The sequence below is a fragment of the Prunus avium genome, chromosome 1, assembly GCF_965620075.1.
Source record: "Prunus avium chromosome 1, drPruAviu1.hap1.1, whole genome shotgun sequence".
NCBI classification, from domain to species: domain Eukaryota; kingdom Viridiplantae; phylum Streptophyta; class Magnoliopsida; order Rosales; family Rosaceae; genus Prunus; species Prunus avium.
The window spans coordinates 3,876,722-3,983,128 of record NC_142284.1 but is presented as its reverse complement, the minus strand read 5'-3'; the positions used below and the strand labels follow the sequence as shown (position 1 = coordinate 3,983,128).

General features: G+C 36.9%; 12 protein-coding genes, 3 non-coding genes and 2 pseudogenes across 21 annotated transcripts; 4 read left to right on the top strand and 13 right to left on the bottom strand.

Moving 5' to 3' along the window:
- Positions 1-363: 363 nt before the first annotated feature.
- On the bottom strand, positions 364-4,324 carry LOC148297164 (putative disease resistance protein At1g50180). Its single transcript, XM_088246654.1, has 3 exons — positions 3,212-4,324; positions 881-2,680; positions 364-643 (listed from the first exon to the last, which is right to left on the bottom strand). The coding sequence occupies exons 1-2, from the start codon at positions 4,260-4,262 to the stop codon at positions 906-908; spliced, it is 2,826 nt and encodes a 941-aa protein (XP_088102780.1). The 5' UTR covers positions 4,263-4,324; the 3' UTR covers positions 364-643; positions 881-905.
- Positions 4,325-5,152: 828 nt separating this feature from the next.
- LOC110750872 (uncharacterized) lies at positions 5,153-8,083 on the top strand. Of its 3 annotated transcripts, none has more exons than XM_021951249.2 (4): positions 5,153-5,841; positions 6,036-6,189; positions 6,388-6,450; positions 7,739-8,083. In XM_021951249.2, exons 1-4 carry the CDS (start codon positions 5,410-5,412, stop codon positions 7,828-7,830), a joined length of 741 nt encoding a protein of 246 aa, XP_021806941.2. In that variant the 5' UTR covers positions 5,153-5,409; the 3' UTR covers positions 7,831-8,083. The 3 variants fall into 3 exon arrangements, with proteins under 3 accessions (XP_021806941.2, XP_021806939.2, XP_088111929.1); XM_021951247.2 differs by having other exon boundaries at positions 5,164-5,841; positions 6,027-6,189; XM_088255803.1 differs by lacking the exon at positions 6,388-6,450 and having other exon boundaries at positions 5,169-5,841; positions 6,027-6,189.
- On the bottom strand, positions 5,155-5,227 carry TRNAK-CUU (transfer RNA lysine (anticodon CUU)). Its single transcript has one exon. It is a non-coding gene; the product is annotated as a tRNA-Lys (tRNA).
- A 3,236-nt stretch (positions 8,084-11,319) lies between the features above and the next one.
- LOC110750890 (putative disease resistance protein At1g50180) lies at positions 11,320-15,191 on the bottom strand. The gene is made up of 2 exons (XM_021951272.2): positions 13,950-15,191; positions 11,320-13,425 (listed from the first exon to the last, which is right to left on the bottom strand). Exons 1-2 carry the CDS (start codon positions 14,998-15,000, stop codon positions 11,627-11,629), a joined length of 2,850 nt encoding a protein of 949 aa, XP_021806964.2. The 5' UTR covers positions 15,001-15,191; the 3' UTR covers positions 11,320-11,626.
- A 3,883-nt stretch (positions 15,192-19,074) lies between these two features.
- TRNAK-CUU (transfer RNA lysine (anticodon CUU)) lies at positions 19,075-19,147 on the bottom strand. Its single transcript has one exon. It is a non-coding gene; the product is annotated as a tRNA-Lys (tRNA).
- A 144-nt stretch (positions 19,148-19,291) lies between these two features.
- Positions 19,292-20,796, top strand: LOC110750873 (uncharacterized). The gene is made up of 3 exons (XM_021951250.2): positions 19,292-19,819; positions 20,014-20,196; positions 20,443-20,796. The coding sequence occupies exons 1-3, from the start codon at positions 19,388-19,390 to the stop codon at positions 20,581-20,583; spliced, it is 756 nt and encodes a 251-aa protein (XP_021806942.1). The 5' UTR covers positions 19,292-19,387; the 3' UTR covers positions 20,584-20,796.
- A 740-nt stretch (positions 20,797-21,536) lies between these two features.
- On the bottom strand, positions 21,537-25,383 carry LOC110750889 (putative disease resistance protein At1g50180). The gene is made up of 2 exons (XM_021951271.2): positions 24,204-25,383; positions 21,537-23,668 (listed from the first exon to the last, which is right to left on the bottom strand). Exons 1-2 carry the CDS (start codon positions 25,255-25,257, stop codon positions 21,912-21,914), a joined length of 2,811 nt encoding a protein of 936 aa, XP_021806963.2. The 5' UTR covers positions 25,258-25,383; the 3' UTR covers positions 21,537-21,911.
- An 854-nt stretch (positions 25,384-26,237) lies between these two features.
- Positions 26,238-26,310, bottom strand: TRNAK-CUU (transfer RNA lysine (anticodon CUU)). The gene has a single exon. It is a non-coding gene; the product is annotated as a tRNA-Lys (tRNA).
- A 3,601-nt stretch (positions 26,311-29,911) lies between these two features.
- LOC110750850 (Major facilitator superfamily protein) lies at positions 29,912-33,304 on the top strand. The gene is made up of 2 exons (XM_021951225.2): positions 29,912-30,799; positions 31,361-33,304. The coding sequence occupies exons 1-2, from the start codon at positions 30,295-30,297 to the stop codon at positions 32,506-32,508; spliced, it is 1,653 nt and encodes a 550-aa protein (XP_021806917.1). The 5' UTR covers positions 29,912-30,294; the 3' UTR covers positions 32,509-33,304.
- Positions 33,305-48,686: 15,382 nt separating this feature from the next.
- Positions 48,687-58,229, bottom strand: LOC110750935 (putative disease resistance protein At1g50180). Of its 2 annotated transcripts, none has more exons than XM_088246652.1 (3): positions 57,173-58,229; positions 52,728-54,531; positions 48,687-49,408 (listed from the first exon to the last, which is right to left on the bottom strand). In XM_088246652.1, the coding sequence occupies exons 1-3, from the start codon at positions 58,227-58,229 to the stop codon at positions 49,177-49,179; spliced, it is 3,093 nt and encodes a 1,030-aa protein (XP_088102778.1). In that variant the 3' UTR covers positions 48,687-49,176. The 2 variants fall into 2 exon arrangements, with proteins under 2 accessions (XP_088102778.1, XP_021807020.2); XM_021951328.2 differs by lacking the exon at positions 48,687-49,408 and adding an exon at positions 51,902-52,362.
- Positions 58,230-58,724: 495 nt separating this feature from the next.
- LOC110750917 (pentatricopeptide repeat-containing protein At3g12770-like) lies at positions 58,725-60,702 on the bottom strand. Its single transcript, XM_021951310.2, has one exon. It carries the CDS (start codon positions 60,626-60,628, stop codon positions 58,736-58,738), a length of 1,893 nt encoding a protein of 630 aa, XP_021807002.2. The 5' UTR covers positions 60,629-60,702; the 3' UTR covers positions 58,725-58,735.
- Positions 60,703-61,225: 523 nt separating this feature from the next.
- LOC110750868 (uncharacterized) lies at positions 61,226-66,855 on the bottom strand (annotated as a pseudogene). Its single transcript, XR_015835170.1, has 5 exons — positions 66,169-66,855; positions 64,321-64,428; positions 64,050-64,253; positions 62,156-63,978; positions 61,226-61,905 (listed from the first exon to the last, which is right to left on the bottom strand). The product of XR_015835170.1 is annotated as an uncharacterized LOC110750868 (transcript).
- A 2,043-nt stretch (positions 66,856-68,898) lies between these two features.
- On the bottom strand, positions 68,899-70,322 carry LOC110750912 (uncharacterized; annotated as a pseudogene). Its single transcript, XR_015835857.1, has 3 exons — positions 69,947-70,322; positions 69,718-69,847; positions 68,899-69,632 (listed from the first exon to the last, which is right to left on the bottom strand). The product of XR_015835857.1 is annotated as an uncharacterized LOC110750912 (transcript).
- A 2,869-nt stretch (positions 70,323-73,191) lies between these two features.
- Positions 73,192-77,888, bottom strand: LOC110750910 (transferring glycosyl group transferase). 2 transcript variants are annotated; one of them, XM_088247246.1, is made up of 6 exons: positions 77,751-77,888; positions 77,485-77,623; positions 76,765-76,896; positions 75,011-75,766; positions 74,454-74,617; positions 73,192-74,361 (listed from the first exon to the last, which is right to left on the bottom strand). In XM_088247246.1, the coding sequence occupies exons 4-6, from the start codon at positions 75,621-75,623 to the stop codon at positions 73,285-73,287; spliced, it is 1,854 nt and encodes a 617-aa protein (XP_088103372.1). In that variant the 5' UTR covers positions 75,624-75,766; positions 76,765-76,896; positions 77,485-77,623; positions 77,751-77,888; the 3' UTR covers positions 73,192-73,284. The 2 variants fall into 2 exon arrangements, with proteins under 2 accessions (XP_088103372.1, XP_088103371.1); XM_088247245.1 differs by having other exon boundaries at positions 77,485-77,882.
- Positions 77,889-78,718: 830 nt separating this feature from the next.
- MYB305 (myb domain protein 305) lies at positions 78,719-80,006 on the bottom strand. The gene is made up of 3 exons (XM_021951314.2): positions 79,811-80,006; positions 79,500-79,629; positions 78,719-79,402 (listed from the first exon to the last, which is right to left on the bottom strand). The coding sequence occupies exons 1-3, from the start codon at positions 79,968-79,970 to the stop codon at positions 78,880-78,882; spliced, it is 813 nt and encodes a 270-aa protein (XP_021807006.1). The 5' UTR covers positions 79,971-80,006; the 3' UTR covers positions 78,719-78,879.
- Positions 80,007-94,300: 14,294 nt separating this feature from the next.
- On the top strand, positions 94,301-96,582 carry LOC110765823 (Surfeit locus protein 6). The gene is made up of 2 exons (XM_021969066.2): positions 94,301-94,454; positions 95,328-96,582. Exon 2 carries the CDS (start codon positions 95,335-95,337, stop codon positions 96,379-96,381), a length of 1,047 nt encoding a protein of 348 aa, XP_021824758.1. The 5' UTR covers positions 94,301-94,454; positions 95,328-95,334; the 3' UTR covers positions 96,382-96,582.
- Positions 96,583-96,861: 279 nt separating this feature from the next.
- LOC110765815 (AWPM-19-like family protein) lies at positions 96,862-98,121 on the bottom strand. The gene is made up of 3 exons (XM_021969052.2): positions 97,860-98,121; positions 97,442-97,619; positions 96,862-97,343 (listed from the first exon to the last, which is right to left on the bottom strand). Exons 1-3 carry the CDS (start codon positions 97,987-97,989, stop codon positions 97,109-97,111), a joined length of 543 nt encoding a protein of 180 aa, XP_021824744.1. The 5' UTR covers positions 97,990-98,121; the 3' UTR covers positions 96,862-97,108.
- Between the last annotated feature and the right edge of the window lie 8,286 nt (positions 98,122-106,407).

Here is a 106,407-nt window from a genome sequence, read left to right as displayed (position 1 = left end):
TTTGAATTTTGAAATTCATCCGAAAATTGAACCCAAAAATCTTATCCGGAAATTTTATCCGATTATGAATAGTCGTGACACGTAGGAACCCAGAAATCTTATCCGAAAATATTATCCAAATTAATTATTGAGGTAAAAAAATTTGTGAAAAAAACAAAAAGATGAATAGTAATTGCCCTTAGCCATGGCAACGGGTGGAAACACAAAATTTACTATTTGCAAGGGCAACCACTATTCACGTGAATAGTGGCTGCCCTAGCCCCCCCCTTTGCCATGGCAAGGGGCAAATGGGTGGAGTTGCTCTTATGGGTGGAGATGCTCTAACAGTGAAATAAACAAAGGCATGATGCTCACAAGCTCAAATATTCATAATTGACAACAGACACGAAAAAGGAATACAAATACAAGGTTTCATCAAGGAAATTTTAATATAATACAATCATTTCAGTTGTGTAATATAAATGTACTTTTGGACAACCACTAGACCCAAAAACTTATAACGAACTTTGAATTACTTGACCACATCTTTGCTCCTCTTGATTTTCACAGAGCATTTCTTTCTTCTCCAGGTAAGTTCAGCTTCGCACGTGCTCACTCTGCTGCAGAGCTTCGACATACTCACTTCCTTCCTACCTGCAGCTCGCTACCATAACACACATCCAGCAGTTTACTTGACTTGCCCAAAAAAAAAAAAAAGCTGGCTAAAAATGGAGAAAGAAAACATAGCTAAACAAGGGAGCCCATATTCTCTTGGCTTTTCTAGTTTAATATTCTCTCGATGCTTCATTTTATAACTAATAAACACAAACCAAACCATTCATTTCGCTTTAAAATGCACCCATTTAGCTTTAAAATTTAAAATTTAAAATAAAGAAATTACCTTGCCATCACAGCATCAGTGGTGGTTATAAGTCGTCTGGTTCTCCAATTACAAGGGAAGGTACATGTCGAATTTTATAGAAATCCTCTCCATCTTCCTCAATCCGATGGTGGAGTTCTCTAGGCATCCTTCTAATGGTTAATTCCTGGAGATTAGTAAGATATCTCAGCCCATTTGGAAGTGTAGTCAATCCCCCGCAATATTCAATTTTCAATCGACAGAGACGAGGCATGGCTCCTTCCTCTACTCTCCACTTTGTTATTTCGTCCATGCCAATAACATCAAGAAATTTAAGAGAAGGAAAGCCTCCTTTTGAGAAAATCAGTATCTTTGTGCTCTTGTGGAAAGCGTCCATTAAAAGGTGCAGAGTTGTTAGGTTTGGCAGCTTTTCTAGTATTCCCATTTGGTCCTTATCGAGACCACATTCAATCAATTGTAACTTGGTGAGGTTTGGATAGTTGTGGAGCTCTTCCGGTAATTTTGCGATTGGCCCTTCCAACCTCAATTTGTATATACCCCGACAGCTTGATACTATTTGCATAGCTTGCTCTTCACCGCTATTGTTGTCCACAAACACAATTAGAGATCGGATACGGTTAAGCGTGCTGCTTGTAAATTTTAAGATTTCCTCCAGATTTTGCAAAGAGCTTGACACTCTTATTCTCAGTTTTCTAAGATTGGTTAATCTACTAACATCTTTCATATCACAATACCCAGTTGAAAGGCTATCTAAGGTCTGTAGATGGCCAAGAGTAGACAGCTCCAGCTTACCATTTGCTTCGTAAATCATGGGTAAATATAAATCTATTAATTGTTTCATCTTCATTATCACATTTGGGATGACCATGTTGGGATATAGAACACGAAAATCAAGAGTCTGCAAGCATACTAAATTACCTAGGGATGGCGGAAACGTTTCTATTTTGCTCCCCCTCACACTTAGAAACCTTAAGTGTACCATATTTCCAATTTCACTTGGCAAGTCTACTTCTACTTTATAAAGACCTTCAACCTTCAAAACTCTAAGCACCTTGAAATCCTTCAACGGAGATAGTGATCCTTTTTCACTTTTTGGAATCCATTCTCTTAGGCCAAAGAATAATAGAGACCTTACGTGACCATTTGTTTCATCTCTTGAAGAAACCAACCTATCTGTGTTCTCATCCAAGTAAATTCCAAATCTTCGAATTTTCCCCAATTGTGCTGCCTTGGCTGCCACAGAAGAAGTAAATGGATTAGCTGCCTCAGTTTCTTGCAAAGAATAGTTAATTTGGAGAAAGCATTCCTCATTCGCCTTTAACAAACACATGTCTCGTACAAGATCATGGATTCGGCAACCTTTAATTGTCCCAGTTGAACCACTTGTTCCCACTTGAACCAAACACCTTTCCACCAACTCACTTAAACAATCACGTGCTATATCCTCCATTGTGTCCCCCAAACCATGTCTTTTTCGTCTCAAAGAGATAAGACCTTCTGCCACCCATAACTTAGTCAATTCGCTCACCCGAAACTCAGAGTCTTCACGATAATGACCTAAATATAAAAAACATGGTTTTAAGTAATATGGTAGGTCATCATAACTCAATGCCAACACTTGTGATACACCTTCATATTCTTCTTCATGACCCATGCCTTTGCTTATGTATTCATGAACATTCTCATACACTCTCTTCCATTCTCTAACGGTGTTTCTTCTGGCTAGAACTCCGGCAAGCACAATGATAGCTAATGGCAAACCTTTACAATGTTGGAGCATCTTCATCCCTAATTCTCTCTTCTTTGTGAAAATTCCCAAATCTGAAAAATAAGAAAGAAATAAAATCAAATACGTACTTGTAGTATGAGCAATTGGCGTGCATATCCTTTGCTCGAATGGTTAAAAATTAAAATTGTGAAATCCCGAAATTTACTAATATCCTTTGTCTTATTATAAGTTTGGATTTTTTTAATACATACCAAATGAAAAAAATTCAAACATTAAATCTGGACCAACACAAAATATGTGTGGGATTTCGTTGGATTGAAGAGAAGGTGGAGAAAATTTTGAATTTTCTAGCATTGTCCTCATTATTGTTTGCAATTGCATAAGATAAATTTCCATCTTGCTACCTAACAAATGTGTGACCAAGTAAGGCAGTTAATAAAATTGCTACATGTTCTTTTCTATTTTATTATTTTTGCAAAGAATTGCTACATTGTTCGACAATATTAAAAAATTGTAAAATCCCAACAATGACTGGAAAAAAGAAAAAACACTACATAAGTTGTGTCATATGCAATGTAATGGTTTCTATGTGGCTTGCTATATAAGTAAGGGTGAGAAAATACCGATATCAGCCTTTTCAGATATTGCTTTCTTCTCAAGTAGTTTCCAACTATCATTCTCATTCAGTGGCTGGAGTTTGTGGAGAAAAGCATTTCTATTTGGGAGCGTGGCTACTGCTTGATTGCGTGTAGTAAGTAATATTGTGCTCTGTGTTTCCACAATTGGAAATGCAGCCTTCAAAAGATTCCATGTCTCGATTCTCCATATGTCATCAAGGATCACCAAACATTTCATTTCTTGTAAAACACGGAAAAGCTTCGTTGCTATTTCATCATCTCTCATGTCCTTAACTTCTTGTCTTTGTTCCTTGGTAGCGGAAATGAGTTCAATTAAAATTCCCTCCGAAACATTTCTTACTTGATACCGTTGAGATACACAGACCCAAGCAAAACTACGAAAATGCTGCTTTACTTTTTTGTGATGATAAACCTTTCTTGCAAGGGTGGTCTTCCCTAAACCGCCCATACCCCAAATAGATACAACTTGATGACGATTTTTATCTTTCACTAAATGCATAACCAATTCTTCAACGTTGGACTCTAACCCAACAACATCACGTTCAACAGCATGAGAATAACTTTGCCTTAACCTCTGATGCAATTGCAAGGAAGATTCACCGTCATTACTGTCTCTGTCCCTTATTATTTCCTTTATGTTATACTTCTGCAAATTCGACCTCAAATCAGAAATTTTGGTGGTGATATTCTCAATTTCTTTCCCAATCCTGTGAACATCAACCCCTTCCTTGAAGATGCAGGCAAATCTTCTCAAAACATTCTCCACAGCTCTTTTCTTCTTGGAAACCACTTTCAAGCCATAAGTTTGGATGACATCCTCCAAATCATAAGCAGCATCTCTAATCTTGGCAACCCAAATACGGACTGTTTCATCTCGTCCTTGTCTTGCATCTGCATCTTTGAGGAAGCCCTGCATCAATTGTAGCTCAGTTTGTGCGACCTCAACTTGATGGCTGACTCCAGACAAGAACTTGGCTTCCTGAATGGTGAAGTCTCTGACACTTTCGAGCACAAAGGAAACAACTGCCTCAGCCATTCTCTCTACCACTTACTCTCTCTTCGCCAAAACGAAAACAACAACTAAAACTCCAGATCTAATTTGCAGCCAACAAGAACTCATCAACTTTGTCGTTTTCTGACCACCTTGTTTTAAAATATAATGTAATGCAAGCTGTAGTAGGTGAACCAAAATTAGTTTTAGATTGATTTAGCAATTTCTATCTGTCTATGTCCAGTAAACTAATAAATAATCGTCCCAACATCTCTAAAAATTAAAAAAATAATAATAATAGTCAACATTGGCGTTCGCTGACCACCTTCCTCATCAATTATATATATTTGTGCAACCACTTGTATCGCACACACCAGATCACTAAAGGGTCTGCAAAGTACCGCCCCAATATAAAAAGGATCTATGCTGGATGTTCAAAACCCTTCATCTCTAAGATAAGGTAGTCAAGCATCTGATAGATCGAATTAGAACAAGGATATTGAAATCCACCAAGTCATTGGTGTAGAAAAGGATTGCACGTAAAGAGTTATTCATATATTATTTTCTTTTGTCTTAAGAACACATTACAATTCGGTGGTTTAGTTATTATGTGTTTTTGTTTGGGCAATAAATATGGAGAAGGAATCCAACATTCCAAGCAACATCTGTCAATCATATACGCTAATAAGGATAACAGGGCCTCTTTATGCTTGCTTGATGAAAGTGGGAGGTATGACTCTCCAGAATACGCCAACGTTGATTTCAAACCAGATTTCAAGGTGTCTTCCCTAATGGAAGTTCACTCGCTATTGGAAGCACATTTTGATCCTCAAACCTGTGCGGACAATCTTCACATTCAATGGAGAAGAAGCCTTATTAGTAGTCTGTACGCATTATCTAGAAAAGAACTAGGTAAAAATAAAAAATAAAAATCAAACGCCCACCGTGGGGCTCGAACCCACGACCACAAGGTTAAGAGCCTTGCGCTCTACCAACTGAGCTAGACGGGCTTGTTGCCATTGTTGTCGTTTTCCTCACTGAAGGTGGTGTCTTTTTTATGTGGCGCCAAATGTAACGGCTTGTTTCTTCCTCTTTATATAAACAAACTCCCTCCATTTTCCTGTGCAACTTGCAAATCAAATTCCAAATCCCTGAGCTTCCTAGAAACCAAGATTCAGAGAAACCAAACGCCATGAACCACCACCACCACCAAAACCATCCACCATCTTCCTTGCCCAGCAACCCTAACCCAGAACCAGACCCTTCTCTCCCTTGCAATGGCTACCACAAGATCTCTCTCCCTCTTCTTCGCCGCTGCATGTCCGATCCTTGCAACCCTCCTTCTGCCACCGCCTCCAACCCATCATTCTTTGATCCTTCTCTTTCCTCTGCTTCTCGCTGTGGCGGTTCTCTGCCCAATTTCACTCCTCCGTACTCTCCTGATCGCCACCACTGCCCCAAGACTCCATCCCATTCCCCGACTCATGCACTGCCTCCCCTGCCTCCTCCTCACACCTTCCGCCGCTCCGTCTCTGACATCAATCCCTCTCCTTCCAAGGCCTCCTCACGCTTCTCTACCTCCTCCCAAGACCTGGGCACCGACATTGACACTCCCAATTCCAAGGTCGGAAAATTTTCTTGAATTTCGTTCTCTAATGTTCTAATCTGTGAAAAGCTTGAGTCTTTCTTTCTTTTTGGGGTTTCTGCTGATATGGGTTTTGGGGAGTTTTATGTTGTAATCTGTGAGAAAGCTCGATTCTTCATTGTTTTATTTTTGAGTTGTCATTGAAAAGGGTTTGGGGAAAACAGTTGTTGCAGAGGCTGAGGAGGATGAAGGATCGCCTCAGAGAGATGAGCCATTGGTGCCAGCAACTGATGCGTGCAGAGGACTTGATGGAAGAAGATGAAGATGAGCAACAGCAGGCAGTGGAAGAAGACGCACAAGTACAGGCTGTTGATGCCACTGATCAAGGTATTGGGTTCTCTGTTTAGTTTTCAAGAATACTGGGTTTCCCACAAACAAGATCACAAAGAAAATGAAAAAACAGATAGAAATATGATTTCTTGGGTCTTAATAATCTAACATCAAGATAGAAAATTTGATTTCTCTTCCATTTTTCGTGGCTTTCTAACCGATCAATCAAACCAATCACTCACTCTGTATTCTCAGATGTCACTGTGACAAAGCCTATCAGTTCCTTCTCAGTGGAGGAGAGTGTTACTACAAGCTCAGGTAGATATCCATTTCCCAGTTATCCAATCATTCTTGGGTTTGGATTTTTCATACCCAATTCAGTCACACTGGTCTCATTCTTAGGTTGTTCCATTCTTGATCATAGTTTCCAGATGTCAATTTTCTTAAGACATTCTTTTTGGCTGAAGCACTGACGTACAAATTCTTTCTGATGTCAGTTTTACAAATGAATAAAGTTTCCTGATTCTCTTGCGAATGAATGTATGATCCTTCTTCTTTTGAGGCCATGAGTGAAATTTTGAGTTGAAAAATCATTCTTCTTTTAGATTATTTGATTTATATTCTCAGGAACCAAAAGAATTAAAGATAGGTATCTCAGAAACATCTGAATTGTTAGGCATCTCAGAAACATTTTCATGCTGATTTCAGTCATTTTGCATATCTCGCAACTGAATGGGAGTAGACTAATTATAATCTTACTCCACCTTCAGCAATTCTGAGCATGTGCATGCAGTGGTACCAGTGTGTACCTTACTTTATATATTTTGGTATGCTTTGTTCAGTGAAAGATTTTCTTTAAAAAAACAACAAAAAGTCAAAGGAAAACTTAGAAATCAATAATGGTCTCGTCTTGAGTAAAGGGTACTCAAAAGAATGAGACTTTTGCTTACATGAGGGGCACTTTCCCCTGGGGTTTGCTCTCGTCTTCTTGAATGAAGAAATGAAAAATAGGGTGAACATTACAAACATAGCGCTATGAATTAGTTATAGTTTTTGTTAAATTGCAAAAGGAGTTTTTGTTAATCCCTAATATGATCTTGTTCAAGTCTCCCCCTGAGGAGAATTCAAATTGTTTGTGCTCATACTCATGATGCCTACTTAAGATGTCTTTAGAAAAATATGAGAGACGTGTTTTTGGATTCCGTATGAAAGAATCTCCCAGTTTCTTGCATTTTCTTCAACAAATTGTCTATTTCTCATAAAAAGTGGGTTATTAATGTCTTTAGATTAAATCACAGGGAATTTCTCCCTTCAAATGTCTTTAGATTCCCATTTTCTTGCCATCCCCTCTCCCTCTTTCTTCACTTTTTGTTATTTTTGATACAGTACTCATCATGATTCATGCGTACGTTTTGGACAATTAAAACTTTTTGGACAACTAAAATATGGTTCCTCATATAGCCAACTTATACTTTCTGCTCTTGCTGAATCAACCCCATCCCTTCTTTCTTTCTTGACTGAATCAACCCATCTTGAGGCTTGTTAACGTTCTTTTTACTCAGTAGTGGACTTTGATATCTTATTTTCTGTGTTATGGTTGCTGCAGTTGACATTTTCTCCAGCTCTGAGCAGGGAATTTCGACCTTACAAACCGGATCCAGCTCCACTACTGCATATATGTTCAGCTTGGGAAGTTAAACCTAGTGAAATAATGATGGTTGGAGATTCCCTTAAAGATGATGTGAGTGCTTGTGTTTCTTTTACTTCTTTTCAAAGTATGTTTTCTGTGATGCTCTTGCTATATCTTTAAGAATGTGATCCAGGATAAATGGGCCTTGTTTTCTTCAATTGTAGTTTCTGTGACAGAGCTGAAGTTATTGCATCATGTTAAATGGTGCTGAACTTTGCAAAAACCAGTCAGTATGTTGTAATATAACTTTTGTTTTACAAATCACATATGTATATACGATCGGTGCTGAGCTCCTATCACATAACGAAAACGGAAACAGAAGAATAGTAGGAGTTCCAGAGCTATGAGGTGCTTGATGTAAAACTTGGTAGAACAAGTACCATCTAACAGCCTCCTTTCCTTCGTTGTCCAAGTGCACAAGGTACTGGTAGCTTAAGCCACGAAAATAAAGAAAGAAAAATAAAAAGCCTGATTGATATTCTCCTTTGTGTGGCACAAAATTTTCAGAAATATGCTAACTCTAAATTGGTGATGAGATGTTGTATTAATAATTGGCACAAATTAATGTGCTTCTTATCTAATTAAAAATACCCCGGAAGTGTATGAATTTATTTGAGTATAAATTTGTAAATACAGGATCGTTCCCACGAGGAATTGGAGGCTTATACAAAGGTCTAGTTTGAGTACGTAAAGAACACTTATTTACCACAACACAAAGGTAAAATACAAATCAAATACTAGAAATGAGTAAAGAAAAGTAAAAGAAATGAAACAAAACAAGAAACCAAAGGTAAAACACAATTATCATTTTGTATCACTCATGTATCACTTATGTATCGTCATTGTATCGCTTCTTTATCACCCGTGGTACTGTAGCACTTTTAGGTCAAAGAAGAATTTATGAACTTTATGTGTTTTCTAGTTTTGACTTCTATCCCCTTTTTTGACTTGTAACTTTCAAACCGTTAATTCAAATTTTACGTTCTTTACATGGTTGGATTCAACACAGAAAAATGAAGAACAAACTCAGACCAAATGTCAAAAGCAGTTACAGAATTGTACAGAATGCAATAAAAAGAACATTCAAAGTTTTAAACAACAAACACAAACAAAAAAGGGGAGGGGGTGTTTTTGATTCAAGTGACCTAATTCTAAAGCTTAAATGTAATCGAACTCTAATTTTAACAAGATTAATGCATGTGAATATCAAAGTGTAACTTAATATGGTGACAAACACTAGGGTTTTTGGAATCCACCTTAAATAATCCTACTCATGTTTATAGATACTCAAGTTATGAATTCTAGATACATTGATGAAGATTTTCACAATCAAGACTAGGTTTAGTGGCTCAAGACGCATTAATTCTCTCTAAGATAAGTAAAATGCGTGTTTAGTGCTACAATACTTCTGTTTCCTACACAATCAATGCAGGTGTGTTTAGTACTTCGATTTAATAATATAAAGAAACCCATTAAGTTTGAAGAGAATATGAGCATCACAAAACCCTATGATATTTACATTAGACATTCAAGAAACCAATTCACATGAATTATTTTTACTCCATCAATTAGTTGCTTAGGAAAACATGAAGATACATATAATCTCAACAATCTCAATAAGCATGCTATCAAGGGTGATCAATCAAAGAAAACATACATCAAGAACAAATTAATTTAGTGAAGAGGAATTCATCAACAACATCTAGAGATCCATAAACTCAAGCATCAAAACAATAGAGTATTCATGTTTAGGGCTTTAACCTAAGCCCTAGCTATGGGGTTTAGTTCTTCATACTTATTACAAACACAAATTCTAAATATAACTAGAAAGAGTTTACAGATTTTGTGAAGGTGAAAGCACAAAAGCCTTCAATGGTGGAATGCCTCCTTCATCTTCTCTTGGGTATTGCTGTTTTGCTTGGCTACTCCTTGCTTTTCAGAAAACTCCTCACAGTGTCTCGAACGATCAGTTGATTTCGTCCCCCTAGCTGCCCTCTCTCCCTTGCCAACTCACCAATCCATAGGATACTTCCTTTTTTCCTAAAGCTAGGTAGGCTAATGTCCCCATTTCATCATTTCTTTGAATTTTATACCTTAAGAGGGATCCAACTAGCTAGAATGAGATCCCAGCTTACCGAGGTAAAATATTGTTACCAAGTGGTGTGGTAATAAGTAGAAAAGGGAGGGTGACATCCAATGGAGGTAAAGGTAGTCCAAACCATAATTCCAAAGTTAGGATCATGCTGGATATGTTGACTAGGCTATACTTATTCAATCGAGCTCAAATTCAGATATGTTGTATTAACATCCATTAGAACAAGTTTAATGAAGAGCTTCACCTCATTCGAGCACTGGAGCATGGTGATCCTTGGTCAATAAGTTGACCTATGAAAATGAGCAAAACCAGAATTCATATTCAATAATGCACTTTTAGCTCACATTTATTCCAACCAAAGTAAAATTTATAAAAACAAGAAAAATGGAAGCAAAATGCTATAAAATGTCAAGCACTAACTCAAAACATTAAGTGAATGACATGATAAATCATGGATAAAAATGAACCTAACATGAGACTCAGGCGAACTCTAGCCTCCTACTTTCTTTTCCATAAAACCAAGAGTATCTTCTTTTGTTAGAGAACATGAGAAAATGACATGATACGTATAACCATCGACAAAAATTGTCACATCATTTTGTACAACCTTTTTTTTAATCTCTAATGTCCCTTGCTAATAACAATTTGACTTAGTGGCATGCAATCTTTACTTTGTTGGAAGTCCTTGGAACTCAAATTTCACAGACGGCAATTGTTTCTGAATAGAAAAAGAAAAAGATCTCTAAAATCTCTTGTGCAGTAATTACATGTCGAACGAATCTACCAATCATTTTTTTAAAATTTTCCCACCTGCAGCTGGCAAGGATTTTGTAAAATCATATCATATGGCACATGGGACCAATTTGGGAATGCTGACCGTGAAATAAACAAAGGCATGATGCCCACGGGATCAAATATTCATAATTGAAAATAGACATGAAAGAGGAATACAAATACAAGGTTTCATCAAGGACTCAAATATTCATAATTTGAGTTGTGTAATATAAATGTACTGTTCGACAACCATTAGACTCAGACTTATAACGAACTTTGAATTACTTGACCACATCTTTGTTCCTCTTGATTTTCACAGAGGATTTCTTTCTTCTTCATGTAAGTTCAGCTTCGCACGTGCTCACTCTGCTACAGAGCTTCGACATACTCGGTTCCTTCCTTCTTGCAGCTAGCTACCATAACACAAATTCAGCAGTTTACTTGACTTTATTAAAAAAAAGAATCCAATGGTGCTGTATCGTAACAAGCCTTGAACAAGGATATACTATTCCCATGAAACTACGAAAACTTGAATTCAGAATGCGATGGAATTATAAATGGTCAATAAACAAGGAAAACTAGATGTAAAGAAGTAATGGTGCAAAAAAAAAAGAAAAAAAGCAAAGATATTTGGAAATTGGGAAATGATAAGGCTTGGGAGTCAGGACTCACAAAGAAAACAAATCAAATATTATTATAGGATATTTAGAATTTGGAATGCGTTAGAATTATCAGTTGTCTCAAAATAATCAATCAAAATGGACAAAGAAAACATAGCTAAACAGGGACCCCATATTTTTCTCTGCTCTCGGTGTTTCATTTTATAACTAACAAACACAAACCAAACCACCCATTTTCGCTTTAAAATGGACCCATTTTTTAAAAAAAATTAAAAATTAAAAGAAAGAAATTAACTTGCCATCATTGCATCATAGCTAAAAATAGCCAGACAGTTGTCGTCCTCGATTGTAGTCGTCCTCGTATGGTTCTCCAATTACAAGGGAAGGTACATGTTGAATTTTATAGAAATCCTCTCCATCTTCCTCAATCCGATAGTGGAGTTCTCTACACATCTTTCTAATGGTTAATTCCCTGAGATTAGTAAGATATCTCAACCCATCTGGAAGTGTAGTCAATCCCAAGCAATATTCAATTTCTAATCGACAGAGACGAGGCATGGCTCCTTCCTCTACACTCCACTCTGTTATTTCGGGCAAATAATGAAAGGAAAGATATTCAAGAGAAGGAAAGCCTCCTTTGGAGAAAAAAACCAGTATCTTTGTATCCTCTTCCAAAGCGTTTGCTAGCTTCAAAATTGTTAGGTTTGGCAGCTTCTCTAGTATTTCCATTTGGTCCTCCTTGAGATCACACCTACACAATTGTAACTTGGTGAGGTTTGGATAGTTGTGGAGCTCTTTCGGTAATTCTGTCATTGGCCCATCCAACTTCAATTTGTATATACCCCGACAGCTTGATACTATTTGCATAGCTTGCTCTTCACTGCTATTAGAATAGTAGTTCACAAACACAATTAGAGACCGGATACAGTTAAGCGTGCTGCCTGCAGATTTTAAGATTTCCTCCAGATTTTGCAAAGAGCTTGACCCTCTTATTGTCAGTTTTCTAAGATTGGTTAATCTACCAACATCTTTCAAATCACAATACTCAATTGAAAGGTTATATAAGGTTTGTAGATGGCCAAGAGTAGACAGCTGCAAGTTACCATTTGCTCTGTATAATACGGGTAAATATAAATGTCTTAATTGTTTCATCTTCATTACCACATTTGGGATGACCATGTCGAAAGTCAGAACACGAAAATCAAGAGTTTGCAAGCATACTAAATTACCTAGGGATGGAGGAAACATTTTTATATAGCTATCCTTCAAGCTTAGAAACCTTAAGTGTACCATATTTCCAATTTCACTTGGCAACTCAACTCCTACTTGATAAAGACCTTCAACCTTCAAAACTCTAAGCACTTTGAAATCTTTCAAAGGAGATAGTAATCCTTCTATACTTTTTGGCATCCATTCTCTTTGGCCAAAGAACAATAGAGACCTTACGAGCCCATTTGTTTCATCTCTTGAAGAAACCAACCTATCTGCCTTCTCATCCACATAAATTGCAAGTCTTCGAATTTTCCCCAATTGTGATGCCTCGGCTGCCACAGAAGAAGTAGTTTCTGGCAAAGAATAGTTAATTTGCAGAAAGCATTCCTCTTTTGCCTTTAACAAACACATGTCTCGTACAAGATCATGGATTCGACAACCTTTAATTGTCCCATTTGAACCACTTGTTCCCACTTGAACCAAACACCTTTCCACCAACTCACTTAACCAATCACGTGCTATATCCTCCATTGTTTTCTCGGAACCATGTCTTTGTTGTCTCAAGGAGATAAGACCTTCTGCCACCCATAATTTAGTTAATTGGCTCACCAAAAATTCAGAGTCTTCAGGATAATGACCTAAATATAAAAAACATGGTTTTAAGTAATACGGTAGGTCATCATAACTTAATGCCAAAACCCATGATGCACCTTCATATTCTTCTTCATGACCTATCCCTTTCCTTATGTATTCATGAACATTCTCATGCACTATCTCCCACTCTCTATCAGTGTTTTTTCTTGCTAGAACTCCGGCAAGCACAATAATGGCTAATGGCAAACCTTTACAATGTCGAAGCATATTCGTTCCTAATTCTCTCTTTTTTGTGCACATTCCCAAATCTAAAAATAAGAGAGAGAAAAAAAAATCAAATACATTCTTGTAGTATGAGCATGCCAAGGAACAAAAACAAGAAATTAAGGACATGACAGATGATGAAATAGCAAAGGATGCCAATTAAGACATTTATATTGTGAAATCCCAAAATTTACTAATATCCTTTGTCTTATTTTAAGTTTGGATTTTATAACACATGCCAAATGGAGAACATTCAAAAATTAAATCTGGACCAACACAAAAAAGTTCGGGATATGTTTGGATTTAAGAGAAGTTTGGGAGAAAATTTTGAATTGTCTAGCATTGTCCTGATTATTATTTACAATTGCAAAAGATAAATTATCTGCTACCTAACAAATATGTGACCACTAAGGCAGTTTATAATTACTACTTGTTCTTCTTTTTTTTTGTTTTGCCAAAAATTGCTACATGTAATATTAAAAAATTGTAATGGTTTCTATGTGGCTTGCTTATAAGTAAGAAGCTGGAAAAAAAAAAAAAAAAAAAAAAAGTAAGGGTGAGAAAATACCGATATCAGCCCTTCCAGATATTACTATCTTCTCAAATAGTTCCCAGCTCTTTTTCTCAGTTAGTGCCTGGAGTTCGTGGAGAAAAGCATTTCTATTTGGGGGCAAAGCTACTGCTTGATTGCGTGTAGTAAGCAGTAGTGTGCTCTCTGTTTTCACATTTGGAAATGCATCCTTCAAAAGATTCCATGTCTCGATTCTCCATATGTCATCAAGTATCACCAAACATCTCATTTCTTGTAGAACAAGGAAAAGCTTCTTTGCTATTTCATCATCTGTCATGTCCTTAATTTCTTGTTTTTGTTCCTTGGTAGCAGAAATGAGTTTAATTAAAATTCCTTCCCAAACATTTCTTACTTGAAAACGTTGAGATACACAGACCCAAGCAAGACTATGAAAATGCTGGCTAACTTTTTTGTGATGATAAAGTTGTCTTGCAAGGGTGGTCTTCCCTAAACCGCCCATACCCCAAACAGATACAACTTGATGACGATTTTCATCTTTCAATAAATGCATAACCAATTCTTCAACGTTGGACTCTAACCCAACAACATCACGTTCAACAACATGAGAGTAACTTCTCCTTAGCCTCTCTTGCAATTGCAAGAAAGATTCACCACCACTGTTGTCCCTGTCCCTTATTTCCCTTATGTTGTAACTCTGCAAACTTGATCTCAACGTCGAAATTTTGGTAGTGATATTCTCAATTTCTGCCCCAATTCTGTGAACATCAACCCCTTCCTTGAAGACGCAGGCAAATCTTTTGAGAACATTCTTGAGGCCTCTTTTCTTCTTCTTGGAATCCACTTCCAAGCCATAAGTTTGGATGACATCCTCCAAATCATAAGCAGTATCTCTAATCTTGGCAACCCAAATACGGACTGTTTCATCTTGTCCTTGTCTTGCATCTGCGTCTTTGAGGAATCCCTGCATGAATTCTAGCTCAGTTTGTGCAGCTTCAACTTGACGGCTGACTCCAGACAAGAACTTGGCTTCCTGAATGGTGAAGTCTCTGACACTTTCAAGCACAAAGGAAACAACTGCCTCAGCCATTCTCTCTACTACTTACTCTCTCTTCTCCAAAACGAAAACAACAACTAAACCACCAGATCTAATTGGCAGATTGGTCTAATTTGCAGCCAATTGGTTCAATTTGAACCCAACAAGAACTCATCAACTTTGTCGTTTTCTGACCGCCTTGTTCTAAATTATGATGCAATGCTGTAGTAGGTGAATCACCTCGTTTTCAACGCAATTTCCATCTGTCTGTGTGTCTATATGTCCAGTAAAAAGACAAATCAACCACTTGTATCGCACACACCAGAGAACCTTTAGGAATAGTCAAATAAATTATTTTTCCATAATTTGTCCATAAATTATGTTTCATCTTGTCCTTGTGAAATTCCAAAATTTACTAATATCAGCCCTTCCAGATATCGCTATCTCAAATAGTTCCCAGCTGTTTTTCTCATTTAGTGGCTGGAGTTCGTGGAGAAAAGCATTTCTATTCGGGGGCAAAGCTACTGCTTGATTGCGTGTTGTAAGCAATATTGTGCTCTCTATTTTCACATTTGAAAATGCATCCTTCAAAAGATTTCATATCACGATTCTCCATATGTCATCAAATTTTTGTTTTGCAAAAAATTGCTACATAAAATTATTAAATTCACAACAAAATGACCAGATATTATAATCCCACGCGCTTTGCTGCTCTACCAGCCTTGCATTCTGTGCCTGCCGTGCGTGTGAAACTCCCAACAGTTGTCCAAAAACGGACGGTCATATACGGAGCGTCCAATCCAACATCTCATATTCAGTCCCAATCAGTCCAATCCAACACCATGAAACAGACAAAGACAAACACACCTCCAAAAACAAGGCATCCATCAGCCTCAGGCTGAGCTAGAGAAGGAGGACGCTATGCTCCTCTCTCTCTCTCTCTCTCTCTCTCTCTCTCTCTCTCTCTCTCTCTCCCTCTCTCTCCCTGTACTTCAAAATTACTAAAGGAAAATGCTAGAGGCACCAACTTTGGGCACCAACTTGGGCACTAACTCTCTAATAGAGTGTGGGACCCGTTGTATTGGCAGGCTCCACCTCTATTAGAGAGTTGGTGCCCAAGTTGGTGCCCAAAGTTGGTGCCTCTAGCACCACCCATTACTAAAACCCTTCACTATAGTGGCGGACGCAGGATTGTGTCGCCATGGGGTCATAGTGTAAAGTCTCGAAATTTTGTCAAGAAGAAAATAACACTAAAAAATACAAGTTATAATTGTCCACTAGAACTAGAACTACCATAGGCACTTGCACTAGAACTACCCGGGTTAGACTCACTATCCATAGGCACTTTTCTCTTAAAAATCATTCCATGATAATTTTTTCTACACATAAATTAATTAAATCCATCAATTATAAACCCACACAACAACATTAATATATTGAATCAATTAATTAAATACATTAGAGAGGGAAATCATAAAGACTAATCTATATTGAATTAATTAATTAATATATTGAATCAACAACATTAATTTTTTCTTGACGTGGTTGGCGACGGCGGCAGGGTGGAGGTTGGGGATTAGTTAGGTTTTTAGAGGAGAGGGAATTTTGAAGAAAAAAAAATTAGGTTTTGGGAAGAACTGATTCTGCTGGGAGGAAGAAGAATCAGGTAGAGATGGGCTGGGGTTCTTTGTTTTTTGGGGGAAAAAAAAAAAAAACATGGCTCAAAACGACGTCGTTTTGAAGCCAGGTTTTTTTAAAAAAAAATTAACACGCCTGGACCAAAACGGCGTCGTTTTGGCCAGGCGGCTTTAAAAAAAACAGAAGCACGCGCGCGCGCAAGGCAGGCGCTGCCTGCGCAAACTTCTTCTTCTTCCTCTGCTAGGCATTTCATCGAGCACTTGGTGTGCGCCATGGGGTCACACACCAGCCAGCCATGGGGTCACACCATTCCTCCCCCACTGCAATTCCCAGCTGCCATGGGGTCAACTGACCCCATTTGTCCCTCTGTGCATCCGCCCCTGACTACAGTGATACACCTTTCTAGATCTCTCCATTAGCAACAAGCATATTCTTTCTTCTTCTTAGAGCGATTCAGCTGCCAGCTTATATTATTTATTAAAATAACAAAGTCTCTGTCTTATTAAAATAACAAAGTCTCTGTCTTTTCCACACTTCTACTTTTCCTCATTGTTTCACCCTTACTGCATATACAATAGAAGCATGTAGAGAGTTTTATAGAGGCACCTCATTTCCATTTCTTTCTTGGTTTTGCATTTTTCTTTTTAAAAGTACCAAATTAGTAAATATACCATGATTTATTCATCAGTTTCTTCTGAAAATCCATGGACAACAATCAGCCCAAAAGTCCTCAGACCTTCAACAAAGCAACGTCCTTTTCACTTAAGGGAGCTTCTATAATGAGGAGCTAATTTGAGGAGGTTATGTGAGGAGACCCATCTCACCATCAAAAGGGGTGTGGATCCCCCAATGCACCCCCCCCATGTACTTTGTTTTTAGTTATTGATGGTGAGATTTCACCTCCTCAAATAACCTCCTTAAATTAGCTCCTCATTCTAGCCTTTCCGTTCACTTAAATCCTATCCTTAGTTTTCATTGCCAAAACCCAGACACCATTAACAGCCCAAAACCCAACAGAACAGAACCCAAAACCCACCTCAGAAGCCCATCTTGATAAACCCAACTCAAGTTATTTACAGAAAAACCAAGAGGAGCAGGATTCATGAGGAAAGAAGATGCTTTCCCCAGCTGGGTGGCCAGCAAATGTTGTGTCTTAAATGTTAAGTCATATTGTTTGTGCTTTTTGTTCAGGTTGCTTGTTTATGTTGTTTTTATTCTTTCCTTTGCTTGGTTTTGCTTTCTTGCTCTTTTCTTCCCATTTTGATTATGCTAGAGATTCTATTTGTCTCTTCCATGTGCATAATTTCTTTGGTTAATCTGTGGAAACAAAAACTTATTAGATTCCTAAATATAAGGAAACTTCTCTTTAAATTCGACAAATTCTACTGCTTTTTGTGCTCATATCCCCGTAAAAGGTAGCTTAACCTTATGCTGCTTTCCTTGCAAGTTGCAACAATATTGAAGTGGAACCTAAAAACACTGTTTAATGGTGTGTTAACATAGGTATCAATCAGAAAGTAATATGAACCATTTGGAAAGGCAATTAAAAAAAAGGGTATAACCTGCAGAAAAACTAACTGAAATAACAACAAGCTCTAACTCATTAAGCACTAACCTGCAGAAAAACTAACTCTGATACACAAAGATCTTCTACCTTCTGCAAGCTCTAGATTACCGACTCTCAATGGGGCTCGAGTACTGTTTTGGTGCATGCTCTTGTGAAGGCAGGGACATCTGTATTAATACTATTAGCTGGTGGAAATCTGATTGGATTCTCCCATTAGAAACCCAATTAGAATATAACTTGTACCCCTAGCATCTGTACACTTATGTCAATATTAATAGGATTAGGATTCCTAAACTCATAAGGATTCTTTATTCACATCTGTATGAGTTTACTGGACGAGTTTGTATTAATCTCTATGTCTGCAAACATGAGTTCAAGATTGATTCAATGACTGTGATGTCCTATACAAGCTTACACAGGCGACTACTCAAGCCTGCCTTTTGGAATTCTGGTACAGTTCATTGCGGCTTTACTTCCTTTAGGATGGCTTTGTAATTTACCCATGTCAAGCTGTTGTTGGGAAGGAGAGGAAGAGAGGTTTGAGTAGAAGAAGTCAGAAAAGTAGAAGGTTCAGTAGAGTGGTATATGGTTCAGTTTTTATCTACAGACGCGAGAGAGAATCTGAGGCATAAAAGTGAAAGAACTACTTTTATTTTCTGATCAACACTTGTTTTCATAAAGCCGATTGAAAGTGGGAGCAATATGCAGGATTACTCGAAAGTGGAACTGCAACCTGAAAGTGGAAGAAGTAGAGGAAGGAGCTAGTAGAAAATTTCTACTAGAAACCAGTTACCAAGAACCTAGCCAAATGATTTGGGAGACATTAATCAAATTTCCCACCCAATATATTTGTGGAATGGTTTGAACCCATACAAATGTGGTGTTAGAGTTAAAAGTAGCAAAAATAAAAAATATAAATTAAACGCCCACCGTGGGGCTCGAACCCACGACCACAAGGTTAAGAGCCTTGCGCTCTACCAACTGAGCTAGACGGGCTTGTTGCTATTATTGTCGTTTTCCTCTTGTTATACTGAAGCACGTGCCTTTTTTATGTGGCGCCAAATGTAACAGCTTGTTTAACTGTCATCTGTTGACTGATCAGTGTGGTTGTTTTACCCATTAAACTTCTCTTCCTCTCTATATAAACAAACTCCCTACATTTTCCTCTGTAACTTGCAAATCAAATTCCAAATCTCTGAGCTTCCTAGAAACCAAGAATCAGAGAAACCAAACACCATGAACCACCACCACCACCAAAACCATCTACCATCTTCCTTGCCCAGCAACCCTAACCCAGAACCAGACCCTTCTCTCCCTTGCAATGGCTACCACAAGATCTCTCTCCCTCTTCTTCGCCGCTGCATGTCCGATCCTTGCAACCCTCCTTCTGCCACCGCCTCCAACCCATCATTCTTTGATCCTTCTCTTTCCTCTGCTTCTCGCTGTGGCGGTTCTCTGCCCAATTTCACTCCTCCGTACTCTCCTGATGGCCACCACTGCCCCAAGACTCCATCCCATTCCCCGACTCATGTACTGCCTCCCCTGCCTCCTCCTCACACCTTCCGCCGCTCCGTCTCGGATATCAATCCCTCTCCTGCCAAGGTCTCCTCACGCTTCTCCACCTCCTCCCAAGACCTGGGCACCGACATTGACACTCCCAATTCCAAGGTCGGAAAATTTTCTTGAATTTCATTCTCTAATGTTCTAATCTGTGAAAAGCTTGAGTCTTTCTCTCTTTTTGGGGTTTTTGCTGATATGGGTTTTGGGGAGTTTTATGTTGTAATCTGTGAGAAAGCTCGGTTCTTTATTGTTTTATTTTTGAGTTGTTATTGAAATGGGTTTGGGGAAAACTGTTGTTGCAGAGGCTGAGGAGGATGAAGGATCGCCTCAGAGAGATGAGCCATTGGTGCCAGCAACTGATGCGTGAAGAGGACTTGATGGAAGAAGATGAAGATGAGCAACAGCAGGCAGTGGAAGAAGAAGCACAAGTACAGGCTGTTGATGCCACTGATCAAGATTTTCATAACAATACTGGTGCTGCTGAGGTATTGGGTTCTCTGTTTAGTTTTCAAGAATACCGGGTTTCCCACAAACAAGATCACAAAGAAAATGAAAAAAAAGATAGAAATATGATTTCTTGGGTCTTAATAATCTAACATCAAGTTCAAGATAGAAAATTTGATTTCTCTTCCATATTTCATGGCTTTCTAACCGATCAATGAAACCAATCACTAACTTTGTATTTTCAGATTCTTGAATATGTGAATTAAGCATTTTTGTTGTTGTGGCAGGATGAGTGTGAGAAAGAATTTGCTGAATCTGTGAGCGTGGAGAAGAAGGATGACTGCTTGGTCATTCACTTCAGGTGTCACTGTGACAAAGCCTATCAGTTCCTTCTCAGTGGAGGAGAGTGTTACTACAAGCTCATGTAGATATCCATTTCCCAGTTATCCAATCATTCTTGGGTTCGGATTTTTCATACCCAATTCAGTCACACTGGTCTCATTCTTAGGTTGTTCCATTCTTGATCATAGTTTCCAGATGTCAATTCTCTTAAGACATTCTTTTTGGCTGAAGCACTGATGTACAAATTCTTTCTGATGTCAGTTTTTCAAATGAATAAAGTTTACTGATTCTCTTGTGAATGAATGTATGATCCTTCTTTTGAGGCCATGAGTGAAATTTTGAGTTGAAAAATCATTCTGCTTTTATATGATTTGATTTATATTCTCAGGAACCAAAAGAATCAAAGATAGGTATCTCAGAAACATCTGAATAGTTAGGCATCTCAGAAACATTTTCATGCTGATTTCAGTCATTTTGCATATCTCGCAACTGAATGGGAGTAGACTAATTATAATCTTGCTCCACCTTCAGCAATTCTGAGCATGTGCATGCAGTGGTACCAGTGTGTACCTTACTTTATATATTTGGGTTTGCTTTGTTCAGTGAATGCTAACCGTGAAATAAACGAAGGCATGATGCCCAGGGGCTCAAATATTCATAATTAAAAATAGACACGATCTGGGCACTGTCTTGGAGAGAGGCTCGGGGAAATAGACATGTCTGTGAAAGTGCGGACTACCTGCACCTGAATAGAAAACCCTATGAAGCTTCACTGTTCCCTGGAATTGGCTTGAAAGAGGAATACAACTACAAGGTTCGACATACTTTCTCAATTTCAGGTCCTACCCACAGCTACCATAACAAAAATTCAGTAGTTTACTTGTGAAAATTGCATTCCAATACGAACATTGTAGTAAAATCGTAATAAATTTCCAAAAGAAAAACACTCATTTCAATATTGTACGTGCAGTTTATCGAGTATGCCAAAAAATGTATATATTTAAACTTTGTGTTTTATGTTTTTACAAAAAGAACTAGAAAAAATCATATTATTGCTTATGGACTCGAGTTTTCTAATTGTTGTTCAAAGATTCTGAAATGCACATAAATATTCAACTCTTACTTGATTGACTTCAAAAAGAACATTTAAATCTAATGGTGATATATTTTAACATGCCTTGAAATATTATTATAAGATTCCCACGGAACCACCGAAAACTTGAATTTGGAATGCGATAGAATTATCATAATGTGCTCTCGGTGTCGGTGTCAGTGCTTCATTTTATAAGTAATAAAATAAGGAAATTAAACCTGTTGGCTTTTAGATTATTAAGCTTCTCACTCACAACTCACAAGCACAAGAAAAAATTTTAAAAAAGAAATTACCTTGCCATCATAGCATCGGTGTTGGGTTTCACCGCGGTTCTCCAATTACAAGGGAAGGTACATGTTGAATTTTATAGAAATCCTCTCTATCTTCCTCAATCTGATGGTGGAGTTCTCTAGGCATCCTTCTAATAGTTAATTCCCTGAGATTAGTAAGATATCTCAGCCCATCTGGAAGTGTCGTCAATCCCCTGCAATTTTCGATGTGCAATCGGCAGAGACTGGGCATGGCTCCTTCCTCTACCCTCCACTCTGTTATTTCGGCCAAATTATGAACATCAAGAAATTGAAGAGAAGGAAAGCCTCCTTTGGAGAAAACCAGTATCTTTGTATTCTCATGGAAAGCTTGATATTGAAGGCAGAGAGTTGTTAGGTTTGGCAGCTTCTGTAGTATTCCCATTTGGTCCTCCTTGAGACCACACCTATACAATTCTAACTTGGTGAGGTTTGTATAGTTGTGAAGCTCTTTCGGTAATTCTGCGATTGGCCCTTCCAACTTCAATTTGTATATACCCCGACAGCTTAATACTATTTGAATAGCTTGCTCTTCACCGCTATTCATTTTGTTATCCACAAGTAGAGACCGGATACGGTTAAGCGTGCTACCTGTAGATTTTAAGATTTCCTCCAGATTTTGCAAAGAGCTTGACACTCTTATTCTCAGTTTTCTAAGATTGGTTAATCTACCAACATCTTTCAAATCACAATACTCACTTGAAAGGTTATATAAGGTCTGTAGATGGCCAAGAGAAGACAGCTCCAGCTTACCCTTTACTCTGTAATACCATGGTAAATATAAATGTCTTAATTGTTTCATCTTCATTATCACATTTGGGATGACCATGTCGTCATAAAGTGATGAAACACGAAAATCAAGAGTTTGCAAGCATACTAAATTACCTAGGGATGGCGGAAACCTTTTTATTTGGCTATGCCTCACACTTAGAAACCTTAAGTGTAACATATTTCCAATTTCACTTGGCAACTCTAATTCTACTTTATCAAGACCTTCAACCTTCAAAACTCTAAGCACTTTGAAATCCTTCAACGGAGATAGTAATCCTTTTTCACTTTTTGGCATCCATTCTTCTAGGCCAAAGAATAATAGAGACCTTAAGTGCCCATTTGTTTCATCTCTTGAAGAAACCAACTTATTTGCCTTCTCATCCAAGTAAATTGCAAGTCTTCGAATTTTCCCCAATTGTGTTGCCTCGGCTGCCACTGAAGAAGTATTTTCCTGCAAAGAATACTTAATCTGGAGAAAGCTTTCTTCTTTTGCCTTTAACAAACACATGTCTCGTACAAGATCATGGATTCGACAACTTTTAATTGTCCCAGTTGAACCACTTGTTCCCACTTGAACCAAGCACCTTTCCACCAACTCACTTAAGCAATCACGTGCTATATCCTCCATTGTTTTCTCCGAACCATGTCTCTTTTGTCTCAAGAAGATAAGACATTCTGCCACCCATAACTTAGTCAATGTGCTTACCGGAATAATACAATCTTCAGGATAATGACCTAAATATAAAAAACATGGTTTGAAGTGATACGGTAGGTCATCATAACTCAATGCCAAGACCCATGATGCACCTTCATATTCTTCTTCATGACCTATCCCTTTCCTTATGTATTCATGAACATTCTCATGCACTCTCTCCCACTCTCTAACAGTGTTTTTTCTTGCTAGAACTCCGGCAAGCACAATAATGGCTAATGGCAAACCTTTACAATGTTGAAGCATATTTGTTCCTAATTCTCTTTTCTTTTTGTACATTCCCAAATCTAAAAATAAGAAGAAAAAAAAAATCAAATACATTCTTGTAGTATGAGCATGCCAAGGAACAAAAACAAGAAATTAAGGACATGACAGATGATGAAATAGCAAAGGATGCCAATTAAGACATTTAAATTGTGAAATCCCGAAATTTACTAATATCCGTCGTCTTATTATAAGTTTGGATTTTCTAACACATACCAAACATTCAAAAATTAAATCTGGACCAACACAAAAAAGTTTGGGATATGTTTGGATTTAAGAGAAGGTTGGGAGAAAATTTTGAATTGTCTAGCATTGTCCTTATTATTATTTGCAATTGCATAAGATAAATCATCTGCTACCAAACAAATATGTGACCAAGTAAGGCAGTTTATAAAATTGCAGTTACCACTTGCTCTCTTTTTTTTTTCCTTCCAAAAATTGCTACATGTTTGACAATATTAAAAAATTGTAAAGAGTAATATGCAATGTAATGGTTTCTATGTGGCTCGCTATATAACTAAGAACCTGGAAAAGAAAAGAGTAAGGGTGAGAAAATACCGATATCAGCCTTTTCAGATATTGCTTTCTTCTCAAGTAATTTCCAACTCTCATTCTCATTGAGTGGTTGGAGTTTGTGGAGAAAAGCATTTCTATTTGGGAGCGTGGCTACTGCTTGATTGCGTGTAGTAAGCAATATTGTGCTCTCTGTTTCCACATTTGGAAATGCAGCCTTCAAAAGATTCCATGTCTCGATTCTCCATATGTCATCAAGTATCACCAAACATCTCATTTCTTGCAGAAGAAGGAAAAGCTTCTTTGCTATTTCATCATCTGTCATGTCCTTAATTTCTTGTTTTTTTTCCTTGGTAGCAGAAATGAGTTCAATTAAACTTCCCTCCCAAACATTTCTTACTTGACACCGTTGAGATACACAGACCCAAGCAAAACTATGAAAATGTTGCCTTACTTTTTTGTCATGATAAAGCTGTCTTGCAAGGGTGGTCTTCCCTAAACCGCCCATACCCCAAATAGATACAACTCGATGACGATTTTTATCTTTCACTAAATGCATAACCAATTCTTCAACGTTGGACTCTAATCCAACAACATCACGTTCAACAACATGAGAATAACTTCTCCTTAGCCTCTCATGCAATTGCAAGGAAGATTCACCACCAACACCACCGTCTCTGTCCGTTGTTAGTTCCTTTATGTTATACTTCTGCAAACTTGACCTCAAATCAGAAATTCTGGTGGTGATATTCTCAATTTCGTTCCCAATCCTGTGAACATCAACCCCTTCCTTGAAGATGCAGGCAAATCTTTTGAAAACATTCTTGAGGCCTCTTTTCTTCTTGGAAACCACTTTCAAGCCATAAGTTTGGATGACATCCTCCAAATCATAAGCAGCATCTCTAATCTTGGCAACCCAAATACGGACTGTTTCATCTTGTCCTTGTCTTGCATCTGCATCTTTGAGGAAGCCCTGCATCAATTGTAGCTCAGTTTGTGCGACCTCAATTTGATGGCTGACTCCAGACAAGAACTTGGCTTCCTGAGTTGTGAATTCTCTTACATTTTGGAGCACAAATGAAACAACTGCCTCAGCCATGCTCTCTGCTGCTTACTCTCTCTTTTGCTAAAACGAAAACAACAACTAAACCTTCAGATCTAATTTCCAGCCAATTGGGTCAATCTGAACCCAACAAGAACTCATCAACTTTGTCGTTTTCTGACCACCTTGTTCTAAAATATAATGTAATATGTAAGCTGTAGTAGGTGAACCAGGATTAGTTTTAGATTGATTTAGCAATTTCTATCTGTCTATGTCCAGTAAACTAATAAATAATCGTCCCAACATCTCTAAAAATTAAAATAATAATAATAATAGTCAACATTGGCGTTTGCTGACCACCTTCCTCATCAATAATATATATTTGTGCAACCACTGTATCGCACACACCAGACAACCTTCAGGAATCTTCAAATAAATTATTCTTCCATAATTGGTGCAAGTTGTATAATTTAATCACTTTCTCTTTAACCATTTATTAGTTCATTTTCTTTAAGAACTTATTTTTATTTTTTTCCAACTTTGCCTGAGTCGTTAATTCTACTCACCAGAATACGCGGGAGGTATTCTGAGTCGTTAATTTAATCACTTCCATAATTGCTTGCTTGATGCAAGTGGAAGGTATGACTCTCCAGAATATGTCAACGTCGATTTCAAACCAGATTTCAAGGTGTCTTCCGTAATGGAAGTTTTCACTCGCTATTGGAAGCACATTTTGACCTGTCACCTTGATCCTCAAACCTGTTGCGGACAATCTTCACATTCGATCTAGAAGAGGCCTTATTAGTAGTCTGTACGCATTATCTAGAAAAGAACTAGGTTGCAGCACTTGTTGTATGGCTTGCTCTTTGCTCCCCGAAACGATTAGAAGCAAAGAAACTGCAACCTGAAAGTGAAAGAAGAAGAGGAAGGAACTAGTAGAAAATTAGCAAAAAGAAGAAGAAGAAGTGGAATGGTTTGAACCCATACAAATGTGGTGTTAGAGTTAAAAGTAGCAAAAATATAAAATAAAAATCAAACGCCCACCGTGGGGCTCGAACCCACGACCACAAGGTTAAGAGCCTTGCGCTCTACCAACTGAGCTAGACGGGCTTGTTGCTATTATTGTCGTTTTCCTCTTGTTATTCTGAAGCAAGTGCCTTTTTTATGTGGCGCCAAATGTAACAGCTTGTTTAACAGTCATCTGTTGACTGATCAGTGCGGTTGTTTTACCCATTAAACTTCTCTTCCTCTCTATATAAACAAACTCCCTCCATTTTCCTCTGTTGACTGATCAGGTGTCACTGTGACAAAGCCTATCAGTTCCTTCTCAGTGGAGGAGAGTGTTACTACAAGCTCATGTAGATATCCATTTTCCCAGTTATCCAATCATTCTTGGGTTCGGATTTTTCATACCCAATTCAGTCACACTGGTCTCATTCTTAGGTTGTTCCATTCTTGATCATAGTTTCCAGATGTCAATTCTCTTAAGACATTCTTTTTGGCTGAAGCACTGATGTACAAATTCTTTCTGATGTCAGTTTTGCAAATGAATAAAGTTTCCTGATTCTCTTGCGAATGAATGTATGATCCTTCTTCTTTTGAGGCCATGAGTGAAATTTTGAGTTGAAAAATCATTCTGCTTTTATATGATTTGATTTATATTCTCAGGAACCAAAAGAATTAAAGATAGGTATCTCAGAAACATCTGAATAGTTAGGCATCTCAGCATCATTTTCATGCTGATTTCAGTCATTTGCATATCTTGCAACTGAATGGGAGCAGACTAATTATAATCTTACTCCACCTTTAGCAATTCTGAGCATGTGCATGCAGTGGTGCCAGTATGTACCTTACTTTATATATTTGGGTTTGCTTTGTTCAGTGAAAGATTTTCTTTGAAAAAACAACAAAAAGTCAGAGGAAAACTTAGAAATCATTAATGGTCTCGTCTTGAGTAAAGGGTACTCAAAAGAATGAGACTTTTGCTTACATGAGGGGCACTTTCCCCTGGGGTTTGCTCTCGTCTTCTTGAATGAAGAAATGAAAAATAGGGTGAACATTACAACCATAACGCTATGAATTAGTTATAGTTTTGGTGACAACATTGCAATAAGTGGTAGCATTTGGAAATTAGAGGACGTTACATGCATCAATTGCACATTGTATTACTCTTGTTTTTAAGCAAAGATGATTTTTTTTTTTTAGTACAAGTGATTGGCCTTAAGCCCTATGGGCGAGGTTCAGAAACCCCATGCACCCAACAATGTTTGTGTATAATGCAATGTTAGTTGAGAAGTATGTTGTTACACACCAAATTTCTTTATGAAGTCATATTTCCTAAATAATGTGTGTGTCAGTCATTTAGTTAAATTCAGGCCAAAGATTTCATTTATCTTCAACAATTAAGACGTTGACATGTGTGCATACACATGAGAGAGAAATTTTAAGATTTGATTGTCACACTATCACGTGATGTTATCAATTCATGTGTATATAGGTGAATGAGAGACTTTATACATCATGAATCTAGAATATAATATTAACATATGGATACATGCATTATAATATAAATTTATTAACATTCGATCCTTTGGCATCAAAGTTCTATACTCACCTTCCTCCATTACCTTAGTGAAAATGGCGAATTTTTCAGCTGCATTTAAAATTCCATCATGACAGTAATTTTGCTCTTTCTTTGATCTTAATATTATAAATCTGCAGACATGAATTAAGTCAATTGGTTAGAGCCGTGAGCTAACCCTTCTTTTATACCCAAATTCGAATCCTGCTCCTTAATATTAGATTAATTTAAACCCTCACCTGTATAAAGAAAATAGTAAATTGAGTTTAGACCCATAAAATTCATTTTAAATCACCTACAACCCTTTCCTTTAGTTTTCTATTTAAAATACCCAATTTTTTCAAATAATACCCGATGACTAGGATCCAACTAAGCAAGTTACCTAATATAACTTAAAATCTGATTTATTGTATTTTTCGGATTCCAAACCTACCCCTATTTATAAGTTATTGTGTTATGAGGGGGTGTAACTAATGACACACGTTGAATTTGGAAAGATCTCCAAATAGTTATAATGGATGTAGGAATTAATTTAGAAACTTATTTGAAATTAAATATTAAATTCCATATTAAAGTATTAGTAATCTATTTACGACTAGTAATCTATTTTTGAATTTATGTTGTTTTCCTTTTATGAATTACGACTAGTAATCTATTTAACTTATTAGTAATTTAAATTCAATATTAAATTTAGGAATTAATGTTGTTTTCCTTTTATGAATTATACGACTAGTATTCTATTTTATTATAGTTTTATGAATAATAGTGTACATTCTAATTATGTTGAAAAATAATTTGATAATCTATTTATTATTTGTTTTTTGAAAAACATTTTTTTTAATGAACCTATTTTTTCTAAATGAACTTATTTTTTCTCTCCAAATAATGTACCTATTTTTTTTTCTCTAATAATGTACCTAGTAAAACAATTTACCTAGTATAATGAACCTATTTTTTTGCTAAATTTTGTATCTATTTTTTTCTCTAAATAATGTACCTATTTTTTTTCTCTAATAATGTATACCTAGTAAAACAATTTACCTAGTATAATGCACTTATTTTTTTCTTCTAAATAATGTACCTATTTTTAATTTATAAAAAAACGTGCATAAATTTCAATTATACGACATGCCTATTTTCTATAAATTATTGTGTACCTATTTTTAATTCCTGAAAAATGTACGGAAATTTCAATTACAAAGTAACTAACCTATTTTTGTTAATTTTTTTGGTAAATAATATACCTATATTTTTATACATATATATTTATATTTATATTTTTCATATGTACATTATTGGATATGTAATTTACTTTTTCTTTTTTTTTTGTTGCAATTTTAGGGGAATGGCAACCAAAAGAAATGGGGTGATTGCTATGCTATTAATAGGGAGTTTTAATTACAATTATGGCAGTTAATGAAATGCTTGGAATAAATTATAAATAAAATATGAAGTCTGATGGTAAGGATGTAAAAATATAGGAATACTATGACCTATTATATCTTAAGTTTGAAATTGGGTTTTACACATAGATTTATAGAATGATGGGTATATGCCTAGGAAATAGAAATTGTAGGGACCTATATCAGACAAGCCCTAAAGAAAAAAATAATAATTCTGAACCCAACTCCAACGGTGGAAGAAGGCTGGAGACTTGATTAGATTACTAAATTATTTAGACAACGCCACATGCCCTTAACTTAGAAGCTCTACCGCTAAATAAAATTACTAAATTCACAACAAAATGACCCTGATATTATAATCCCACGCGCTTTGCTCCTCTACCAACCTTGCATTCGGTGCCTGCCGCGCGTGTGAAGCTCCCAACAGTCGTCCAAAAACAGACGGTCATATACGGAGCGTCCATATCCAACATGTCCCAATCAGTCCATCTACTACTCAGATCCTCTCCGCTGATTGGGTCGGGTCAGAGTCAGATCCACAAAATTGACCTAAAACAAATCTACATGTAGGGCCCACCCCCACACTCACCACTCCCGTGTGCTGGCCCCTCCCTATTTCCTCGGACCCACTCGCTCCACAGGGGCGCGTGTGAAACACATGTCCAAACCTCCCAATTTCCAGAAGACAGCAAGACAATACAGACAAGCAAAATAAGTACACCATAAACAGACAAAGACAAACCCACCTCCAAAAACAAGGTATCATCAGCCTCAGCCTGAGCTAGAGGAGGAGGAGGCCTAAAACCCTCTCTCTCTCTCTCTCTACTTCAAAATTACTAAAACCCTTCACTACAGTCATACACCTTTCTAGATCTCTCCATTAGCAACAAGCATATTCTTTCTTCTTCTTAGAGCGATTCAGCTGCCAGCTTATATTATTTATTAAAATAACAAAGTCTCTGTCTTTTCCACATTTCTACTTTTCCTCATTGTTTCACCCATACTGCATATACAATAGAAGCATGTAGAGAGTTTTATAGAGGCACCTCATTTCCATTTCTTTCTTGGTTTTGCATTTTTCTTTTTAGAAGTACCAAATTAGTAATTACCATGATTTATTCATCAGTTTCTTCTGAAAATCCATGGACAACAATCAGCCCAAAAGTCCTCAGACCTTCAACAAAGCAACGTCCTTTTCACTTAAATCCTATCCTTTGTTTTCACCGCCAAAACCCAGACACCATTAACAGCCCTGTGAACCCAACAGAACCCAAAACCCACCTCAGAAGCCCCATCTTGATAAACCCAACTCAAGTTATTTACAGAAAAACCAAGAGGAGCAGGATTCATGAGGAAAGAAGAGGTTTTCCCCATCTGGGTAGCCAGCAAATGTTGTTTCTGTGTGGATTTGGGTACTGGATGCAAGGTTTTAGGTGCTTTCCATGGCTGGCGTTGAACTTCCACATGGTTCACCGTCTTAACATGCACCCCTCAACATTGCAGCTCATACAGCATTCTGGTAACCTTCCCATGGTGGCCAAACCCTTTTATGGAATCCTCTCTGATGCTCTTTACATTTCTGGTGCGCATAGATTACCTTATATTTCCATTGGAGGTTAGTTACAATTCCCTTGCCTTATTTCATTGCTGTCATTCCGTTTTTGTCAATTTTGTTGATAGTTCCCTGTTTTAATATATTCATGTGCTCTGTTTTCTGTCATTGTTAAGTCATATTGTTTGTGCTTTTTGTTCAGGTTGCTTGTTTATGTTGTTTTTATTCTTTCCTTTGCTTGGTTTTGCTTTCTTGCTCTTTTCTTCCCATTTTGATTATGCTAGAGATTCTATTTGTCTCTTCCATGTGAACAATTTCTTTGGTTAATTTGTGGAAACAAAAACTTATTAGATTCCTAAATATAAGGAAACTTCTCTCTTTAAATTTGACAAATTCTACTGCTTTTTGTGCTCATATCCCTGTAAAAGGTAGCTTAACCTTATGCTGCTTTCCTTGCAAGTTGCAACAATGTTGAAGTGGAACCTAAAAACACTGTTTAATGGTGTGTTAACATAGGTAACAATCAGAAAGTAGTATGAACCACTTGGAAAGGCAATTTAAAAAGGGGGTATATTTGTCCTCTAAAAACCTATGGGCTATTTCTGATGGAGTTCAAATTTTCAGTTCTTTTACAGGTCCTATCTTGGGGGCCAATGGCAGTTATCCCTGTTGCAGCTAAATCCCTTCCTACCCTTATGGCATGTGTTCTTCTTAGCAATCTTGGAGCATCCATTACAGAAGTAGCACAGGATGCTCTTGTTGCAGAGTACGGGCAAGAAAAAAATATGAAAGGCCTCCAATCTTATGCATTCATGGCATCAGCTGCTGGTGGAATACTTGGTAACTTAATAGGTGGATATTTCTTAATGAAAGCACCACCAAGAACCATGTTTCTCGTATTTTCAGTGTTACTTTCCGCTCAACTTGCAATTTCATTGAGAATAAGAGAGGAATCTCTTGGTTTACCACAATTGCCAGATCACTATCTTACAAGGAAGCCAATATTTGAAAGTATTAGAAAACAATTTTCTGAGCTGATGATGGGAATTCAAGAGGAAAGTATTGTTCGTCCTCTTACTTGGATAGTAGCTTCTATTGCCATGGTTCCCGTCCTGTCAGGTTCCATCTTTTGCTACCAAACACAACATCTACATCTTGATCCTTCAGTCATTGGCATGTCTCGAGTGATTGGCCAATTGATGCTTCTTTCCACTGCCGTACTTTATGACCGTTATTGGAAAAAAGTTCCCATGAGAAAGTTGGTTGGTGTGGTGCAACTTGTGTATGCCTTTTCACTTCTTCTTGACCTTCTTTTAGTAAGACAGATCAATGTTAGACTGGGGATTCCGAATGAGGTGTTTGTTCTTTGTTTTTCGGGGTTAGCAGAAACTATTGCGCAATTCAAAATCTTACCATTCATAGTGCTATTTGCGAGTTTATGCCCTCGAGGTTGTGAAGGATCTCTGACTTCTTTCTTAGCATCAGCCTTGTGTTTATCATCAATAGCTAGTGGGTTTTTAGGCGTTGGATTGGCTTCTCTGATTGGAGTAACAGCAGGCGACTACTCAAGCCTGCCTTTTGGAATTCTGGTACAGTTCATTGCGGCTTTACTTCCTTTAGGATGGCTTTGTAATTTACCCATGTCAGAAGCTGTTATTGGGAAGGAGAGGAAGAGAGGTTTGAGTAGAAGAAGTCAGAAAAGTAGAAGGGTTGGTAGAGTGGTATATGGTTCAGTTTTTATCTACAGACGCGAGAGAGAATCTGAGGCATAAAAGTGAAAGAACTACTTTTATTTTATGATCAACACTCGTTTTCATATAGCAAGCCGATTGAAAGGATTACCCGAGTGAGAATCTGTAATGTAGAGGTGAATCAGCTACTTCATATGGTTGCATTTTAACGAGAGCAGGAGAAGTGAAGGTACGAGAGGAATCTAGGATTGCCTCAATGCTGTTCGTTTTCTCCAAACCACTCGATGACTTAGAAAGAGGCTTCATCTCGGATATCAGTTTCAATCGTAGTTTCTGTGACAAAGCTGAAGTTGTTGCATCATGTTAAATGGTGCTGAACTTTGCAAAAAGCAGTCAGTATGTTGTAATATAACTTTTGTTTCACAAATCACATATGTATATACGATTGGTGCTGAGCTCAATGGAAACAGAAGAAGTTAAGGAGTTCCAGAGCTATGAGGTGCTTGATGTAAAAATTGGTAGAACAAGTACCATCTAACAGCCTCCTTTCCTTCGTTGTCCAAGTGCACAAGGTACTGGTAGCTAAAGCCACGAAAAGAAAGAAAGAAAAATAAAAAGCCTGATTGATATTCTCCTTTGTGTGGCACAAAATTTTCAGATATGTGCTAACTCTAAATTGGAGATGAGACTTAGGCGAACTCCAGCCTCCTACTTCCTCTTCCATAAAACCAAGAGTGTCTTCTTTTGTTAGAGAACTGGAGAAAATGACATGATACATATAACCATCCACATAAATTGTCACATCATTTTGTACAACTTTTTTTTAATATCTAACATCCCTTGCTGATAACAATTTGACTTAGTGGCACGCAATCTTTACTTTGTTGGAAGTCCTCAGAACTCAAATTTCACAGACGGCAATTGTTTCTGAATAGAAAAAGAAAAAGATCTCTAAAATCTCTTGTGCAGTAATTAAATGTCGAACAAATTTACCAATCATTCTTTTAAATTCTCCCACCAGCAGCTGGCAAGGATTTTGTAATATCATATCATATGGCACATGGGACCAAGTTGGGAATGCTAATCGTGAAATAAACAAAGGCATTATGCCCACAGGCTCAAATATTCATAATTGAAAACAGACACGAAAGAGGAATACAAATACAAGGTTTCGTTAAGGAAATTTTAATATAATACAATAATTTCAGTTGTGTAATATAAATGTACTGTTGGACAACCACTATACCCAAAAACTTATAAAGAACTTTGAACTAGTTGACCACATCTTTGCTCCTCTTGATTTTCACAGAGCATTTCTTTCTTCTCCAGGTAAGTTCAGCTTCGCACGTGCTCACTCTGCTGCAGAGCTTCGACACACTCACTTCCTTCCCACCTGTAACACGAATTCAGCAGTTGACTGGACTTGAAAAAAAAGAATCCAATGGTGGTGTATCTTAACAAGCCTTGAAGAAGGATATACTAGGAAATTATTTTTAAAATTTGTGGAGACAAAGACTTCTTATAAGATTACCATGGAACTACGAAAACTTGAATTCAGAATGCAATGGAATTATAAATGGTCGATAAAGAAGGAAAACTAGATGTAAAGAGGTAATGGTGAAAAAAAAAAAAAAAAAAAAAGCAAAAATATTTGGAAATTGGGAAATGATAAGGCTCGGGAGTCAGGGCTCACAAGCAAAAATAATAAAAATGGACAAAGAAAACAAATAAATATTATTATAAGATATTTTGAATTTGGAATGCGATAGAATTATCAATGGTCTCAAAATTTCAACACAACTCACAGGCACAAGCAAAAATCAATAAAAATGGAGAAAGAAAACATAGCTAAACAAGGGAGCCCATATTCTATTGGCTTTTCTAGTTTAATGTTCCCTCGATGCTTCATTTTATAACTAATAAACACAAACCAAACCACCCATTTCACTTTAAAATGCACCCTTTTTTCTTAAATTTAAAAATTAAAAGAAAGAAATTACCTTGCCATATCACAATGCTCGGTCCCACAGTTCTCCAATTACAAGGGAAGGTACATGTTGAATTTTATAGAAATCCTCTCCATCTTCCTGAATCCGACGGTGGAGTTCTCTACGGTCTACGCATCCATGAGATGGTTAATTCCCTGAGATTAGTAAGATGTCTCAGCCTTTGGAAGTGTTGTCAATCCCGGGCAATATGCGATCCTCAATTGGCAGAGACGAGGCATGGCTCCTTCCTCTACTCTCCACTCTGTTATTCTGTACATGTTGAGATTTATCTTAATTATGTTTTCTGCAGAAGAATTGTTGTTCCTGTTTTATAGGAGTCAGTTGTTTCCTTTCCTGGTCTTTAGGAATCCCTCTAGTGGATGGAGTTTATTTTTTTTTTTTGGGTCAAGACTGAAACTTCATTCCAAGGCCGGAAAAACGGCAGAAGAGCTTACAAACAAGGAAAGAAAGCAAAACTGAAAGCCTTTCAACTGAATCCATACAACCCAGCAAAGAAAAGCTTTCAATCCAAAACAAAAAGAAACTTAAGGAGGACATGGGAGTCCATCCGAGACCAGAACTTGCACTAGAGACAATGGTGGTCGTGAGACCCAGCTTTCCAGCTCCATAGCTCTAACTCCAATCATGGCTGCCTCATGAGCCGCCCGATTTAAATCTCTATGCACCCAGCTCCATCGAACCTCATGCATAGACCCACATAATCTGTGAATCTCCTCAAGAAGGGGCATAATGGACCACACTTTGCTTCTAAAGTCACCATTTATCCCATTGATGAGCAATTTTGAGTCTATTTCCACAATGACATCTCTAAAGCCAAGGTTAGCAGACAAAGCAAGCCCTTTAATTGCTGAATGAGCTTCCGCAGCTAGTGCTGAATCACAGCAAATAGGACCAGCTAAACCCCCAACAAATTGACCACCAGTATTTCTAATAACAACCCCAACGCCACCTTTCAGAGTGTCACCAATCCATCCTCCATCCACATTTATTTTCAAAAAATCACCTGAAGGTGCATTCCAGGAAGCGGGATGGACATTCAAAATGTTGTTCACGACCACTTCATCACTAGGAACCCTTCGGATTTCAGTAAACTCCATTTGAGCTCTTAGCGCATTCTCAATAACCTTGGCCGGATCAATGGTGCTCCCTTCAATGACAGCCTTGCACCTGGTTTTCCAAATCTCCCAAAGGAAAAAACTTAAAAGAGTAAGCATATCCAAATTTTCTTGCTTAGACCCCGATCGCATACTCAAAACTTCATTAAACCACACATCAAAAGTTCTCAACCGTTGCTGATCAATTCGCAATGACAAAGGAGACCCAAACCATACTGCTTGAGTCCAAGGGCAGAGAAAAAGCAAATGTTCGATCGTCTCTTCAAACTGATCACACAAAGAGCAGATAGGAGAGCCACAAATTTTTTTTCGAAATAAATTCATTCTAGTTGGAACCGCATTCGAGACAATTCTCCACAAGAACAATTGGATTTTTGGTAGAGTGCTAATCTGCCAGATTGCTTTCCAAACCTGGATGGGTATAATATGGGACGAATGTGAATTCCCCATAGCCAAAGCTCTATGGGTTGAATGAAGAACGTGATATCCTGATCTCACCGAATACAATCCATTAGAAGTCCAGGGCCAGACAACTCTATCATGGTGCCTTGAGGGCCCCATTGGGATTGGAAGGATTCGTCTTTTTGTTTCCCAACTCCGATAGCTTGCCACCGAGTCTAAGTTCCAAGCACCACTCCTCACATCAATAATTTCTGAAACCAGTTGAGGTGCGCTGATAGGAATTGGAACAAGCGGAGTAATAATCCCAACCTCAGGAACCCAGTTATCAGTCCAAATATTAGTACTCTCCCCATTCATTATTTGTCTTCTAGCATTGTTCATCACAGTATCTCTGCCAGCCAATAAGCTTCTCCATAACCATGAAGGTCGATGCCCCAAGGTAGCATCCTTAAAGTCACAATCTGGAAAGTACCGCGCCTTTAAAAGTTTAACCCATAAAGCATGTGGGTTGTTGAGGATTCTCCAGCTTTGCTTAGCAAGCAAGGCTAAGTTGAAATCATATAAGTCTCTAAACCCCAAACCCCCTTCAGATTTAGCTAGGCTCATGGCTTTCCAGGATTTCCAATGAATTTTCGAGTCACTGTCAGGTTTTCCCCACCAAAATTTTGCTAAATCACTGCAAATGTCGTTGCAGGTAGCTTTGGGAAAAAGAAAACACATCATAGGGTAAGTTGGTACAGCTGTAGCAATAGCTTTGATTAGGACCTCTTTCCCTGCCAAGGAGAGAATACATTGTTTCCAGCCCTCAATTTTCTTCAACACCCTTTCCTTAATGTAAGCCAAAGCCACTCTTTTGGATCTACCCCAACTCATTGGTATGCCTAAATATTTTCCAGGGTGCACATCTTCTCTGACTCCCAAAATTGCCCCAATTTGAGTTTTGACCTCTTCAGGTGTGTTTGCACTAAAAAGCAAACTAGACTTGTCATAATTAATAAGCTGCCCCGATGCCAGGCAATAATCCTCCAGCAACTTTTTTAATCTTGTGCAATTTCTTTCCTCAGCTTGCACAAAAAAAATAGAATCGTCTGCAAAGAAGAGATGTGACAGAACTGGACTCCTCCTTGCCAATTTGATCCCTTTAATGTAGCCCTCCTCGACTCTCTTAGCTAGATTGCAAGAAAGAGATTCGCACACTAGTAAAAAGAGATAAGGGGATAGAGGATCTCCCTGTCTTAGACCCCTCGAAGGCTTAAAGAAAGATCCAGGCTGCCCATTGACCATAACAGAGAAAGAAACAGTACGAATACATATCATTATCAAATTGATCCATCCAGGTGAGAACCCAAATTTATGGAGCAAAGCCTCCAGAAAATCCCACTCAACTCTGTCATAGGCCTTATTCATGTCCACTTTCACTCCAACTTCATAATTTCGCCCCTCCTTCTTTAACTTCAAATAATGAGAGGCTTCGTGCGCAATCACCACATTGTCTTGAATCTGCCTATCAGCTACAAAGGCATTTTGCACATCAGAAATCAAGTGGGGCATGACAATTTTCAATCTGTTCGCCAGAATCTTAGATAAGATCTTATAAGAGGTGTTGCAAAGACTTATTGGTCTGTATTGGGTGGTGGATTCTGGCGCCTCCACCTTTGGTATAAGTGCAATATAAGTTCTATTAAGATCCTCTATCTGAACAGCCCCTGTCTGAAAGTCCATTGCAGTACCTGCAACAATATCTTCAACCACTTGCCAGTACTTTTGGTAGAATAAAGCTGGGAACCCATCTGGCCCGGGCGCCTTCAAAGGCCCCATTTGCTTAATTGCTTCCTTCACTTCTCCCATATCGAAAGGTTTACATAAATCTGCATTCATATCAGAAGTAACCAAAAGAGGCACATGGTCAAGAATACCTCTCCATTCACGAGGGCCAGAAGTTTTAAACAAATTAAGGAAAAAACCCTGGAATTCATTTTTGATCAGCTTATCCCCCGAAATCCATCCACCATGCTCGGACTTTATTTTCGAAATTCGGTTGCGCTGCCTTCTTTGGATTGTTGTCAAATGGAAAAAGCGGGTATTAGAATCCCCAGCCTTCAACCAGTTGACTCTGGACCTTTGTTTCCAGTAGAGTTCTTCATTTTTCCATAATCTACCAATTTCAGTTTTGAGTAAATCTTGATCACCCAAATTGCTCCTCACAGATGCAGCAGTTTGCTTTCCATCAAGTTCTTCCAACAACGTAGCAATCATCTTTCTGTTATTGTGATGGTTATCTTTGCTCCACTTCATTAACTCTCTTCTACAACTCTTAAGGTTTTTGGTCCACTCAGTGATTTTTGGGTGCTGAGCCAAAGGTCTCCAAGCTCTCTCAATTACTCTTTTGCAGTTGCCATCTTCCGCCCATTGAGCTTCGAAACGAAATAGCCTTTTTCCTTTTTGCAAAATAGGATCACTATCCAAAACGATGGGGCAGTGGTCAGATGCTACCTTTGGACAATGAGACACACATGAATTAGGCCACATTTCAATCCACTTGAGATTAGTAATTCCTCTGTCCAATCTTTCTCTGAGGATAATCTCATCACCAATTCTTCTTTCCCAAGTGTAAGGCTGACCAGAAAACCCAATATCAACGAGGTTCAAATGATTTATAAAGTCCAGTAGGAAGCGTCTCCGTCTTGGATTCCATCCTGAACCACCATCCTTCTCATACTGCCAACACAATTCATTAAAGTCTCCTATTATACTCCAAGGCTCAGAATCAGTTTTTTCCAAATTAATCATCTCATCCCAAAATTGAATCTGGATAGATAGTGGATGGAGTTTGTTAGACGTGTTTTACTTGTTCCTGTTTATTTGCTAATTAGTTGTTTGTACGCTCCTTTATAAGAAGAGCATGTTTCAGTCAATGGATAACAAGTTCAGTTCAGCAATTCTATTGTCTTTGATGAGCACATAAACTATCACTTTTATTATCCCTAAATATATTTGTTAGTAATTGATTTTCTTACAATTTTAGTTAATTAGGTTTGTTTTTCACTTTTGCACTTGCTTACATACCCATTACATAATTGATGATGATTTCATTATTTTATCTTAAGGTTGAAGAATTATCAAAGGGAGACTTGGTGGCATTAAACAATTTGTAGTTGGGAATGACCAAATGAATGATGAAGATTAGTGCCACACCAAGGCATAAAAGAAAAGAAGCAATGGATGGAGCAACCAATGAAACAAAAAGATGAAGAATTTGGAGAATGGAGTCATCAACACTATGGAATAAGTAAATGAAGCAAATTGGCAATTGGTTTGATGGCAAGTGGAATACATATTAAATTCATGAATGGAGGGATTTGATAAATTTAGAATTGCTCCCATTTTCCTATAAATAGGAGGAGCTATGGCATTGTAAAATCACACCAAGCCTCACAACTTGAGCTTTCTCTCCTTCCTCCATATCTTTCTAAGTTTTAATTTCTGTTTTTAGTTTTATTTTATTATGGGGAACTAACTCCCTAGCTAAGGCTAGGGAGAAAGCTTTTAATATAACTGTGTAATTTTTATTAGTTTGATCCAAACTTAAGCTTTAATGTGAATTTGTAGTTTTTGTTCAAATGGAATTTGTAGTTTTCTTTTTAATTAATTGATGAATGTTTGATAATCTATTTCATGGGTTCAATCATGTTTTTCCCATTGTGTAGTAAAAACTTTCATGCTTTTAAAAGAGAAGAGAATTACTAAAGATTAATAGAATTTTGATGAAGATTATTTTTTGATAGTTTGTTGCCAATGGTACAAGTTATGCTTAGAATACTTCTAAAGGAAATTAAAAAGGGCTTTAATTATTTTGAACAACTACAAAGGAAAATATTTTGTGGATCAAATTATTAAGAGTTGCATGCTTATGTTAAAAGTGGAAACCCAATGCCTTAGTGTTTTAATCAATTAAATTTTCTCTAAATCAAATCTTGCATAAATCAACCTCTCAATCACACTTGTTCTTTTCATCTCTGTTATTTGTTGGCGAGTCCTAGTCCTATTCTATTTGGGTTTTATTTATTTTACCTTTTGTGTAGATATTATGTAATTAGGATTCCACTTATTTCCTAATTAAACCCTACTATGGTTTGTAACCTGTATTATAAATACCTCCTTTCGGAGAATGAAATATATCTGAAAATATTCTACCCATATTATTTGACTTGGCATCAGAGCCGACTTTCTGGTGACCTGTGTGTACTCCTTGCTCTGTACTCCTTGCGTAGACAGCTCCAACTTACCCTTTGCTCTGTACTCCTTGCGTAAATATAAATGTCTTAATTGTTTCATCTTCTTTATCACATTTGAGATGACCATGTAGATATAACCTGAAACACGAAAATCAAGAGTTTGCAAGCATACTAAATTACCTAGGGATGGTGGAAACGTTTTTATTTTGCTACGCCTCACACTTAGAAACCTTAAGTGTACCATATTTCCAATTTCACTTGGCAACTCTACTTCTACTTCATGAAGACCTTCAACCTTCAAAACTCTAAGCACTTTGAAATCCTTCAACTGAGATAGTAATCCTTTTTCACTTTTTGGCATCCATCCTTCTGTCAAAAAGTATAATAGAGACGTTTCGTGCCCATTTGTTTCATCTCTTGAAGAAACCAACCTATCTGCCTTCTCATCCAAGTAAATTGCAAGTCTTCGAATTTTCCCCAATTGTGTTGCCTCGGCTGCCATAGAAGAAGTATTTTCTTGCAAAGAATAGTTAATATGGAGAAAGCTAAATCATTATTTGCAATTGCATAAGATAAATCATCTGCTACCTAACAAATGTGTGACCAAGTAAGGCAGTTTATAAAATTGTAATTGCTACATGGTTTTTTTTTTTTTTTGGGCCAAAAATTGCTAGATGTTTGAATGAAAAAAAGAAAAAAACACTATATAAGTTGTGTCATATGCAATGTAATGGTTTCTATGTGGCTTGCTATATAACTAAGAACGTGGAAAAGAAAAGAGTAAGGGTGAGAAAATACCGATATCAGCCCTTCCAGATCTTGCTATCTTCTCAAATAGTTCCCAGCTCTTTTTCTCATCTAGTGCCTGGAGTACGTGGAGAAAAGCATTTCTATTCGGGGGCAAAGCTACTGCTTGATTGCGTGTTGTAAGCAAAATTGTGCTCTCTGTTTTCACATTTGGAAATGCATCCTTCAAAAGATTCCATGCTTCGATTCTCCATATGTCATCAAGTATCACCAAACATCTCATTTCTTGCATAAGAAGGAAAAGCTTCTTTGCTATTTCATCATCTGTCATGTCCTTAATATCTTGTTTTTGTTCCTTGGTAGCAGAAATGAGTTCAGTTAAAATTCCTTCCCAAACATTTCTTACTTGAAAACGTTGAGATACACAGACCCAAGCAAAACTATGAAAATGCTGCCTTACTTTTTTGTGATGATAAACCTGTCTTGCAAGGGTGATCTTCCCTAAATGCATAACCAATTCTTCAACGTTGGACTCTAACCCAACAACATCACGTTCAACAACATGAGAATAAGTTCTCCTTAGCCTCTCTTGCAATTGCAAGGAAGATTCACCACCACTGCTGTCCCTGTCCCTTATTTCCCTTATGTTATGACTCTGCAAACTCGATCTGAACGCCGAAATTTTGGTAGTGATATTCTTGTTGTGAAAATGAACAAACACTTTCACGCACTCCCCTAATGATCTTGTTGTTGATGGACTTTGTGACACACACAAGGATGGATGAATCACACACTCACACACTTTAGAAATCAACCAAGCACAAAGTGACACAAGAATTTAATGGAGGTTCAGCAATTGCCTACATCCTCTTGGTGATCCCCTTGAGAAATTCACTAATGAAAGAATAAGTTACAACTTTGGTTTACAAAGAAACCCCCTTAGAACTCTATTCTCTCCCAAGCTCTCTTTTCTCTCTCACCCCCTTGCTCAACACTTTGATACACTTGTGAACACTCTCTCACACTTGGTGTTTCCCTCCTTGGTGTCTAGACTACTCAAGACTCAACTCAGCTCTCTCTTGAACTGATTGCCCTCTCTCTCTTCCTCCCTTGGTGAGATAACCTCCCTTTGCACACAATAGATCCCAGCTACTTGACAACTTTGAGATTAACCACACAACTTCTGTCTTGCTTCCTCTTCCCTTTAATACACAAGCCTTTGGACTTAGGAGAAGGCTCCATCTTTTCCTCCCACGTTCTCACCTTGGTTTCCAGACTTGGACCACAACTTGGGCAGAACAAAGGCTAGGCATTGACAGCTGCAACTTCAGCCACCCTATCTAGAGCCATAGGGTAGGTACTCCTTGAAGCAAGTCAACAAACATCCTTCAATGCTCCCTCAAACCTCCCAAGTGATTGCCAACCTTCATTTAACTCAGAAGTGACCCCTAGGGTCCTTGGAAATCGGTGGGAGGCGATAGCCATTGAAAATAGAGTTGGAAACTCGAGGAACAAACAGAAACAGCACCTCTAGGCGACCGGTCGCAAGCACTAGGCGACCGGTCGCTTTTACACAGAGTCTTCAGCATTTCAGATTTTCTTCCTGCGACCGGTCGCTAGCTCCTTGCGACCGGTCGCTCGTCGATTTTTCTAAAGACTTCGAATCTGCTTCTAAACGACCGGTCGCTATTCCCTTGCGACCGGTCGCTTCCTGCGACACTTGCATTGTAAATGTGAGCCATTTTACAACAATTCTCAATTTCTGCCCCAATCCTGTGAACATCAACCGCTTCCTTGACGGTCCTGGCAAATCTTTTGAAAACATTCTTGAGGCCTGTTTCCTGCTTCTTGGAATCCACTTTCAAGCCATAAGTTTGGATGACATCCTCCAAATCATAAGCAGCATCTCTAATCTTTGCAACCCAAATACGGACTGTTTCATCTTGTCCTTGTCTTGCATCTGCATCTTTGAGGAAGCCCTGTATCAATTGTAGCTCAGTTTGTGCAGCTTCAACTTGACGGCTGACTCTAGACAAGAACAGGGCTTCCTGAATGGTGAAGAATGGTGAAGTCTCTGATACTTTCGAGCACAAAGGAAACAACTGCCTCAGCCATTCTCTCTACTGCTTACTCTCTCTTGGCCAAAACGAAAACAAGAAAACCAGATATAGTTTTTAGATTGATTGATGAGAATATCTCTTTATCAGTCTATGTATGAAGTCCAATTCCACTCGGCAAAAAGTAGTAAACTTTGACGTTTTCGTTCTTTCTGACCACCTTCCCTTAATTATATATTTGTTCTAACTTTTTTGACAGCATCCAATGCAAGTTGTATAATTTAAGAAAAAGAAAAAGAAAAACCTTATCTTAAGCTGATGTGATGATCTCCCTAATATTTACTCATATTCCAATTGAGGTAATGATTTTCCCACTTTCTTTTTATCCACTTACACTCCTTTTTTAGTTATAAAATGGAGTGTAAGTGGATAAAATTGGAGTGGGGAAATCACCATTTCCCCACTCTAATGTTATTTATAACACATTGCTTCCCACATACACCTAACATTCACCTTTATTAGAGAATGTACATATTGGCAGCCATTGAATTTACTTTAACAAAGTCAGACGACCAAGATTAAAAGAGGAAAGAAAAGCATATGTGATATATATTTTATTATTATAGGATCAGCATAACCAAAAGCAAATCTTTGATGTTTTTCTTGGTAACGCAAGTCTTTGATGTTGGACCAAACAGAAAAAAGCAAGTCTTTTTTTTTTGGTTACAAGAAAAAAGCAAGTCTTTGAAGCATGCAAACAATAATGTAACGACAACTAGAAGACTAACTTGTTGAAGTGAGTCTCTTAATTAATCAAGGAGATTTATTTCCTTGATTAATTAAGGAATTTACTTTCCTATTTTATAAATTTATTTCCTTGGTTAATTAAGGGATTTACTTTCCTATTTTTATATAGTTGTCAAATCATTGTATAATTAGGAGATACTTTCCTAATCCTTTACTATATCTAATTCCTTGTAAAGCACTCATGTAAACTCTTATATATATATCCTTATGGAGAAGAATAAAAGAAGAACCTAACATATTCAAAATCATATTCATATTTTAGCATGCTATCAGAGCAATCGATCCTCGGTTGTCTCTAAATTCTCATATCAAATTTTCTCCTCCCCTCCTCTTCAAGGGGGGGAGGGAGAGTGAAAAATGATCTGTTTCTCTTTATCATGGAGATTTTGCCTCTTTCTTGACTCCGACATCCCTTCTCTTCAGGGGGAGAAGAGAATTGAAGAGAAGTTTCTATGTTCTTAAGCCGTGTTCACAGGGTTTCTGTGTCCTTTAGCCGTGTTCACAGGGTTTCTGTGTCCTTTAACCAAATTCACAGGGTTTCTGTGTTCTTAGCCGTGTTCACAGGGTTTCTGTGTTCTTTACATTCCTCATATCGTATTCCCCGTACCCAAAATCACATTCCTCATATCGTATTCCTCGTATCCAAAATCACATTCCTCATATCGTATTCCTCATATCGTATCGAATTTTCTTGAACCACAAACCCAAATCCAAATCCCTCAAATCTAAAGTCCCCAAATGCCTTATCTCAAATTTCTCATACTCAAATCAAATCCCTCAAATCTAAAGTCCTCAAATGCCTTATCTCAAATTTCTCATACTCAAATCAAATTCCTCAAATCTTATACACATACCTCTCAAATCCAATTCCTACATCAAATTCCTCAAATCAAATTCTTCCAATCAAAATCCCTCACATTCTCATATCACATCTTACTTCCGCTGCGATGTCAGGAATCCCTACGATTCTCCCTCTTATTGCAGACTCAAAATGACCGGTCGCCTGAAGCAAACGACCGGATGCCCGAAGCAAACGACCGGTCGCCTGAAGCAAACGACCGGTCGCCCGAAGTAAACGACCGGTCGCCAAAGACTCTACCTGAATTGCATGGATTATCGACTTGGGTGCTACGAATTTCATGACTCACTTACCAAGTTGGGCATTTGTGACGTATATGCACCAACTTGAGGAGAAGTGTTGAAGTGAGTCTCCTAATTAATCAAGGAGATTTATTTCCTTGATTAATTAAGGGATTTACTTTCCTATTTTATAGATTTATTTCCTTGGTTAATTAAGGGATTTACTTTCCTATTTTTATATAGTTGTCAAATCATTGTATAATTAGGAGATACTTTCCTAATCTTTTACTATATCTAATTCCTTGTAAAGCACTCATGTAAACTCTTATATATACATCCTTATGGAGAAGAATAAAAGAAAAACCTAACATATTCAAACCAAATATCATATTTTAGCATAACTGATTAAAAATAATTGGACGCTTTTGTCCCCTTGTGGAAGTTGTAGGTTTCAAAACAATTTTAGGCAAATAAGTTTCAATTCGAAAGAAATCGGAGTCATATTTGGTCTAGTGGTAAACTAGCAGGCCCGGCCCTGACCAGGGGCAGTCAGTGCGACCTTCTATTGTTTTTCTAATGGAATCCAAGTCTTGTGGTCCTAGAATGGTGAAGCTGCATTTGGAGTGTGGGTATATGTTTGGATTCACTGTGGATGCGGAAGGTCTTTCTGGGGGCTTGGGTCTCTGGTGGAATTTCAATGTTAAAGTTGAGATTCTTTCTGCAACTAAAAATATGATTGATACTGTTGTCACTAATGTCTCTGACTCTTTTGAGGCTCGTGTTTCTTGGGTTTATGGTCCTCCGCACTATAGGGATAAAGCTAGATTTTGGGATTCTTTGGATCGTTTTTTCTGGACCAATAATACTCCCTGGTTGTGTATCGGAGATTTTAATGAATTGTTATGGCAACATGAAAAGTCTGGTGGAAATCCTATTCTGTACTCTACTCCCCGCCGTCTTCAGAGATTTATGGACTCCAATTCCTTGTTGGATCTTGGATATATTGGGCAGTGGTTTACTTGGCAAAATAATCATGTGGATGGAAATTTTATTCAAGAAAGGATTGATAGAGGGCTGGTAAATGAGGAATGGTTAATTGCTTGGCCTGAGTCTCAGGTGTACCACTGTCCTATGATGGGGTCAGACCATTGTCCCATTTTAGTTGAAACTTCTTCTCGCATTATTGCTGGGCCTAAACCTTTTCGTTTTGAGGCTATTTGGGCGGAGGATCCTGAGTGCGAAAGTGTGGTGCAGCAGGGCTGGGATTTAGCTAATAATGGGGATAACTTGTCTAGATGGGATTTGAGCCTCAAGTCTTGTGAATTGAAGCTTCAAAATTGGAGCAAACTGAAGTTCAAGGATCGCAGGTTTCAAATTGATTTTCTTTATGGGGAGTTGAAAGGGTTGCAAAATTTCATGGATGATGCTGATGTAAGGGTGCATGCAGATAATATTATTTCTTCTATTGACTCCTTGTGGAAGTTAGAAGAGATTTTCTGGCACCAACGGTCTCGTGTAAAATGGCTCACTTCTGGTGATTCTAATTCAAGATTCTTTCATATCTCTACTCTTCAAAGAAGGCAGTATAATCGAATTTTGAGACTCAAGTCACTGTCGGGTAATTGGTTAGTAACTGAACCTTCCATTCATCTAGCTTTTGATGATTATTTTCGGAACTTATTTAAGACTGTTGGCACTCGTGATTGGAGTAAGGTTCTCTTGTGTACTCCTTCTATTGTGTCTGCGGATATGAATGACTCCTTGACTCGTCCCTTGAGTTTGGATGAGGTAAAAACTGCTGTGACTCAGTTAGGATCCCTTAAGGCACCGGGGCCTGATGGCTTCCCCGGTTTGTTTTATCAACGTTATTGGTCTACTGTGAGTACTGTAGTGAATGATTCGGCTTCTGATTTCATCAATTTTGGACATCAAATCGTTAATTTGAATATGACGCATATTGTTTTAATCCCAAAGGTCCTACATCCTGAAGAATTAGGGCAATTTAGGCCTATTAGTCTATGCAATAACAGTTATAAGCTTTTGGCAAAGATTTTAGCGAATCGGCTGAAGGTAATCCTTCCAAACATCATTTCTTCACACCAGAATGCTTTTGTTCCCCACCGTCAGATCCAAGATAATGTTCTTCTGGCTCATGAGGCATTCCATCACTTGCGATTAAAAAAATCAAAATGTAAGTTTGAGTTGGGCCTGAAACTGGATATGAATAAAGCATATGACCGTATTGAGTGGGATTTTTTGCAGGCTATGATGTACAAGATGAGATTTAATGATCAGTGGGTTTCTCTTATTATGAGGTGTGTGAGCTCTGTTTCATTTGCTGTGATGTTGAATGGAAAAGTTGGGCCTCAGTTTTGCCCTTCTAGGGGTCTCCGTGAGGGTGACCCACTTTCTCCTTACTTGTTTCTGCTTGTCAGTGAGGCTTTATCTAATATGATCAATTACAATAGCTCTTTGGGTCAGCTTCAGGGAATTTATCTGCATACTCGTTGTCTGTTGCATTCCTAAAAGGACACAAATTAATGTGCAAACAACCAATTAAAAATACCCGCAAGTGCACGAATCTAATGAAGTATAGATTATGTAAGTACGGGGTCGATCCCACGAAGAACTTGTCGGTTTCCTATAAGTTCTAATTTGAGTACGTAAAGAACACTAATTTTACACAACACACAAACACAATACAAATTGGAAACTAAAAATGAAGTAAGGAAGATAAAAGAAATGAAACAACACAAGAAAACAAAGAAAAACACAAACAGCACTTTCTATCACCCGTTTATCACCATATGGACAGATTCGTTTCTCTGTTTTTCAGTTTCGACCTCTGTCCAGTTTTTGACCTATAACTTTCCAACCGTTTATCCAAAATTCACGTTCTTTATACGGTTGGAATCAGCACAGAAAATGCAAGAACACAACGCGGACCAAAAGTCCAAAACAATTACGGAAACAAACAAAATTCAGTGACAAAGACACAAAACGTGTCAAACACGCAACTCACACACACATTGGGGGGGTTTTTTGATTTGGTTCAAGTGACCTATTTCTATTGCATGAAAGTAAATGGACTTTGAATTTAAATGTGAATGGCAGAGATGAATTATCAAAATGTGAAATTAAAATGTAACAAACACTAGGGTTTCGGAATCCACCCTAAACAATTCTACCCATGTTCATGGATACTCAAGTGATGAACTCTAAATGTATTGATGAAGATGTTCGCAATCAAGACCATGGGTCGTGGCTCAAGACGCATTGATTCTCTCTAATATACGTAAAGTGCATGGTTCGTGCTACAATACTTGTGCCCTCCTCATAACCGAACCTAGGTATGGTTCGTACTTCAATTCGATTGCAAGGAAAACCCATTAAGTTCAAAGAGAATATGAACATCACAAGAACCCTAATAGCATGGTGTTTACATTAGGTATTCAAGAAACCAATGCACATGGATGGTTCTTACTCCATCCATCTATTGCTTAGGAAAACATGAAGATACACATAATCCCAACAACCTCAAGAAGCATGCTTTCAAAGGTAATCAATCAAGGAAAACACACATCAAGGATAGATTAATTTGGTGAATTGGAATTCATCAATTGTTGTCAAGAAACCAATTCACATGATGCTCACTTAAACAAGTTCAATCATTTGTTGCTAATTAGAAATTGTGTTCTTGGTTATCTTACACAACTTCTCAACTTTAGCTACATGCATACAACCTAAGGTGATTAAGCAAAGGAAGCAAACACATATCATAAAATTCAATTAGTGAATGGGGTTCATCAACAACATCTAGAAATTCATACACTCAAGCATCAAAACAATAAGGTAATCATGTTTAGGGCTTCAACCTAAGCCCTAGCTATGGAGTTTAGTTGCTCATACTTATTCCAAATACAAACTCGAAATATAACTAGAAGGAGTTTACAGATTTGGAAATGATGAAAGCTTGAAGTCTTCAATGGTGGAAGTCTTCTCCTTTCTTCCTTGGCTGCACCTCCTTCTCCTTCCTTGCTCTTAGCTCCCCAAAAGCTGCTCTCAAGTTGTGTAGAATGTGGAATAGCCTGATTTCCCACGATCAAAAGGCTCCCAATATCAGATTGCAATTTTGACTTCTCCTCCCTCTCTCCTCCTTTCCAGCTTTTACCTTTTAATATAAAACTACCACCTTTGATAAAGCCTTAGCCCATTGTCCCCTTGCCATGATGGAGCTTTGACTTCACAAAGATGCCAAAAGCTCAGAAAATATCTATTTTACAAATGTAATTCCTTGTTACCAAGAGTTATGGTAACAAGAAGTTAAGATGACACAAGGGAGGTAAAAGCTGGCCAAATCCGGATTTCCAGAACTGTGGTAACATGATGGATTGGTTGGATAGGCAATACTTGTCCAATGAAGCTCAAATTTGGATATGTTGTAGTTAACATCCATTGGAACAAGTCTCATGAAGATCATGACCTCATCCGAGCAACAGAGCATGTTGATCCCAGGCCAAGAAGTTGACCTACGAAAATGAACAAAAACAGAATTTATAACTAATAATGCACTTTTAGCTCATTTTCATCCCAACCAAGGCAAAATCTAAGAAAACACAAAAAGGAAGTAAAAAGCTATAAAATGTCAAGAACTAACTCAAAATAGTGGGTGAATAACATGAAAAATCATGTGTAAAAATGAACCGAACATTGTCCTATGTTGACCCACTTGTTCTTTGCTGATGATTCTATTTTCTTTCTTGTTGCTACAAATCATAATTGTGTAGTGATGGAGGAAATATTGTTTGATTATTGTTTGGCTTCTGGGCAATTAATCAATCTTGACAAATCTAATATTTTTTTCAGCCCTAATACCCCTGTTTGGGTTAGAAAGGATTTAAGTTGGATTTTTGGGGTCAAAGAAGCAAATAATCCTGGGAAATATCTGGGGTTACCTACTATTTGGGGAAGGTCTAAGAAAGAGGCTCTTAATTATATTGAAGAGCGAATTTTGGGGAAAGTGCAAGGTTGGAAGCAAAAGCATTTATCGCAAGCTGGTAAGGAGATTTTGATAAAGGCTGTTCTTTTTGCTATCCCTTCTTACCCCATGTCGTGTTTCAAACTTCCAATTACTCTATGTCGTGAAATTGATTCACTTATTGCAAATTTCTGGTGGGGAAATAATTCAGTAGGGGGAAATAAAATTCATTGGAAGCGTTGGGAGCTGATGGGTTTATCTAAGGCAGCTGGAGGAATGGGGTTCAAAAACCTAGGTTATTTCAATGATGCTATGCTTGCTCGGCAAGCCTGGAGGATTATTTGCAACCCGGGTGCCTTATGGGTCCAGATTCTTAAAGGTTTATATTTTCCTGATTGCAGCTTCTTGGAGGCTCAAAAAGGAGGCCGTGCTTCGTGGGCTTGGTCTAGCATTCTGGTAGGTCGGGATATTATTCTTGCTGGAGCTCATTGGCAAATTCTAAATGGATCTTCTACCTCAATTTGGGCTGATAAATGGATCCCAGGTATCCCAGGTGGTTATTTGCGACCTAGACTCCCTGTTCAGGTGGACGCTCCTATCAAGGTGTGTGAGTTAATTGATTGGGATAAGGGAGTTTGGAATTTGTTACCCATTGCTCATCTTATCTCCCAACATGAGCTTAATGCTATTACGGCTATTCCGATCGGGGGGTCAGTTTCTGGTGACCGACTGGTTTGGCCATGGGTGAAGTCCGGTAACTTTACTGTGAAGTCGGGTTATAATTGGATTGTGAATCAAAACATCAGGTGTCCGCTGGCTAAGGCACAATCTTCGCATACCATTTCTCTTGATACTTGGAAGATCATTTGGGAATCCAAAACCCTTCCGAAAGTGAAACAATTTCTTTGGCGAGCGGTCTCTAATATTCTCCCGTCCTTCTTAAATCTCTACAAGCGTAAGTTGTCCTCTTCGCATTTATGTCCTATTTGTTTGGAGAGTACTGAATCAATTGAACATATGCTGGTCCTTTGTCCTTGGACAGCTTGTGTTTGGTTTGGAAGCGCAATTGGCTATCGCGTGGATTTGCAATGTTTTACTTCTTTGGATAGATGGTTGGGCAGCCTCTTGAGAGGGGAGAGTATGTTTTCACCCAATTCTAGGTGGATTTTGTCGGTTGCTGCTTTCACTTGTTGGCATATTTGGAAGGCTCGGTGTAAATTTGTTTATAATGATATCCCAATTGTGCCTGCAGCTATTAGTTCTCGTGCTTGTTTGGCAGTGTCAGAATTTTGGAATGTTACTGAGAACCCAGTTCTTGGGTCTGTCGGTATGCCTATTCAGACTTCTTCTCATCCTTCTCATTGGCTACCCCCCATTTCTTCTTTTGTTAAGATTAATACTGACGGTTCTTGGAAATATGGTTCTGCTATGGCTGGAGTTGGAGTTATTATTCGGAAGATTGTTGGTTCTTGTATTGGGGGTCTTGCTGCTCAGGTGCGTGCCCATTCTCCACTTATGGCTGAAGTTTTGGCCTTGAAACATGGTCTTTTGAGAGCTAAAGAGTTGAATTTGGTTAATGTTGTAGTGGAATCTGATTCTCAAGTGGCTATTAGTTCTGTTAAGAGGGATATTTCTTCCTGTAATTGGGAGTTGTATCCTATCCTTAAGGATATTAGGTTTCTTAAAGCCTATTTCACAAATCTGAATTGGGCATGGGTGCCCCGTGAAGCGAACCAGTCTGCGGATGCCGTTGTCTCGCTTGCCAGGAAGGGGATGTGCTTGGAGTCGTGGCTTGAGCGACCTCCATCCTCTCTAGTTCATATTTTATCTCGGGATGGTCTTCCTTGCCCTCCGCCTGGTGCTTAATCTTCTGTTGTGTGTCTCTTTTTGTTTGTTTTGTTCTTTTGCTGGTTTGGTTTCCTGTCCTTTTTTTATTCTTTGGTTTGTTTTTGTCTATCCTGTTTGTGTTGTTGGGTTTGGCTCCCCTTTGGGCCTTTGCCGGTTGGCTTATTTGATATCTTTGTTGACCAAAAAAAAAAAATCCAGTACAGAGGGCCAACAGCGAACAACTCATTGCAAGTTCTGAAATTATTTTTGAACTTTTTTGGTCCATGTCAATGAAAGATGTTGTAACTAGATTCTCGTGCTAGACTCTTCAACTGCAGAGATATTTGAGTAGCTTTCCATTATTGGTAGTGTTGTTTCTGGCCCCCCTCTTTGTCCTCACGATTTTGTTTCTGGGAACTCACGAACAACTTCCCAGTGAGTCACCTATCCTGGAATTGCTCTAGCCCCAAGTCACATATACGAGAATGATACGCGGTTTACAATAGGTTTATGTCCAGTTTTCTAAGATTGGTTAATCCAGCAACATCTTTCAAATTACAATACTCACTTGAAAGCATATGTAAGGTCTGTAAGTTGCCAAGAGTGTAGCTTCAGTTTACCTCTCGCTTTCTAATTGTTGTTCGCGTAGCAATGGAAAGATTCTCCATCTCAAAGATTCTGAAATGCACATAAATATTCAACTCTTACTTGATTGACTTCAAAAAGAACATCTAAAACTAATGGTGATGTATTTTAATATGCCATGAAATATTATTATAAGATGGCCACGGAACCATCGTAAACTTGAATTTGGAATGCGATAGAATTATCATATTGTGCTCTTGGTGTCGGTGTCAGTGTCGGTGCTTCATTTTATAAGTAATAAAATAAGGAAATTTAACATGTTGGCTTTTAGATTAAGCTTCTTACTCACAACTCACAAGCACAAGCAAAAACCAATCAAACATAGCTAAACAGGGGACCCCATATTTCGCTTAAAAATGCACATTTTAAAACATAAAAAATAAAAAGAAAGAAATTACCTTGCCATCATTGCATCGTACTCGTCGTACTCGTCGTATGGTTCTCCAATTACAAGGGAAGGTACGTGTTGAATTTTATAGAAATCCTCTCCATCTTCCTGAATCCGATGGTGGAGTTCTCTAGGCATCCCTGTAATGGTTAATTTCCTGAGATTAGTAAGATAACTCAGCCCATCTGAAAGCGCCGTCAATCCCCTGCAATATGAAATCCTCAATCGGCAGAGACTAGGCATGGCTCCTTCCTCTACCCTCAGCTCTGTTATTTGGTTCATACTAGAAACATAAAGAAATTGAAGAGAAGGAAAGCCTCCTTTGGAGAAAACCAGTATCTTTGTATTCTCATGGAAAGTGTTATATCCAAGGCGCAAAGTTGTTAGGTTTCGCAGCTTCTCTAGTATTCCCATTTGGTCCTCCTTGAGAACACATTCCCACAATACTAACTTGGTGAGGTTTGGATAGTTGTGGAGCTCTTTCGGTAATTCTGCGATTGGCCCTACCAACTCCAATTTGTATATATGCCAACAGCTTGATACTATTTGCATAGCTTGCTCTTCACCGCTATTCATTTTGTTATCTACAATTAGAGACCGGATACGGTTAAGCATGTTGCTTGTAGATTTTAAGATTTCCTCCAAATTTTGCAAAGACCTTGACAGTCTTATTCTCAATTTTCTAAGATTGGTTAATCTACCAACATCTCTCAAATCACAATACTCGCTTGAAATGTTATATAAGGTCTGTAGATGGCCAAGAGTAGACAGCTCCATGTTATCCTTTGCTGTGTAATTCAAGGGTAAATATAAATGTCTTAATTGTTTCATCTTCTTTATCACATTTGGGATGACCATGTTGATATAACTTGAAACACGAAAATCAAGAGTTTGCAAGCATACTAAATTACCTAGGGATGGCGGAAACTTTTTTATTTCGCTACTCCTCACGCTTAGAAACCTTAAGTGTACCATATTTCCAATTTCACTTGGCAACTCTACTTCTACTTTATAAAGACCTTCAACCTTCAAAACTCTAAGCACTTTGAAATCCTTCAACGGAGATAGTAATACTTTTTCACTTTTTGGCTTCCATTCTCTTAGGCCATAGAATAATAGAGACCTTACGTGCCCATTTGTTTCATCTCTTGAAGAAACCAACCTATCTGCGTTCTCATCCAAGTAAATTGCAAGTCTTCGAATTTTCCCCAATTGTGCTGCCTTGGCTGCCATAGAAGAAGTAAATGGATTAGCTGCCTCATTTTCTTGCAAAGAATAGTTAATCTGGAAAAAGCTTTCCTCTTTTGCCTTTAACAAACACATGTCTCGTACAAGATCATGGATTCGACAAGTTTTAATTGTCCCAGTTGAACCACTTGTTCCCACTTGAACCAAACACTTTTCCACCAACTCACTTAAGCAATCACGTGCTATATCCTCCATTGTTTCCCCCAAACCATGTCTTTGTTGTCTCAAGGAAATAAGACCTTCTGCCACCCATAACTTAGTCAATTTGCTCACCCAAATATTACAGTCTTCAGGATAATGACCTAAATATAAAAAACATGGTTTTAAGTAATACGGTAGGTCATCATAACTCAATGCCAACACTTGTGATACACCTTCATATTCTTGTTCATGACCTATGCCTCTACTTATGTATTCATGAACATTCTCATACACTCTCTCCCATTCTCTAATAGTGTTTTTTCTGCCTAGAACTCCAGCAAGCACAATGATGGCTAATGGCAAACCTTTACAATGTCGGAGCATCTTCATTCCTAATTCTCTCTTCTTTGTGAGAATTCCCAAATCTGAAAAATAAGAAAGAAAAAAATCAAATACATACTTGTAGTATGAGTAATTGTCGTGCGTATCCTTTGCTTGAATGATTAAAAATTAAAATTGTGAAATCCCGAAATTTACTAATATCCTTTGTCTTATTATAAGTTTGGATTTTTTAACACATGCCAAATGAAAAAAATGAAAAAATAAAATCTGGACCAACACAAAATATGTATGGGATTTCGTTGGATTGAAGAGAAGGTGGAGAAAATTTTGAATTGTCTAGCATTGTCCTCATTATTATTTGCAATTGCATAAGATAAATTCCCATCTTGCTACTGTTCGGTTCATTTTTTACACATGATTTTTCATGTTATTCACCCACTATTTTGAGTTAGTTCTTGACATTTTATAGCTTTTTACTTCTTTTTTGTGTTTTCTTAGATTTTACCTTGGTTGTGATGAAAATGAGCTAAAAGTGCATTATTAGTTATAAATTCTGTTTTTGTTCATTTTCGTAGGTCAACTTCTTGGCCTGGGATCAACATGCTCTGGTGCTCGGATGAGGTCATGATCTTCATGAGACTTGTTCTAATGGATGTTAACTACAACATATCCAAATTTGAGCTCCATTGGACAAGTATTGCCTATCCAACCAATCCAGCATGTTACCACAGCTCTGGAAATCCGGATTTGGCCAGCTTTTACCTCCTTTGTGTCATCTTAATTTCTTGTTACCATAACTCTTGGTAACAAGGAATTACCTTTGTAAATGAGATATTTTCTGAAGCTTTTGGCATCTTTGTGAGGACAAAGCTTCATCATGGCAAGGGGACAAGGGCAAAGGCTTTAAGGAAAGTATGAGTTTTATATTATATTTGTGAGCTGGAAATTGATGGGCAATGGAAAGGAAAGTGCAATCAGATTTTGGGAGAGGTTTTGAACGTGGGTAGCCAATTCATTCGATGATTCTACACATTGAGAGCAGATTGGAGAGCTTGGAGCTAGGAAAAAGCCAAGGTGCAGCCAAGCAAAGTGGAGAAGAAAGCTTCCACCATTGATGACCTTGAAGCTTTCATCATTTTCTCAAAATCTGTAAACTCTTTCTAATTTTATTTTGAATTTGTATTTGGAATAAGTATGAGCAACTAAACTCCATAGCTAGGGCTTAGGTTGAAGCCCTAAACATGATTACCTTATTGTTTTGATGCTTGAGTGTATGAATTTCTAGATATTGTTGATGAATTCCAATTCACCAAATTAATCTATCCTTGATGTATGTTCTTCTTTGATTGATCACCTTTGAAAGCATGCTTCTTGAGATTGTTGGGATTATGTGTATCCTCATGTTATCCTAAGCAATAAATGGATGAAGTAAGAATCATCCATGTGAATTGGTTTCTTGAATACCTAATGTAAACACCATGCTATTAGGATTCTTGTGATGTTCATATTCTCTTTGAACTTAATGGGTTCTCCTTGTAATTGAATCGAAGTACGAACCATACCTAGGTTCGGTTATGAGGAGGGCACAAGTATTGTAGCACGAACCATGCACTTTACGTATATTAGAGAGAATCAATGCGTCTTGAGCCACGACCCATGGTCTTGATTGCGAACATCTTCATCAACACGTTTAGAGTTCATTACTTGAGTATTCATGAACTTTGGTAGAATTGTTTAGGGTGGATTCCGAAACCCTAGTGTTTGTTACATTTTAATTTCACAATTTGATAATTCATCTCTGCTATTCTCATTTAAATTCAAAGTCCATTTACTTTCATGCAATAGAAATAGGTCACTTGAACCAAACCAAAACCCCTCCCCCCCAATGTGTGTGTGAGTTGTGTGTTTGATACGTTGTGTGTCTTGTTTACTGAATTCTGTTTATTTTAGTAACTGTTTTGGACTTTTGGTCCGCGTTGTGTTCTTGCATTTTCTGTGCTGAATCCAACCGTATAAAGAACTTGAATTTTGGACGTACGGTTGGAAAGTTATAGGCAAAACACTGGACAGAGGTCGAAACTGAAAAACAGAGAAAACGAATCTGCCCAAAAACGACCGGTCGCTTTTACCTGACGACCGGTCGCTTTTCACGTCAAAATTTGAGTTTCGACTCTGCCCAAAAACGACCGGTCGCTTCTGCCTCACGACCGGTCGCTTTAGCACTGTTCATAGGTGATAAAAGGGTGATAAAAAGTGCTGTTTGTGTTTTTCTTTAGTTTTCTTGTGTTGTTTTATTTCTTTTACACTTCTTTACTCATTTCTAGTTTCCCTATTTCATTTGTGCATTTGTGGTGTGTTAATTAAGTGTTCTCTTTGTACTCAAATTAGAACTTATAGGAAGCCGACAAGTTCTTCGTGGGATCGACCCCGTACTTACATAATCTATACTTCATTAGATTCGTGCACTTGCGGGTATTTTTAATTGGTTGTTTGCACATTAATTTGTGTCCTTTTAGGAATGCAACAGCTACCTAACAAATGTGTGACCAAGTAAGGCAGTTAATAAAATTGCTACATGTTCTTTTCTTCTTCTTTTTTGCCAAAAATTGCTGCATGTTTGACAGTATTCAAAAATTGTAAAGGGTTGCTATGTAATGGTTTCTATGTGGCTTGCTATATATAACTAAGAACCTGGAACAAAAAAGAGTAAGTGTGAGAAAATACCGATATCAGCCCTTTCAGATATTGCTTTCTTCTCAAGTAGGTTCCAACTCTCATTCTCATTGAGTGGCTGGAGTTTGTGGAAAAAAACATTTCTATTTGGGAGCGAAGCTACTGCTTGATGGCGTGTAGTAAGCAGTATTGTGCTCTCTGTTTCCACATTTGGAAATGCAACCTTCAAAAGATTCCATGTCTTGATACTCCAAATGTCATCAAGGATCACCAAACATCTCATTTCTTCCATGACACGAAAAAGCTTCTTTGCTATTTCATCATAAGTCATTTCCTTAATTTCTTGTTTTTGTTCCTTGGTAGCAGAAATCAGTTTGAAGAGAATTCCTTCCCAAACTTTTCTTACTTGACACCGTTGAGATACACAGACCCAAGCAAAACTATGAAAATGGTGCCTTACTTTTTTGTGATGATAAAGCTGTCTTGCAAGGGTGGTCTTCCCTAAACCGCCCATCCCCCAAATAGATATAACTTGATGACGATTTTCATCTTTCACTAAATTCATTACCAATTCTTCTACATTGTTCTCTAACCCAACAACATCACGTTCAACAACATGAGAATAACTTCGCCTGAGTAGTCCTTGCCTCTTATGCAATTGCAAGGAAGATTCACCACCACTACTGTCTCTGTCCCTTATTTCCTTTATATTATAACTCTGCAAACTCGACCTCAACGCAGAAATTTTGGTAGTGATATTCTCAATTTCTTTCCCAATCCTGTGAAGATTGACCCCTTCCTTGAAGATGCTGGCAAATCTTTTGAGAAACTTCTTCACACCTCTTTTCTTCTTGGAAACCACTTTCAAGCCATAAGTTTGGATGACATCCTCCAAATCATAAGCAGCATCTCTAATCTTGGCAACCCAAATACGGAGCGTTTCATCTTGTCCTTGTCTTGCTTCTGCATCTTTGAGGAATCCCTGCATCAATTGCAGCTCATTTTGTGCAACCTCAACTTGATGGCTGACTCCAGTCAAGAACTTGGCTTCCTGAATGGTGAAGTCTCTAAGACTTTCGAGCACAAAGGAAACAACTGCCTCAGCCATTCTCTCTACTGCTTACTCTCTTCCCCAAAACGAAAACAAGTAAACCAGATCTAGTTTTTAGATTGATTCATGAGAATATCTATTTGTTGTTTGTGTGGTGGACAGGGATACACGGTATCATCAAGTGTGAAAAAAGAAAAAGAAAACCTTATATTAAGCTGATGCGGCCTTGACTTGACGAAAAAACGAAAACTGATGTGGCCAACCCTGGATCATTGAGGCTGCCCCTTTTTTATTTCTTTTTTTTTTAATAAAAAAGATAACCTCCACAGTACAAGAAAAATAAATCTTCTAACATAGCGTCCAAACACAGGGCCACCTCTATGTAGAGCATAATTGTGACACTCTATGAGCAGCCCCATCTGCATATCTAAAGTAGCATGAACTGGTGTGCTGCAAATCTTTTAAGCAATGCGTTAATGTCCAAATATTTACAAAGTTGTGTAAGAAACTAACAACTATCATTATATCACTAAATGGTAGTATCAACCCAATATAAAAAGGATCTATGCTGGATGTTCAAAATCATCAGAATAGCAGGCTCCCTTCATCACTAAGATAAGGTAGTCAAGCATCCGATAGATTGAATTAGAACAAGGATGTGCTTTATCAGCAACATAGAAACAATGCGTCTTTGAATTAATGCTTATCCAGCTGCACCCTGGTGCCTTCTTCAACCCTCTTTCTTTCATCATTCTTCTCATTTCAGCTACAACGTCCCACCTCCTAGAAGAGGCATAGAAGTTCGATAGCGAAATATAATTTGAAGGGTTTTTGGGTTCTAGTTTAATAAGGAACCTGTAAGCTAGATCTTGCATGTCACGATTCTCATGCAACACAGAAGCAGTAACTAAAGACCCCCAAACACTTGGACCAGGTTCTACAGACATTGTTTTGATGAAATTAAATGCTCGATCGAGGTCTCCTGATCGGCCTAACAAATCCACCACACAAGCACAGATCTCCACTGTTGGTTTAATTCTAAAATCAGTTGATAAAGAGCTATAAATGGAAAGGCCTTCGTTTACCAGTCCTGACCTGCCACAAGCGGAAAGGATCCCAACTATAGTTATTGTGTCTGGTTTGATTCCAAGGTGAAGCATCTTATTATACAAGACAATGGCTTCATCACCCCTTCCATGTAAACCATATCCTGAAATCATTGAACTCCAAGAGATTGCATCTTTCGAAAAAGAATCATCTTCAAAGACTTGCCTTGCAATATCCAAGCTCCCACATTTCGAGTACATATCGATCAAAGCATTACATAACGATACATTGTGATTCATTTCCTTCCTGATAGCAAACCCATGAATCTGTTTCCCCCACATTAAACCAGCATGTGAACTACAAGCAGGAAGGACACTTACTAGGGATACTCTATTGGGTTGTATTCCATCTTCGACCTGCATCTTTTGAAAAAGAACCAATGCTTCGTCGGGAGCTCCACTGTGCGCATAACCATTGACCATCGCCGTCCAAGCATATACATTTCTACACTTCATGCGGTCAAATACCCGCCTCCCCAAATCAACTCTACTACTCCTAGAATACATATCAATCAAACAGCACCCAAGATGAACATCTGAACCCCATTTCAAATCCAATTCATACTTTACAATATAACAGTGAAGTTCCCTACCATAATCCCATTTCTCAATATTATCACCTCCGCACAGAGGCAAAATACTTGAAACAGTAAACCCGTCTGGTTTCACCCCATTCATTAGCATGCATTTAGCAATTTCCCAAATTTCCTTATCAGAATCATCATCCACAGAACTTGTATATCCTGCTATTATAGCATTCCAAGACCCCACATTTCTTTGAGGCATTTCCTCGAATACTTTCCAACATTCACCAAAATTGCCACATTTACAATACATAGACATCAGAGAATTGGCAACAACAGTATCCAAAACAAAACCCACTCTTATACTCTTCCCGTGAACAGATTTCCCGGCAACCAAATCCTGAACCTCGCCGGAAACTTTGGCCATGGTCGCTAAGGTATAATCATCCGGCAATACATTACGGTTACACATTTCTTTGAACAGCTCAAAAGCTTTATTATAAACACAATTTCTCACATACCCATTAATCAATGAGTTCCATAAATACATACTCTTGAGCTCAACAGAGTGGAAGACGAGTTTCGACTTGGTTGGGTTTCCACAAAGAGCATAAGCAGAGATGAGCTTTGTGGCGAGAAAAGGGTTTTGTTGGAGGCCATGAGTGAGAACTTGAGCGTGAGCTTGTTGAGTGAGTGAAAGAGAGTGGTGGGTAACTGAAAGCTGAAGAAAATGGTGGAGGTTCAAAGGCTGGTGGAGCACAGTGGCACAAGTGTAATTGCGTGAGGTTATGAGGGTAAATGTCTTGCGTGCAGACGAGAGGTTCATTAAGCACGGAGAGGTAGTTTGAATTCGGCGGGGGATTTGAAGTTCTGAAAGGAACTCTAGTTGAACGACTAATTTTGTTCTTGCTTGTCTTTTAAAAGAATATTCATTATATGTTTGTTATTATTATTTATTGATGACTTTTGGGCTATAATTTGTGTTGGGCTTTTCTTTTTAATTTGTTTCTTGGGTTTATTTTTGTTTTGCTAAAGTTAGGAAAGGAGAGAGAGTTTTTCTCTCACACATTAGTGTCATGGGATTCAAATATGAGACCACCGATCTGCAAATGAAGGCCCTTTTCCACTCGACTAGACCCCATTCACACACAAAAAATATTGCTTCTTGCATTGTCTAGAGTCGTTCGATGGTGAGGGTGCCATATATGGACCACAAATGTGGACCTTCATATTAGCCACATAATTCATTTGAATATTAACTTCACTTAAGTTTAATGAAATGATCATGTAACTAATATGAAGATCCACACGCAAGGTCCATATATGACACCCTCAATATAGAATTTCGAGCGTTGTCTGTTCTGGCTTTGCTCTCGCATGAATCTCACAAAATAGACAATTCAAGCTTCCCAAGTGTACATCCCAACATTGAACAGCCATTGGCTAATATTGCAGGATACAATTTCTTCGTAAAGTAGATTGGAAAAATTACAAACTATACAGTAGAATCAATACAGAGAACAAGATCATTTACAAGTTTGGTTTAATTTATTTAAAAAATCAACCTATAACCTCTGTACAGTAAATACAGGTCCCAAATTCAAAGAGGGGAGGGTCCAACGAGTACCCTAGCTATCAATACAACAGCTATGCCATTTGATTCTATAAGAACGCACTGGAAAAGCAGAAACATCAAGCACGCAATTTGCAAACCCTTGCCCTCTTTCATTCAGTTTGAAACGCACAAACGAATTTACAAACTCACCATCATTGTTGCCCCTTTGACGCTTATTACTCTTTTTTGTACTGCACTCTGTTACATACTGCAACAGCTTTTCGTTCATCTCTACCATGTCATCAGTTTCCCGAGCTTGATAACTACCCTGCTTTTGCTGATTGTTTACTCCACTTTCTCTTGGTTCCTGAAAGGTTACTCTACTGCAGAGCATGCAGTACAAGTTTTTCAACCGAACTGGGACATCTGGTGCCACATTTCTTAATTGAAGTCGCAGATTTGATGACAAGTTGAAGCCTGGGGAAACATACATTCCATCTGGGTTTCTAGTTTCTTTGACAGCGAAGAGTTCTGAACCAAGGCAAGGCCTGAAATTTATGTAAATCATAAACATTAGAATGATGGTGTAAATGGAAAAGAAAAAATCGTATACTTAATAATATGATGTTAATAGATAACCTAACAAAAATTACACAGTTAAAACAGGATAAAGCATATGATATGTATAGAGAAATTCTCTTATCAGGACGTACCTTTTTATTTCTCCTCCTGTCTTATAAACTCAATTGAGAAATCAACAAAAAGATTTTCTAGTTAAAATAACAGTGGACAGTGTACCTTAATTTAAAGAAGTACTTGGGCGTACGGAAGGGGATTTGCATCCATTTCATAAGAATGTCATACAGAAGCTTTAAGCCATCCTTGGGTAATTGGGATAGTCCTTCCTCATTATGTACTCTGTTTGCCTTACTTTTCAAGCCAGCAATCCCTGAAACCGCATAATTACAAACACTAAGAATATATCTTGCTTCAGAACCAATCCTACATGCTTGGGGTTCTCGACTGCATGTGAAAACAATCCATGGGATTTCTACCCGCCTCCAATAGCAGGCAGATTTTTACTGGTTTCAGGGTTGGTGTTCCCCAACCGTCCAACTAGATTTTGAACCAACATTGCGTCTAAAACTCTCTCTAGAATTCCCAGACAACTATTAGAAATAGGTTTAATTAGGCTTGGAATGTAGAGAGCAAATCCAGTACAGAAGGCCAACAGGGAACAACTCATTGCAAGTTCCGAAATTACTTTTGAACTTTTTTTGTCCATGTCAATGAAAGATGCTGTAACTAGATCAAATTCTCATGCTAGCCTCTTCAACTGCAGAGATATTTGAGTAATTTTCTGCAAAGATATGAGGTATCCAACTATAAGGTTCTCAACCTTTCCATTATTGGTAGTGTTGTCCTGATCAAATGGAATGTTTCCCAAAATTTTAACTATATCCACCACAGCTCTTATTACCTTCACTCTTAAGGACAAAAACCAGTGTTGGAAATAAAAAGTGTGGCCCGTTTGGACATCATCAAGTTCTAATGTTTCCAAAGAAGAACAAGGACCATTGTAAGCTGCTGCTAGCTCTGTGCTGTAAATATGCTCCTTGATATTACTCGCTGCATCCTGGCAACCTAAATCATTACCCAAAGGTGTAAGATGTAATTTATGTGTCTCTAACCCTTGTTTTGGTAATAGCAGCAGCTCTAGTTTCCTCTCAGATTCAGCAAATTGAACTAATGACTTCACCCAGCAGCTGCAGGAATTAGAACGAACCTTTAATACTAACTGCTTCAATATAAAAGTCGTGGTCAGCCAATCTCCTTGACACGCTGCATACACCCAGACTCTGTAAGCAGGCCAATTATCAAGAGATATGCCCGAGTTTCTATCAGGATTGCAACTTCCCTCACTCTCATTTACTATGTTACCCCAAATTATTTGACAACGCAGCAACAGAGAGTAGAGTGTGTATGTATGACATTCAAACAAGTTGCTTTGGCATACAAGTTCGACCAGAAGCTTCACTTCGTCAAATACTTCAGTGGAGATGGCACCAGCTTCATTGAGATTTTCAAGAAAGGCCACCAAAAACCTGTACACCTTAAATAGAAGCTTTGATCTGACAATTCTGCTCTTCTCTCTTTTCAAGTCTACACTATAACGAATACATGCATCTGTTTCTGTTGTTGCAACGAGATCATCATGCATATATGAGAGAGACTTGACTAAAACAGATATTTGACCCAGCACTAAGACATGTAAATCAGGATATTCTTGGATTAGAAGGAAAAGAAGATTGAGCAGGCAGTTAACTTGTTGAAACTCAACAGTGGCATTCTGACAAAGATCCAAAACTGGCTTCACCATTATGGTGATATGATCTATGATACGCAAGATCATCTGAGATGGCTGAAGAGAGTAACAACGCACGAGAGATCCCATCCCTGTACTTCTTTCCTTTTAGTCTTCTTGACATATCTACCAAAACAGAAATCGCTAACAGGCTCTCGGATGTGATAGGAGATGGTGGTGCATTCTCAGCCATGCTTAACAGCTTCAAAGATTCGAGGACATCATAGGGTAGATTGTGTGGCATACATAAAATCATCTGCAGAATGCTGAAGGTGAGTCAACATAAACAACAAATAACAAAATCATCTGTATGAGCTGAGAAACAACCTTACGTAAAGTTTGAAGAACCTCACATAGCATGGATGTCGGAATTTGAGGTTCATCTAGTATGCTTAACAACACTTTCACGAGATATGCATTTACAGGAATGTGACACATTCGTTGACTGAAAATAAAATGTAGGCATCTTACTGCTGTTGCTCGCAGCTGAAGACTCTTTTCATGGCTAAGAAACAGGAGAAGCAAGTCCACCTGCATTCAGATAGCAATAAGAAGTATGGGTCAAGAATTTTGAGGAATGTGCTACCAAAATAATTACCTGCTGAGATATAAGAATGGTTGACCTGGAAGCAAGTTTTGAGAGGAAAACCAGCATCGCAACCTGGTAATCCTCATCCGAGAACTCTAATAGCAGTTTTAGACATGTCTGCAACAAAGCAGCGTTCAGTGAGTGATCGGTGCATATTTACATATCATTTTGTACCCTTCTAGCTTATGATTTGGTTATGTTTTTGAGTTAAACTTGTGCTTTTAATCCTTTTTGTGTTTATCTTTCAGTTCATTGAGCTTTAGGTAATAATGAGGGCTTTTGATAGTAAATGATGCAATCCATGCATGTTAGGGCCTAATTTGGATGAATGGATGAAGAGCTTAAAGACAAACTCAATTTTGGCTACAGTCCCCTGCCAGCCCAGTTTCGTAGGTCATATTGCAAGCTTTGTTTCAGCAACCTACATAGCTCGGATGAGGCCACATTCTTCATGAAAGTTGTTCCAATGGGTGTATACTATAACATATCCGAAATTCAGCCCCATTGGATAATTGTGGAGTCTGTTACCTAGCAAACACAGAGCCATGCTCAGGATGGATTTTATCAGCGCGCAAAATGAGTTAGCAATTTGTTTTGGCCTTAACTTCCTCCTCCGACCTTGGATTGGCCCAAATGATATATGGCTGGAAAGAAGACATTCTGAACTTCAAGTTTGAGTGCTTAAAGTCTTAATTTGCTTAAGGGAAGCCCAATTCGTAAGCCCTTGAAGTTGCTGGTCATGCTGACCTCAGGATGAGCTATTATTTCTGGTTGGAAGCTTGGTCATGGTGACATGAAGATGAGCTAGGGCTGCTGGTGGGATTTATTAGTGAAGTGCATCAACCATTTCAGATTTTATAATGGAAGTGTTGTATGCATTAGTGAAGTGCATCAACCATTTCAGATTTTATAAAACAAAGTGTTGTATGCATTAGCCATACTTAATTCAGATTTTCAGCTTCCTTAGGCCTATATATAGTGAGGTTTCCCAAGCTTGTAAACACACCCCAAGGGGGGAGCTCTCAAACACTTCTCTAGAGCTCCCTTCCCTTCTCTCCCTCAAATTCTCTTAGTTTTCCTTTCTAGTTCTCAATTCTAGCTTTCTTTAATGTTTTCTTAGTTGTAATTTATTTTTCTTGTAATGTAAATTCTTTTCTTAAGTTTTCAAGTTGAATTAGTTTCCAAGTTTCAATTATGGTTTTTGTTCTTATTCATTATGCTTATAAGTTAATATGCTAGTTTGAATGATTGATTGATCACCATTTAGGCTTGCATGTTAGCTATCTTGGTTTGAATTAAGAGTAGACACCATGCTTTAATTCGAATTGAACTATGAATAGGAAGAGTATGTATGGACATTCGACAACAGGGATTAGATACATGCTTGGTTGTTTAAATTGTTCTTCTATGCTTAATGGGTTCCTAATGCTTAATTTTAGGTTAGACAACAAATGATCAAATTAGGGAATTAGGAACACAAGGTTATGACCAAACACCATGGCTTAATCATACATTAGCTAGAATCAATCCGTTAATCTAATTGAACTTGGGAACTTATCTACTTGAGTTAGTTATTTTCTTTCTTTCTTGTTTTATTTATTTCCTTTCTTTTTCATTTCTGTTTTGTGTAGGGAAATGAATTGGATCATTCAATCACCAATCCTCGTGGGATCGACCTCGCACTTACATATGCTATACTACCAAACGGCTCGTGCACTTGCGAGTATCACAAGTTGAGGATGCAGTTGAATCCATTTTGGTGCAGCTGTATCTACACAACAGTGAGCATTAGAATCTAATACATAAGTGAAAAACTACAAAAGAAGTCAGGTAAAAAAAATTGAATTGCAATACAACCTTGTAAGCATTATTTGCACGAGAATAGGAGCACCCAAGTTTGGCAAATAATCGTGCTCCGGCCAACCTTAGAGCAGGCAAGGTTTCTGGTGAACTCATCATCTGAAGCAGCATCTCCAAGACAACACAAGCAAAGTCCTCTGATAACTCAGCAAAACATCCTGCTGCAAATAACGATGCTTTTACCTCCAAAACATGAGAAGAAACCAAACTAGAAAGCACCAAGTATCGTATACTCGGACTCTCTTTAGCGAAATGCGCCCAACAGCCAAACAGACCCAAAGCCAAAGCCCTACCTCAATATCCCCACTGTCAAACACAACCTTAACTCTCCTCAGCAATTCTACCTGCATGTGAACCCGAGTTTTGCACAAAACTCCTTTACACTGTTTCCGTTTGTTCCTCTTCCTGCACTCAAACAGAAAGGTCTTGAAAATACAGAGTCTTGTGTGCTTCTCTCCACATTCGAATGGAAGGATGATAGCATTGGAGAAGAGCTTGTCCTCACCAGGAATTAGGTCGAACACATAGTAGACAGCTGGAGAAGGGTCTGGCTCTCTACTTAACTGTTGGAGTCTTGGACTGATTTCCGAAATGGCTTCAAGCGAGCGACCGGATTTCTTGGAGCGCAGGGCCTTTTCTAGCTCTGCTCCATTCCATCACACATGCTGCTGAGTTCCTTTCCATTTCAGCTCAAACTTCAAATAGAAAATAACCTTAGAATCAGATACGTCCGCACAAAAAGAATTCAAAACAAACTCATAATCCATCAGCAAAGGTTTACAAATACTAAGAAACTTTTTTTTCCCCTTTTTGAAGCCTTGAAATAACTTGAAAATATAATCTTTCTCTAATATAATGATAAATAAAACTCACCATTCAAGTTACAATTTTCAGCTCCACAAAAGGATACTCGTTTGGATAAGATACGCTTCGGATACGGTCCGACATATCAGACACGAGCTCCGGGCCAAGTTTGCCGTTGAGGGGCTGTTGAGGAGCCCCTGGGCGCTGCGTGTGAATATAGAGAGAGAGAGAGAGAGATCGGAGCGCGCGAAGAAGAAGAAGACCTCGACTGACCTAATTTCTATTTTTAATAACCATATCCATGACGTATCGAATCCTAGTTTTTGGAGATTAGCAGTGTCCGTGCTTCATCCAGCAACCAAACATCACCTGCTTAAAAACACACCATTATCAGCTCTCCATCTATTCTTGTTATGCAAAGCGGAAACAATGTTTAATAGAAGAGGCATATTTTCTATAAAATTTAAAAATCACTGCAGATAAATATTAGTGCCCTGCCCTCACCTTCAGCCCGCTTCGAAAACTATGTGGCTCTGTCAATCAAACGGCATGTGAGCTTTGTCGTTTCACCTTTTACACTCACGCACGAGACCAGCAGGAGAAGTTGATTGAAGTAAATAGAAAAGAATAAGGGAACGTCCACCGACAATGGGAGACTGCAGAAGAAAGTAAAGAAAGACTCGGAGAGTTGCAGAACTGAAAGTGAGAGAAGAGGGGAGTTTGAAATATAGTTGGCTCGGCTGGAAGGGGTTGAGCTGCTAAAGTCTGGGCCTAGAGCTAAGGTGGACTTTGGGCCTTGAAATGTTTGGGCTTAAGAATATTTGGACTTATCATAATCCCCTCTTCTCAAAGGAAGTTAATGACCAAATTACAAAAGTATCCTTGTAGTTTCATTTGCACTGAGGTCCCTAGTTTGGGCATTATTACCCATGTAGTTATTTGATATTTATGACCATAAAATTCTTATGAGTTACCCATGTAATTATTTAACATTACAGGTAAAATTCTTATTTCCGTCAATTGAGTAGACGAAGTGGTCATTTTGGGGGAATATATGTTGGGCGAATGTAATTTGGCTTGATTTTCACTAGGGTTTGTGTAATTTAGCTCGATACATAGCCAGTTCCTCCACTCAATTAACGAAAATAAGGGTTTGTGTAAAGTAAGTAAGAATATAAGTCATATTCTTAAAATTAAAATTACATAGACCATGATGAAAGTCGAATTAGAGACTAGTTTTGCATTATAGGCAAAGTTAATTTACTGTCCGCTGTATTTCATCTAAAGAAGGACGGATGTCCAACGGGATAATGAGGAAGTCACAAAAGATAACATAAAAAAATAAGCACAACTAAAAGAATCTAGTTCTTATCTTGATACAAGACAAGACACCCTCATAGTATAAATAAATGTATTGCATATTTTCTCTCAATAGCATAAAGAATAGGGTGGTGCTAGATGCACCAATTTTGGGCACCAACTTGCTCACCAACTCTCTAATAGAGGTGGAGTCCGCCAATACAACGGGTCCCATGCTCTATTAGAGAGTTGATGAGCAAGTTGGTGCCCAAAGTTGGTACCTCTAGCATTTTCCTAAAGAATATGACGACAAAAATGTCACTAAAAGTTTGACATGACTAAGCCAGCCTAGTACTAAATCTAAAAAAGTATTTAAAGATGTCATGCGCTCTTCCGTGTTTTTCAAAGTACAAATTAGGTTTGATTGAGTGAGTGATTTTTTTTCATCTTTTGTCCGGTGGGTGGAACACGTCACTCGTCTACTCACATACAAAAATAAAGATTTCACGTATAAATATATGATTTGTTTTTTGTTTATGGGTAGCCGAATGAGTGATATTGTTCTTAATCGGACTCAAGAATTTCTCTATATAAAGAGGTTCAATTATATTGTTTAATTTCTTGCTCAATCTATCGTTAACACTAGACAAGCAACAAAAAAGAGAACATTTTGGCTACCAACCAAAGGAACCGTATTTATTGGTGTTAAGCAACCAAAACAGAATTGAAAGGCAGAAAGTTTAGCCTTTTATGAAAATTTGCAACTCCATACTTTAAGCTAGTGACATTTTAGAAGAACTCTAGCTATTAATATTACACCATACCTGCAAAACCAAAGATTGCTCAGATTTAACATAAGGGAACACTCAAATTGTGCAAACTAGCTAGCTTTTCCTGTTGCGCATGTTGAGCTAAAATTGCCATGGACATCATTTAAGTTCCACAAACCATCCCACAGAAAATTGTCCTCGTTATTGGAGGCTTCAGGCACAGACACATTTCCATTGAGCATGGAATAGTAGAAGCCTTGCTCCTGATGATCAGTTGTGTGATGAGGATATGTACTTATAGTCTCCATGCCTTGCTTAACTTGAGGCCAGAAGCATGGCAATTTTGTGTCATTATTTTCATCCAGCAAGGCCATGATTCTTTTCACTTCTTCTTGATTCACTTGTAAATGTTGCTGTTGCTGCTGCTGATGTTGCTGATTGTGAAATTGCTTCCTCCTCAAGAAGCGATTTTTCGCCTTGTCGGAGGCATCGGAAGGCAGTTTTGCCTTTTTCTTGAAATGGGTTCTCCAGTAGTTCTTGATCTCATTGTCAGTCCTTCCAGGCAAGCTTCTTGCAATTGTTGACCACCTGAATTTTTTCAAAGCAGAAACTAAGCTCGCTAAAACAGGAAAAATATCAAACCAAAAATAGAACAAAAAAGAAGAAGACATACCTATTCCCCCATCTAGCATGTAGCTCTAGAATTATGCTCTCTTCATGTGGAGTTATCTGCCCCCTCTTAAGTTCTGGCCTCAAGTAATTCACCCATCTCAATCTGCAACTCTTTCCATTCCTTTTCAGTCCTGAATAATCAAAGTGTACAATTTTGATGCTTTTGTTAACCATAATTAGACATAATACAAACTGCATCTAATTAAGAATTAAGCTGTAATTATAAATACCTGCAAGCCTAGCCACAGAGTTCCATCTTCCTTCACCATGAAGCTTTACATACTCAATAAGCAACCCATCTTCCTCAGCAGTCCAAGGTCCTTTTCTCCAACCCTCTTCTTCTATTCTACCCCAACCCATATGATGACCTGCCATCATCCCCAAATACATGTCAAAAACTCTGAATTTTTATGTGTTTGCTTAGCTTGTAAAGTTTGTCTTGAAAAACCTTATGGCATTTTGCTTATCTTTGGTTGCATATTTATATATCTGCAGCATAACCACTAGCCCCCCTTACTTTGTTCCATCAGTCAATTTACTGTCATTTTCAAATCCTCCCTATGCTTTCGACTTTTTTAATTAAGGTACGGGTGATCTGATCTCTCACAAATTCCGTCATCAGATCTGTAATGACAGAACCACTCTGCCACGCTTATATCCATTTGTGATTTGTCTGAGATTGTTCCATGATTTCTTTTTGTCTCTTTATCATCATCTCTATCCTCACCTTTAATGTGTGATATTTTACACCAAGAATCAACTAGAAGACATGTGATAGTAGTGACAATCATTCCCGCACATCAACGGTTCAAAGTCACTCTCATGTTTAGTGAAAAAAATAAACTACAAGACATTTGCTAGCGATTGTCACCTACGCGAATAAGTAGTTATTAAACTTCTGTCAACTACAAACTTTATATCAATCAAGCGTATGAGTTATTTCAATCATGCAGTTAAAAATATTTCGCTCAAACATGGGCATTTGGGGAAACCAAAAGTTTTGCTATTGTATTGGGTGACATATTCTAGTAAGGATGCAAATCTTTTAGTTGAAATTAAAGTGTTGGATGCTAAAGTGAGACAAAAGATAGATAAAGGATCCCATGGCGTGAGGCCACGTATGTAGAGCTTATGCATTTGGACAAGAAGAACTAGTAGCTTCATAGCATGCTAATTAAGGATAATTTAAGAAATTTCACTGTAGAAATAAGTGGGTGTTGGAACTTTCTTAACTTGAAAATTACTAGAGGGCCAATGGGCTTGCACCAGGTGCTGGATTTACTTACTTCTTAATGTGATTGTTTCAAATAATCACAATTAAATCTGATTTTAAGTATTTAAATATACTTTGGGGCTATTATCTTGAAGGAGAAATTATAAAATACTATAATAATATGAACAGGTGTACATTTTGAGGGGACTAATGATTTTGGAACATCACCAAAGCCATATGTGGTCACACCTCTCTCTCTCTTGTTGGGGACTAATGATTTTGGAACGTCACCAAAGTCATATGCGGTCACACCTCTCTCTCTCTTGTTGGGTTGTGCAATAAAGTGCTTCTACACTCGATAATTTTCATAGTGCAGCAACTGTAAAATGTTTCTTTTAACTCGATAGTCTCCCTTGTACAATGACATAAATTAGGCATGAGATACTCACACGTTTGTTAGCACCGAATCATCACATCTGATTTATTCTTTTCCTTTTTAATTATTAATTAACATTTCTGGAGACAATGCTAATCCGTGCTTAGTACGGATAATCAAGAAAAGTGAACCCCCTTAAAACTTATTTTAATAGCTAAGGATGTCAATGTCATCTGTGCTTAACCTTAAGCTAGAAAAATCTGATGTGGGTTCCTTATTCTACTACCCTTTGCTTTGTTTTACTTTACAGGTGTCATTTCAAAGTAGATTTAGGATAAATTTAGGGCATAATGTGGGGTTACAAGGCACAATTTTATAACCAAGAGTTTCTAGAAACATATAGGCTGTTGTCGTATTTTGGAAACTCCGTGAGTTGATGATGATGATCTGTATATAGTTGTGTCCCATTTTGGTTTATTTAAAGCTGGATGGATCTTGATATTTTTGTTGAGATAGAATTTCATTAGGGAAGGAGCCAATTGCTGTTCTTGAGAATTACTTTAAGTTTTTTATTTGAGTGAATGCAGAAATGGTGCCAAAATTAGTATGATTACACAAATCTTAATTAAGATCTAAGTTATAAGATTGTATCTAAGTGTCTAGGTATAAAAGATTTGCTCAATTGCTAAAAGGCAGGATTCATAGATATGGAATCCATGCAAGTGGAATTGTATGCATCTTTAAACTATATTTTGTATCATAGTCTTTCACCCTTGTTTTTGTAAGTAGTGAATTGTTTTTTTTAATACAAACGATAGTCTAAAGCTACAAAGAAATGAAAATTTTCTCACAAACACACATTAGAAACTCGGGTCGAGACTTTCCTATCACTCGTCCTACTACGTGACAAGTTTTTCTATACATGCACTTTAGTAGTACCCTAGTAAAATATTTGATTTTATCCTCACTCATCCTCCCATGTGGCACTAATGTCCCCACAAAAGTTTTTATCTTGCACACCCTTTAGTAGTTAGTGGCCTAGTAAAGTATTTACCTTTACCCTTCACTTATCCTCTCATTTTCTAAATCCTAGACCTTTGTTTCAAACACAAAGAGTTAAAATATGCATGCGTATAGAATGCATATCAGTGTTCATGATTTGAGATCGATGTATTTCATTTTGTTAATCGTTGTCTTCAAAGAATGTTTACAACTAGCCGACCCACTTAAATTCTTTAATACTCTGGTATTAATTTGCATTATCATTTTCTTATCCAAGTTTTTGTTTGATCTTAAGTAAGTGCTGTCCAATATTAACAACGGTATATATGATCTTGTGAAATTAACATATAGTGAGGCCTTTTTGTAAAGTTGTTGCGTTCACATTGGCTCTATAAAGTATCGTACTTTCCTTCAAAAAATAAGAAAAAAGTATCCTACTTTTTTAGGCTTTGCAATTGTAAGTGTCTCCCACTAAAACTGCTGAGGTGTGAACATCATGACAGAAAACAGAAGTGTGAACGGATAAAACTGAAGTGTGAACATCATTACCCGTTGTTTTTCTTTTTCTTTTGACATAAGCGAGCGATATTTAGAGAAGGAGGATTCAAACACGACTTTGGATGTAGGTGTAACTGCTCTTAATCACTTGCTCGACACTCATATTTGGACTAAACTATCCATTCCTTGAGTACTTCACTTACACTTTTACATTCAATTTGGTAAGTAAACATATACTTACTCAGTTAAAACTTAAAAGTAATAGGGTCGAGCTCGTTTAGTGCAACTTTGAATGGACGGGCTTCCTTTACCTGCAGTCATCCAGGAAGGTTCTAAAATCTCCTTCTGTAAATTTGGCAAATGAGAATCATGCCTGAGGGAAAAACTAGCCACAACAAATAAGAGCTTTAACAAAATTGAAAATACAAACAGGTTACAATGAAATGAAGAGATAAAATGTGTATAACCGCTAAACGATGCTATGACTTGTGACAAACAACAGCCTTGCAAGAAAAGTCATCATTTACAATCCAAATACCCAATTCTTGAAGCCGCTTCTGAAGTAAGTCTGAAGCCATATCACTAGACCAAAATACCATCTGTTTCCCATCCCCTAAGGATTGATTAACGTTACTGTTACCGATCCTGAGACCTAAGCTTGTCTCATCAAGATTCTTAACCCTCACACCCTTCTGTTCCAAAAACTTTGCCATTATATACCCAAAACTTAGGCTGTGTCTTTTGGCTAGCAAAGAGTTCACCATCATTGCAAATTTGGAAATAAAATCATTGCCCCCGATATTTCGTGCAGAGGATGATCTTCTGGCAAAGAAAAGCTCCGAGCTCTTCCCTACATAGAAATCATACGAAGGATCAGATTCAATAAATAGGTCACTGTTGACAGGCAGCATGTTCCCATCCACCACCCAACTATTGTGCCTAGATTCTAAACACTTTTTTAGTACATAGGCCTTGACTAATACTTCCTTGATCATTTCCACATTAGAATCCTGGAAAGACATCAACTTGTAAGCTCCTACACTCCTTAAAAACTGGTCTGTACCAATTACTGGATGTCCTCTTCTTGCCAGATCAAACAGGAAGTCAGATTCGGGGCCAATAAATACATAGTGCCACAAATGTAGACTCTCAAAGTGGCAGAGCAAGTTCCTAATTACCATCTCTGGAACCCCAAACAGACTCACAATAATAATAGTGTCACGTTTCGGCACAGAATTAAGAACAGACCCAAGTTCATCAAGGCTCCCAACAACTCTTTCAGGAAATATTTCTCTGAAACAAAAATCATACCACCTCAAATCACTCAACGGTTGCATATCCCAAAAACCAAAATCAAAAGAACTTTCATCCAGTATATGGGAATCAGGCCCAGCTGTTTTCCCATAGTTAACACCAGCATCCCTGTGAGAGACGCTAAGCGCTCTCTCATGTAAAAAATTGGTGTAGATATTAAAATAACCACGAGTATGGATAAATTTAATGAACCAAGGTGTCCATATCTTCTCTCCAATCTTTTTGTACCACCCTGTTGTCACCTGCACATAAATTTCAGAGCTCAATTGAGTAATAAGTGAAATTGAAAAAAAATCAAGAAACATATTTCTAAAAAGTAAAAATAAAAAAGTACCATGCCATCAAGAAATGGTTTAATGCCTTTTGCCTTATGATTGTCATACCACAACCTGAACTCTTTCCAAGGTTTAGGAAAGAGAAGCTGACCCCAAGTGCCAACCAGTTGGTACAAGAAGAGTCGTGTTCTATCATCCAACTGTATTTTGCTCCCGTGTTTACCTATAAGCCAGCATCAAACTAATTAAAAGGAAATTAAAAATAATAAATATATATATATCCTTTTCAATTCCTTTCTTTACTCCCGAATAAGAAGAGTAAAAAAAGATGATTTAAATGGAACAAATTCTCTTCTGAAACCTTTGTTTTTCCTTCACCGATTTATTAAAATCCAAATATTCAAAACTGAAATTTGATTCGTTTTATAAACGGTCTTGCATGATTTACATCACTCGGATCAGATAACCAGCGTCAGAAAAAGCCCAAAGTAAAATCAATTCAGTGCCAGTACTAACCATAAGCCCTTTTACACTTTATTTCAGAAATAGAATTAGAGACAAGGCATTCAAAGATTGGTATTCCAAAAAACATAAAGAAAACAAAATAGGATGGTACCTGGGACAAACCTTGGTCGCTGCAGCGAAGCCCCGTAGATGTATGGACGATAGTTGGAGGCATTGTAATAGTAATTCACAATCAAGCTTCTCAGAAACTTGTAATAAAGCGGTGAGACCTCCAAGTCATCTTCCACAACAAACGCAAACTCGTTGTCCGAGCTGGGCCACCAGGCCTCCAACCATTGGGCCTGCAGGCCAGCATTGGCAGTCCGGTAATGGATTAGCTTGTCCCCATATTTCCACTCAAACCCTTCTACAAACTCCAAAATCCGATGTGACTCCTGCAACGTCTGACCAACATTTGAAGATGCATCCCCGAGGGCAAAATGGTCAATGTAGACGTGGAGTTGGACCTTGTCAGTGAGGTAGTCGGCAGCAGCAAGGGAACGAAGGCAGCGAGCAACAGATTCGAGGCGGTTGAAGGTCAGGACCTTGACAATGAAGGTGAAATTGGGGTTAGAGTTTGGGTCTTGGGCAATGAGAGTGAAATTAGGGTTTGGGTTTGGGTCTGGGGAGGAGAAGGGAAGAGAGGAGTGGTAGTAGGAGAAGAAGAAGAGGACGGAGACAGAGAAGAGGAGGAGTGGGAGGATGTGTCTCCTGGGTCCAGCCATTTTTGTAGGGCTGGGGCTAGGGCTTGAAGGTAAAGAAGGGCATTGTGCGCGAGCTGGTGAAGATATCAAAATTACAAGTAGGAATAAACTTAATGAACCAAGGTGTCTTCTCTCCCATCCTTTTGTACCACCTTTATTGTCATCTGCAAGTAAAGTTCACACCTTTAGCTGAGAAATAATACTATGATGAGTTTGGTCTAATATGGGACTAAGAAGATGGATTTGCTAGATAATATTATTTTGTGTCTGATTTACAATATATTTGAACCCAATCATTTTGCTAGATAACAATTTCTCATATTGATTCATAAATATATTGATAAAATAAATTTTACAAAGGTAATATCTTCAACATATCTTGATGGCATAAAATATAATTCATTCAAATCAGAACTTAACTATTAAAAATGACACTGAAATTTAAAAGCAACCATGTTATAATTTCAATTATTTGCACAACCTAGAACAAAATAAGGAAGACATATTTACCAAAACTGATCGGAAAGCTTTTCATTTCAACCAAGTTCATAACAAGATATCCAAGATATCCATTATATCAACACAAGAATTTGAACAAAAATTTACTGATACCAAAATAACACAACACAAATTAATCAAAATGAAAATTTGTTTTCTGTCTAATTTTTCTTAGGATCACATCAAATCCCTGCAATTGCAAACCACAGAATTTATACAAAAGTCAAATTCATGAGTAGAGAAGCAAATGAGAATATAGATTTGTTTGTGCAAAACCTATAAAAACACAAACTAAATTCTATGAAACATAAGTTTAACTTGGAGGAAGATGTAGTGTTGTTGTTTAACTCCATTCTCGCAAAATAAGGAAGAGGATCATATTTAGGACTAAATGATACTTAAAAAGAACACTCATGCTCACATATGTCCATCTCCGTATCGAAAACCAACACAATTAAGCAAGAAGAACCATATTGTGAGTTCAACAGGTTAAAATGTGACAACCAATATCTCCATTGCAACAGACACTATATCAGTCTTGATATAGCTGAGATGTATATCAGCAACAAACAAGTAACGAAGCAGAGTTCCCGGTGATATACATGGTTCAGTCTTCAGCTCCATTTATAAAAAGAACTTATCAGCGCTAATCAGTGATATTTACCTGTTAGTGATATGCATGGCTCAGGCTTTAGTCTCCATTTCTTTTTTCAAAGTTTTATGGCATATTGCCATGAGCATGGTTTGTGAAACGCAATGCCATTGTCAAGCTTCCAAAGGCGTAGTAGCTCAAATCCTGTGATGTAAACGTGGCTGACCAATAAGAAATGCAAAAGGTACAGGAAAGGTAATGTTTCGAACAATAGATCAAGACAACGTATTAAAGCCAGAATTTTTATTACAGAAGGATTAAAATCACACAAACCAGGAAACTATATGCAGGATAAGATAAATTTAGTTATCATTCTTAGTATATGTTTGGCCTGAACATAGATTCAAAACACGCCATCTAAATAGGACATTACAGAACTATGGGAGAAAGACTAAATGCAGGATTAACTGCACATTGTTTTTTTCTAAACGTTTCGAGCAAATAGATATTTCAACTTCTGGGTTGTCTTTGTTCTTGAAGAACTAGTGCCTAACACAATTACCATTGTCTTTACCAGCAGCTAAGCAACAAAAAAAATACCCAACCCAGTTAAGCATCAGACAAACACCCAACCCGGTTAACAATAACTTTTCCATTTAGCAAAACCCAGCTTCAATTTTCTGCACCCAACTTAGTTTTTATCAGCTATGCAGAAAAGAGTAACATGATACAATTTTCACAAATACACAAAGAGATAATAAAAAATAAAAAAGACAACAAAAACTTCCTTGCCTATGACTGAGATGCGAGAGATTGAGCTGTGAGATCTGGAGATAGCTGCGAGATCTGTGAGAAAGAGGGTGAAAGATCCAGAGAGCAATGAAAACCTGATAGGATTCCAAGGGTGTTTAGTCTTTGTAATCTTGCCAACCTGCTATATTAGGAGGTTAGTCAGCATTAGTTGGGATGTTGAATTGTATTGTGTTTTGAGTAATAAAATAGTATATTCTCTGTGCATTTTGGGTTAAGGTCGAACAGGGTTCTAACAAAACCATAACCTAGGCTGGGGATGGTCGTCGGTGCGGCGAAATGGCCGGAGACGGTTGAAGATAGCCGGAGAAGAACATTGAAGCTGAAGGTGAACAAAACGCGACCTTTGTTGCTATTGCGGGTACGTTTGTTTGGGCTGTTTGACGAAAAATTATCCAACTCTTTTTTTTTGTCCTCTTAAAATGGTGGTGGGCTTAATAACATCCCAGTCCAAGTTCATTGATCCAAGCACAATATTGGGCTGGACTTTTTGTTGTCTTTAATAATTATCTTAATGAGATTTGAGAAAAAGAAATTACCATTACTATTAATGTGGGTTAGGTCAATTGATCAAAGCAATGTGTCCGTCCCCTTGCAGGCGAGTGATATCATTTCTTGTACATTAGAGTAGTTTAGAATATGTTTTGTTAAAAAAAACAAAGAAAGGAAATAGTACTAGAGACGCTACCATTTAAAATTCCAATTATGTGGTAGTGTTTCATTTGTTTCCTACATGTGCCACTCTGGATATTATTTATTTATTGAACAAAATTTGGTGTAATAAGTTCGTGTCTTTAGAAATTTCTAGAGAATAATATTGTTTTGAATTAGTAGAAAACAATAGGATTGCATTTCTCCATGAGATTTTTTTTTTTCCAGTGAATCTCCATGAGATTTTTTTAGTGATACAATAGGATTGCATTTCCCTTAATCCATTATTTAAACCAGCATAAAGAGTGTGACGACAAGGATGTCACTAAAAGCTTGACATAAGTAATCTAAAATACTAATCATGTGTGCTTTCATGTTTCTCGAAGTACAAATGACAACTACTATCAATTTCCATCCTGATCAAGACAGAAAAGAAGAGAAAGAAGAGAAAGTGAAACCTGTATGAAAAATATGCAACTCTATGCTTCAAAACTAACATGAAATTTTGATTTCCAAGAACAACTTTCCATTGAATACAATTCTCATACAAATTAAAGTGGTCGACCGTTTATTGGAAAATAAATAGCTAATTAAGCCTGGATTGCATATCTTTTGCAAGTTGCAACCCAAATTCCACTCCACTTAGAGAGAGAGCCTTGGATCATTTTGATGACACAAGCTAGTAAATATTACACCAAACAAAATCAAAAGCTGCCTGAATTTTAACTAACAGAAAGGAACCACCAAGTTGTGGAAGCTAGCTTTGCCTGCTGCTGTGCCAAAATTTCCATGGACATCATCCAAGTTCCACAAACCATCCCACAGAAAACTGTCCTCATTGCTGGAGGCTTCAGGCACATACGCATTGCCATTGAGCATTGAATAGAAGAAGCCTTGCTCCTGGTGGTCAGCTGTGTGGTGAGGGTATGCAGCAGAAGAAGTGTCCATGTCTTGCTTCACTTGAGGCCAGGATGAGATTTTGTTATTTTCGTTTTCATCCAATAAGGCCATAATTCTTTTCACCTCTGCTTGATTAATCAGCTGCAATTGCTGTTGTTGTTGTTGCTGCTGCTGCTGCTGCTGCTGCTGTTGCTGCTGGTGGTGAAACTGCTCCCTCCTTAGTAGGCGAATTTTCGCCTTCTCGAAGGCATCAGAAGGCACTTTTGCCTTCTTCTTGAAATGGGTTCTCCAGTAGTTCTTGATCTCATTGTCAGTCCTACCAGGCAAGCTTCTTGCAATTGTTGACCATCTGAATTTGTTCACCGCAGAAATTAGTTAAGCCCTTTGGTATATTACCAAATAACCTCAAACAAAAAAAGAACCAAAAAGTATATAAAAATATTTACCTGTTCCCCCACCTAGCATGTAGCTCTACAATTATGCTCTCTTCATGAGGAGTTATCTGCCCCCTCTTAAGGTCTGGCCTCAGATAATTCACCCACCTCAATCTGCAGCTCTTTCCATTCCTTTTCAGTCCTATAAAAAAAACAGAAACCAAACATTTTTTCAATGGATGCATGAGAAAAATGGCCATTGGCAGTAAAAATTATTAACAATAAAAAAGGGTAAAATTCTATGCATATTAAAATTTGAGCTGAGATATTAAGAGAGTGAAGTTGCACATCTATATATATATATATATATATATATATGTTACCTGCAAGCCTAGCAACAGAATTCCATCTGCCTTCACCATGAAGCCTTACATATTCTATAAGCAACCTATCTTCCTCAGCAGTCCAAGGACCCTTTCTCCAACCCTCCTCTTCTATTATACCCCAACCCATTTGATGACCTGCCATCACTCCCAAATACATGTGAAAGCACAACTTTTAGTTTGTGTTGTGCTTAGGTATGCTTACCTAAAGTTTGTTTTCCAAATCCTGTGGCATTTTGGCTAGTGCTTGTTGCATATTTATACATCTGCACCATAGCCCATACTTTGTTCCATCAGTCAACTGTCATTTTCAAATCCTTCCTATACTTTCCATTGTTTGAGGTACAGTGATCTGATCTACACAAATTGACGCAGCACAAGCAATAAAGGTTTCAAACGAAAACCTTGAGTAACAAGGGAACTGGATTCCACCAGAAAATTAAGAGAAACTCTCTTTGATTAATTGTATTAAAATCTGAAGTGTTGAAAAACGTTCACCAAATCTGTCTAAATACACATCTCTCAACCCTTGAGCTGCTAGGGGAGTTATTACATTAAAACTGAAAAACAGAATTTATTTCGAAAATTAACTATGAAACTTTGAATGCGGTTTTGGAAGGCCAAACGACCTCAGAATGCCAAAATCCATCATACTTCATAGCAAAGCTATGAGTTTGACTCGTGGCGTCGTTCCCTTTCCGAAATGGTATTTTACGTCCTAATCGAAGCTCGGATGACAAATCTGCAAATTCCTGCTATGTCCCTTTTCACTTCTTCGCTCCAATTCTTCTTCACTCCAATTCTTCTTCAATCAATTAGAAAATCCCAACGATACGCCTTCCTTCTTTTCCTAGTGCCATAAGTGACCATATTTCGTCCTACATCAGACTCCTTCACTTGTAAAGAACTCGACCTCGAGTTCTCGTTAAAATGAACTTGAGTAGGCTTAGAACTTGATGTGTAGATAAACTCTTCAATTTGTAGAATTAGGACTTGCTCATATTTGGATGGAATAATCATATAATTGATTCCATAAACAAGATTAGAATATGCTAGTTGAGAATCAAACTCCTTGTATGAGTTATTTTCTTCTCCAAATACAGATTCATCCATGCCTTTAATTTCATAGGAATCCAATTGTTGTTCTTCATCTTTTGAAATATATGTTTCAACAACAACAGGAGTTTCAATAGGCTCAATATCTTATTTTTCTTGAATCTCTTCCTTCATCTTATGGATGATTGGATCGTCAATTAATACAGCATCTATCACAGTTTCTTCCTTTTCGAGAACTTCCTCCATCTTTTCTAGACCCACCATGATATTGGGTTGAACAATTTTGTAACCATTCCTTAATAAATATATATTATATTCATAAGGAAAGAATTTTTTCACAAGAAGTCTCTTCATCCATTGCCAAGAACTGATAGGATTTTTACCTTGTTGCTTCCTAGATTTTCGTAACTGATCCCACCAAGAAGCAACATCGTCTTCTAAACTGGATGCAACAATTTTCACCATCTTCTCCTCTGGGATCGCTATTGAATCAAATATTTCCTCTATGTCTGCAACCCATTGAAGAAAGCCTTCGATGCAGTCACTCCCCATGAAGGATGGAACAACAGCAACATCAAATTCTCTAAGAGTGATTGGTTCCCCGTCTCCACGGGTCCTATCTTCTTCGTCTGGACGAGACATTGGAGGCACCTCGAGTCAGGCAAAACCTGCTCTGATAAGATAAGCCAATAATACCGAGACGGGAGAGACCCGCTCTGATACCACTTGACGCAGCACAAGCAATAAAGGTTTCAAACGAAAACCTTGAGTAACAAGGGAACTGGAAATTAACTATGAAACTTTGAATGCGGTTTTGGAAGGCCAAACGACCTCAGAATGCCAAAATCCATCATACTTCATAGCAAAGCTATGAGTTTGACTCGTGGCGTCGTTCCCTTTCCGAAATGGTATTTTGCGTCCTAATCGAAGCTCGGATGACAAATCTGCAAATTCCTGCTATGTCCCTTTTCACTTCTTCGCTCCAATTCTTCTTCACTCCAATTCTTCTTCAATCAATTAGAAAATCCCAACGATACGCCTTCCTTCTTTTCCTAGTGCCATAAGTGACCATATTTCGTCCTACATCAGACTCCTTCACTTGTAAAGAACTCGACCTCGAGTTCTCGTTAAAATGAACTTGAGTAGGCTTAGAACTTGATGTGTAGATAAACTCTTCAATTTTTAGAATTAGGACTTGCTCATATTTGGATGGAATAATCATATAATTGATTCCATAAACAAGATTAGAATATGCTAGTTGAGAATCAAACTCCTTGTATGAGTTATTTTCTTCTCCAAATACAGATTCATCCATGCCTTTAATTTCATAGGAATCCAATTGTTGTTCTTCATCTTTTGAAATATATGTTTCAACAACAACAGGAGTTTCAATAGGCTCAATATCTTGTTTTTCTTGAATCTCTTCCTTCATCTTATGGATGATTGGATCGTCAATTAATACAGCATCTATCACAGTTTCTTCCTTTTCGAGAACTTCCTCCATCTTTTCTAGACCCACCATGATATTGGGTTGAACAATTTTGTAACCATTCCTTAATAAATATATATTATATTCATAAGGAAAGAATTTTTTCACAAGAAGTCTCTTCATCCATTGCCAAGAACTGATAGGATTTTTACCTTGTTGCTTCCTAGATTTTCGTAACTGATCCCACCAAGAAGCAACATCGTCTTCTAAACTGGATGCAACAATTTTCACCATCTTCTCCTCTGGGATCGCTATTGAATCAAATATTTCCTCTATGTCTGCAACCCATTGAAGAAAGCCTTCGATGCAGTCACTCCCCATGAAGGATGGAACAACTGCAACATCAAATTCTCTAAGAGTGATTGGTTCCCCGTCTCCACGGGTCCTATCTTCTTCGTCTGGACGAGACATTGGAGGCACCTCGAGTCAGGCAAAACCTGCTCTGATAAGATAAGCCAATAATACCGAGACGGGAGAGACCCGCTCTGATACCACTTGACGCAGCACAAGCAATAAAGGTTTCAAACGAAAACCTTGAGTAACAAGGGAACTGGATTCCACCAGAAAATTAAGAGAAACTCTCTTTGATTAATTGTATTAAAATCTGAAGTGTTGAAAAACGTTCACCAAATCTGTCTAAATACACATCTCTCAACCCTTGAGCTGCTAGGGGAGTTATTACATTAAAACTGAAAAACAGAATTTATTTCGAAAATTAACTATGAAACTTTGAATGCGGTTTTGGAAGGCCAAACGACCTCAGAATGCCAAAATCCATCATACTTCATAGCAAAGCTATGAGTTTGACTCGTGGCGTCGTTCCCTTTCCGAAATGGTATTTTGCGTCCTAATCGAAGCTCGGATGACAAATCTGCAAATTCCTGCTATGTCCCTTTTCACTTCTTCGCTCCAATTCTTCTTCACTCCAATTCTTCTTCAATCAATTAGAAAATCCCAACGATACGCCTTCCTTCTTTTCCTAGTGCCATAAGTGACCATATTTCGTCCTACATCACAAATACCATCAGCATCATCATTTTTTTTTTTTTACAAGCGATGTCGGAGAGGGGAGTTTTCTCCACATACACTATTAAGGTGTCATGGGATTGAAATCTAAGACCACTTGTATGAAAATCAAGGCCCTTTCCACTAGATTATACCTTATTAACTTTATTTTTTTCTTTATATCAACTAGAGATGGGGTTCCGAATACGGGGCGTCTACCACTAGACCAAGAGTAGTTGATCACATCAAAATTGTAATGAGAAAAGCACCCTGCCACACTTTTTTCCATTTATAATTTGTCTGAAATAGTTTTGTGCCTTTAATTAATCGCTTTATTGGTGCGTTATTGATTCGAATGCTCATTTAACGAGAACAGAATCTAATGAATTGTGATTAATCTTTATCTTTCTAGAGAATGATGAACTCGCTTACTCATTAAATGCGAGTTTGCATAGTAGAAAAATCTTTATGCACCATCTTTGTGCCCTCACCTTTGAGATGTGATTTAACATCAACATGATCAACACTCAAATATTAAAGCAAATCCTGTGGTTACAATGATTCAATCAAGCAGATGAAAATGTTGGGCTCACACAAGGGCACTTTAGGAATCCGAAAACATGCTATTCTACTGGTTGACATATTCAAGTAAGGATCTAAATCCATCAGCTTAAGTTGTTTTGATGCTAAAGTGAGACAAGAGATAAAATAGGGTTCCTCTGGATTGAGGCCACGTATGCATTTGGACAAGAAGAATTAGTAGCTTCATAGCATACTAAGCATAGTCTAAAACATTTTCTAATCACAAAATTAGTGGGTGGTGGAGTTTTTTAAGTTGAAAATTACCATAAGACCAATGGGTTTTTTCCAGGTGTTGGATTTGCTTACTTCTCAAGGAGATTGTTCCAAGGAATCACCATTGCGCATGAATTAAATATAATTTGGTGATGCCATTTTGGGCACTGGGGCACTATAATTCTCAGGACATTGATGGTTTTGGAACGTCACCGAAGGACACGTGGTGCCTTTTATTATTTTCTATCATATTTTTGGTATGATGATGCTTTATGGACCCACACGGCATGGATTTTTTTATGTTGTGAACTTGTAAATTTGTAATGCTTTCTGGGTGAGGCTCATGGTGTGAAAAATTGATGATCTGTCCATATATAATTTGATAGATTTTGGGACAAATTCGGTCGAATTTGAATTATTTTGGGGAAACTTATTAGGTTTATATATTCGTGGGGAAATGTTTGAAATCACTCAATTTTTTTTTTAAATAAACGATATTGAAAAGGGAGTTTTCTCACACACACTGTCAAGATGTCAAAAAAGTCACTTGATAACTCTCCTATATTCGTTACACAATGTGATATGTTGATATGATAGCATTAAATTCACTCAAATTATATCAGATTTTGGACGATATGATATTCATTTCTATATGATGAATACAAATTTAGAAAAAAAATATTAGAGGCTAGAAAATATTGTTAAATAATTTGTTTTCTTGATACAAAATGAAGTTGAAGTCATCACGTGACACTGCTACGGTCTCATGAAAAAAATTACTCATAATCAGAAGGAGATTACTCTGTGTCATTTGCCTTTACCACCCTCATAAAATCTCCTTTTTTTTAGTAGTATTATTTATTTATTTCAGCCACCACCAACCTTAAAATGCATGAAATATTCATATGTTTCTTAGTCACAATATCACATCAGATTTTCCCTGATTAATTATTTCTAGACAACACTAATCCGTGTTTAGTACGGATAATCAAGAAAAGTGAGATCAATTGAACTTGTTTAACAGCTAAGAATGTACGTGCTTAAAGCTAGAAAGATCTGCTCATGTGGGTTCCTTATTCTATTAACCCTTTGCTTTGTTTTCTTTCTTTATTTAAGGCCGGGTGTCATTTCAAAAAAGATTTAGGATCAAATTTAGGGGATGATGTGGGGTTCAAAGCCCTAATTTTTTAACTAATCTTTGCTTTGTCTTTTCTTCGTTGGAAGGGAATTTTAATTAACCAAGTTTCTAGAAACATTTACTGTCTAATCCCATCTTTAAAATTAATTAAGTCTCTCAGTTCATGATGATCTGTTGTAAAACTCATTTTGGCCCTTGATGTTTTTTTGTTGAGTTGGAATTTCACTAAGAAATTAGGAGCCAATTATCATTGATGAGAATTACTTTAAAAATTAGTATGATTACAGAACTCTTAATTAAGATCTTAGTTATACGATTGTATCTAAGTATGTACGTATACAAGATTTGCTCAATAACAATAAAGCAAGATTCATAGATATGGAATCCTTGCTAGATAACATAAATTTATGTTAAAGTTTTTTCCCCCTTTCTTGTCAGTGCATTTGTAAGAATATGTTTAAGCGATCAAGAAACATTACTTCATAATAAGTGAACGATGCATATTTTTAGTGAAAGTTTATAAAAGATGCATGTAGCCGGTTTCATATATAGTTTCATTGGTAAAGTATATATATACACTTTGACAATTACATTTATACTCTCAACGGGTGTGCAACTCAAATCAACTGTAAGTCGAGGTTTAACTTCCCGATATCAAATTTATTCTTGATATGCACCCTCACGTTTGGTATATATGATTTGAGTCAAATATGTAAACAATATATATCTAGTGACATGAGAACACGTATAGTTATTGGCCTTGATACGTAGAACCCAGCGCGCTATGGTGATATGTTTCATTCACCTTTCTCTTTACGGATCCAAGATTTTAAAATGGGTTGAGGTTAGATTTTGGATTGGACTAAACTTTAAACCTATATACTAACTATAGGGGAAAAAAAATCTTACTTGGGTAGGTTGTGTTAACCTTGAGACCGTCCCGTCTCTCATCGCATGATGAGAAAAATAGATTAAAAGATATATAAAATATGAGATAACACAAGTTTTTTTGGTGTACAAGAGGCCTTTCATAAAATGTTGCTTTCTCTTTGGCAAAATAATGAAGTAGTTCTCTTTTAGAGAGCAATCACTCATTGGACGGCTTTTGCAAAAGTGTAATTAATCTCTCTCTATGAACTGTTGATCGAGGGTGTGACAGAAGACTTGTGCAAATCATTTTACTTTGACATTTTTTATTTGGTAAGCTCTGTAAGGGTTAAAACTATTTGTGCATGAAATGATGCTAATCTGGGTGGACTATCAATAAGTAACTTTTCTAAGTCATAAATGGGCAAAATTCCTACAATAATAGTATTCGGTTAAAAGTAAAAGTAAGCATAAATGTCAAAGGCTTTAACCACACAATTTTACCTGCAGTCATTCCCTCACATCATCAAAGTATTGCCGTCTCTTTCACTCACCTGGAAAATCTGATCACTGTCCCTGCACTCAAATGAAAAACATCTAAGTACCTCAACTTTGCTCTGTGTGTGCTTACAATTTTAAAAGTTAAAGCGATATTGTTGGCTCCTATTTTTTTCTTCATTTTTAAATTTTCGTAATCCATCGATGATTATTTGGTCTAATGACACAGACGATTGTTTTCTTTCAAAGAGCCACTTGAGAATTGAATTGAGATATTAATGGTCAAGGTAGGTAAACTTGATTAAGGTTAGTCCATGATATCATTAGCTGTAGTACACAGAACATAACCTATTTGGATTTGCAAATTTGACTTGAAGTCTACGGGGTTGACCGTTGCTATCTTGGCAGGTAAAAAGCAATGCAATAAACTAATTAAAGACCCAAAAAAAAAAAATCAGGTTTATACACACCATTTGCAACATGGGTCAAACTGATTCTCAATTACATTTCCTGCCCTCCTGCTTATTCCTTGGGACCCCAAACTATAGCTTTCGGTGTTTCTTACAATAATTCAGTTACTAATGCACACCTAATTATTTATTTGAGTCATACAAATCTATTTATATAAAGCAAAAAAGTAGAGTGAAAAATTCAAAATACCAGAAATTGTCCTTGGTTAATGTAAACATTAAAAATTGAAATTATTAATTAAATAAGGATAATATTATCAATTTATATTTTCATATTTAAAAATTAAAATTAAAAACAAAATCAGATAATGAGTCCTATTTTTATAGAACATAACTACCTATTTTATCTTTTCTTAATTCTACAAATTTTTATAAATAAATAAAAAAATAAAAAAACCTAATTGGCACATGAGTGAGCGTGTGGCAATGGGCTAGTATATATTAAAAATATATTTTGAGTATAAACTTAGTTCAATGTTATTTCAAAAAGTATGAGTTTATCAATAAAAAAAAAGGTTTGAGTTTAATCTAGGGAGTTGATTTTCCCATTTCTCTTTTCTCCACTTACACCTTTTGCTTTTTAATACTTTTTAATCAATTTTGTTCTTTCTTTTTCCTATTCTATCCTTACCGAACATTAATTTATTTTTACTTCATTTTGCCATTCCACCCTTGCCCTATATTAAGTAAGAAATTAAACGTACCATGCATATTATCTTGAGAATTAGAAGGATTACTAAATTATGTCATCCCACTCAAATCACCGATGCCCAGCATGTCTAAAATCCTCTACAACTTAGACTTTAATGTTTGGCCTTCATTCATAGCTAACCTTTCACCAATAATTAAAGAGTATTTTCTTTGTGTAGGACCGTAGGAGAATGATTGTTCTATTCTATGAATTGCTCTAAGAGTAGCTTTGGGTAGGAGAAGTGGGAAAGACACAATGAAGGAGAAGAAGACGCTGCGATTTTTTATTTATTTATTTTTTCTGTTAATTTTTCTTAATTTAAGCTATCAAAACTTTAATGTAGAGTAAGGGTAGAACAGGAAAGAGAGGAGTGTAAGTGGAGAAAAGAATAGTGGGAAAATAAGCTCCCTTAATCTATCTCTTCTTCATTTTGTGGTATTTTCTCTTCTTAATCGTCATTCTCTCATGGATAAAAGTAAAATACAATTCATTTGTAAATCCTTCTAATAAAAAACAACTTACTGAATTTTTTTCATTTCCCCATGCATTTTAATTATTCATCAGCCATCATTTATTTGTTAATTGATTGTGTCCATATTGTGTTTGTTTATGGGAAATAATTTTCAAATAGAAACTTTCCCTAATTTTCGATTGTTTGCCATAAATTTAGAATTTTTCCATAATTTTTGTAAGTGTTTTTTTTCTTGACAAATGAAGTTCTCATTACCCAAAACACACCAAAAAAAAAACAAAACAAAAAAAGGTTGGGTGGGGGGCTAAATTCTTTGACTTTTAATCAAGGTAGGCAACAAACTCATAAGACCACACATTAAACAGAATCCAAGGTTTTACTTGGTTCAACACCTCACAGTTAATAATGGGAAAGTATTATTAATTATGGTAATTCAACTTATATTGGATTATGGCTATCCCTACTACAGAAACTAACTAATTAGCTTCTTTTCTTCTTTTTTTTCAAACGATTGAAATATATTTACAAGATATCTTTATAAGGACCAATAAATCACCCATAACAAAGCTACACCCCAATTAAGTATCTCTAACTATCGTCCTCGTTAACTATGTGAGTCAAACATGAGACTTCCTCCAAGCAATTAAAGACAAATAGCGCTAGACTTAAACTAGTTGGTAGGTTTGATTTAGATTCTCTACACATAAATACAGTATGCCATATTCTCTTTTATACTCGATTTATTAATATTTGATATTGTACTAAGTAAAATTTAGAGTTAATTGTAACAATAGTACAAAAATGATTACTCGATTCTCACTTTAGTCTATTGTCCATGAATATTTTTTTTCTTTCAAATGTGTGACTTTCATCCTTGCTATTACTTTTGTTTAATTTCTATCTATTTTGATCTTTTTTTTTTTTTTTGAGAGAGAATAACAATAGGATTTTATTGATAGGAAATGTAACTAGTAAAAAACCGAACTATGTCGTCGGGAATTAAATGAGTTTAAGTACAACATAGAAATACACCTTTTACTCTCAAAAGTTCGTCATGTGATCAAAATAGGTGAAAAATTAAACGAAAATAAGGCACTTAAACAAATTCATGGACGGCATACACAAATATAAACCTTATTCTCTCTCTCTGTATATATACACCCTTAAATAAAGAACTATAAAATGCTTAACTCCTAAACTTTATCATTGCTTACATTCAAGCACAATATCTACGTGAAAAACGCAATATGAAGACTCTTATTCCAGAAATATATACGGATCGGAAGTGGTTGTAATTGCATAATTGTTCATGATTTCAAGTATAAATTTTTGGGAATTTGTGTAACTAAATTTTTTTATACATAAAATCAGTTTATAATGTTGCTGTCGAATTAATCCCAAACTACGTTTACTAGCTTTTTATTAAGGTAAAATATCATTTCAGCGTTTGGTCACTAAAGAAGATGTGTTATGGTTGTTTTGTATTTTTTCCTACATAAATAATCAATGATTATTCTATAAAATAAAAAATATATAGCATCATTAGATGTTTTACTTCTCTCTCTTTGGAGCCAACCCTTATCTCAATGCATCGACATCAAAAACTTTATGAAGAAAAAAGGCTAACCAAACTTGTTGTCGTAGATCAATCACAAAACTATCAACTTCATTGCCGACTACTCTAGTTCATGTCGGATTTACTTTCAACCCAATAAATGATATCAACAAAAGTATTAATATTTGACTCATCAAGATTAGATTAATTAATTCCTCTTTCTTTATCCAAATCTCTCATTAAGCACTAAACCCAATTTGGGTGCAGCTGGGTTCAAGTTCAAGCTAGCTTCTACTTTGACCACCCCCTACATATACCTTTCCCAAGCAAACCTTTTGACCTTTTGAAAATCAAAACACCAATTATGCTCTAGTTTTGGTCAACCAGTCAGACCTTTGGTTTGTCTTTACCTCACTTCGCCCCCGCACGCTTGGGTAGGCACACATTGCCATCATCTCGTCACCATTATTTACTTGATAATGCAATATCAAGCGCCCTCTGGTTTCTCTGTGTTTTGTTGTTCCTTTCCCAAATAGGATAAGTCTTGTATGCATATAATTGTTCTCAAGCTGTCATCCATATTGTGTATTTCATCACTTGTAGTTCATTATCCATGAATATACTATTTCAGAGTGTCAATATTAGAGTTGAATAACGAAAGTTAGACATGCTGCACATAAAAATACATTTCCATCATTCTATTACAATAAAAGCATTAGAATCATATTCTTATATTTCCGAGTAGTACAAATGATGACGTGACTTTTAGGGTTGTAAATATTGTCGAGTAATGAGAGATGAAGACTTAGAAATGCATTTGTGCATATTCTTTGTGTTTGTAATACCACGTCATATGGTAAGTACGAGCTCACTCAAAACGATAATCTAGACACATATGTACTTGTTATAATTTGAATGAAGTTATAATGCCACATCATCATGCTTGCCACTAGATATTACGTATGTTCAAATACAATAATTATACGAGGGTAACATGAAAATAGAAAATATCATATGCTAATACGAATTAGTGATGTATATGTCATACATCCCCTATTTAAAGATCATATTTAGTCCTCGCTCTAGTTTCATTTTTTTTAAAAGGGTGTGAGAAAAAGAAGGCTCTCAAAGAAATTAATGGGAATATGTTACTGTGCATACTGCCTCAGTGTTCCAACCAAAAGCTTTCGTCAATTCAAAAGTCCAATGGCTTGGCACATTTCGTTTTCATCACTTTTTAAGAATATATGGGAAGCAATGGACTTGATCATTTTGCTTGCTTTTGAAACAGTAAACCCCAATTCTTCCTAGCATTGTTTTATTTTTGTGGAAATTAAAGAGATTTTAGGTGCCTTAATTACATAAAAGAAAGAAACCCTTTGCGCCTAATATTACTGCGGTTCTCCAGTCTCCGCATAAACATAAAGAAACCACTTCGTTTCCAAAACCCTTTGCGCCTAATATTACCGCGGTTCTACGTTTGTAACACAATGCCGGTGCGGAATTGTAGCACAGTCTCACTTATATTTGCAACCCAAATACAAAGGAATCAAATTTTCCTACTGCTATTAATAGGAGTGTCTCTCATCATATATGTTATTCCAACTTGAGGCTTTCTATTGCCACATTTCCTTTTGTTGAAGTGTATCCAATATAATAATAAATCACAAAATACACTATATACATAACAAAGAATATTATTTTAAGAATAAACTGTTTCTAGCCCTCTTTCCCTTGAAAAACACTCTTAGCGCCGTTTTCACTTTGAGGGAAGAGGATGCCAATATTCTTCCTCGCTTCTCTCTTCCCCCATTTTTAGTGACACAAGGTTTCCCATGTTTGTCTTGGTTTGGTTCTACTTTTCCTCCACCCATCACAGGTGGGCATCAAATCTCCACCATCATCCTTTTTGCAGTTTCTTTATTTTTAAAATAAGTCGCAGAGACTCTTTGAGCTTTATGTGTAGTTTTTACCTCTCCTTTATGAAAGCTTTTACCTATCCTTTTGTGAGAGCTTTCCACCTCTTTTTTTTTATAGAGTTTTATTTGTATTGTTCTGGCTTGGTTTTTTCAAGCTATATCTCTTTTTTATTGTTGAGTTTGTAATCTTCGTTGAGATGCTTATGCCAAGTTTCTCCAGTCCTGCATGATCGTTAGTGGAGGCGCTCTAGATTGTCTTAATTAGATTTTTCTATTATTGTAATATTCATTTGTGGCTAGTTTGTATTGGCCCTTTATGACTATTGGCTTTTTTGGCTGAATTATGAATGCAATTCCAAAATTTCTCCACAAAAAAAATACTATTGTTTCTCCCGTAAACTATAATCATATTGAGAATGAACCCCTTAAACTACTTTTCTACTTTTCTAGAGACCCCTCTCTCCCAAAAAACACTCCTAGAGTCGTTTTCACTTTGAGAGGGGAGGAAGCCAATGTTCTTCCTCCCCTCTCCCATCTTCTCTTCCTCCTTATCTTCTTCCCTCATTTTCATAAACAAAAGGTTTTCCCTATTTGTCTTCGTTTGGTTATGATTTTCCTCCAACCATCACAAACGGCTGTGTCTTGGGACGTGAAAATTGAGAAGGTAGGGACTAACATGTCTTAATTAAGGGTGTAACCACAATATACTAAACTGTAATTATTCCATAATTAAACTATTGGGGGAGTCTTCATGGGCAATGCACTTAGTGACCAGTTGTTGATATGCCTTGCTCAATTTCTGCATGTAAAATTCTTCTATATTAGCACTACTTATTCAAGCTGTTTCAACGTCATATAGGACCTAAAAGGTTTATGTTTTTCAATATTTTGATTCATGAGATAGAGTTAATTTACTCTTTGCTCCTTAATTATCGTTCGTGCTAAACTTTTCTCCTCACACATCAATTGTGAATTTTATTGGCTAGATGTTTTGATGCTACCTTGGTTGAGATCCCTGTTGAAGTGGAGATCATCACTATTATCATGTATGATTTCTGAGCATTTAATGGAAGCATTTCTTCATACAAGCATATAAGATTTCGCATTGACTTTGTTGACCATGATCATCCTGTGAAGGCTTTCCAGTGTCTCTGTGGAAGCCCACTTTGTCGTGGCCACAACCTTTAAAGTACTTCAAGCATAATTTCTTCTTATAGTTCTAGCATGGTTAAAATACTACAATGAAGTGGAAATCATGTCTTATAGTTTTGTAATCTCACTGGATTCCTTTCATATCAGTATCAGTTTGATTATGAAAGGAATCCAGTGAGAATGTTAATGCCTTCAAGGAGTCCAGTTAGATTCTTGACTTGAGAATGTTAATGCCTTCAAGGGTCCATCTGTTTTTGAGATAATAGAATGTTTTGAAAAAACATACGCATGCTGGAAAAGCTTTCCTGAAATGTTTATTTTCTTTGCTCCCTCTAGAGAAAAATGTATGTGAAGTCCGTCATATACCTTCCTCTCTATTTCTCTTGAGAAATTTCACATTTAAGTTTATCTTATGTTATGATATGCATAACATGCAAAATTATAATGCAAATTCATTGGAGGATGAAAATGTCTAATGTAGTTTCTTTCAATACTCTCATCAACTCAAGCTTTCGGCAAATACAGCTGATAGCTTTTACAGTCTTCACCTGGGATGGAGCCACACTTCGGCTGGAAGTGGCCATGCCCCCATAACTCCAAATTGGGAAAATATTGAAAAATCTATTTTATTGGTCCTCAAGTAATAAATATGTGTTGTTGACCACACGAGGAAATGGAAGCTAATTCTGCCGCTTTCTTCACAAAAATCTGTGCGTCTTCAATAAATAGTATGTTAAACATAATTTTTTTTTTCTTCAAGAAAGATAACCGCTTGAAGTCAAGTGATTATCCTGCATTCTCCTCATTTATGTTTCTTCCAATTATTTTTTTTAAATACAAGCGATTGTCTAATTTACATTAAATTAATCTACTTTATGGGAAGGTGAACTCGAACTTGGATGCAAATGGTGGGGCTCACTTCCCTCATCTGACAAAAAAAGACCTGGCTTATAAAGTTGTCGAATTAATAGTGAAGCATCAGTAATAATTTGTTTGGTTTTACTGCTTATCCTGGTTAAAATTAGAATAGGCCTCTGCCAAACCAAAAATAAAAAGAATGCTGGGCCCCCATTCTAGAGACTACAGAGCAAGGACAAAGCCAAGGCCCAGTACTAAGCGAGGTCAGACTCTTTTAAAAGGCCCAGGACTTATTCGGTATTTTGATCAAAGAATTTGGATGAATTGTAACCTGGCTAAAAACCCAACGCGGGCCTCTATATACACAAGTCCAAAGCCCTAATCGTTCTCAGAGTCTCGTTTCAGCAGCTACTGTTTCTGCTTCATTTTCTGTTTGTTTCTCATGAAAATGTAGCCCAAGCATGCTAAAGCCCATCGCTGTGAGAAATAAATATTATCCAGCCCAAGCTTAATTGGACAGTCCCATCTTGTTATTAAAACGTCGTCGTACTCTTCTTTTTAGGGTTTCAGCTTCATACCTCCATAGAATCACACTCCCTATATCGAAGTCTCTGTCTTCAACCTCAATCCCTCACGAAAACCCGCTCACTTTTGTGTCTTATCAGCATCATCTTCCTCCGTAAGTATTTAACTTTCTATAATTTCTTGAGTTCGTGATTAATTTAATTGTTCTTTTTTGCCTATTGTTTCGTCTTTTATTTGTAAGAATGTTATTATTTTCTGGGTTCCTAAGAACTGAAAATATCGGTGTCTGTAAGAATGCTTATGTTGAATTTTTATACTTCAGCTTTAATTAAAGCTTCGGGATGTTAATATGAACCACCATATATTGAAACTTACATGCCTCCAGATTTCCCCCTTTTTTTGTTGTTGAAATTTTCGTGAATCTTGTAAGCTTTAATCATTGAGTTTTGTAATAAAATTAACAGTTTTTAAAGTTAACACCCCCATTCAAGTGGAGTTGTCCATTAACTAGAAGTTTTTTTATATATTTTGTTATTTAATGGTATCTTCTTCCTCAATCATGGGTGTAGGACTTTTATTTATTTGATTATTTATTGGTATCTTCTCCCTCAAACATGGGTGTTGTTGACGAGAGGGGTTATTTATGCCGAGGGTTTCTAACAATTTTGTCTACAATTTCGAGTCATGGACTGTAAATGTTTTTGAGCTGCTGAAATTGGATGAGATTGTGCAACAGAGCTTTGTCCTTTCTCATTGTTTAGCTATTTCTTGCTCTTAATCATGGTAAATGAGAAGTTTTTAAGTAATGGGTTGTATAAACCAACAATGGAATAGGCTTTTTTGATTTGTCTAACAACTGCATCCGCATGAGATTAAATAAGAGGTGGCATTCTTGTGCGTGTGTGTGTGAGAGAAATCCTTTAGAATTAATTCTTTGTGGTGGTTTGGTTTGATTCTTTCAGTTGAACAGTGGTGCGTTGTTTTTTTATGTTATCTGACACTTGGAATTTACCTCAATTTTAATCAGTTTGAAGATGAAGAAGAAGAGGGCAAGTCATGCCATCCATTCCAAACCAGTTCTCGATCTGAAGTCTATCATCCATCAGAATTCTCAGTTCTTCGACAAGTTAGTTGAGCTCATCCCTGCCAGGTTCTATCTACCCATTGATGATGATGAGAAGCCGTGGTTTCAGGGTCTCAGCAAGTCTGCCAAAGCTTCAGCAAAGAAGGAATCAAAGGAAAACATTAAGAAGGCTCGAAGACAACGATTGGATCCAGAGAAGTCTTCTACGACAACCCTTGATTTGCTAAAACAAAGTTTGGAAAAGAAGTCAAGCGATGAGAGTGACAGTGATGAAATAGAGGTTAAACCTGTGGTGGCTGGTCTAGAAGATGATGACCGGTCAGTGACTTATGAAGAACTCCAGCATCGTCTTCGTCGTAAGATTGAGGAGTTTCGGGCTGGTCGGCACTGTGAAGGTTCAGAGAGAGCAAGGAAGAGGATCGAGAGACATGAGAGATATGAGAAGAAAGGAGCTGACCCGAAGAAACGGAAGAGAGAAACTGCATCTGATGGAAAGAAATCGACTAGTGACGATTCAGTGATGAAAGATGCTGCAGAGGCTTCGAAGGAGCTCACATTCAGTCATGTCAAACTTGGGAATGAAGATGAGCTGGGGAAGAAGAATAAGAAGAGAAAATTGTCAAAGTTGCAGGAGCTTGAGAGGGCAAAACAGTTGGAAGAAGCCAAGAAAGATCCCGAGAAAGGTGAGATAATCGCAAAGAAGCATTCTTGGAAAGCAGCAACAAGTAGAGCTGCTGGGATCAAGGTTCATGATGATCCAAAGTTGTTGAAACAAAGCCTTCACAAGGAGAAGAAGAAGCACCAGAAGAATGCTGAGAAGTGGAAGGGAAGGGTTGAAACCACAGAGAAGATGAAAGCAGACAAACAGAAGAAGAGATCAGATAACATATCACAGAAGAAGCAAGAGAAGAAAATGCGGAAGATTGCGAAAAGAGAGAAAAAACTCATGCGGCCAGGTTTTGAAGGTCGCAAAGAAGGTTTTATCACGCAAGGTTAAGCATTAAGTTCTCACAAGAATTTAAGTCCAATCAGCTCAGGGGAGGTTAATTTGAGGGTTTTTTTTTGTTCTTATAGAGCACAGCCCTGCCCTTCTCCTTAAATTTTGATTTCCTTCAGTTTGCCTTTTTGTACTTTATAACTATTTAATGCTTAGGAGCTGATATTTAGCCGATGAATGTGATTCAAGCAATTTCTTGCCCTTTGCTGCTATAAAGGATTAATCTGAATTTACCACAATCAGGATTTTGAGCTTAATGATTGCTCTGTTTCTAGGCTCAGTGAAATCTTTCCTTGACGATAATGCTGATAATCTTACAACAAAATTAGAGGCATTCCAATTGTAATCAATCTGAATATTGAAGGAAAATACAGAATTCAAAATGATGCAGAGCTGTTCTCCTGATTGGTATCAGGCTACTTGAGAGATTGATACCATATAAAAATAGCAATACAAACTAATATTATTTAAATCAAGGAGTATGTTAACCAAGCTGTAATTAAAAACCATATATTTATACACATGATGCCACACATAATGCTGAAAACAAGCTAGTTCCCACATATGTGGTACAAACATGCACAACACACCACTTGGTCACTGATTACATCTATCTACAACCACAATACCCACAAACTAAAAATTATGACTCCCACAAAAGGAGAGGAAAACAAAAGAGACATTTCCTTCCATCTAAATGTGGAAGTCACACTACTATATGAGATCCTCAAACAACCCTAGTGCCAGGGACTGCTCCAGCTGTGCCCTTGTGAATTGGATCCGCACCGGTAGCCGGGTAGTCGTTGTCGCGGTAACCCGGGCCATACTTTTTGCTGCAGACACCGGCATGAATTAACAGGACGTACAAAAGCTGAGTGAATGCCAAGATTATTATGAAAGCCTCCAGGATCTTCAGCCTCCATCCTCTGTGACCTCCAATGCTTATTTGCTTGCATGCCAACCTGTGAACACACACAATTATCTCAATTAGTCAATTGGTTAATCTAATTGTGTGTTGTAACTATTTATGTGAATTGATCAGATTCTTAGATTTGTTTACCCAAAGGCTAGTGCAGTGAGAGCCCATGCCACAAGTGATGATGATCCTGCTGCAGCTAGGCTGTCACTCCTCCAAGCTCTGAGATGGTTTGCTCCAGCCAACTTTGATGCTATGCCCATCACCCCAGCCAATATGGCGAATATCAGAAAGAACATTGTTGCTCCATTTCCTCCAAAACCTGCCCAAAATTTTTACACTCTGTGATATCAAAAACCAAGAAAAATTACATCCCTTCTATGTAGAATCTTCTCTATATAATCATTTTAAGTAATTTTATTGAAAATCACACTGAATCGCTTAAAGTTATTATATGAATAAGCACGTGGAAGTTGTTTCTCCACACAAGTGATTCTGAACAAACCCATAATTAAACAAGAAAACCCACAAAGAAAAGAGAGAGGTAATATAATCAACTTACTAGGGTGGTTGGTCTGGCCGTTGATAAACTTGTTAAGACACCAGCTAGCAAAACCAACTACAATCAAATACATGATCAAGTTGAGAAACAGCAATGGAGCTGCCACGGTCCTTCCCACTGTCTGAGCCATATCTCCTTTCAAAATCTCACAGATAAAAGCAACAAAACTAACACCAAGCAAGCTCTGTTTCTTTCAAGCACAAACTTTCTGCTGATCACTTTGTTTTTTGTTGAAGGCCTTTGGTAAGAGCAAGGAGGTTGCAAGCTGAGGCTCTATATAGAAGAGGCAACCGACGTAATGGTGTTAGAAATGAGATACGTGTAAAGCAATCGGATATGCATGCGGATTATTGGTTACAGGTGGTAGGACACTTGTCAAGATTCGGTCACTCTTCTTCCCAAGAAACCCTCTCTCTGTCTCTTGGCCCCTCCAAGTTTCAAACTTTAAACAAACGGTGCATTATCTATACACCAGAGAAATGTCTAGCATACTGCTCAGCTGCACTGCCTAGACTGGTCCAGCACCCCAGTGAGCCCACCCCATCAACGGTGGAGATCAAAATCTCCATGTATTGGAGGGTGATGATGAAGAATGTTCCAAAGTTAAAGCATCTTTGATGTCGGCGGGGTGCCTCTATGAACTTCATGTGTTTCTGATGATCTTGTTAGAGTTTGATATATCTGGCAATTAATATACAGTAGCAATCAAAAGGGGTTTCTTTCTGGAATGATCCTTTCCTTGTTTGATTCTTGTTTTATCCAAACTTTAAAAAGGACACAATCGTCATAATAAAATGTAATATAAATACAAGTGCTGGGAAGTATGTGTTGCTACTCTTTTAGCCAATCTTTTTTGTCCTTGCTCATTCCCTTTAGTCTTGTGAATTGCTGCAAAATGAAGTTTCAGGAGTCTTGGAATTCTTCAACCAAGCATGTTTATAGTGAGCAAAATTGTGTTATGCTCTATGGCTATATGAGCTTTCTCCTGCTCTGCATATATTTGATGTGGAGCCTCCTACTATCTCTGATGTTCTATAGCTTGTTATGGATGGCAGAAATTTAAAGTATTCGATTGAGGATGGCCGAAGATGGTATTGTTATTTATGTCCCCGTACCAGGTCTGATAAGTGAATATTTACTTTAAAATAATATAGAATATAATATAACTATGTATCGTTATAATAATATAATATCTATTTAGTTGTCTCAAATTGAATTGAGATGATTTTTAGTAGTTGAGTTAAATTTTATAGTTTAATTGAGTGTACTTGAGTTGAATGATATTTTTAGTGAAATTTAAGTGTTATAACATAGGATAAATATTTTTATTATTATTTAAATTCAAGGATTCGAGGCTAATTTGTGAGATATCCCCCGATGGGGACATGGACAAGTATTCCCTCAAAATTCTTACTGAAGATAGAGATGGAGACGAGCCCAGGGATGGGAAGCATAGACAATGATGATATTGTCATACGCGGTCCCCAACCGGCCGGTTGCCATCTCTATAGTTGTTGATGCCAATAATTTGGCTAGGACCAAATTTATGTCTAGTTCTTTTTGTTGTTATTACAAAACCGAGGTCTGGAATTATTTTAATCATGAGCTGTACAAATATCTATTCAAAATTTTGCATCATTTTCGTATGATATCAGTCACTTTGTTTTTCATTCTGTTAGTAAGCGTAAACTACATGTGTGATCAATCTCCATCCCACTTTTAGACTTAACAAAGGAATGGAATCCATATAAGTCGAAAATGGGCCAATAATTCCACAAAATCTGAGATTAATATTCAACATTCCTAAATACAGTAACACGGAACTAAGCCATGTAGCCCGCATCCATAAGACTCCCAAATATAAGTAGCAGAATCCAGAAAGTTTCTAAAACCACTCTCTAGACTCAACATATTACCACAGCAACAAAAAAAAAAACACTCAAGATATTAGATATATCGTGATCGACAGAAGACTAGTATAACCCAGAACTTAAGCCTAAAACCCAACAACCCGTGCCTTCCTTCCACCCTCAAGGCCCATCCCCTAACCCAATACCCTTACCCCGTTTAGTTTATGGGAAACGAGGTTTGGGGATGAGAAATCAATTATTTTCCTATGTTTGGTAAGTTCAAGCATGAGAAATGGTTGCCTAATACATGAGAAAGTAGGGGGGAAAGTGAAGCCCTTTTACCCCCTTAGGTTTTGTTTTCCCTCCTCATGGGAAAGTTTGGGAAAATGAACCAATATTAAATGCACATTTTTCATGAGTATTTTTACCCCATTAACAATTTAAAATTACAATATAGTTGCCTTCTTTTTTATTTGATTTTATATAGTATAATTGGAAAATTAAACAAACTTTGTTTTACATTCCCATGCAAATCAAACATGTGAAAGAAAATAAAATGGTATTTCCTGGTTACTTTCCCAGCATTACCAAACATGGAAAAGGAATCTTCCATTTTCCATCCCTTAGGAAAGATATGAGAAATTATTTCCCATCAATTCTTTTCTGCAAACCAAATGGGACCAACCTTTGTCCTTTAGTCCATCCCACTTGTAACGTTTTTCAATTCTAAGGTTGGAAACAATGATGGGTTAAATACTTTTGACATTTTCCATTACCTGGTGGCTAGAGGTAGACTCAGTTCCGCGAGTGGGGATTAGTCGAGGTGCATGCAAGCTAGCCCGAACACCTCATGGTAATTACCAAAAAAAAAAAGAATAACATGACATATGTGGTAACCCTAAATTAGAAATTTTGTATTACTTTAATTTGACATATTATGTTATTAGACTGTCTATCTACATTATTATTTTAATTAGAATCATTTATGAATGTTTGGTACTTATTCATAGTCTAGTATTATAACGTGCTAGCAGTTGTCCAGCAGGAGAACATAGGTAAATATTTTCTTGCCAGATAAGGTTTTCTTGTCAAACGCTCTATAGACAATCTAATGTATTTGTGGACAGATAGTCAATCTCAACCATTAATTAGTTGAGTTCGAATATGTGGTTTTGGTTCATAGTTAGGTAATAGGCCGACCTTAGGGTGGTGCCATCGCGCATGGCCTCAATTTTCAGAGGCCCTTTTGTGCGTGTGTGTGAGCAATAACTTACACGATTATGCGTCTATCGGAGTTGGTTTATGGTGCTTCTATTCTCTCATTGGAGGCTGGAGTTTGATTCCCACTTATGCACTCACCAAACCACTAGATTAGGCGCGTTTTTATGGAAGTTAGTTGTGCTTATTTACTTTACAATGGTAACCGTTTATTTTTGTTCCGAATATACTAGTATTTAACTTTGTCAAATTGAAGCGTTTTTAGAACTTTTATGAATTTGATTTGTAATTGCAATTGACAATGAAGTTTAGTTTTAAAAAAATTGTTTTATGGCATCAATTCATAATTATTTATTATTTATTATTTTCATGTCATTGAGGGCTCGAATTTAATTTTCATACAGGACCCTCAAAATCTCAATATTGGCCATGACAATAGACCATATATATGGCAAAAGAAGAATATAGTATGCTTGGAATATTTTATCCTTAGCAACTTAGCATGTTATGTTGTCATCCTGTTGTTTCTATATATTGATTAGGTGTAGTGCCTTGTGCTTACCTACAACATGTTATATTATATTGTCAGACTGTTAATCTAATCTCATATGTTAGGTGAAATAATGTACAGATGTATTATTGTCCTTTTGTACGTATGATACTATAGTACAACAAATATCTAAGAAAAGAACATTATTATCCTATATTCATGCTATATTAAGCTCACGGACCGCGGACCAAATGATAAATCCTACCTGATAGTCTAATATACTATGTGGCCAACATGTAAATCTAATCTGATGTGTAGGTTACGTAATGTTTAAATATGTTACTGTTGTCTATAATTTGGCAATTTTATGATGCTTACTATTAATAAAATTCATTAATTAGGTTAAGTAATTTTTAATTATGTTGTCCTCGTATGTACCATAACATGCCAAATATATGATAAGAGAACATTACTCCATATATGGACGACATAAATATAAAACCATATAATTATTAATGTGATAGGATGGGGGTTTTTCACACAAATACAACTAAGATGTCATGACGGTTCAAACCTGAGACCTTTTGTCTGCAAGTTAATGTCGTTTTCCACTGAGTTAGACCTCGTTGGTAGGAAGTGATATTTTAAAAAACTCTAAGTATCACAAAAATCGATTATGTTAAAATAAATAATTAAAGAAAAGAAGAAGAAAAGAGCGAGACCATTTTTAATACCTCTTTGTTCACTCAATATCTATATTATTACTTAAGAGAACTTACCATTATGAATCACTTTCATAAACTTCCACTTATGCCCTTATTTATGTTAAATCCAATAGAGAAAAGAAAAAGTAATAGGGGTCTAACCCAATGAAAAATGGCATGAATTCCCGCAACATCTTGTTAGTATGTGTGTGAGAACTCCTGGTCCCCTTATAATTTAAAATTAATATAATAATGGTTTACAAATAGTTTAATGTTATAAATATATAGAATGTGAATGACCACCATTACATCCATTACCTCCACCTTTTGATATATTGTAACCTATGTAATTAGTAGCCTTTAATTCATAATTTGTGGGTTAGCTTCCTATATTTGTAAGCCTATAAATAGGTGATTAACAAAGAAGAAAATGACAAGTTTTTAGGGACTAATTTCTATTGTCTTCCTCTATTCCTCATTTCTCTTTACAAATTCCCTTGGTTATATAACATTTAAAATAATTATAAAAAATTTGCTCCACATTTCTCTCATCACCTTGTCTTCTTATTCTTCTGCGTTGAATGCATTCTCACATGGATAACATTTGGTTAGTCTACTTTTTCTATGAAGTTTATAAACTGATATTAGAGCATCTACAATCATGCTCCCTATTTTTAATTGAAATATAGCTAAAAACACTAGAAAGCTATTTTATGAGCTCTCAATAAAATATCAATTCCAACAATACTCCTTAGTTTAGGGAGTCATAAATGCTTTAATTCTTTTTCAATTCATTTTTGGAATAGAGTGTAGACAAAAAAAATATAATAACAAAAAATACTCAGCATTAAATAAATGTTTGAAATAGTATTAAAATAATGCAATATTAAATTTTAGGGAGTCACTAGGAGTCGTTTCTCTCTTCTCGGATTTAAGAGCTCCTAGAGGTCTCCCTATTTTAGGAGGTGGATTGGGAGCATGATTGCAGTTGTGTTTTTTCAATTCCTCCATAAAATTTGTCTAATGAATTGGTTTAAGGGGCCTATTGTAGATGCTCTTACTCATTAAAGAATTAATGAAAAGAAAAAATCTTTACTCTCTCTGCCTCCTCTACAAAACTTAGAGACACCATGCTTTTTATTTTATTTTTTGATCCATGAAAAATGAGGTATTCAAAACTTGAGACATTTTCCAACATTGAAACGCGACATATAATTAGACGAAGAGTTAATTAGTTATTGTATTTTCTGTTCTCGGTGTAGCTAAGTTTAATTGTATAGACATAATTAGAGTGAATCCAATTTAATTTATAAATAAAATACAAGCTAAATTCAAATTGGGTACATTGTTTTTTTAATCTATATTATATTAAAGATAATTATCTTATCTATCCCAATAAAAAATTTCACATATACGTAAGAGGCTTGTAGCTAAAGTGGTTAAGAGCATTTTCATATGCCTATGAGTTCCTATGTTCGATTCCCCCATCCCCTAATATTGCTTGTATATAAAAAAAAAAGTCAAATATGCCATTTATTCTTCGGGGTCAATTAAATTGGATTAACGTCATGGCCGATGTATGGTGAATTTATAAATATTAGGATTAAATTTATTAAACTGGAAAATACTCCACATATTGTGTTTTGGAAGTCTCATCTAGAGGGGTGTGATTCATAAGAGCTGGCTTGGATTCTATTACCATCCAGCCTAAATTGAGCCACCAAACGAAGCATAATAATTATGGGTAGAATGGTAATTGTGTAGAATCTCACTTTTTTGTTTGATAGAGGTAGAATCTCACTTTATTGGTTCCAATTTTTACTCTCATTTTACTTTTTCAACCAATCCACTCATTTCACATATCTCACTTTCTTTTTTTTTCACACTTTTAACTTATGATACGTGCATGCATCACATGTGCATCATTCTAGTTATTTATGGATCTAAATGTCTTTTTTGAACAAGGTGGTACTTATATTTTATCTTCATGTTATTATAGAATGGGGGGAGAAAGAAAGTGAATTTGTAAAAATTGAGGCTAAACTACATTCATATAGTGGTAAAAGGGAGGGGAATTTCTCTCTCACACACACATAATGACAATGTTGGTTCAAACTTGAGACCATTTTTCACTGGGCTAAACCTCATTATAATTGGCTACCATTAGTTTTTTTGTTGTTCTTGTTTCTTCTATATATATACACTAGCCTCTCTACACGCGCATGTGAGAGGCTTTTTTAAAAAACTTTTAAATTTATTTTAGAATTAAAAAAGATAATGGGTCATTGTGTTCCATAAAAATAGGATCCATTATTTGATTTTTCTTTTAATTTTAAGGGTTTCTTGGATCTATGTCCAAAATGATTAGCTGTCATTGGGTTTAGTCCTAGCGTTTTTTGTTTTAGATGTAGGTCCTTTGACATTTATTACTTGTTTTGTTGTGTCGATTTTACCATTTGAGGTAAATACGGAAAACACATTGAAAATCTAAATTCAATGCATTATTTCCTTGTAATTGAATTATAGAATTTAAATTTTGAATTCTTTCCTTGATAATATTCCTAATATATGGATAAAATTCAATTTAATCAATAAAAAGTAAAGGCCCACATCTTATACCAATCGATCAGACAAGCATAAGTAAAAAAAAGGTAAATAGTGTGATTATTAGCAACGAAAAATACTTAGTGATAAATCATGTTACCTATAAGTTAGGAACATAAATTAAAACACTACCTATAAGTTAGATACAAAAATAGACAAAATAAAATTGTATGTTACCTATTAAAAAAATAGGTACATAAAATATGATTACACATTGTCGAAAATATGAAAAAAAAAAACATATATATATACCTATGCAATAGGCAATAGGCAATAGGCAATATGACATAAATGACTATTACCCGATTCAGGTCATAAGAGGCAACATTAGAACAAAAAATGATTTTAAAAATAAAATAATAAAAATATTACATCATAAAATTTTAAAAAAGAAATATAATTATATGTGGCACAAAAGTCAAAGGACTTGGATCAAGGTCACTAAATCTGAGGATTAAACCCAACTCCTCAATAGGAATTTGGATATATATAAACTTTTTTTTAATATGAAAAAGTGTGAATTTACCATATTATCCTAATTTAATTAATAATTTCTTGGTTTCTCAAGGTATCCCCAGGCATAGCTCAGGCCTAATCCTCCGAGGTACTGTCGAGCGCATATGCGGGGACCTCTCCCAAGAAAGTTTTCTGCATCCACAAGGACTCGAACCCGAGACCACTTGCTTAAGCGACCAGAGCCCCTTCCACTCTGACCAACCCTCATCGGTAATTTAATTAATAATTTCAATTCTTAATGTTTGCAAACCAATGGCATTTTCTAGTATTTTGAATGTTTTACCATTTTCTGCCTTTTGCTTTATATATATATATATATATATATATATATATAATTTTTTTTTTTTCTATTTTAACATTAGGGAAGACAAAATGAGTCTAGTTGTATTGCATGAAAATAGGATCCAAGATCTCATTAATTTCTTTTAATATAAAAACGGTTAATTTACTATATTATTCTCATTTAATGAATAATTTCATTAAATGAAATATTGATAATTTACTATATTATCCTTATATAATGAATAATTTCATTTGTTAATAAGTCCATAAACTAATGATATTTTGTGGTATTATCTCTGCCTTTAATAATAAAATTTAAGTTCATGATAATAAGGGCTTGTTTGGGAGTACTTCTAGAAGGGCTAAAAGCACTTTCTGACTAAAAACATTTTTGACAGTGTTTGGAAGGAAAGTTTAGAAGCGCTTTATGATGTTATGTGCTTCTTCAAAAAGCACTCCCAAGTGCTTTCCAGGAAGTAGTTGGATTTTTTTATAATGAAAATTCAAGCTTTTTATCATAAAAGTACTTTTGTTTATCAATACGTTTTTGCAACAAATTTTCTATAATGCACTTCGTTTTTTTATTATATGAAAATTCAAGATTTTTATCATAAAGATGCTTTTGTTTATCAACACATTTTTGCAACAAATTTTCTATTTCCTACAACCACTATTATTCCAATACTGCGGCTCATTTGAGATTGCTTATCTAAAAAACACTTATGTTCGTAAGCACTTTTAGAAAATTCGCTTTTATTATAAAAACCTTGAAATTATGGTAAGAAAGGGAGTGCTTGCTTCATGGAAAAGCACATAACATGTTCTTCTCCAGAAAATGCTTCTATGACCTATAAGCACTTTCAAATTTTTCAACCAAACGCTGC

Excerpts from the sequence above, each read along its gene's own strand:
- LOC110750873 (XM_021951250.2), top strand. The coding sequence starts at position 19,388 with ATGAACCACCACCACCACCAAAACCATCTACCATCTTCCTTGCCCAGC. Across the intron at positions 19,820-20,013 it reads TTGACACTCCCAATTCCAAG|AGGCTGAGGAGGATGAAGGA; the intron begins GTCGGAAAATTT and ends CTGTTGTTGCAG. Across the intron at positions 20,197-20,442 it reads ACAATACTGGTGCTGCTGAG|GATGAGTGTGAGAAAGAATT; the intron begins GTATTGGGTTCT and ends TTGTTGTGGCAG.
- LOC110750890 (XM_021951272.2), bottom strand. The coding sequence starts at position 15,000 with ATGGCTGAGGCAGTTGTTTCCTTTGTGCTTGAAAGTGTCAGAGACTTC. Across the intron at positions 13,426-13,949 it reads ATCTGGAAGGGCTGATATCG|ATTTGGGAATGTGCACAAAA; the intron begins GTATTTTCTCAC and ends TCTTATTTTTAG.
- LOC110750872 (XM_021951247.2), top strand. The coding sequence starts at position 5,410 with ATGAACCACCACCACCACCAAAACCATCCACCATCTTCCTTGCCCAGC. Across the intron at positions 5,842-6,026 it reads TTGACACTCCCAATTCCAAG|TTGTTGCAGAGGCTGAGGAG; the intron begins GTCGGAAAATTT and ends TGGGGAAAACAG. Across the intron at positions 6,451-7,738 it reads GAGTGTTACTACAAGCTCAG|TTGACATTTTCTCCAGCTCT; the intron begins GTAGATATCCAT and ends TGGTTGCTGCAG.
- LOC110750889 (XM_021951271.2), bottom strand. The coding sequence starts at position 25,257 with ATGGCTGAGGCAGTTGTTTCATTTGTGCTCCAAAATGTAAGAGAATTC. Across the intron at positions 23,669-24,203 it reads ATCTGAAAAGGCTGATATCG|ATTTGGGAATGTACAAAAAG; the intron begins GTATTTTCTCAC and ends TCTTATTTTTAG.
- LOC110765823 (XM_021969066.2), top strand. The coding sequence starts at position 95,335 with ATGAAGAAGAAGAGGGCAAGTCATGCCATCCATTCCAAACCAGTTCTC.
- LOC110750917 (XM_021951310.2), bottom strand. The coding sequence starts at position 60,628 with ATGAACCTCTCGTCTGCACGCAAGACATTTACCCTCATAACCTCACGC.
- MYB305 (XM_021951314.2), bottom strand. The coding sequence starts at position 79,970 with ATGTATTTGGGAGTGATGGCAGGTCATCAAATGGGTTGGGGTATAATA. Across the intron at positions 79,630-79,810 it reads TTCTGTTGCTAGGCTTGCAG|GACTGAAAAGGAATGGAAAG; the intron begins GTAACATATATA and ends TTTTTTTTATAG. Across the intron at positions 79,403-79,499 it reads CATGCTAGGTGGGGGAACAG|ATGGTCAACAATTGCAAGAA; the intron begins GTAAATATTTTT and ends GAACAAATTCAG.
- LOC110750910 (XM_088247246.1), bottom strand. The coding sequence starts at position 75,623 with ATGGCTGGACCCAGGAGACACATCCTCCCACTCCTCCTCTTCTCTGTC. Across the intron at positions 74,618-75,010 it reads GCGACCAAGGTTTGTCCCAG|GTAAACACGGGAGCAAAATA; the intron begins GTACCATCCTAT and ends GCTGGCTTATAG. Across the intron at positions 74,362-74,453 it reads AACCATTTCTTGATGGCATG|GTGACAACAGGGTGGTACAA; the intron begins GTACTTTTTTAT and ends ATTTATGTGCAG.
- LOC110765815 (XM_021969052.2), bottom strand. The coding sequence starts at position 97,989 with ATGGCTCAGACAGTGGGAAGGACCGTGGCAGCTCCATTGCTGTTTCTC. Across the intron at positions 97,620-97,859 it reads CGGCCAGACCAACCACCCTA|GTTTTGGAGGAAATGGAGCA; the intron begins GTAAGTTGATTA and ends AATTTTGGGCAG. Across the intron at positions 97,344-97,441 it reads CTCACTGCACTAGCCTTTGG|GTTGGCATGCAAGCAAATAA; the intron begins GTAAACAAATCT and ends GTGTGTTCACAG.
- LOC148297164 (XM_088246654.1), bottom strand. The coding sequence starts at position 4,262 with ATGGCTGAGGCAGTTGTTTCCTTTGTGCTCGAAAGTGTCAGAGACTTC. Across the intron at positions 2,681-3,211 it reads ATCTGAAAAGGCTGATATCG|ATTTGGGAATTTTCACAAAG; the intron begins GTATTTTCTCAC and ends CTTATTTTTCAG.
- LOC110750850 (XM_021951225.2), top strand. The coding sequence starts at position 30,295 with ATGATTTATTCATCAGTTTCTTCTGAAAATCCATGGACAACAATCAGC. Across the intron at positions 30,800-31,360 it reads ACCTTATATTTCCATTGGAG|TTCTTTTACAGGTCCTATCT; the intron begins GTTAGTTACAAT and ends TCAAATTTTCAG.
- LOC110750935 (XM_088246652.1), bottom strand. The coding sequence starts at position 58,229 with ATGGCTGAGGCAGTTGTTTCCTTTGTGCTCGAAAGTCTTAGAGACTTC. Across the intron at positions 54,532-57,172 it reads ATCTGAAAGGGCTGATATCG|ATTTGGGAATTCTCACAAAG; the intron begins GTATTTTCTCAC and ends CTTATTTTTCAG. Across the intron at positions 49,409-52,727 it reads TACGATGCAATGATGGCAAG|GTCAACTTCTTGGCCTGGGA; the intron begins GTAATTTCTTTC and ends TCATTTTCGTAG.